We start from the raw sequence: 144179 nt of genomic DNA, 5'->3' as shown, positions 1-144179 counted from the left end.
TATGCTCTGTATTAATAGATAAGAGTTTGAGGACTTAAGCACAAGAAGAAACCAAATGTAAGATGGTCCCCTGAAATGTTTATAACAGCTAGCGTTTGGTGCACATACTGTAGTATAAACTAAGTTATATTTTGTGTAGCATATATGTACAGAAAAGGGCAATGTTATTATAAACAAACATTTAGAATGCCAAACCTTTGAATAGTGATTTAAACTCCAGTCTCTGTCTCAGATTTTAAGGCAAAACTATTTAAGATATTGTTTTGTTGATGAGAATAAAGTACAAAACCGTTGATGCTAATTCCCTGTTAGTGAAACCTTTGGTTTGCTTTCCTCCAAAATGTTGTCAGACATATTTAACTCTATGTTTGCTCCAAGCAATAAAAAAATATATAAATCTGAGCTTCTTTTGAAGTCACAAGAAACTTCCACTTTGCATGTTACTGGTAAAGCCTGGTACACACATAACGATTTTCTAATCTTGAGATTTATCGCTTTGTGACCTCACACGTGAAGATAATAAGATCAGGTATTTAACCGTTTTTATCATAATGTGTGTGGTGTGTGCCGATAATCTAATCACAGAACAACACAGACATCACTATTTCTGTTTGATCTTGTTCGGGACCTATGTGCTGATCTCATAAATCTCTCTTCTGCTGTTCTTTTCCATCAACACAGGGTGGTGACTATATCATTTAGACAAATAAAGTGACAGAATTTATTACATAATCTAAACATTTGGATAATTATTCCAACATGCAGTGTTTTGCTGCTCTCACTGATAGAGTTTAAAGGCAAAATAAAAAATAAGTAGCACTGACACCTAGTGTCCGATGAGGAAGCAGAGTCTTAAGGGTTCCTTAAGGCTCTGGATGCTGTAGGGCTGTCTTGGCTGACACACCTCTGCAGCATCGCGTGGACATCGGGGACAGTTCCCCTGGACGGGCAGACTAGGGTGGTGGTCCCCCTCTTCAAAAAGGGGGACCAGAGGGTGTGCTCCAACTATAGGGGGATCACACTCCTCAGCCTCCCCGGTAAGGTCTATTCAGGGGTGCTGGAGAGAAGGGTCCTTTGGATAGTTGAACCTCAGATCGAGGAGGAGCAGTGTGGTTTTTGTTCCGGTCGTGGAATAGTGGACCGGCTCTATACTCTCTTCAGGTTCTTGGGGCGGGCATGGGAGTTTGCTGAACCAGTCTACTTGTGCTTTGTGGACTTGGAGAAGGCGTTAAACCGTGTCCCCCCGGGGACTCCTGTGGGGGGTACTCCCGGAGTATGGAGTGCCAGACCCGCTTGTACGAGCTGTCCGGTCCCTGTATGACCGGTGTCAGAGCTTGGACCGCATCGCCGATAGTGGTCGTTTCCGGTGAGGGTTGGACTCCGCCAAGGCTGCCCTTTGTCACCGATTCTGTTCATAACTTTTATGGACAGAATTTCTAGGCGCAGCTGAGGTGTTGAGGGGATCCAGTTTGGTGGCCTCAGGATTGGGTCTCTGCTTTTTTCTCCGAATCCGAGACCATGGTCCTCAGCCGGAAAAGGATGGAGTGCCTTCTCCGGGTTGGCAATGAGGTGAGGGAAGGATGGAGCGGGAGATCGGTGTGGCATCTGCAGTGATGCAGACTCTGCATCGGGCTGTCGTGGTGTGGTTAGCTGTGGATAGTGACCGAAAGAATAAGATCGCAAATACAAGCGGCTGAAATAAGTTTTCCCTGCAGGGTGGCTGGGTTCTCCCTTAGAGATAGGGTGAGAAGCTTGGTGATCCGGGAGGGGCTCAGAGTAGAGTCGCTGCTCCTCCTCGAGAGGATCCATGTGAGGTGGCTCGGGCATGTGGTCAGGATGCCTCCTGGATGCCTCCCTGGTGAGGTGTTCCCACTGGAAAGAGGCCCTGGGGAAGACCCAGGACACACTGGATGGACTACATCTCGCAGCTGGCCTGGGAACGCCTTGGGATCCCCCCGGATGAGCTGGTGAATGTGGCCAGGGAGAGGGCAGTCAGGGTTTCCCTTCTTAGGTAGCTGCCCCTGCAACCTGACTCCAGATAAGCGGCAGAAGATGGATGGATGGACACCTAGTGTTTCAAATCAGAACTGCAGTCGAAAGAGAAAAACAGAGAACGTTCTCCCTCCCTCTCCCCCTCCCCCTCGGAGAGTTTCAAGCAGGTTGCCTGTTTGTGAGCAGACGGTTCTTTTATATATAGTCTATGGAGGACAGAGAACATAGCACCAGCAAACATCATGATGACGAGCGAAGATGATTCACACACAGTAAGTTGCTATGCTTTGCAATGCTAGCGCTAATTTCACGTGCTAATTTACGTTAGCATAAAATGTAAACAAAAGTTAGATTAATTAACAAATACCACACAGCGGCTGTTTTCCGTTAGTCTCACTTAATAAATTAATTTGATAGTAATTTCAAAAGGATAAACACAGTATTCACTTAGCCAGAACATCATTACATTTGTTGTTGTAAACTACAGGCCACCAATTTACTCCACTAATATGTCCATACAGTCACACAAATTAATTTAATGAGTGCTGAGAAATAAATTAGACTAAAATCATTGTAAATCAAGATAAACTTTTCGGTTAATTTAAGCAAGATTCTGGTACTTACTTGTTTAGGAGAGCCAGTTCTAAATAAGTCTTGAAATTAAATTGTCTCTCAGACTTCCCCACCTTTCAAAAGATTCTCCAATATTGATCCTTGTTTTATTTAGTTTTTGGTTGTTTGCTTTTTTTTAGCTGAATGCTGAGGCTTTTTATGAAACTATTTCTTTTCCGCTTCTTTTACTAGCTTCCATACCTGCAGGCTGCTGCTCTTTTGCCGAAATAAAATACCAAACGCTGGCTGTTGTTTGGCAACCGTGAGGAGTCGCATATGATTGGTTAAGGAACCAGGAAGTAGGAAAAAGTTACACGGTACACAAAGTTATTCCGTCACGTAACTCCTATTTTGAAAGGAGAAAAGCTTGACCAAACATTGTTGATGTAGAGAGACAGATAGTTTATAGGTAAGCTTCCTTTTATCCCTCGGAACAAATGAGAAAGTTTTAAAATATTTTTACAGAAAAAATCCTAATTATTCAGCCTTTAACCTCTAAAACAAACTCATAATTTTTAGGCATTTATTGTTGACTGTGGTCAGAAGTATGTTTTGGGCTCCTGAACAACAATCAAGAAAAATAAAAGGACTCCCTCAGCGTTTGCTGCAACAAATGAGAAACTAAACCAGTGAAGATCAGCAAATGCAAGGGTTTTCAGGGGCTGTTACGATGCTTTTCATATTGTCTACAACTTTATTGTAACTTTAAACTATTGTGGTAATTCATCATGCCATTCTATCATTTAATATAAGAGTAGCTGCATATTTTATAGAGCCTATAGGCCACTGTGGGTGTTGGGTGGGTCTGTTCTGTAGTCTATTATACAAGATCAATTGTTCATCCAATTTCACATTTTTTTAAAACTCTAATTAATGCCTGCTTCTGGATTAATGATTTTTGAAACAATGAGTCAGGTTTAGTCAAATGTGCTCAAATTTGTCTGCTGTCTATAAAGTGTGACTTTGGGTTTGTCCTGATTACTCCTTACTATAGTCTCAGAGGTCATTTGGCCAAAGAAAGAGATACTGTAGTAGAACTCCAGCTTCATGTCCACATCTGAGATGGTGTATTCAACTACAGTTTAACCACTTAGAGACTTTTCAGCTATCTTTACCATCAAACGTCACTATTTCCACACTTTGAATAGCAGACAGATCTAAGATGACTACCTATATTTTTCAAGAAGGTAAAATGAATTGGTGGCTAGTAAGAATACATGACTGAGCTCTCTACACAGTTCATGGCAGAGTCATAATAATGTTTAATTTTCTTTAGTGAGCCATTTCAGCTGAAGTAGTATTAGCAGGGTATTTCGTGCATGACTATTTTTTAATCACATTACTTTGCACTATGTGTTTTTCTGCAGACATAGGCAGGTATTAGGGATTATTTCTGTTTAGAAGTTAGTAATTTGTGACTTTGACCTAAATGTATTTCCCTAAGATTACTGCTACTTGAAATACTCTAAATCAGGGATTTCCAGTTCTGGTCCTGCAGGTTTTAGCACATAAGAACTGGAGTTGGAGATCACTGCTCTAAATGTTTTCAAATTGGTCATGCTATACCATCTATTGCAGGACTCCTTGTTCTTGTAGTTGAAGCTCAGTGTGACTGTGGGAGTTAATTAGAGGTCTGACTCCATGGTGACCAATCTGCAGGCTTTTCATGCTTTGCTTTGCATGCTTTGTATTGTATTGCATGTGTAATTGTCAATTTTCCACTTTAATTCACATAGTTCTACAAAATAACTTTTCTCAACATTATTTGCGATACCATAGCATAGCATAACATAGCTTGTTTTTAGTCTTCATAGGGCTCTGTTGAGCTGCACTTTGTCTCTATAATCAATTCCAGGATTTTACATCGTAAACATTCTTCGTGAACGATTACCGTACATGTGTAAAGTTTTTAGGTACCACACCAGAGGTCAAGCTACTATTAATAATGATGAGAATATAAGGTATCGGGAGACACAGTGGAACAGTGTCTCTCAATACACGAGTCATTGGAAGGTCCTGAAATTATCTAACAACTTTGTCCAAGACCAAGTGAAGAAGTTGATCACAGGTTTCACTAAAAGCTTCCAAAGGCACAGGTTAGAATCTCTCACTGTTCTCTGATAAGTTTTATCTGAGCATCTGAAGCAACACCTGCAACTTCTCATTTTTCTATCTCCATTCAGCTGTCCTATATTTTTGTCTAATAGTACAGATGTTATCATTTACCAAGGCTCTGATCTGAGCTTCGGTTTCCTGGTTTTTAATGGGGCCACAATATCCACAACAGGCTAGCCGAGGTTTCACGAAGGGTTAATTTCTCATTATTGAAGGACATCTGTGTTTGTAGTGACCCTTTAACATTAAAAACCATGTAGAGTTGAGCAGTGTACCTTGACCAGGGTTCAAGGTATGGCAACGCTGAGCAGATTTACAGGGTGGAATAAGACCAAATATCACAGGCATGATAAACCATATATGGTTTAATGGCATGACTTGGGAAAAGAAGAAGTTAATCTTACTTCATATTGGTCAGATATTTGTTGATTCTAATATGTGTGTCACATTTGGAAAGTTTAGTGTTTTTGCAGCAAATTTTCTAGCTAAAGCATTATCTGAGGTCATTGCTACAACTGCTCGATTCCAGTTAAATGGCAAGATAGAGCATGGATGGTAAACAAAAATGATTTGGTCAGCCCTTGTCTCAGCAAAAACATTTGCCCACATTGGCAATGCATTGTAAGTTCACAATTCATTAAAGATTGTATGATTACCACATTTTAGTAGATTGTTGATATTTGTTGGGAAAGATAGGAACTGTTACTGCTGAGCATTGAAATGTGAACTTTTAATCCTAACTATGCACATAAAATTCTGTGGGGCTAACATCACACCAACCATTTTTTCTTCCTTAACTTGATATCACGACAAATAGTTGCAACAAACATTCACAACACAACTGAAAACCGTTTTAGGAGGGACTGTATTGTAAAAGAGATTTGAAGAAGAAACATGTTACTGTTGTCGCATTTTTAGACAGTGTTGTGAACTTGCCTTGTATTTTTTGTAGACTAGTGCATGTATTTAAAAATCTATCATGAGGTTGCATTGGCCTGGAGGAGTTATACATCCAAAAGGTAAATGATGCAAATTGGAAGGTGACATTGGAAGGTGACATAAACGGTATAAAGATGCGTTTTTTTCCATCACTCCACTCTGTGCCACTAAATGAGCATTGCTCATGAAGAATCATAGTGCTAGCCCATGTGAAAAAACTTTAATGCACTCTCAATTTTGCAAAAGTCATTTTCCACTTCTGATGGACTACTGGATAGAGTTGGAGAGAGTAGTAAAGCTTTTCATGTCCATCATGTCTCTCAATTAACTTGTGGATAATAAGCAAAAAACCCATATGAATGTGGCTCTCAGCCTTTTCCCTCTCAGCAGTGATGCTGATAATTTCAGTTGATGGAAAAGGTATAGCTGGTTATCTGCCAGTGGTGCTTTTAATTAATATATCTCCCCCACACTGTAGCTCTCTCAAAACATGCTTGTGCCTTTTCTAAACCTGACATACATTTTCCTCTTCAGTTTTGTAGTGAGAGAAAAGGTAAAAACCCGAAAAACCGGACAGCTCCTGACATTCAACAGATTTTATAAGCTTGATAAGTAGATATTGTAATATTGTGATATCATGTGATCCTGTCCATTGACTTCATTTCACAGTGTAGCACAGTGGAGCTCAACTGAAACAAGTAAACGAGGAAACGTGGCAGAGCATAGCAGTACAAAATATAGAATGTTGATTTTAGCTTAAAAAAAAACACATGATTCACGTGTTCCTAAAGACAGCACACTTGTGCTGCTTCTGAAGGTCAATCGGGGAAAATACTAGAAATGCCCTTCTGGCTCAAGCTAACTTTAGCCAATCAGCATTTATCCAATACGTAACACAAGCTCGGAGGGCTATGAATTGTTAGGTTTTGTCCAACTGCATGATTCTCCATTATGGAACAGCAATACTGCCAAATTTTTTTCTGATATTTTCTTATGAGATTTTTATGTGACACCGTGCAAACAATGGCTACTTGAAATTGCAAAAAACAGTCAAACAATACATTAAGTCACACAGAAAAAAATCCAGCCAATTTAGCATTGTTGGTGTTTTATAGGCCATTTTTATTGAGAAAAAAACTGTCTGTGGGAACAGAGAACAAAACACAGGCTTTAGTGTATAAAACTATAGGAGCACTATATCAGTGAATCTTTTAATGCATGACAGATGAATAATAATAGGCCTATTTATAATGTTTTGGTGTTTGGGGAAAGATCACTTTTGCTTACTTTATATACTCAGCTTCCAATGACTTGTGATTTTAGACTTAACAGTCTAACTCCAAACTTTTGTAAAACACAGTTTTAGGCCTTCTTATGTGTGTTAGCTAGCTCTTACAACATGATTGCATTAAAAACTTAGATTTATCTCATTTGGACTGCAGGCATTTGGTTGTTATGGACTTCAATATATTTACTTAGGTAAAACATTTTCTTCCTGTATTTAGAGGCCGAGTCACTTGAAAATGTTGATAACCACTCTATAGCCTGCAGAGGCAGATGTTTTTGAGGCTCAGTGGATGAATGACTCTATTAGTATTGAATAGTTTTTAATGGGATGTTTTTTTACAGAAAGACATCTTCTGGGGCACACAGTGTGACCTTCATATCATGATAGCTGAAATTCTTGACTTTTAACCCCAAAAAAACAGAACAGTACCAGTCAAACGTTTGGACACCCTTTCACATTAAATTCAGTGGGAAAGGGTGCCCAAATGTTTAACTGGTACTGTCGATGTACAACTAATCTCACTTAAAACAATTAACATTTTTGTCTGCATTATGCTATGTTGTTGGCTTGGGGACTAAACAAGAAATCATGTGGTTAGTGATCCTTTGTGTTGATGCCCCTGGCCTTGTCATTGTGGTCTTTCAGAAAACGGTAATATAGTTGTAACAAAGTCTGCAGTTCAATATGCACTAGTTCTGCACATCTTATCACTAAGATATGTAAAGATGCAGATATAGATTTTTTTTTTTTGGTAAGGAGTTTTGCCAGGTAGGGAATGTGCTCTTGATGGAAGTGGTAATGCTATGCATAGTTGATTGCCCCTCTTTTACAAACATCTTCCATCTATATTGAACTTGAATGGAAAATAGTTTTGATCCTTTATAAGAACATTATTTTCAAAGAATAATTCTCTTATTTCTTTTCCTTTTAATTTATTATCTAAATATCCATCCTGTGTGTCATCATTTTGGCTAGATTCAATGAGGAACTGCTTTGTAGAACACAGCAGGTGGCTTCTTTTTCCACAGGAAAAGGAATGATTTCTAATTCCAAAAGAGCCTAAAAGCTGAGAAATTGCAGTTCCATCACACCTTCACACTTACAGGTGAATACTGACAAGCCCATACCTTACACTCAAAAGAACTGACATCACTGAAATGTGGTGAAGGAAGGATATAGAGAAATTTGTGATACCCCATTGTATCAAAGAAATGGGAAGACAGCACTTTATCCTTGCAGATCTACTAAGGACTGCATAACGGAAATTAGATGTCATTTCACCTTAATCACCCACTGCATCGTAGTAAAGGCTGTTTATGGGCTGTCACTTTCCATCCAGGGACAACGGACTGTGCAAAAGTCCTACTGTGCAACCATGCAGGCATATGATCTCAAAGAGTGAGATTTTAGATTGAGACATAGCTTCCCAATATACTATTTGAGGTAGGAATTGATTAAAGTGGGAACATGTCAAACATTTATGATCCCTAAAACTCTATATTTGTAATTAAACAAGGCATTGAATTTCATACTCAGAAACTCAGAACACAAAAGTATCCACTTAATTATGTAATATACAACCCAAATCCTTTTTAAGTAATACAAGGCATCTCATCAATCACACAACTGAAATAAACAGAGAACGGCTACAATATTGCACAAGAACAGAACGCAACCTGAGTGATAGCCGTTTTGAGTGCTGTACAATAAAGCTACAATTATCCTCCATGGGGCTGTGGATTGTTGACATTTTTCTCTTTTGTTTTCTAAACATATTACATCTGTTTTTATTCATTTTCTTTACTAGCAACGATATTTTTGGGCAACGCATTTGCATTTTCTTCATCTATCTCTGGCAGCAGAAATATTTCATGTATATTATCTTTTTATTGTGCACACATTGTAAATCCTTAAGCATATAAAAATGGAATAAAAAAAAACAAACAAAATAAAAACAGTTTATACAAGTTCCCTCTTTCTAAATATGTGGACTATTGTTGGATTTGCCATATGTGGAGCACTCTCATGGCACGTCTCTTTTATAGCAGTTACCATTTACACTGACTTATGTATGTTTGTATTTGTGTCAGACTAGTGTTCTTCTTTTGTTTTTTTATCAACTTGGTAATTTCAACATATAATGGACCATGTTATGAATTGCTGGAAGACATCTAATTCTGTTAATCAGACTAAAATGCATCATAATGATGTCAGTATTTTCCTGGAGGTTCTCAGATTCAGATAAATATTAATAATTTAGCATGAATCTCATTGTCTTTCCATAGTGATCAACCTTTGGTGGACTTGTGTATCCTTCTAAGACAGTTTTTATCACTCTGTGATCCTTCATAGGTTAGCTATTTCACAGAAGCAATGAACTAATGTGGAGATGTAATTTTAGATATTTTTACTCATTGATTAGTTTGCTGCTGATTTTTCTTGATGAAACGTGCCAGTCACAACTTTGTGGTGCTATCAACTAAAGGCCCATAACCTAAACACTTTGTATTTAAATTATAGTGCCAGACAGAAAAACAGCACAACTCATCTAAGAATGTGCATCAGAAAGTTTTTTACCCCCATTGTTCTTGATAAATTACTAAAATGTTTAATTGACTTTCAGAACAGTTGCCTGTAACATATACTAACAGCACTTGTATTCTCTTTATGTTCAACATTTTTTGGTCACTGTTAACATTATAGGGAAAATAAACTTTAAAATTACAGGGTGATGCAATTGTCCGGAATTTCTCCCTTTCATTGGAATTCTGCTGAGCTGGGCTGTCACCACTGAGTCCAAGTCAAGTTTCAAGTCTTATGGCTCAAGTTCAAGTCAAGTCAAAAGTCACTTTTAGTTGTAATGAGTGATGTGTGATCTGGTCTGCTTAGAAGACTGCATTATAAAATCCAAGGAATTTAAAACCTGTGCTCACCTTCATCTACCTGCATTTAGTAGCAGCACTGCTAGCTTAAACTGACAGATGCTCTGTCCCTCTCTGGACAATTTCTTTGCTTTCCCTGAATGTAGAAAACGTGCAGATGAACATGGAAATTATTTCAGATTAGTGAATGTCCTCTTAACATAACTTATCCAAGAGTTTTTAACGTGAAAAAGAATCCATCTGGACCCACAGAGAAATGTTCTGAACCAATACTGCAGCTAATAGCATTTTTTTTCCTGAATGTAGAGAGTAGGTTCAATATGTTACATTTAGTGCAGGATCACCAGCTGTCTTGCAGGTTTTAGACGTTTCCCTGCTGCAACACACCTGATGCAAAAGGCAGCTTGTTGCCAAGTTCTGCACAAGCCTCTATATGACCCATTAACAGTTTGACTTAAGTGGATTGCAGCCAGGGCCGGCTCTAGGTCTTTGGCATTTTTTAAAATTGACAATACTACTCTTAACATAGCTGAACACACATATTAACAGCTTTACTTTGCTTTACATTGTAGACAACATTGCAATGACTTCCAATTAATGAAAATGCAGAAAAGTGTCAGAACATTTTTTGTTTTATTTATTATAAAACATTTTAAAAGAAAGAAGGATTTTTTTCCAGTCATTCAGGCCGCTACTAATGAGGTAATTTGTGTGTGTGTGTCTGTGTGTGTGTGTGAGAGAGAAAACAGTTTGTAGCAGAAGCAGTACAGAGCATTTTGTTTGTTTTAAATATACCAGCCAGCTTCTCTTTATTCTCTCTCCATTGATTAATTTCTTGTAGAAGTGGTGGCAGCTTCTCTTATCACCTCTTTATGGATATGTAAAGTCTAGATTCCTCTGGTATGGTCCTCTACTAACTAACTTAGTCCTTATTTCATTACTGACTGGCCAGTTAACAGGATCTATGGGTGCTCCCTGCATACCAGAAATCGGTGAGGTTGAGGTGCTTGCAGGTGCAGAGTACTAGCAGAACATGATGTGATAGTTGCTCCTCCACCTGAACGCAAATACATACATGCAAAACTGATGTTAGCACACAAATCGTGCACTTATGCCCAAGTTGATATTGTTCAGTGAAATCGGGATCTTATATTTAAACAAAATGAATGAAAAAAAAAAAAAAAAAAAAAGATATGCCTCTAGCACTACATGACAGCACCTAGGTCCAACTGGACTCACAGCAATCTGACTACCACTTAATTATGACGTCTTATCTTGTTTGAATTCTTGTTTGTGTTGTTCTTACTTTCAAATGTAAGTCGCCTGGGATAAAAGCGTCTGTTAAATTACTGTAGAATAGAATAGAATTGAACAGAATAGAACAATGTCAAAGAAAGAAATGCAATAACAAATGTAAAAATGTGCAATTTGATTTGTATCCATGATATTCTCTTATTTGCTTGTATTTATTTCTAAGATTCATCAACATTAATAAATTACAACACACTGTAAATACTGCAAAAATGAACATTATAACTTCACTGTGCTTAAGCTATTTTAGACTGTGCTTACACTAAGTATTACTATACAACCTCCCCTAGGCCTAGGTCGCCTGTAGCAATTGCTAGCTCTGATGGCAGCATGGGGGAACAAGTAAAATCTGCAGGACAGTGGCTCCAAAGTTCCATAGTTGGTGATCCCTGTGCATCAGACAGACCTTATTTTTTAAAAGGGCTTAAAATAACTGTGTGAGATGAGTACAGTAAATATTAATTATAAACTTTTCAAAATTCCATAAGAACTTATATTTTAATTAATTTAGATCCAATACTTGCAGTTCCAATGAATATTCCACTTTCCTAAATCAACAACAGCTGTCCTTTTCTAAGAAACAGACCCAGTAAAACCATGTTGTTTACAGTGTGTCTGATTCCAGTTTGGTTATAGTTTGGTCACAATTTTACGTGAAAGTCAGCAGTTTGTGGAAATCGTTTATGAAAAATGTCTCATTTTTCTTCTCAACATATTCAGTGAAGGCAATCTGATGGCACAAAAGTAGGAACAGGCTAACGTTTACACCACTGTGGCTCTAAGCTAGATGCAAAATCTTACAGTGACTAACCTCTCCAGGTGTGTTTTAAGGTGGAAGGTGGATGTTGTGGATCCAGCCTCCTGGATTTTTATACTACAGACGTTGCAGTTTGCTGCTCTTATATTAGGCCCTTTTTATTATGTTTTTAATACTTAAAATTTACAGTGGCGCTTCAGCAACAGCTGCATTCAGCAGTGCTGTCAATGTTTTGATTGATTGTGCGTGCACTGTGGACCCGTCTGTGTTTATGTGACATCAGGTCAGTGTTCGGTCTGGGGAAATGACAGCCGACAACACAGACAGCAGACAGGAGATCAGACACAGAGAAGATCATGAAAGAAAAGATTGCTCATTAGTCTGACATCTCGAGTCAGAGTTGGGTCTAGATTAATTGGAAATACGACTTAAGTGCGACTCAACTCGAGTTCCCATTTCTGGTCATGTCTGACCCATTGCTTGGTCAGTACGGGACAGGTAAGATGCTGTTTTTGAGTTTTTCTAAGCACTACACTTGTAAATCTAATTTGATGTTTTATGACTAATTTTAGTTCAAATGAAATATGAAAACCTAAGTTCTTCTAAGATAATTTCTTTCTGTATTACTTTTTAAGTACAAAGTTTTATAGTACAATACTTGTGTTTTACTGGTTAAATGTTTCATGTGTAACAAAGTATTCTGTGCTTATGTCTTGTGCTGATTTTAATAAAAGAAGACCCAACTTTAGCACACCAGAGACAAGTAATAACTAAAAACATCCAAATTAAGCCATTTTTGTAAAGTAGACTTATGATCTTTTTTCAAATTCAAAGCAGAACTTGAAATATAAGAAACCTTAAAAAGCTTGTGATTTTTATTCTTAATGAAGTACACAGATGTTCAGTGAGATCATTCCCAGGCCTGAAAATGGTCTGGAGCACCAGAAGGCCAATATACTACAGTTCCCAACTTTGGTTTTTCAGTCCATTACGGCACCGTTTGCTTTACTTTATGGAACTACATTGCATACCAACAATTTGCTAACAATTTATTATAATAATTGAAGTTAATAGAAAGACACTTGCCATAGCAAAAGTAAAGAGGGGAAAAAACAGTGGTAGGGGCATAGCATGCACAAGCAATGACAGGACAAGCATAACCTTCAGCCTGCATTGCACTACTGGAGATATCAAAAGAAAAAAAAAAGCAAATGATAAATGGATGCAGACTTATTTTTGTTGTTTTTGTTGAGCTTCTTTCATTCTGGGTTATGTTGTTTGATTTGCTTTGCTCTGTAAAGTTGCTGATGTGGGCTTATAATCATGAAGAGAAGCAATGTATTCTCATTACCTATTCATATGAAATCCTAGAAGATGATAATTACTCTGCTCTGCATATGTTGTAAATCCGAGGGACTGAAACTGGTTCAATCGTAATAGTCTTTTAATAGCTCTATATCACAGAATATGTGGAATACACAACACTATGAGGACATGTTCATTCATCTTATATTAGTTTTCTAACATTGAAATACAAGAAATAACCTTATAATGAATATTGTTTCAGCCTCACAGGTGAAGTGTCAGAAACCTCCTCAGTCTTGTTTTAGATTCACTTGCAAATAAGTTCTCTCATTTTAAAATATTTGCTCAGTTCACACCAAAGTCTTGAAGCTTTTCAACTTTCAGATAGTTAGTGTAAATCTGCACTAAATGGCACTGTAATATGTGCAATGCAGTTTACTTTGCAAAATTCTTATGTCACATGTATTCTACACTCAAATGCTTAAAATATCTAATTCAGAATGATCAAGTGTGGTACTCATACACTGGAACATGTTATGTTTTTGTTTAAGTCTTTTTGAGACATTTATTAATCATATACATCATCTGTCCATTTTTCATTTATCGGTTGTGGTGCAGTTATTGGCCTCTTCAGCATGACAACAAATTCCCCTTTATGGTTGTGGATGTACATGACCGATGGACTGAATGGTATATTGGTTGTTTGCCCACTATTTATATTACAGGTAAAAAATAACCTCAAAAATCCTGGTGTGAATCAATTGTATTGGCATTTTGCAGTGCTAAATAGCTGACCTGTCTACACAGAGAGTGTATGCAGTTAGTAGTTGTAATAAAATGACTATCAGTTTATTTTATCATTGAGATGAAATTGGGGTGACATTTTTAACCAGCGAAGGACACATAACACAAAGAGTGAATACAGTACTCTTGCTGTGGAAATGTTATGCTAAATTTGTGTTGATAAAAACAATAAAGGAAAAACTCGTTGGTCAACTTGTTTGCAGGGTTTATGTAAACCAAACAAGTCATCACTTTCTGGTCTCTTCAGCTGCAGCCCTCCTGATGTTTGGATGAGGTTTTGCCAACTGCGAACCCTGCAGTTGCAGATCAGACTCACTACACTGGTAAAGCATGGAAAAAGAAAGTGTCGGAAAGCCGAGCGCAAATGGAGAAAAACAAATTTACAGGTTCATTATGAAATGTATAAAGAGAAACTTCACTCTTACAATTTACAACAAAGCAATGCAAGAAAGTTCTTTTTCTCTGACATTATCAAAAACTATCATAATGCTCAGGTCTTATTTGCTATTGTCGACGGTTAACAAACCCTCCTGTGTTAATAGCACCTGAACTTTATTTCACCAAGGCCTGCAATGAGTTTGCCAAGTTTTTCACAGAAAAAAATTCAAAATATCAGCCACATAGTTGGTTTATCAACAGCAGGTTCAACAGACATACTGTGTCCAGTTTAAGCAGCATAACACAGTTTAATCCCATTAACAGCAAAGATCTGGGCAACATCTTATGTCAGCTGAACTCCTCCTCTTGCTGCTTGGACATCCTGCCCATGGGTTTTTTCAAAAAGGTCTCAAAGACTCTAGAGTCAGATCTGTTCCAGATTGTGAACTTGTCTTTAATTTCGGGCGTCTTCCCAAAACTTCTAAAAACAGCTGTAATCAAACCTCTGCTAAAAAAGGACAACCTAGACAAGACACAAATGAGCAACTACAGGCTGATCTCAAATCTTTCTTTTCTAAGTAAGATAATCAAAAAAGCCATTTTTCATCAACTAAACACCTTTTTAACACAAAACAACTGCTATGATGTCTTCCAGTCAGGTTTTAGACAGCACCACAGCACTGAGACTGCTCTGACCAAAGTCATTAATGACATATGTTTGAATACAGACAGCTCTGAGGTCTTTACACTGGCTGCCGGTCCATCAGAGGATAGACTTTAAATTTCTGCTGCTGGTCTATAAAGCCCAGTATGAACCTACCAGAACCCTCAGGTCATCTGGTTCCATTTTCTTATCAGTTCCCAGAGTCAGGACCAGACATGGAGAAGCTGCATTCAGCTTCTATGCTCCACATGCCTGGAACAAACTCTCAGAAAGCCTCAGATCAGCTTAAACACATTCCTATTCTCTGCTGCATTTCAGTAGTTTTTATTGAGCAGTCAAAAAAATAAGCTGGAATCATGTTTTAATATAATCTTTCCCCACACTGGAACTTTATTTCTTGCATTTTATCTATTTTATTATAGCATCTTCTGTTTTTTTTCCATTACATATCAGTACTTATTTTTTTTATACATTAAAACAAAAGACTACATTACCAGCATCATTAATGTCATTTAGCAGATGCTCTTCTCCAAAACGATTTACTGTGGGCTGTAGCATCTTGTCTAAGGCCCCAAGTGGAAAGTTTGTTACTGTTCATTCCTGTGGGATTCGAACTTCAATCTCCTGCATGGCAGACGGATGCTCTACCATCACATACCTTGCTTTGCAATAAGCTCTAATGCATCATACCCATATTCCAGTCATCTGCTCCTCACAGTAAGTGAGCTGCACCAGCTGCTAAATATTGGTCAGAGGCAACCTGCCTTATTTGCAGAGGTTTTATTATAAGCAATTTGTTTTGGAACTTGGTCTTATATCTTGTCACCTCCTCTTAACCTCACCTGGAGGTTTTGCCAACTGCATTTACTGTTTAGCAAATAATCTCCCATATGGAAGTGATTCTGTTGATGTTTAGATATCTTTGCTGGAGCTCAGCAATATTTTTATTTGCCTCGTCCACTAATATCTCTATCGGTTTTAAATTTCCTTTTGCATTTGCGACCTTCCTGCTCTGCTTCTAAACTTTACCATGATGAAATCATAACGCAAGCTGAATCCTCTTTTGAATGCTGCTGTTTCCACCTGTTACCAACTGCACCAACCTTCTTAGTTGATCATCCACAAACACACAAAAACAGTGCAATCTATTTGCATGTGCTTGCAGTTTAGCGCTGTTTATCAGGGATCTTAATAAATCAAGGCATATGTTATTCAGTATGTTAAACAGTTCAAATGACTTTCTGTTATTTAAAAGTTTGACTTTTGTTATTTTGCCTGACATCACAATGTTTGATGCCAGCCCCCTTTTTTCCTCTAGGAAACACATACTGGTGTTGACATTTTGGCCAAGAATGCATTTCTTCAACTGATGCAGCCCCTCAGTTTATAAAAAAGTACTATAGAACTTTGGCAGATTATGTCAATGACGCATTCCTTAATTAAGTATGCATCTTGCATCCTACCTGTACTCTGAGCTGTCTCCAGCAAGCAAAAGTCAGTCCAATATTGAGTCTTCTATTATCTCTTGCGCTGTCCCTTTCTCACTTTCTCCTCTCTTACATAATATCTTCTTTGGGTTTCTTTGTTGAATCAACCATGGTGCATATTAAAACAGTCAGTGTGTTGATATTTAGTTGATGGAGTGTGACATGGTTTGCAAAGGGAAAATTAGCTGTAATGTGTTTTTTTCAGGCTATAACCTGCATTTCCAAAGTGTGGTTCCTCAGCCTCAGGATGCTGCAGGATAAAGACGGCTCCAGGAATGTCCATTAAAAAAATGTTACTGTACGAGTCAGGGACATATTTTAAAGATCAGAAAGTTACATAATGCTTCTGTAAAGGAATTTTTCTTTTTATATGGTAAAAAGAGAAAAAAAACAGTGACCGTGCACTGAAAAAGCAGGTCCAGAAAATAGCCAGATGGATTCTCTGAACTTTAGAATGTCTGTGTTGATACAACGTATAATACTCTCATTTTTAACAAAAAAAAAAAAAAAAGATCCATTATGTTAGATATTATTTTAATTTGTCTTTGAATGAATAACATGTATATGACATTAATCAAACATTTTATTGCATATTTGTTTTGGTCTACTTGTACAGTGCATCAAAAGGTCACAAGGACTGAATCATTGGAAAAAGAAGTGAAAGTGACACAAGGTTTGAGGGCTTGTGTCTGTACAAGAGATGATGTTGTATTTTTGTAACATGGGGAATTTCTAAGAAGTGAAAAAAGTTTAGGATGAAACAGAAAGTCTGCAATTTGCGTACTTTGATTTGCAGAAAAACAGGAAAACTGTGACAGACGGGGCAGACACAAGGATGGGACTTGCCAATCACAGCTGACTAAGTTAGAGATAGCGTCCAATCACTGTCTAGCTTAGGAGAGGCTAAAAACTGGGTCCAGGAGCTTAGCAGGAGTTCTGTCTGGGTTCCGAACAGTAGAACTCCTTTTTCTCTGTAACCAGCGAAAAGGAACACTTAGACGGAAGGATCCAGAGCTCTGTACTGCACATTTCTCATATCAATTGTAATTAATAAATTTTGTGATCTTGAGAGAAGTTTTCCTGTCATCTGTGATCCAGGTAAAAGAACATGTGTAGAAGAAAACCTCAGGTAAAAGTATATTGTGGGTAAATACCTGTTCTTCATTGCTTGTGCATTCTTAAGGTTTTTTCTAACAATTATTAACTTTGTTAAGTAAATTAATGTAAGGTCTTGTTGCATGCACATGAATGCAGATCAGAATAAGTGCATCTAAGAGTAAAATATCTTAAGAAAACAAATCTTCCCAGGTTGCAAAAAATGACCCAATAAGTTATTGTTATTGAAAAATATGCATTTTGGATAGGATTTAATTAGAACTGGCATTTTGTTTCCTTTTACTTACCAGATGTATTCTAATATTTCAAGCTGAAATGTTATGAATAAAGAGAATATCTATTTAAATGTATACTGAGAATGCTAACCATCAGTACATACAGTATCAGGTCTACTACAGCACATTTTGTTTTGTATTAATAAAATGTCTAAATATATGTTTTGGTCCAATTTTGTCCTTCACTGAATATCTTTCCTTGCATTTTGCAATTGGACTCCCCTCCAGAACAAAGAGGTTATTGATCTTCTACAGAGTCACTGTTCATTCCACATACTGAATTAAACAGAGAAAAAGTACATTAAAGAAGCCCTGCAATTTATCTCATTACCACCCATGTCAAGTGTGCTGCAAGTGCTAATTAAGGTGATCTGAAGGACACCATCTTACTGGGGTATGAAAGAAATTTGGCCATATTGGACTTCCTCTGTTATTTTTATTTTTTATTTTCTATTCTTCTACTTAGCATGATGCAGATGCCAATTATACATACAAAACAATGGTCAATAAACTGCCATGATACATTTTCCAATTTACTCATTGTTTTTTATCTTTCATCTTCTATTAAATTCTTCTTCATTTTAAGTAATTTTAGTCATATTATTTATAACCAACTTCACACTCGTCTTTTTGTTCTTGACCACCCTTTCATAAAGTCTTTTATGCAATGGAAGAGCACATTGTTCACACAGACTTAACAGTCATTTTGATACATTTTTTGCGTTTAAAATTAATCCTGTGATATGAAACATGTTTTACACAGTTTCTGATTCTTTTATCAAAACCTGTGTGGTGCATTCAGACCAGGATAGTCCAGTTTGATTAAATGGGGGATTCCAAAAGATTTTGCACCTTTGCTTGGTTTCATTTGTGTTTTCACACTGTACTTTACTCAAACTGTCTGGACAATGTCATATAGATACAACCATTGCTTACTAAGAGACGATATTTCCCGAAATGACAACTAACAAAGAAAAAAAGAAAGAAAGAAAAAAATCTGTTTATCTTGTTTGGCCAGGAAGGAATATGACTCGTTCACTGCAGTTCAACAGTGGAGCAACATTAAGTTTATGCTACAGTGTGTCAAATGCCACTCCCTTGTTGAAAATACATGTTTTAAATAAAACATTATTTAATCTAAATGACAATTATTCAGTTAGTATCTACATTTCTTGAAAGTACAAGAAAAGAACTATATCAGCTGACAAATACATACAATTTTATATTCATACAAAAAGTAACATTTAGTTTTGTCTTTTATGTAAAATTAAAAAGTGTAATAATTAAATCTGTGATGAATTTTCTCAAATAAGCTTTTACACTAAATTTTATGTTTAATAATTGGATTGGATTCCTTTTTTCTGTTGCATTTTTAATACATTTTCATGGTGTCTGTTTCCTTCCTATTTATTAACATGTAGTCACGAATCAGCAAAATGTACCCAGTACTTTGGTTGTGTCAGTGTGCATGTTTATCATCTCAGTCAGTGAGATGGTTGAGAGGACAGAATTCATATTGTGGAAATATTTGCATTGTTGGAATTTGTGTGTGTAAATTTTGGTGGGTGGGGCCTATGAGTAACCCTGGGTTCCTAATGTTAAGAGTGGTGACAAAGCCACCTTGGACTTGTTCCATCCAAAAATAACAGAATTAATTAAACATATACAAATAATCAATAAAACCAGATTAAGAGAAAAGCAACTGAGGCTTACTAGTGGATGGAGGGGGCAGGTCCACAGAGAAGGCTCCTTGGGTCACCCCAAACCACTCACTTCATATGCACACAGTGCCACCCAAACAAACAGTGCAGGGGTCTACAGCAAGCACACACAAAAGAAGGGAGGCACCACCACAAGATATCCACCATCACCACCACACAGTGTCCCCAGCTGCAGGAAAATATAAAGAACATCGTTAATAAAAAAAACACAATTAGCTGCTAAATACAAATTTTCTAAAACACTCACTGGAAGTTAGCTGCCATAATAAAATGCCTCCCACTGCTAAATGGTTAATTCACACACAGACTTGATAGGGGCAAGTTAAAAATATAAATAAAAGAATAAAAAAACACTCTGGGCCAAGTCGGGGCTTCGGACCAAGCAGGGGCTCCAGGTTCCTGGCTCAGAACAAAACAAAACAGGACTCAAGACCAAACAGGGGCTTTGGGCTCAGGACAAAACAGGACTCAAGACCATACAGGGGCTACAGGCTTAGGAATCAGAACAGAACAGCATCTTTCCTTTGGCCTACACCAGGGTAGGAGCGGCAGTGTGAACATCAGTCCAGACCTACAGCAGACAAGCACTCCTAAGGCCACTCAGGTGAAAGCTTAACACATTTCCAGTTGTGCCAGTGTGTGTTTGGAAGAGTTCATGGGTTGGAGTCACAATCACTGCCACCTATTCTATTCTATTCTATTCTATTCTATTCTATTCTACAGTCATTTAGCAGACACTTTTCTCCGAAGCAACTTAGATTTGAGAGTAAGAACAACACAAGCTAGAAATCAAACAGGATAGGACACCATAATTAAGTGGTAGTCAGACTGATGTGAGTCCAGTTAAACACAGGTGCTGTTGTGTAGTTCTAGAGGCAGTGCAGTGCACACACATTTCATCACACAATATAATTCTGGGCATAAGTGCATGCAGCTTATGCAGTGCTGAGTTGTGCCAAAGAGCTGGACAAAATCTTTCAATCTCATTCCGATGAGTAGAAGAGTTAAAATAAACAGAATAGAATAGAATAGAATAGAATCGGCCTTTACTGTCATTGTGCATTGTACAACGAAATTGAAAGTGCAAGCTTTTCCAGAGCTTAAAGAGAAATAAATTAGAAGAGTAGAAAAATAAAATTTAGAAGGGAAACATTTTAAAAAATACATAAAATCACACATACGGCAGTCCACATTCACAGTGTCATGGTCGTTATTACACTTTCTTTCTTTATATTCAGTAAGTCGATTGCTTTAGCAAAGAAGCTGATTTATAATCTGTTCGTTTTTGTTTTCATTGTCCTGTATTTTCTGCCCGAAGGCAGTAGTTCAAACAGATGATGTCCTGGAGACGTGTTGTCCTTAATTATATCTTGTGCTTTCTTGAGATACCGAGAGGTGTACAGTTCATCCAAGGAAGGGAAAGGGCAGCTAGTGACTTTTTGGGAGTGATGATGACCTTCTTGAGCAATTTTCTCTGTGCTACTAATGGCATACCATACACACAAACAGTATGTCAGCATAGACTACCACTGCTTGGAAATACTGGAGAATCTTTTGCAAGGTGGAAAAGTCTGAGCTGGCAAAGTTTCTCCTCGACAGGTAAGCACCTAACTATCTACAGGAGACAGCTGACCTCCCCTCCTCACACAAGAACAGCTAACAGCTAATCTTGCTGTCTTTGTCACTGGCTGTCCTAAACAACTGCCACACAGTGTTGACAAGAAGCTCACACACCGTGGCTGCTTCTCCTTACAGCTTTATCACCTCCTAATGATTTCCTTGATAATTGCACATACCTGTGCTCAGTTTCTGGATGTGTCTCAATCAGCACACTTCTATACTTCGAACACTGTGTTAAACTGCATAGTGCGCTGCCATTGAAATTTTAACCAAAACTCCGTGCACTGAAAGTACCCGGAAGCTGCCCTAGACTCGGCCAAAACGATGAACACTACACACACTAAACGGACATCAACTCAGCTGTACCAGCACAGGCAGAGGCTATTTTGTACAGATGTAAGTATGAAGTTATTCAGTTATAATTCCAATGTATACGGCAGCATGCTACCTATCTCTTCTATCCCTGATGATGGTTATGGATCTGATCATTTGTTGGAGGCGGTTATACCGACTCAGTAGAGTTAGCACATGTAAATGTTAGCTTTTTTTTTTTTCTTTCTCCAGTTTCACGGTTGTAGATAGGCTATAAGTGTTAGAAATGATTAATGCAATAGGTTCTGTATGTTTATTTCATTGTTGTTGAACTTCCAGATTAAGCATTGCAGTGTCTGTGGCATAAACAAAATGGCCATTGATCTGAAGACTGATTCAGAAACAACGCCAGTTGGAGAACTGGCCCGTTTTGATGGTAACGCTGAGTAAGCCATAGCTGCAGAGGTTTACAAGATTGTATATCACTTTAGATGAAAGATGGTTAATTCTTCTCACTTGCCAATTATGCAACATAATGCAACTTTAAATCCATTTAAAATACAAATTATTGTAACAAGTATTGTAACAAACTGCTTTTACAACTAAGAACATCAATCCACTCTGAGTCTGAAGTATCAGTTCAGTTAATAAATAAACAAATAAATAAATAAATAAGCAAAAAGCAGTTTACTTCAAGTGTTAGCCTTGTTTTCACTAACACTAGATGTGGAAAAATATTAAAACTCAGTTCAACTACATCATTTGGGCCAAAGACAGAAATGATGTCAAGTAAGATTTCTCCGTCTTGATGAATGTCTTTGTAATGCATTGTTTGAAACTCATTAATAATCTTAAAGGTCCCATATTATGCAAAATTCACTTTTTAATGGTTTTGGAACAGTCATACTGGTCCCCCCGCATGTGTAGGAGACCCGTAAGTGTGAAACTCTTTCAGGCGCTCTCTCTCCCCCCTGCTCCACCTCTAGGGAAGTAAGCGCTGAAATGAGCTTGTTTGAAAGCGTGTACGTTATGACGTCATAAGGGACAATAACCACTCCCCACAGAGCGATGGACCCGTCTACCGGCTCTCAAAGCCCGCCCTCTAAAAATCACCTAGCGCCCAGTGTTTTTCCCTCTTCGGCAACCCTCGTTAGCGGGCATGGCTAAGCGACAGAAGCACTGTTCTGTTTGTGGCTGCATAAATGAACACGAAAACGTTTTTTTACTTCCATCCACTGAACCCACGAGGACTGAGTGGATTAATTTTATTTTTGGAGGAAATGTACCCGGAAAACTTCCAAAGGTTTTGCATGTCTGTGGCCAGCATTTCAAAGAGGACTGTTTCCACAACATGGGGGCATGGAAAGCAGGCTTCGCCAACCGTTTGAAGCTGAAGCCAGGTTCAATACCAACTGTCCGTGACACAGCTGGAGAGGTAAGAGCTGGCAGTTATTTTATCGTTTCGGCCTTATTAGTCTGATAGCTTGAAAATATATTAACCTGTCAATCACCTCATGACGGGCGATGCGATGGGCGGAGCCAACAGCTGAGCTGCTCCACCAGGGTTCCGCCCACCATAAACGGCACATTTCTGAAGCTGCTAAAAAGAGGGAGGTGAAGAGAAGCCGCTGCACTCAAACTGAGGGTCGATTTGTCCATACCATGGCGGAAATATTTCATTTAGATATTAATGAATGGTCTCAGATTGGGAATAAAGTGTATAATATGGGACCTTTAAATAAGTTGGATGCTTCTAAATCTAATTGATGTAATTAGCGTCATCTTAAATTATTCACTAGAATCCTTTAGAACTGTGAAATTTAACCACTGTGGCTTTAACACGGACACTGTTTAATACTAGGTAGTTTATAAAGCAGAGTTTAAAACAATATTTACTATTGTTTGCCAACATTTGTCCAAGCTTGTGACACAATGTCTTGAGCTCACGTCCACTTCTTCTGCAATGTGATGTATAAAATGTCATGATAAATATTCTTTTATAAAACATCCATTTAGGTTTAAATTAAGAGATGTTTTAGTACATTGCCTAGTTTTGTTGTTTAGCAATATTACTCCATGTAAGGCAAGAGAAGTAATAGTAGATTAAAATAAAACTAAGCATTTTAAGCTATCTAAACAGATTTTGCATTGATTTTCAGCACAGATTTTGTGTTGAAAAATGATTTAAATTTAGTTGTACTAAAGAGTTTATTTGTCATCTCATAATGACGTAAATTGAAGGAAGAAAAAATGGCGTGGATAGTACTATTCAAGAACACAATAAAGAAAAGATCATCAAACTCCTGCAAGAAGGTGGAATGTCAGGAAACTTGTTTCCGTAACTGAAATAGTTTATATCAATAGTTGATTTATATTCAGAAATGTAAACATACTCCCTTTAACCTCCCCATTTTTGTGGTCTCTAAAATAAAGAATAAATCAAACCTTGAGAATCATGGGGTGTAACAATCGTTAAGAAATTCTTTCCTTAATTGAAATTCTGTAGTGCTGAATAACTGGCCTACACCACAGAGAGAACTATTTTAATGAAAATTTCTAGCTGAGTCTTGTCAAGGTCATTGCACACCCAAGTACCCATCCTGTTCTTTCAATACAACAAGACTTCATTATTAGCAGTGATTGTGTTATGTACATTATTCCTGATCCTCAGGTTTGCATAGGACAGCTGAGATGCTTCATTGCTTTCTCAGAAGTGTATTCGTAAATCTAATTTGAAATGTTAGATGTGAAGAGGAAGTTCTGGATCTGAGATGAAGATGCTTTTATGAGGTTTTATGTAAAGTGTTTTGTAGGACATCTGTATAAAGACTGAAGTTTTGTGATGGCTTCACACAACAATTTTTGGATCAAAACCATGTATTTGTTGTTTATGGATGTGCTATTCTACTTGTGTTGTTTGATGGATGGGAAGTGATTTAGTCAGTGCTGATGAGCTACTTTATTTATTTGAATTTACCTGAATGAATGTTATTTTATGTTGGAGAGAGTGATGTGGCCGATTGGTGTCATTAAAATCTCTTTTCCCTTGAGACTTCTGTCTGTGCCTCTTTGTGAATGCTTAATTTGGTCCACCACAATGATGACTCTTTTCTTCTTAATGCATAATTTAAATCTTGCAAAGTGTGCTTATAACTATGATCTCTGAGAGAGTTTTGGAGCCTCAAAGTAAAGCTTCTGTTTCCTCACTGGGTGGTCATATTGTGCTGATGAAGCTTGTTGCTGCTAGACAGAATTAGCTGCCTGAGTAGTATCAGCTGTCCAAGTTTCTCTTTCCTACAAAATGCTTGTTTGTATTTATTTGAATTGCTTATTATTTGGCTTTCTGTACTTTTGGTAAAATAATGATATGTTGTACAGTCAAATGTAATTGCTTTTGTATCTCTTTAAAGTTTTTGTAAATTTTATAATAATGTAACCCTGAATTATTGCTTGGAATTATCGTTTGATTATTGTTCAGAGAGAGAGCACGAGGCACTAAGTACCAATGCTGTCCTGCCGCTTTGGCCTACTAAAGATTCTTGAAAACCCCAACTGTAACCCACCCTAATCAACAGCCTAAAGAGACCAGAGTATGTGCTACTGAGAAGAAAATAATGGTTACAGTAATAATCTGGTCTGTATTTATACACACTGATGGCGGAAGATGCCATGCGAGGCGCTAACCACAACCCATCAGGAGCAATTTGGGGTTCAGCGTCTTGCTCAGGGACACCTCGCCATGAGCGCGATAGGCCAAGGATTGAACCGGCAACCCTCAGGCTACAAGATGACCACTCTACCCACTGAGCCATGCCTTATTCTAGAGAAAAGCATTTGCATAGAAACTACAAGAAGTTTTGATTATTTTAGCTTTTTTTTGGAAAAGCTCACATTGAACCAGCTATGCAGTGTAATGAACCCCGTAAAAGAACACCTTAGTAATGTTTTACAATCTGCAAGCTAAACCACAACACCATAAATCCATCTCACAGCTGACCAATAGAGTTTTAAGTGGAAGTTTAACATTCATTTTTATTTGCCATGAAATAAAGCCAGCTAGTTTGGATTTTCCAATATATATATATGTGTGTGTGTTATCATAATTTTTAGGACATTTGATATAGTAGTCACATTCATGTCGTGCAGTTGAATAGGCACAAAGCCAAATGTCAGGATTAAGATCACAGGCAAGTTGCACGTATATCTAAGTTCCACGTTGGAGCAAATACACTCATACATAACTGTTCATTTATTTAGGACTGTGCAAGACAACCATATATAATATAAAATGACCATTAAATAGCACTGTGGTTATTTAGAATAGGAAAACCATTTTTCTAAATATCTTTGAAATAACTACACTGCACCAACTCTCACAGGAATACTAAGGAAAAAAGTTTAGGTATGCACAGTTATTAGCATAAATTCAGTTTGGGAAGGGGATCTGGATGATTATTTTACCACCCACAGACTGAACTGGTTCTCCACAGTTAACCCCAATAAATCTTTGCAAAAATAATCCTATTTGCACAGCAAAAGATCACGTCTCAATGCCAAATGTATGTGCTCTTGGAGACAGTCATCAGTTGGACCAAATTCACTACTGGACCAAAATCAACAGATGTTCAAGCCAATGAAAACAAAAAGCTACTTCTGCTCTTACACTTTACTAGATGCTATTTTGACTGCATTTGTAAAGTCAGATCTTCAAGACAAGAAGAAGAAAAAAAAGAAAAAATATTTTGTGTGAAGAATTGAAACTCAAGTGAAGTCCTGTGACTGCTTGTGTGTAAAAAAAAAAAGTAGTGGTGGGACAAACCTTAGTAGAAGAAAAGTACAATTAGTAAACCTGTTGTAAAAAATAAGCATGAAACTAATTAAAAAATAATAGTTAATGCATTTCTTAAAAATTGTAGTCTGTGTATATTAAAATGGGAAAAGCACTTCTCTGGGGTTTTACAGAAAGTAAATGGACAAAAAGAAGAAAAAAAAAACCTAAAAGAATAAAAAATTTCCTCCTCTCTAATACTGAGCCAGTGTTTCATAGGTTTATTTAATTAATCTGACATTATTTGTTTACTCAACAACAAGAGTTGTGAAATTTTAATTAAAAATGGGGAACTCATTGTGAATGGCAAAATGTTTTATTTTATTTAAAATGTGATAAATGCTATCTTTACACAGTTATTTATTATTCATTAAGAAGAGTGAGAGCTTTGCAATAAAGTTTTTTCTCTGGTATTGTCTGCGACTAGTTTTAAAGGTTCATACTTGGTTTCTAGTCACAGGTGGTGGAATAATGAAAAAAATATCGAAGAAAAATGAGAATAAATGTTTCTAGTTTCATTATTTGTGTAAAAAAGTAAAAAAAAAAAACTTTTTATCCTTAAAATAATGTTAATCATGGGAAAAAACATATGTATCTTGATTTAAATCCATTATGACTTACCTTCTAAACTTAATGTAGCTTGTATATGTGTAACATATGTATATATATATTTTTTTAAATATTCATGTACATTTATTTATACACTGATAACAATGCAAAATCATTCATTTACATTATTAAAACAAAGTTAAACCCTTAAAATGGTTTCATGTCATTAGTGTCTTTTCAGAGGCTGAGAAACAAGTTTTACTAAACAGTTTAAAGATTTCCAGAACACCTCATGGTCTTCAGAGGATTTCTTTAAACAAAACTATAGGTTATAATGGTTTAAAGCTACAACAATGACATACATAATATCTCAGTAGGTCAAGAAAAATTATATTCTATTAACCACATAATGACAAGCTCTAAGCTGAAGAATTTGATGAATAAGGATCAGCTTAGATTTAATCTAAGTTTCAAATGTGCTTTTCTTCCTGTTTTCTTTTGTCTTTGGTTGGGTATATTTCTGACATGAAAACATCACCATTAGTTATTCTGCTAAAGGCACACATTTTATCTTTTGTTCAAGCTTGAAAGTACCAGCACTAATCTTTAATGGAGGTTTGATGTGGTCAATAAAATGCTGATTATAACTCTAGAGTGCAGTGAGAGTGGGAGTCTGTGTGGCCAACAACTGCAATCCACCTGAAAAGACCATGCACATTAAAAGAGATTCTGGTATGTTTCTAAGCAACACACAACTGTTCAAACAGACATAGATATAAGCAGGAGTGGGAGAATTATTTTTCTCATAGTGTACTTTAGCCCCCTCTGATCCCAGCTAGCCCTCCATTTTTCTGTTTCCAGTTACAAACTTTCTCTAATCTCCCACAGAGCCCTCCGCCTCCAGTCTCAAGGGGATCCAGAAGCCCTCCACACTTTCAGTTCTGAATCAAGCACTTCCAAACTGCCTTCTCTTATGCTCTTTTACAACAATTGTAATTTATTCTTTAATTGCAATTCAAAAGAAAACGTGGAGTTTAAGGACACTGAAGTGTACATTGAGATAATGACAATGAAAATTAACAAAGAAAGTTCTGAATGTCATCACAGATACAATAGTTTCAGGCTGTAACACGTGAGGTAACATCATTTGTTGACATTCTCCTCCAGCTCACCCTGCTGTTCACCATTTCTCTTGCTGATTGTTAACAGTACATTGTTAGAGAGCCATCTGCAAGTCTCTCTCAGACCAGCAGAGTGCTTGACATTGTCTCCTTCTTGCTGAAGTGAAAGTCAGGTTAAGATCACAAGCTCTTCATTAGTATTCAGGTGTGGGGAAGCACTCTGGAGCTGAGTGAGCCCCAACTTTGGCCAAAGCAAGACTAAAACAAAGAGCTATTGAGAACTGAGAAGCAACAAGCATCTCAATTCATCTTTCGCATTAGTGCCAGTCTGCAATATTTCAGAGTTCTTACACACCTTGAATAAAAGCACAATGTACAAACAAGAAGAATGGACTTTTTTGCTCTTAGTTATGATAGTTGTGTGAAATTAGTTTGATTACTTATATATCTTCTTTACCTATTTTATAGTGTCTAATCAATCACGTTATAAATAATATTTTGTCTCAACCCAAGTTATGTGCACAGTCTCAGTCTTTATGATAACTGTTTGTGATACTGCGTCATTTGTCATTAAGTAATTTCAAATAATGAGCAGCATAAATTACTGTAGATTTAGTTCACCAACCTCCCTATAGCCACACGGATATTTATTAATAATAATAAGCAAGAAATCCTGCACTGAATTAACACATCCTTACCGAAGTGACTACAACATCTGTTGCCCTTTCTAAAGCTTTATCACTCTTTAACACCCCCCCCCCCCCCCCCCCCCCCCCAAATCAGAAAAACATTTACACTACCATTCGGAAGATATTTATGTGCAGTCATTTATAATTAATGATCCACATGATATGATTTTTTTTTTCTCTGTCTATCTCATACTATGATATAAACTTCTTTAGCATTTAGAAAATAAAAAAAAATCTATTTCTCCTTATCCATACTTTCCAAAAGCAGCTAATTGCATTTTTGTGCTTTGACAAAATCGAGGCATTGAGGGCTGTTAATGTGATAGGACTTAAAACCTGTCTGCGTTTTATTGCCTCATAATTAGATGAATACGATACTGTCTTTCTCCTGGTGGTGATAAACTTAGCTATCACCATTTCCTTAAAATGCCATTTTGTGTGTATGTTCTCATTTTACATGTCATAGGGGAACTATTCTGATTTAAAATGATGAATATCTTAGTTTACGCTGTGCAATACATGCCTTGCTGTGCTTTATCATATTCCCTAATCTGGTTTATAACTGAACTGTCAGGATGATCATCAGTGTAAATGTGTTACTGAAGGAAAGCTTTGACGTATCTACGCTTCTCATAGTATATAGGCCTCACGCTCCTGCTGCAGAACAGTATTGGAGACACACAATCATGCTTCCTTCAGCCATAGTCTATTGAAACACACCGCCAACATGCCAGGCAGAAATGAGTAATGCCTCAAGGAAAGATTATATCAGGAAAGAGGGGATGGGAGAAATTGTTTCATGTTAAAGTATTTGGATTTGGGGGGAGTGGATGGCATGATAAAGAAACAGAGTGAGATAATGCCCCGGTGTTGTGATGATCTCTGAAACTAAGAACTATCCCCATGGATAATAGAAGTTACATGTTAGAGAGAAATACATCTGTTAGTTGCCTGGAGGTTGATGTGAAAGCCTGCATGCACCGGGGGTAGTGCTGGTTGATAGATGGATGTATGCTCTTAAAGCGGAAATCACTCTCAGCTCTGTAGCTCCCATTTTTGTGACAATTTATTTTAGAAATTGAAGAGTGTGGGTGAGAAAATGATATTTGATTGTGAAATAATGTTAACATCTACTATATGGAGATAGAATATGGAGTGGTGGGACACAGAGGCGAAAGGATTATAGTTCCATCTACAGTATAGTTTGGTTGAAAAGAATGAAAATAAAACATTAAGTAGACATATCTTATCTACCTATTCTACCCGTTCTTTAAAAGATACGCCTCCAGTCTATGTTTTAGTCTATTATCTACAAATTGATTGTGTGTTTACTGCTGGTGGTTTGAGGTTGTTTTAAAACACTAGTTTACAGAAATCACAATCCAGTTAAGGTATCATTTGTTGGCACGATCCACAAATTAACTGAAGGGGATAGAAAAGTGGTTTTATTTACAGGTAGCTATATAAAGTGAAATTGTTACTGGTGGAAAATATAGGGATGTAAATCTGTGTGTCTTTCTTGTAAGATGGTCAGAGTCTGAGAGAGAAAAGGGTTAGTTAATTGGTGCTTGAAGGGTTCCTGAGAGATTTGTTTTAAAATCTTCCCTACGGACTGGTAGTTATTGTTTGAAGCAGCTCTGGGCGTCATCCAGTGAAAATCCTGGCACTGTGAAGAAAGCCAGTGGCTGAAGCTGTGGCGGGGCAGAATGGCTTTTTCATTGAATCACAGGTTGATATAAAATGGGGATCCTGAAAGGAAAACAAAAGTGTCACATGACATGAAATGATGTTATGCTTGAGTCCATCTCCTCGACTCAGTATCACCCTTTTCAAGCATGTTATGAGCGCTGTTTCATTACGTTGTTTCAGCATGCGGAAAGTAACAATCATTATCCCAGCTGCATAAGCATCCCTTTTCTGTGGTTTTTCCCATTTAAAAACACTGATTTAACTGGAAAAGCTTATAGATCAGTTACTTTTGTTGTAAAGTTACACCATCATCTTATGGTGTTACCTAAATCAAAGTAACCTAAGGGCCCATTCATCATTCAGATTAGCAAAAAAAAACAGTAACACAGGGTTAAGAACATATCGTTTATTAAACACAGGGACAGGGAGACTCATGACAGCCTTGAAGTAATGAAGCCCTGTCAACTCCTCCCATTAAATGTATCGCACACACAACAGGCAGAGGTTGCTGTTTTGACTGTATTAAACTTGTCAAGGCAGTGAGTCAATTTCACAGTGAATCATTGCTTCCCAAAGCTTTGGTTTCAACATTTTTCGTGACGTGACATGATATGACAGTTTCCTTCGCCACAGTCACCAGTGACAGAGAACAACAATGAATCATTAAGAGTAGAAATGGGATTTATGGCTCTTTGAAAGGAGACGGATCTTGAGGAGGTGTTCCTTTCAAAGAGCCATTCAAAAGATTGCCTCATTCTTATTTTCTTTTATTTATTTCTTTTTTAGGATTTAATTGGTGTAACTCATTTTTACTAAAGGAAATAACCACTGCAACAATTAAAAGGTAAGATTTGGATCAGAATAATTCAAACTTACACACACCAAACATATGCAGTGTTGATGGGCTTTTTTTCTGAAATATTGGTTATAATTTCATTTGGCTTGTGTTGTCATTGTAATCATTCTGTAATCATTCCATGTCCCCATGTTTTAACAGTGAGATTACAAAAACTAAGCAATTGCCTTCCATGCAAAAGAACTTTTCCACACAAGAACATTTTAGTAAATCAAAATAAATAACACAATATATAAAAATAAAAGAAAATATGCACCTATATAAAATCTATTTTACAAGATTTTTTTAATCAGAAATATAGGAAAAATGTAAATCAACACAGAATAAATCCAAACAACATTAATGGAAGTTTTAGTAATTATTTTAGACTCACGGTATTTGTTTCCAAACAACACTTTCTGCCCATAGGCGCATTCACGCGAATGTGTGTTGGTAATCAAACTCCCAAGATGGCATTTATGTGTCACGTGACAGCAGCATGGAGAGCTGGTAGATAAAAAAAGGCTCACACACAAACGGCTCGCAACTTCCATTCAGTTCTCATCTTTCATTTAAAAGAGCCGTTCAAAAGAATCGATTTGTTTATGAATGTCATATCTCGAGTTGAGAGGTGGAAAGGCTGGAGTTTACCTCCAGCAGCCATGCCCGGACACAAACAGAAAGCATACAGGAGAAAAACATCAACTATACCCTGACAGTTACACAGTGTTAACTATAGACAAGTTTACAAATGAAAGCAATGAAAATAGAGTGTCAATCATATTCCTAAAAAGTGAAATTTCTGCCAACATGAAGCCTCAGTTTGGCTAATTTCATTATAAACCTCAGTGGATAAAATCTGGTTGTGTGGGTAAGGTTAGACATTGACGTCAGTATAATAAGAGGCATACAGAAGTGTGCTGGGGTAAAGTCAAGCATGCTGATTATGGCTTGTAAATAGGAGATTTAACAGTATTTCTAAAAGGTTTTTGGCAGGAGATTGTGTTAAGATTTTAAATATGAAGAAGCAAGAAAATACAAGAAAGGACAGAAGCAAAGTTGGGTGGTGTAGAAATGATTTAAAGGATAAACTTGTTCTGAGCTCCATTTTCAGCATCATTGTGTGATTACACTTTAAACTTTTGCAGAGTTGTCCTGTGGAAGAAAACACTGTCCAAAAGGACAGTCATATACAGAGACATGGTACAAATATTTGTTCACTTGCTCAGGCTGTTAAATGACAGGTTCTAAACTCTGTGGCTGACTAATGATATGGCTTGAATTTCAGTACTTTACTCAATTTAGATGTAATTAATGACAGATTTCCCTTATTTGATGTCTTTTAAATTATTCACTCTCAATAATTAGTTCTTACCTGCATTTGTTGATCATTCATCATCATCAAAGTTTTAGTGATACACACATTGTGTTGTGTGTGTCAACACAATGTCAAGACTGAACGACACCAGCACTGACCTTAGAGAAGCCACTGTTGCTCCCTATCAACATAGGGAGGGTTATAAGGTAATTTCCAAACATTTTGGACTCCATTATTCTACAGAGAAAATGATTACTAAGTGGAAAGCATTCAGGGCAGCAGCTAGGCTTCATCACCACAAGGTCAGACTGTGCACACAGCCTAAGGTGGGCACACACATAGGGATTTTCTAAATCTGAAGAGCTTTTTTATCTGTTAAAGACCCCACACATGAAGATAAAAAAGACATTTAACATTTTTGATCTAATTGTGTCATGTGCTCCGATAATCTCAGCACAGAACATGTAACGATTCTGTCCTGCAGCCGATCTACAACCTAGTCCTCCGAGCCAGAAATCTTGCGTGATCAAATGTGATCTGACAAAAACGAAGCAGAAGAAACATAGCAACAACCGGAAAACACAACATCCAGCATGGCAGAGGACATACATGAGGAAGTAATAATGGCGCTCTTGTGACTATTGTTGTTAAAAAAATCCAGCACTGAAAAAATAACAGTCTGAAGACAGCATGAACACAAACTTTTTCCTTCCTTGCTCCCCAGTCAGCTCGCTCTCTGATTGGCTAGATTCTGTTCAACGTCACAATCCACATAGTCACAACTCAGGAGTCGTCGGCTCTCCCCACAGTTGTGTTGTTTGCTACAACACAGGACAAGACACATTAAAAAAAAATAAAAAATCAAAGCCAAATGTATTATAATGAACACATTGACTTGCACTGATCACATTAACAGGATGTTTACTAGACATTCTACCAGTTACCCTTATACATGCTGACGGGTGGCCGTGGTTCAAATGAGGAAAATCTCAAAGAAATAGTGCAATGAGATGTAATTTGATAATAACTATTATTTAAATTACTGGAACGGTCACAAAAAATGAATAGAGCGCTATTACTGTAAGTATTGTGTTTTGTGTAATATAAGCTCATTCCATACGTCCCTTTTGTGACCTTTTTGATTATTTGATGCTATAAAATGTTTTTTTGGTGATAACAGGGGGGAGATACAAACCTGTAGTGCTTTAGGACATGACATTTGAGGAACGAGAACATGAGTGTCTTCAGCTATCGCTTGCAGTTTCCTGAACCAAAGGTCAACTCAAGTGGAAGGTTGGAGACTGAGAAAAGGTCATTGCCTCTTTGAAAATACTGGTACTACACATACTATCATACGCAAGCAGAATACATATAAGGTACCTCAGCTCAATATTCCACAAATAGTACACCACTATTATGACAAGTCATGATTCACAATTGTGAATTGAAATGCCCAAAGACAATTGCACAGTGGCAAAGAGATTTTGAAAGATGTGCTGATGAGAGCCTGTTGTTCAGAGCAGAATAAAAGAATGTCACAGCACTTATGGCTCAGTCAGCATAGATGTTAATGTGACATTTAAGCCAGACCACAAGGTTGGGTGTCTTTGCTTTCAACTTTATATGGACTCTGTGTCCTGCAGTGTTCTACAATATATACATTAATGTCGGCTGTTTAGTGTTAACTTACATTGACAGCTTTTGCATATCATCAAAGATTTTAATGAAGGTTAATACTTTGTATAATAAAAGTACATCCACTTACAGTTGTAAAGCTTTATATATAAGGGAATAATATTAAATAAATTAGTCTTTAATGTGTTAAAATGAGGTCCATAAGTCATCAGATGACAAAAAATTGACATATTATACTGTCATTTATTTAAAACAAATGATGAAATACAGAGACAGTTTTTGAATAACTACATACACTTTCTGATGTTCATTAACTTGTAGAACACCATTAAGAAGGAATATCTTTAAAAATGTTTTTATCTGGGATGTTATGAAGGAGTTTAGATTAATTCCTCTTTACATTGCATCAATTCACTGAATCTGATGTGTACTCATGTAGCTCTGATGAGGTCCTATCTCGAGTTACACTGTGTGCAGAATTATTAGGCAAATGAGCATTTTGATCACATCATCCTCGTTATGTATGTTGTTCTACTCCAACCGGTACAGGCTTGAAAGCCTACTACCAATTAAGCATATCAGGTGATGTGCATCTCTGTAATGAGAAGGGGTGTGGTCTAATGACATCAACACCCTATATCAGGTGTGCATAATTATTAGGCAACTTCCATTCCTTTGGCAAAATGGGTCAGAAGAGAGATTTGACAGACTCTGAAAAGTCAAAAATCGTGAGATGTCTTGCAGAGGGATGCAGCACTCTTAAAATTGCCAAGCTTTTGAGGCGTGATCATCGAACAATCAAGCGTTTCATTCAAAATAGTCAACAGGGTCGTAAGAAGCGTGTTTAAAAAACAAGGCGCAAAATAACTGCCCATGAACTGAGGAAAATCAAGCGTGAAGCTGCCAAGATGCCATTGGCCACCAGTTTTGCCATATTTCAGAGCTGCATCATCACTGGAGTGCCAAGAAGCACAAGGTGTGCAATACTCAGGGACATGGCCAAGATAAGGAAGACTGAAAAACGACCACCACTGAACAAGACACACAAGATAAAATGTCAAGACTGGGCCAAGAAATGTCATAAGACTGATTTTTCTAAGGTTTAATGGACTGATGAAATGAGAGTGAGTCTTGATGGGCCAGATGGATGGGCCCGTGACTGGATCAGTACAGGGCAGAGAGCTCCACTCCGATTCAGACGCCAGCAAGGTGGAGATACTGGTATGGGCTGGTATCATCAAAGATGAGCTTGTGGGACCTTTTCGGGTTGAGGATGGAGTCAAGCTCAACTCCCAGTCCTACTGCCAGTTTCTAGAAGACACCTTCTTCAAGCAGTGGTACAGGAAGAAGTCAGCGTCGTTCAAGAAAAACATGATTTTCATGCAGGACAATGCTCCATCATACGCATCCAAGTACTCCACTGCGTGGCTGGCCAGAGAAGGTCTAAAAGAAGAAAAAATAATGACATGGCCTCCATGTTCACCTGATCTTAGCCCCATAGAGAACCTGTGGTCCCTCATCAAAGGTGAGATCTACAGGGAGGGAAAACAGTACACCTCTCTGAACAGTGTCTGGGAGGCTGTGGTTGCTGCTGCACGCAATGTTGATTGTGAACAGATCAAGACACTGACAGAATCTATGGATGGCAGGCTTTTGAGTGTCCTTGCAAAGAAAGGTGGTTATATTGGTCACTGATTTGTTTTTGTTTTGTTTTTGAATGCCAGAAATGTATATTTGTAAATTTTGAGTTGTTATATTGGTTTCCCTGGTGAGAATAAATAAGTGAAATGGGTATATATTTGGTTTTTGTTAAGTTGCCTAATAATTATGCACAGTAATAGTCACCTGCACACACAGAAATATCCTCCTAAGATATTAAAACTAAAAAAGCCCCACTCCAACTTCCAAAGATATTCAGCTTTGATATTTATGAGTCTTTTGTGTTCATTGCGAACATAGTAGTTGTTCTATAATAAAATTAATCCTCAAAAATACAACTTGCCTAATAATTCTGCACATCCTGTATTGACAGACACCATAACAAATACTCAGGAGCAGCTCAGAAAGTTTAAAAAGAAGAAAAGAGGTTTCCAGTGTAAAGGTATGTGCTTTTATCTAACACTAAAATGCTTTCAATTTTAATCTGTAGCAGCTAGAGACTAATCTGCAATAAGATTTTGCACATAATGATGCTCTAGATCATGGGTTTTTAAACGGTAAAACAGTGCGTTCAAACTGTTCTGATGCACTTCTGCAAAGATCACCAAATGTTGACCTTTTGAGCCACCGTACTGCAAGTTTCTACTTGTGTACCTGCTGGAATACAGCTGCGTTAAATTATTAAAGGGTCATTAAGAGGCTTGTGCAGAGCTTGACAATGAGCTGTCATTTGCATCAGCTGTGTTGCAGCAGGGAAATGTCTAAAACCTGCAGGACAGTTACTGATCCTGCACTAAGGTGTAACACAGTGGCCCTCCTCTTTACATTCAGGAAAAAAAAAATGCTATGACCTGCAGTATTCATTTAGAAAATTTCTCAGTGGGTCCAGATTGATTTTGGTTCACATGTTAGTATGGATTTTAAATTCCTTGGATATTTTAATACAGCCATATAACAGATCAGACAACAAGCATTGTGTCATAACAACTAAAAGGGACTTGTGACTTGACTTGGACTTGCAAAATAGGACTAATCTGTGGCTAGCAGCATTAGGAGTGTTATAGGTTTTTCTGTGTCTATTTTCATGTCTTATTTAGAAATAAAGAGAAGCTTTGTCATTCTTTTTTTTTCCATCCAATGAAGCATTTCAATATTTTCGCCTGGTTTTGTCCTGGATAGGTGCCAATTGTGTGTGTGTGTGAGTTCAGATCAAATCTTGAACTATTAATAGAAAAACATGATCAACATGGGGGTTATACAGGTCTTTATAGATCACATCCCTCATTAAACCCTGTTTTGCTTTCATTTAATTAATGAAACTGGACTTTGTGCATTGTATTTAAAACCCAAGCAGTACATCGTTTGATTACTCAAGCACGATTCAATACTGAAAATGTTTTATGGCCAGTTTAAAAACTACTTGCTATTGCCTTCTATAAACAGTTTTTTTTTTCTTTTTTACAAAATGCTTATTTTTTATACTAGGTCTTGTAAGGGCTTTCTAAAAAATAAGGCTCTGAAGGTCTCATTATGTGTCAATGAAATGAGAAAAATAGAAACTTTGGCTTTCACTAACAAAATACGTAATTGGAAAGGTCTGTGTCAGTATGGATTCACTACATGACTCCTTTGAAAAACTGACCTTTGAACCTTGACCAAAACAACAAAACAGGCTGAAGACATGGGACCAATTATTATAGAGCTCTTCCCTTGAGCTGTCATGTAATAATTTGTGTGTTATACATACAACCTGGGGGCACTGTCAAATATAGTTTGTTTATATGAAACACATTAATCAACAATGCCATATAAACACCAAATTGCATACTTACACAAACAATGCACAATTTGTCATAAAGGGTCTTTATCCCCACTGCTTTCATCCATCCACACATGAAGAAGTTATAACTTCCAAGCTTTTCTATGCTTGCTGATACTTGGCTGTATAAAAGCTTGTCTGATTCACTGGATAGCTCAAGATATCAGGGAACTGAACTGAAGGGTGTCTAAATAATTCCTGGATAACTTGTAAGGATGCACCACAAACATAAACTTGTTAAAGGTCTCTAGTGTGTGATCTTATGTCTAACCTGGCATGTCTCTTGTCTTTCTTGTACAACAATTACCATTTTGGTTTGTTTGACCTCTATTTTGCTGAAAGTACACGAGCGTTAAAACGTCACATGATTGAATACAACCAGGTCTTTACTGCCTCTGAAAGGTCACTAGAAGTGCTAAAATTAAACAAATTATTGTGGCAAGACAAAAAACAAACAAACAAACAAATAAATAAATAAATAAATGGGGGGAACAAGCACCCTATGACACGTGCATAGTGGGTCGCCCAAGTACAGCATCTCCAGTACCTAAAGACACAAAAAGTGGCCTAACAAAAACCCCTCTAGCCCATACAGTGTCACACACATTGTTTGAGTTTCCAACTATCTTTCTGTGCTCAGGATTTCTCTTAATCACATCAAATATATGACCAATGACAAACAAAAACACACGGTTACGCCAAGAGCTTCCAAAAGCTATCACACACTGTGGTATTTGTTCATACCTCTGCCATGCTTGTACACTCAGATAGGTTTAGGCTGGTGGTGTAGCTACAAGACCTTGTGGAGCTGTAAACAAAAGTTTGACTTAACTATATTCACCAGCAGGAAAACGTGCAGATTTCTGCCTTTGTTCTGATTTATGGATGCCAGGGCTCAGTGGGGCCAGAACATCTGTTGCCTCTCTGTTCTTTTTTCCACTATTAATAGAAATAAAAATTAATCCAGCTAAAATCTACTACAAAATGAAAATCTCCATATAGCTGATGATCCAGGCAGATGATTGACAATTAATTGATTTGATGTTGTTGGTATTTACAAATTTTTTTTTTACAAAGCAAGATTTACTTTGCTTTTTTTGTGTTGCATTTAATTGCAAGTACAAAGCAAATAGAGCGTAGGAGCAGGAGGAATGAAGGGGTAGAAGGATCATTCAAATAAGAAATTGAAATTCAAGTTATGTTTTGATAGCTGTTATCCGCCCCTGCTTTAGTGTCTCCTTTAATTAATCCAATGATTGTCACTACTCTTCTCATAAGTGGTCTTGGCTGATCACATTATGGCACTTTGTGACATAACTTTCAAATATTTTATTTTTCTTTTCAGCTGATTAGCATGATTTTGCTGTTTTTTAAATACTATTAAAACAAAACAAAACAATATATCCATGATGTCTGCAGAGTAGTAATTTATTGACTCATTCAAAGGTACAGGTTTGGACATGGTCAGTCTGTGATAATTCATCATATTTGTGAGTCTCTTCAGGTACAATATTTTGGTTACTCCTTGCAGAAAAAAGAGTTTTCTTATTTCTGGAGACTGAGTCTGTCTAATGTTCTTTATTTTCTCAGTAAAATACAGGGAAACGGTTACTAATAACTGTTAGTGTATGGGTCCATGTCATGCTGCTCTATAAAATATACCTGTTGTGATAGAATAATTTCTGATTCTTGATTATAACAACACATTCCTGCAAAAGATTCACTGTCTCTTTATCCTCTCACCACTTTTATTTTGGCTCCTTTAAAAGCTGCAAACTTTGGCCAAGGTATTCTTGTTTCTGTGACAGAAACCTAATAGTTTTTGACAGGTTGTGTGATTTCCTCAAAGCCATTTAGATAGGGCCGGGGTCTCCTTACAGCTAAAGACAGGATTCAATAAGTAATGCCTCAGCAGACCCCAACACCTGGCAGTCCCCGTCACCCTCTGGCTGACTGTAATCATTTGTGAAAGCCCCTGTACGCTTTGTGGTCTCCCAACAGCACGCTACACTCAGGCTTTTAGACGGACATCAAAATGCATTACCTCCAAAACAGTAGATGGGGCGCTAAATGCATGAAGCCAGGATGAAAATAAAGATGTTAACTCTATCAGCAGACTGAGGTTATTGAACTGTGTTGCAGGACATTGCAGCCTGCAACACATAAGTATTAAAACAGTTAATGCCATTTATTGTTGTGAATTCATAAATCTGAAATCTCTGTGTTTGAAATAAATGTCAAATTTCTGCAGATAACCTTGAAGAATTGTAACTTTGTGATAGGAGTCAAATAAATTTCTCTCCTCCTCTGTCAATATCCTCCAGCTGCCTTTATTTCTCCTTCAAATTAAGTGGGCAATATATGGTAAATCTTCTTAGTTTTTTCTGCTTATAGTGCTATAGCATGGTAAATATGGCCTTAATGGATCAGCAGCAGGGGGCATGGCTGTTTAATGAGCAGCCTCTCCTGCTCCACTGCGATCAAATGAGAGCCTAATTTGATTTTCCCTCTTGACCTCTATTCCACTCTGAAAATAACAAAGCCCAGGGGATTTTTCAAAGCAATTGAGAATTTCAGATGTGTGTGAAGCAATAGAGGATAATGATGAGATTTAGCCCTTGATCGTAAAAGGTATATCATTCTTTTGCCAACACCTACATTCAGTATATATGATGACTACTGTATGCATTTATATATGTATAGAAAGTGGTTAAAACAATAAGAATATATATCAAATACTAGATTTTTTTTATTTACTTCTGTGGTAAATGAGATTTTTTTTTATACTTGAATGATATTTATAATTCCATGCTACAATCATAAATTCACCAGTGAAAAAGTAAATAGAATTTACTCTTTTGTACTTGTACTCCAGTAACAGATGAAACTGCAACAAAAATAGCCTTGTTACATCAGCAAGGGTCCAGTGAAAGTAGTCCAGTAAAATAGCTGATTCACAACAAGTCTTGTCCATAAAAAACCTATTTTTGGTGAGAAATTGCATAGTTTAATCAAATTTTACTCTTTATTGATTTAACTTATTTTGATCTATTCTGCAAAATATTTATGAAATAGTATATTAATTTCTATTATATTAATATTCTAGAATAATACAGCTGTATCATTTGCTTTTCCTGTTTATTACTGAGGCAAAAATAGTAATTGAAATGTACGCCAAGAACTTGTACAAATATAATATATTTATTTAATCTGCAGTGACTGGTGGTGTTTGGATGACACATTGATTTCCACTGAAGTGGTTACTTCACAAATATACCATCCACACTCATGCATATACTAAAAGACAGTCTTTAAATAGGTGTCCACTGTAGTGGACACTATGCATGAAAGGGTTAAATCAGCATCAGACCAGACTGTCTAAAACAGAAATAAATGCCGCCTGCTGACAGTAACACATCCACAAACATGGGCTCTGTCCATGACATGAATCCTTAACCAGGAATTGCCATGGTGACTTAGTTATCTAATGCTATGATTATTTTTACCTGCTATAATCTTCTTTCTGCTTTATTCTATCAATGAACAACTGAAAGAAAAGCTTGAACACTGAACACAAGTACTGTCATTTGTATATAAGCACAAACTAAACTGTATTTTACAACATCTGGTAAAGTAATGCTATTTTTTAATACGTTTATGTTTCAGTGATGTTACGTTTTTTCTAACCTGAACCTTTTTTTTTCTTTTTTTTAAATATTCTTTTGCCTGGAAAGAAAAGTAAAAACTTATGTTAGGTCCATATTACCTCACAAAACCCTAAATCTACTTCAAATACTTATTTTCCCTAAATGATAAATGTGGAAGTTGTGGTTCTTTCTTAGATACCTTTTAGGGAAAGTGTAACTATGCAATGTATATTAATGAAAAACTGGACATTACATTATTATTCTTGAGCAATTTTTAAAATTGGTTTAAAATTGTTATTTTACTTTCAGTGGTTACATTTTATTTTAGGCTTCTGTCTGTGACAAATCAACAAAACTTTATTTCTATGAAGAATAATGTAGTTGTTGCTAACGTTGTCAAATATGTGATGATACCACTTTAAAGTAGTTAAAATAGTCATAGTATATACAGTATACTGATGTTGCAATGTTCCTCATTAAATTCAAGGGTTTCTAATATTTTGGCCCCTCGTAAGTGGGAGGATGAGTTGAGTAAGCATTTTTGTGTTTTTGTTCAGTGTTAATTATTTCTGTACCATTCAGAATAACAGAAATCTATTTTCATCAAAGAAAAAAATGATGCAATTTGTTCATTCACAAACACTTAGCTGAAAGTGAAGTTTTTTTTCAACTTTTCCGTGTTCTCATGGCAGTGTGGTCGTTAGCACTGTCTTCTAACAGCAACAAAACAGTTCAAATCCTTTTTATGTGGAGTTTGCGTGCTCTCCATGCATGCATAGCTTCTCTGTAGGTATTCCAGGTCTTTCCAACAGCAAAAAGATGCATCTTAAGGTAACATGCTTGTGATTCTAAATGGACTGTACAGGTGAGTGTGAGCAAGCATGGGTGTTTGTTTTGTTTATCTCATGGCCCTGTGATGCCCAGTGACAGCTGGGATAGCTAATGGTCCCCCTCAACCCTGTATAGGATAAAACAAGTACTGAAACTGGATGGATGGGTGTACTTTATACCTCACGTCACACACAAGCTTAGCTGGGTGTATTGTAGTCCATTCATAGCCTCTGATTGTCAGCTTTGAGTTACACCTTCGGAGCTGATTAGGGGCCGAGTGCCCCTCTAAAGGCCACTTTAAGAATACTTATTGAGCAAAGCACAGTTTGTAATTCACTGCTCAGATTGCATTGACTGTTTTTGAATACACAGCAGAACTTGCTTTGTTAATGTCATCAAACAAAGAGGAATTATTATTTCTTCTGAAGATAAGAAACTTGGACTGTAATAAAAACGTAATGTAATGTAATTTATTTGTTTCTGTTGTAATATTCTTGTTTCCAGTGCAAAGATACAACACATATGAGCAAATCTGCAGACTGTGTTTTGACGCACATTTTCTTTTTCTTTCTTTTTTTTCGTATAAAGCCGGGAGTAACCCCTTAGCACTGTAGGTGGTGAAGAGATTCAGCACAGCAGGGCAGTGAGACAAAATGCTTTCATGACACCTGCTGGTGTAGTGTTCTGCCAGTTAGACTCTGTTCCTTTCCTCCCCCATCATCCATCTATCAACCCAGCGGTAGATGCACAAAGCATAGCCACTCTCCATTTGTCAGCGCCCATCAGAAGGTGTTGCATGCCCATTATATGCCTGCTGACCTCTCTGAGGACTAAAATAAACTCTGGGGTGTTGCAAGAAAATGTCAGAAAGGATAAAATATAGCCATACCTCCTGAGCATGATAGAGAAGCATAAAAACAGATTACATCAAATCTTAACAGTTTTTCACCCAGTGTTGTGTTGCTGTTGTTTAATGTGTTGTGTCTTCATAGTGAAGATCTCATGTTGAACAGACAACTGTCAATGCCGATAGGCTGTGAAAAGAAAAAGATCATGAGAGAGGAAAAGGCAGAAAAAAAGCAAGGAAGATAACAAGAGAGGGAGGCAGTAAGCGGCAATCAGGAACGAATATTTTATAAGTAAGTCTGTTAATGAGGCACAGAAGGTCAAAATAAAGCAAGCCACAGAATGCATTAAAAAGTCATTACTTTCCTGTAGGCTAGTTTTCTACCAGTTTGGTCCAAACAACTGCTACCTTTTCCAGATGGTTACTAATTCCACTGTTTGCAGTTTGGGCCATATGGCAGAGATTGATATCCACCTATTAAAACCATCCTAAAATTTCCATGTGTCTGTCACTCAGATTGATTTTGTAAGATTTAAGGAATTACATAAAAGTAAACAAAACATGCAAATGAAAATTTCAACTCAAACAAGCAAAAAAGCCTGGATAAAATTTAAAAAACACATATTTTCCATCACTCACATTGTTCCTGGACTCAGGATGTGCTTTCTGTGATGGAGAGCGCTTGATTTCAATCACAAGTACTGATTGAACTCTGTTGACATTTTTATCAGTAATTCTAATTGAAAAGTTGAGTGGTCAAGCATGTATGCACATGTTAATAAGACAAAGGGACAAAAACACGGAACTCCAACTAAAGAAAACTAAAGCAAACCATGTATTTTTGTTTTGTTCTGCATTAAAGGAAATCTTTCATAACTTTGCATTCAAATAGACAGCTGGTGATAACTGATATTCCACTATTCCTTAATTTGAATTCCTGTAAGCCTTCTTTGTAATTTTGTCTTAATAAAGCAGATTTTTGTGGCCTTACAATTTGGCAAATTCTGTATTACTGCCTTTCAACTAAGATTGCGAAAACAGTTGTTTCTCATTGACCTAACTATCCATACACTGACACGCATACACCCCAAAAGCAATAGGACTGATGTTCATGGCGCTCACCTGCATTGAAACCAAGTACAAGAATATTTCACAGAAGTGGAGCGTCCAACAATCAAACAACTTCTAAATTAGTGGACAAAAAGCACTAACAAGAGTACAGCCATATAAATAAGGATGTGTTTTTTGAAGGTGTCTTGAACTAAAGTCACAGTGACTATACTGCTATGCTTAAACATGTATGTTTAGCGTGTTTACCAGCTCAAATTGGTACATTAACATGTTAACACTGATTAACAGCCCATGCTTATTAAAATTATAAAATGTATTATTATTAAAACATATGGTCTCGTAAAGGTTATTACAGTTCATGAAGAAAGATATAAACGTGTGCATCAAATTTCTTGATAATCCACCCCACAGCGTTCACAAATTTCACCTCACTACACATTTCAGTTCGCACACATAAACATTATCAATATTACTAAAGATCTCAAAAGTCACTTTTCAGGGCACCGTGAGTGTTTATAGCAATTTTCATGGTAATGCATTCATTAATTATCAAGCATGTTCAGATGTAGAAAATGTAGAAATGTCAAGTTGCTGGTTGTACTGTAAAGGTCAGGGATCACAAAAGTCACTGGGCTTCCTCCTTGGAGGAACATGAGTGTTTTCTGTAAATGTCATGTAGTCCTGTCAAACAGTTGTTGATATTTTATTGGACTAAAGTGTTGGATGCTGCAATGTGCAGCTGTACTGTAATGAAATACAGACTAATCTAAAAAAAAAAAAAAAGTACAGTTACGCAAATTTTAATATTGTAATAGATACATTTGTAACTCAATGTCATCATTAATGTTGCAGTTTTTTTCTTACTAAATGATCTCTTTCTTGGTCTTTGGCTCGGAGCCAGTCTGTTAAAAGAGAAGTCTCTTAAGAATCGAGTTTGATCAACAGATTATTTCTGCTTTAAGTCCCACGCTTTCTCAGGAGCAAACTATTAATTTAAAAATACTAATCTGTGTAGCTAAACGGGTTCTGGAAAAATCCAGCAAAACCACTACAACCATAATGTCCATAAGTGAATGTGTAAAATGATATTTTATGTTAGTAAATTCAAATACTCTATTTGTTCCCTACCAGCATAAGATGTCAATTTACATACTATGATTATACATTTATAATAACTGACAGGGATGCACTAACTGTGAAATTATGTGCCAATAATGATGCCAGAGTCAAAGATAAGAGTTTGACTTAAAGTGATAGCTGACACTGGTTGTTTTTGTACTTTTATTTAATACCACAGAAACTATAAAATACTTATTTAAAAAACACCCGAACAATTTTAGAAGATTTTTCTTCTTTCTTTTGAAAGAACACAAATTCTGTTGCACATATAACCAGGAAACATCTTATAATCCTAATCCTATCCTATTCGCCAGTCATTAGGTTGATATATGTGTGCATCTTCTAACAGTTTTTATGAAAACTACCAAGATACTGTAAATAATTCTTCACACTGTAACAAATTAATATGTGAGGTTACTTTATTTCTAATGATATATTGTCTAAAATGTATTTAATGTGTAACTGGCTCCAACATAGCATGGTTTCTGGTTGGTGAATGTCTCTCAGTATAACTAAAATGGATTAACAGCTGAGAATTTATAGATGGCAATCCTTGCTGCAATGATTATTATGGCATTTTTAGCCCAAATAACCTGAAAACACGCAAAAATAGGCGACTGACATTTTATCAGTTATTTTACACCACAGGAATAGAGGACAAAGCAATCATACAAGACCGTAATAACTAAATGCTTGTTTATTGAATCACCTTGACAACCGTGCTGCATCCTTTACTTATTCTTTGTGTGTCAGTATGTGTCCATTCTTCTTTAGGGATTTGAGTGATGACACACATACCCACAGTCACACACAGTGACACGTCGCAACGAGAGTTCAGTCCAAGTAAAACGTGTTGCCTTGCTCGCGCACCCAGCGGTAGCAGTGTCTCTGTGTGTGTTCTGATAGTTAGTATTAATCACTTTGGCGGTTTGTAGCGGTGGCCCTGGAGACAGCCACGCAGCGTTCATTCCTCGTTTAGCCACTTCCCCGGACCCCATATCCTATTCAGCTGCCTGCAGAGTGCAGTTCTTGTAGAGCGAGCCCACAGCACATCCCAGCCAGTCATCTTCCTCCTCTTCCTTCCGCTCATTCACACCGGGATGGATCTGCCCTGATAGAAGCTCAGAAGTCTACTTCAGCAGCTGGCAAGTTGGAGTTTAATTTTGGAGTGAAACGGGGACTGTGACAAGCGTCTCGTTTCTCGTTGGCAATATTTCTTTCACTCTTTTTAACTTGGCATTCGGAAATCTCCAACATGACAGCACACAGACTACATCCACGAGTTGTTCTCCTGTTTTGCTTTATCTCCTCCGTGTCGTGCAATACGTTTGCGTTCACCGAGGAGCCCTCCGACAGAGTCGGGAAGGCGGACGGCTATTGCAGTCGTATATTACGGGCTCAGAGCAATCGGAAGGAGAGCAACAACGAGTTTCGCCTCCGCGTTGAGGGAGATCCCGACAGCTTTCAGCCAGGAAGCACATACAGAGGTTGGTGTTTGTCCTCCAGATACTACGATGGCTGGCACTTTATGCGCATTGCCATTAAACATTAAAATAACAGAAAACTTGAGACAAGTTCCTAGACAAACCTTTCTTATTAAATGACAAGATAATCTTTATTACGCAAAAACCGAGCAAACGTTCACATCATTTTTGGCTACTTTCATCCACATCTGAACAATCAGATGGAAGTAAAACCTTTAATAAAGTCTTTATAATTAAATAATAAACAGAGCTAAATCATTCTGTGAAGCCACGTGCTTACAACAATATCTTTGACAGTCAAAAACACACTTACATCCACTCCTAGATGTTCTTGTTTTTCTGTACAGTTATTAGGGCGCACTCACATGGACATGCGCCATCTGCTCGGTGACCCTAAAGGCCCATGCAGCTCTGATCCAGGCAACACATTGCAGGGATATCGTTCTTGACTGTTTTTGTTTAGTTTAATCCTATATTTTTACATGCAATCAAAAGAAAAAAAATAACTCTGAGTGAGGGAATTAAAATCACCATCTACATAGTAAATTACTGTCTAATTGAAGTAAAACAACAATAATAAAGTACAGCTAATTAAATCATATCTCAAAGTTGATAAATACTCCCTTATTTTCTGCCTCCTTGCAACCTGTACACAATTTATATCTTGAACTTTTTTCAGATATTTTCCCAGGCTAAATTTAACAGCCTGCAGACAACACATCTATACCTATTAAATCAATATATTCACATTATTTCAGAATGTCTAAATGCCCAGTTAATTTCTAAATGCCTGCATTAAACATTGTTAACAAACCCAACTGCTTTTGTCTCAAAATGAGGATTTTTTTTTTTTCCTCTCTCAGTGAATTGATGCTTGCTGTCACTCTTTGCTCCCATCTAGTGACTCTGACTGCATCTACTCCCTCCTACTTCAGAGGGTTCACCCTTATTGCCCTGAAGGAGGGTGCAGAGGGAGACAAAGATGAGGACTATGCTGGAAATTTCCAGGTAAGGTAGCAGCTTGTTAGTGTAGTCTGAGAAAAAAAATGCTACTTTACATGGCAAACTGTGATCTTCCTAACCCCTCCTCCTCTAAAAGGTTTAATATAGCGTACAAGAGGAATCAACCTTCATTTCCTCTTCATGTTTCCCTGGCTGTTGGCATACATGTATGTAAAGTTTAAAAACCAGTGTATTCACAAGCAGGCATGCAAGTAGTATGTCTGCAGCTGGAATAGTTTTGCAGCTATTTATAGTTTCATACAGCCTTGAAAAAACAATGAGATAAGGCAAGGAAACTGATGCTGCCACATTATGCTAATATGTGAGACTTTTGTAATTATAATGCAGTATGAGGTGTGGTGTGTCTTAGAAGAATGGTTGTGTATTGTAAAAAATTAAGGAACAAAGGATAATATTTATGTGAAAAATAGTAGATTAAATGTTTTTTTCTAGTTTATGTAGAGTAAACAATAATGGGGTACAAGTCAAGTGGATAACACTGACCGTTTTCTTACAGCAGTGCCTGTCAAGGGTCATAACATCTCGTTTTGTGTCTGTAGGTGTTGTTACTTTCTGTCAGTGAACATTTATTTCAGCCTTGCCCACATTTTTAAGAAATTTATAGCTGAGCCAGTTTTGCCAAAGTCGTGGCGGTGGTTTTAGTAGCTGATTGGTTGTTCAAATGTCCGTTGGGGGGTGGGGGGGGGGGGCGCTGGGCAGTCAGTTATTGATCATCATCTCCAGATTGGGCATATTTTCGAGAAGAAAGGCACACCTTCACTGCTCAGTGTAAGGCGGAAGACACTGTGGTGGATGCTGTAACGTTTCCAGTGTAAACATGTCACACAAGCAATACTTCTTCAGGTGTGGTGGAAAGCAACATTTATTCTAATTCCTGATGGAAACAATGGTTAGACAGCAAGGAAGGGAGTTTGTTTTTGGGAGCCAGCCACAGAGTTGCTTCACCGAAGACTGCTGGATGAATAAGGGCCAGTAGAGCGAGAGATTTACAATCAGGCTTTAGGTAAGATGAGGGTGTGTTCCTGTTTCTGATCCTGAGCTACAAGGTGTAAGTAAAACCGAATAAGCTGTCTGTTTTGTTTTGATAGTGTGTAAGGAAGGGTCAAACTAAAGAAAGGAACCCAGCTTACTTTACCTGATTGCTACCAGCGGGTAGGACAGCTCAAATAAGGCAAAAATGATAATCACGATTATTTTGATTATCTATCTATCTATGTACTGAAAACAGCACTATATATATATATATATATATATATATATATATATATATATATATATATATATATATATATGTATAAAGAGAGAGAGAGAAAGAGAGAGGCAGCCAGTGTGACATTTGAAGACTAGTTTCTTTTCACCCAGGTAGCTATTGTTTGTCTCAGGCCAGCAGCTATGTTCTGCCCAGTGTGATCTGGAAAAAATGAGTCTGGAGACATTACGTTTTCAAGTTGAAATCCGTGTCAATGAATTGTAGCGTGACATTTATATACGGCCATATATATGGTGCGGCTTGACCACTGGTCTGTCCAGTGGCAAAACATTGGACTGTAGCCACGTCCTTCACTACACTCTCTCGACACTCATCATACAGGACAGGGAGAGACACTCGACTAAAATGGTGACGAGATGGCAATGATACCAGTTGTCCAAAGTGTTGATGAGTTACAGAAATCCCGCGTTGTTCACTGTGTTAACTTGAGCACTGGTCTTTGGTGAGAAAAAAAATGTTACATTTGTTATGTCTTTGTGTCTCTGCTAGCTGGTGGATTATTTAGTCACGACATTTCAGTCTAACTTGAGAAGTGTTGGCAACTCGGGCTGAATAAAACCAAAGCGGTGGTGGCTGTGGGAGGAGTCTGCAGCAGAGCGCTGCAATGCCAGTGGCGCTCGATTTGCAACTGAAAACAGCACAAGAGTAAACTGCGAAAGAGCAAAAGATTGGATCACTTCATTTTTATGATCTCTAAAAACCCAGATTGTAATTGAGATTAAAATGTGATTAATCACCCAGACCTACCAGCAGGTAACACACATGTAATGATGAACAGAAAGTTAGTGATCAACAATGTTGATGGAAATGCTACAAACGTAACGACCAGGTTAAAAACACCCAGCTGTAAAGCCACGTGAAACAATAGAAGTACATGGAATGGCTAGAAATACAGCTAACTACAGTGTAACAATGCATGAAAGTGTTAGCAAATAGCATAGCTACCGTATCTATTTCTTGGCAGCAGACGATTCCCACCTCTGTTGGCATTGTGGTACATTTGCCACATGTACACCTATTAACAGGGGCGTGAACAATTATATTAGTCGAGTGAAGAACGGCAAACAACGTTCTATCGGACTGTAGCTGGTAAGCAGAGCATTTACCAAACAGATATGTCCTGCTGCATTCGCTGTAATTAAATATCAGTTGTTTTACTTATGTTATAAGTTGTTATATCTTAAGAAATGACTAACATTAACATAATGCAGATATATATATCGTGCAGCCATAATATTTACCACCATTTTCAAGTGTTTCAAAAGAACTGAGCAAATAGGGAATTGCTTTGAGATTCTTCAACATAGAAATGGGAGAAATACTGCTATATTGCATGTACTGTACCTCCAAAAAGTCCATATCTCTAATCTTGATCAGAATATAAAAAAAAAAACATAATGTAACCATTAAGCAGTGGTTACATGCATTTAGCAACATGAGTGGTGCTCCTGTTTTGAGTTTTGTAGATGCATCACTTGCTACCATTATAAAAAGGTCCTGTAGTACAATTCATGGGATGTTTGCACAACATTTGTCAGGCTGCTCTGATCACTGCCATGCTTTGACACACTGTCAACACATGAAGAAGAGGAGCATTTTATTTTTGTCTTTTGTACAACTCACATCTCATTTAACAAGGTGTTTTTCTGTATATTTGTTTTTGCGATTGATGCCATGCTGTTGTTACACATACCAGCCTCCAGTGTGCTTCTCAGTCATATGACAATGTGTGGTGTTAGACATCAGGAATATAGAAGGAAAAGACTTTGTAGTTAAAATCATATCACACCGCTCCACATGAGAATGGAGTGCTTAGAGAATAAGAGATGAAACAGACAGATGTGTGACCTTAGCCTTTTAGATGTCTGCATAAAAGAAAAATGCAAGGACTAGCCTTTGATTAGGATCCTGGCAGGCTTTAGAAGCTGAAGGCCTTTTTCAAAGCTGCAATGTTCATCCATCTCATTGCAGGCAATACAATATGTTACTATGGGTGTAATGGCACGCCAAAATCCAGGTTTGGTACGTACCTTGGTTTTAAGGTCATGGTTCAGTTCTTTTTCGGTACAGTAAGGAAACAAATGCAAAACATAAAACTGGTTAACTTTGTTGTAAACAGGAACATGTTTAATGACACTGGAAATTAAACTAAAAACAAAAAAGAAAACTGCTTGGTCTATTGCAACGTCCTCTACATTGGAATAAACCAGGCCTCTCCGCACCACCTACAGCTCGTGCAGAATGCAGCTTTTCATACATGATAGTGGTGTCACTTGAGAAACTTTTGAGATATTTATAATTTATGAGTGTAATATGTTTTTATTCTTGTTTTTATCTCTGTCCAGCACTTTGATCAACTAGAGTTGTAGTAAACTGCTTTATAAATAAAATCTGATTGATTGATTGATTGATTGATTGATCGATTGACTGACTGGAAAACGGAAAAAGATCTTCAAGCTCTGGTTTCATCTTAAAACTGTCGCTAGCCATAACGTCCACTAGCATAGTGCAAGGTAGTTACTCTGACATGCGGAAACTCGGCACGCCTCTTTTCTGATCTGAAAGTTCCGAACTAAAAAATCAGAATACAGATACATGTACCGTTATACCTCTATAGGTTACAGATCGGTATAAGTAATCTGCTGTCTGAAAACAATGTACTTCCATCCTCAACTTTTAAGTCAGTCTTTCATGCTCTATAGGTGTGTCCCAATTCAGGGTCGGATTTGTCGGCTACATACGTCATTGTGATGCGCCAAGCACTGTCTCAATTTGGAGAATTGGAAGGACCCTCCAAATCCACCTTTGAAATCCGCACTTCATTTTGCCTCAAACGAAGGCTGCTGGTGATGCATCCTTTCCGGCCTCTTTTCTCATTCATTGTGCACAAGACGGTGGCGAATGAGCAACTGAGCTCAGAAGAGTATGTTTTAGGTTTCAATAAAGTTTTGAAAAAGAAGTATATATTCTTTAAACTACACTTTAGTTGAAACATTACAATTCAAGTACATTAAAAACATTTGTTAATTTGTTAAATGGTGTTAAATAGTGATGTTCAAATTCTGTAATATTTGATATTCATGGATTTTTAAGGGGTTAATGAGGTGTGTACTGGCTGGAAAACAACAGAGCCTCAGACCGTGTTTTTTTCTTTTTTTTTTTTTTCTTACTGTCGGTGTTACTGGTCGGTGTTAACATTCACTGAAGTGTCCTATGACAAATTTCGGAGCTTTAAGTGATTCCATGTCCTATGTTGTTGCTATGGGAAATTCTTGTTAACTAGGTAGGCTGTCTGATTTCACGTATGTTAAGTGGACTTCAAAGTGTGTAGACTACGGAGGACACTCTGTAGTCTACGTAGTCTGAATACTTCGAAGTGTGCAGACCCTGAATTGGGACACACCCTGTGTCTCTAATGCCATAAAGTGCACAAATACATCTGCTGTCCTGAAAGAAGCATAGACTGTATATAAAAGCTGGACAGAGCCTCTGTGACGTCACCCGTAGGTTTCTGAAGAGCAAAAGTGAAGTTTGTTGGGCGTTCCCACCATCGCCTGGAAAATCCAAAAATGGGCAAAGAGGTCGAGCTGAGAGGGGGACTGTGAAGGTGGGGGTGGATGATCTCTGATCTACCTGTAGCTAAGAGCTAACCGAGCTAAAACCGAGCAGCAGTAGCTAACCAGCTAACGGAGGTAAGCAGGCTAATGCTAAGGCGCACTGTTAGCTAGCTAAAACCTGGATTTGTGCTACACTTTCCCTTCTTGCCGCGGATATTGGATACATGTCAATCAAAAGGACACGCCCCTAATTATGCAGAATTTCAAGATTAAATAACATCCAAATGGATGAGTTAGAAAAAATTCACCCCCTCACAGTTGTTATGAAGGTAAACTTGACCTATTAATCCTAAAAGGGATTTTTGTACCAGGCTTTAAACATGTTTATTTCTACTGTGAAGTTGGCCTTTTTAACATGGGAGTCTATGGGGATTTGCTCTGTTTCAGAGCCAGACCCTAGCGGATGAAGGGTGAACTGCATTTTTTTTTCACTTCCGCATAGGCTTCACATTTTACAGGCGGAGGTTGCTGCTTGGAAAGAACTCAGGGTGGCCTTCAGACATAGGAAGTAAAGAGGACAGAAGCCACAACAGAAGATGTCAGGGTTTAACTTACTACTCATTTGAAATCAGCTGGCGTGCCCCATCTCAGGACAGATCCCGACTTGATGAAAAGCACTTTTATTGAGCTCTCCTGGGAGGTCAGCTGCCACAATGTGTGTATGTGTGTTTTTTGGCAAGAGTGCAAACCAGCAGGGAATGATGGTGATGTCTGATGAGACATTACTTCTCAGCAGGGTGGGATAATAGGACAAGAGAAGGCAGCTTGTTATATGTCTATATAAAGGGTGAAATCATCAGAGTGATCTGGTTTTAACGCAACAAAGATGTTTTGACACTTCTGTAGAAATTGCGCCTCCTGCAATCACTGACATTGAGTGCTGTTGTCTGGATCTGACCAGCAGCTCATCCACAGCCCAACACTTTGGCATACACAAAATCTTGGTTTTCATCCAGTTATTCACTAATGTATCACTTTCTTTTTTTTCTGTTGTTGGTAGGGGTAGTAAGGGATGTGACAAGGTGAGATATGGAGAAAAAGGTCATGTGTCATTTTGCAACAAATTTGATGTTTCTTTTTGCAGATGGTGTTCAATGCATTCCCGTAAGACTTCACTGGTCTTAACACGTGTTGTAGCCCAGTCAGGCCAGCTCAGGATGCCTGTTAGAAACCATGGGAACATGGAGAGAAGTGGGGGTATAATAACAAGCTAGGCTGCATACACATAAATTGCATGCACACGCACACACAGCTCCAAGCCCCCCTTCTCACTCTGTCTTTGACTGACACTCACACACACAAACACAAAAATACTCACACAAATAAACACACACACATACATTCACAGACTTTCAAAGGAAACTCATTCATAACATGGCATGACAAAGGAAATTCTCTGTTGACAGCTTTATGGAGTGAGAAAGTTCCCCGATGTCACTGCCCTGATGTCACTTCCTATCAAACAGATCCTTGGTCTCTGGGCAGTGAATATTAGCTCACGGGCTGGACTCCCTCATGCAGCCAACTCAACTAATTTTTTTTCCAGTTAAAATCAATGAGATGTTTGGTATCTCAGGTGTGCAGCTGAGTACAGAGGGCATTTTAAATCCAGAATCCTCAGTCTGCAGACTTTTTGATGTTTTCACAAATGCAAAGTGTTTAATCCTTGACTTAAACTCCGCCCCCCCCAAAAGAAAAGAAAACAAAAAAATATTAATGTAATGTGATCGGTATATAAAATCTTCTGCATTGTTGCAATGACAGACCATAAGCTAGAGTTGGCAGCCTTAAGAAGTCTTGTTAGAAAAGTCTTAACGCATCAAACTAAAGTTGAAATGTGTTGCTAACATAATTTAGATGATAAACTATGTACAGCAAGTGATAGTGATAGTCTTTTGAAATTGGACATCTAGACACATTTCACATTTTACAAACTTACTGGAAAACATGAAATAGACTAGAAACAGGATCTGCAAAATCACATCAGTGAAATACTTTGGTAATATAACCCATTTAAGAAATGACAAGCTGACTTCATAGTGGCCTATCATCTGCAATTGCGAGGAGCACAATTAGGGCTATCTGGCAAGCATTGAGGAGGCACTGACAGTTTTCAGCTTTGCTCCCTTACTCTTAAACCATTTTACACTGTTAAAAAAAAACCATCTAACATCTTGCTTCTGAATGCAATGTGAAAATGTTCAGTTGCCACATCAAATTACTCTGCACTGGAAAGAGGTTTTAATTGACTCCAACTCAAATTGACATTAATAGGAACAAAATTCTTGGGCGTATACATTATTTTTCCACTTAGAGTGCTGAGGTTAGGGATTCATTAATGGGTAAAGCAAAAAACAAAAAAATTAATGGGTAAAGCATGTATTTTTTAACAGATATATCCACAAACAGCGATAACCCACAAACAGGCTCTGAAACTGACTGGAACAGCTCACATCTAAAAATGAGATGAGATTGATTTTTTGTTTGCATTTTTGCTGTGTGGGGCTAGCTTCTGTGGTCAAGTCAAAAGTATTAAGCTTGATTATTGTAGAAAGTTGTCAGAAACATATCTAGTATATTCATATTGTGTTGCCACTTTTGCGCTCTTTGAAGTAACAGTATACTTGACTGGTAGACTGTTGTCTTTTGAACACCTGCTGTTGTGAAAGACTTCTATAAGCTTTTAGCAGGTGTCTGTGCTTTTAAGAAGCACTTTTACATGCTCTGTTTTTGGTGAAATGTTAGCATTGTTTACCAGGTGGAGGGATGGGACCAGAAAGGATGAGAAGAACAGAATCAGTGATGCTTTGAACCAAGCTCAGCTGGAAAACCTTGGCTTATGCACTCACATGGAAGCTATTTTTAACTTAACTACATGCCTAAAAATGGTTGCAGGCCAGGTTATTCCTTCATGACAATGATATTCCCTGATAGTGGCAGCCTCTTTCAGCAGCATAGCCAGCAAGTCCTTCAACTGTGAACGGGGCCAGACGGGGACAAAAAGTCAGACAGGCCACCCCTACTCATATACTGCATATGCACACATATGCTCACACTTATGTGTGCACAACCACAAATCCATGCACCCACATATGGGTAAGTAATCGTCAAAAGCCCATTCTATTCTATTTCAAATTCAAATCAAATTTATATTAAACAGCCATGAACACAAAACTAAAAGCCACCAGTTCAGAGCTTTTCACTCCCTGACTCATCAAAAGGTTCAGTACAACAGTACAACAGGATTCCTGATAAGCTAAACAACATAATCCAACATTATCAAGGGTTCCCAAACTTTTTCAGCCCACCTGTAGAGCCATGTTTGCTTCAGCAGAACCCACCAAATATTTGTGCTTTGTTTATGTTTAACTGTTCAGGTTTAGGTTACAGTAAGTCTTACACATTCATTACTCATTCTTGTAACAATTACTGGTCCTGCTGTTGCTCTGTACCTGCTGCCAGTTCCTCTTTACTACTAGTGGAGTGTCCTTCTGAAGCACCTGCATTATATCCAGATTTGTAGCCGACACACACACACACACACACACACACACACACACACACACACACACACACACACACACACACACACACACACACACACACACACACACACACACACACACACACACACACACAAGCACATATTTCATATGGATTTATGAACATAAACCTCAGACATCAAACAGCAATGATAAATCATTTATAGTAAAACCAGATAAACACACTGATAAACTGATTAAATCAAAAGTTCCCTCATCAGTGTTTAACCTGGACTAATGAAACATTCTTTATTCTCACAGCTGTGCAGCTACTTGTGTGTTGGACAGAGACAGATGGGGACAGTATATGTGGACAGACTGTTACAGCCAGGCAGCCAAAGTATTAAAATATCCACCTGTCAGTTTATTACAACTAATTATTTTATTTTATCCAGGTTATACCAGGAAACCCCAAATATGAACTAGTGTATATAAACGGTTAGCATGTCCATTTGTAGTTCTGTGTTTGGGCTAATGTGTGGTTTAATAATAAAACAACAAACCAGTGCAACATTTCTAACAGAATGAAGTTTAGACAGGAGCTAGTAGCCTACCAGCTTATTATGACAGCTACATAAAAGGGCCCATGGAGAATCTCAACCAGTGATCATCATATTATCTTCAGATAAAAGTTTGCCCCAAAACAACACGAAGTCTTGTGGAATCCACACTTGACCATCCAGAGCTTTTTTGGCAGAATCAAGTAGATCTACATCATATCTGACAGATTTTTTATGTTGTAGCTGATTAATGTACATTTTAGGTGTAAGCAGTTCCATCCTCTGCACTTTAACAGATTTTTCTCCTACTCTGTCCCATTAATCATCCTGTGAACTGTCAAAATTACATTTTGACTAGTTTGCGGCATACTTATACTTTAAATCTCACAATTATGTCCCCTACTGATGTTTAAACCAATAAACATGGCAGTTCAGTTATTTGATCAATGCAACTATATAGTTCTTTTTGATGCAGTTGTTTCTTCAATTTGAAGTGTTGTTGGTTGGTTTGAGACTGACTGATAATTCAGTCCATTGATGTGTGTTGGAAATGTGTGATTAATCTCAGTTTCTGTTTATCATTATGTTTATAAGCTGACAGTGAGAGCGGAAATGAGTGTGACGTGATCCTACACCTAAAGTGCATGTGACTGTTGTTGAAGTCTTGTCCGAGGGAATTTATAGCATCACTAATCTCTCTGTGTGATTGTGTGTGCTTGGTTTGCAGATAATTGATGAGGAGGAAACACAGTTTATGACCAACTGTCCCACTGCAGTGACAGAGAGCACTCCTCGGAGGCGGACCAGTATCCAAGTGTTTTGGACTGCGCCCCCTAGTGGCTCTGGCTGTGTTTTTCTCAAGTATGTATACAGCAGCCGATTCTGATTAAACACTCACAGATCCAGTAGGTGAAATCCCACTGAGCGAGGCTGAACTCAGATGATAAGTATAATTGTTCATTAATGACTTCTTGTAGTTGGTGAGTACTCAGCTAGACATGTCCTCTCGTATCAGTCATTTAGTCACATTTTTTTGCCACTCAACTCTTCTAAATTTAAGATTCATCTACAAGTGTTTTTTTTTCTTTTTTAATCCAAAACTGGATAGATTTATTTGGAGATTGACCCATACTAACTAATTTGAAGAACAAAATGTCTACTTGTCATTCTGATGATGTGAAGCTACATTTGATAGCAGACAATGATTTGAGCTTGTCTGGCTGTGGTATGTATGTACTTATGGGATTAGAAAATCTCTTCTATTGATCTAAGCATTAGTATGGTGTAAAAATCCTCTCTGGCAGTATACTTCAGATGGATATGGTGATTGGAAATACAGATAGTTTTTGGGGGTTATGTAGCTTACTTCAGTATTTTAGTAGTACAGAAGAAACTGGCATTCAAATGATGGTGTGAGGCATTTGTAACACAGTTGGGCTATGCTATGTCATAGCATTGTAGTTGCACTGATATACTTGTCCTCATTAATGCTGTAATGGCTAGCTGATCATTTTTTTCTGTTCCAACTACTCAGTAGATTATCCTGTCAGAGGTTCAGGTCTGCATGGTATCGCCTCATTACTTCAATATGTATGTCATCACTTCAGTCAGCACTGTGTGCAGGAAGTTTAGTTGGTGAACATTATAAGAAACAGGGTGGTGAAATGAGTTAAAATCATTATTATAGATTATTGGTAATGATTTTGTAGTTAGAAGCTATTATCTGAGTTACTAAATATAATCATTTGCTAAAGGTTGCCCTGATTTCAGACGCTTTCTTCTCAGCTTTTAAACTAAATTATTTAAACAGTGTTTTTCAAATTTTCCTGATCCAGTTTTAATCCTATTTCTTTATCTCTGTGAGATTGTGAGGTATGCCACCAGCATATGTCAATTCTACATGAATGTTAAAACTACTTTTTTATGCAACCCCCCCCCCACACACACACACACACAAGCGAAGCACATTTAAATGCAGATGGTTTTATTGAATTTTCAATCTCAGTCTGCATCATAAACTATTTATTACCTATATCATTTATACAGCTGATCGACACCAGTCAGTTTAGCAGTTGTCAGTCTTCTGGGCCTTCTCGCATACAGAAGCTGAAGACAGATCATGACAGAAATCATGTAATTTATCTAGTTCATTCCTGAGGGGAAGTAATGAGAGTACATGAGGTGGAAAGACAGTGTAGGACTGGGACTCACAGAGGTTTCACATTAATGCATTATTTAACTGTTTATGCACTCTGTGTTTTTCTGGTGTGTGATCTGATTATACAAAGGGTTTGATAAAAAGGTTGCAATTTTAGTAATGCATGCCCTTATTTGAATTTTACAGTTTAATGGGTCTCTGTTCTTTCCATCTTTGTGGCTTCTGTTCTGTTGTATTATAACCTCTAAGCTCTTCTCTTCCCTCTTTGCCTGCTTTTTTCCTCTCACCTACCTGTTTTCCTATTATCCTTCTCCTTTTTGTTTTCATCTTCAATATACTGGATGGTGTTAACACTTTTTTCTCACAACAGGTCACAGTGTACAGTCCTTGTGTTCCCTCCACAGAGACCAGTGGTGTGATAGCATTGTATTCAGTAAAGTGCATGGATAGAGCAAAAAGTTGAGACTTGTGACAGACAGTGCAGTAAGCCTAGAAAGAGATGCAAGAAAGTGCAAAGATGTGTATGTTAAACCACAGCAAGCTTACATTGGATCAAGCTTATAGTTTAAAAGAGACGCCAGTAAAAACATGATTACAGGCTGGTGGTGGGTATTTGTGACTGCTCTTCATCCCCACTGCAAAGTAATTATGATGATGATGGATGTTTTTATCAGGAGTCCTTTCAAAGTCTTATGGATAAACTCCTGTAACGTTAAAATGCAAGTAGTTTTTTTCTACATTTTATTGGCTGTGTTATTAAATTGCTTTAGCTAGAATGAAACATACATATATATATATCTATATATATATATAGATATATATATACAGACATATACTGTACAGTCAACATATATGCTCAGCAAGAACAATTAAAAAGATGCTAAATGCTTGCTTAGAGATTAGCATAAAGCAGACAAATTCATTATCACCACAGGCAGGGTAAATGTTTGTTTTTAATTTCACTTCATATCCCAGACATGCTCTGTTACAGCTTTTCAGAATGCCTGCCTCTGAAATATTATGGTTATCAAAAAAGAAATATCTAGTCATGAACTTACTAGTGTTTGTGGTGTGTGTCTTTCTGAGAGCTCCTTTGAGTGACATGTTGTGCCCCGAATCTTGCGTGAGTGCATAGTGTTTTTGCAACAATATAATTGACAGCAGCAGCTGCCTTTTAGATGGAAAGGCTGAGCTTGGTGGTTTGGTTTTGTCAACAGTTCGTTCATGATGATAGGTTCAGGCAAGGATGCTCATTCAGGCAACTAAACTCAGACCACTGGCTTTGAAAGTCCGACAGTCTTTTTAAAGTTTTTATATATGATTCAGTCAAATTACACAAGGCTTTTTACACAATCTGTCAGTTGTTGGTAAAAATATTCCACTGCACTACCAAAATAATGTTTTTGCTGACTGTCTGTAGTTGAATTTCTCAACTTCCTGCAGTGATACGCGTATGTTCAAAGTGTGTACAGCATACTGTAACAATGTGTGGATGTACAACTTTCTTTGTCACAATATATTTGCATTACTATATGGAGTTATTAAGTTAATAAGCTTAATACAGCTTGTGGATATGCATGGAGATTTAAATGGATCTGATATTGATGCGTGGTATTTAGCTAGGTAATTCCTCTATTGATTAGTTGTCACTTTGCTGGTTTTATCAAAGTATATAAACACATACATTTGTATAGTGGATTTCACAGTTTGATGATGATTTATGTCCACAGAAAAGTACTTTTTATATTATAATGTGATAGTTTATTGTAAAAATGTAAAACTTATACGTTTTAGAACACCACATATAATGTATGAAGGGTCTGATGTTGCGACATGTTTATGAAGATGCGATAGATATTCTTGTCAAACAGAAACATTGAAACTCTTTTCATCAAGGATTAATTGTTCTACTTTGATTTATTGTTGTACACACAGTAGGAATGTGGCACAGTTATGAGCGACGTGGTACAGTTTTACTGCCCTTGTGCAGTAAGACAGTGCATGTATGTGTCTGTGTGTTGCTCTCGGTTAACATGTACCAGTGGGTACACAGTATGTCCTAGTTGCCTTTCAGATGACTAAAATAAAAATGACATGTATGTGCTGTGGGGAGAATAAAGTTGCCAAAACGCAGACGTAGTCCAGTCTGGTTTAAGGGTGAAACATCAGCATTATCACAATGTCATCCAGTGTGTACTGTAATAGCAGAACTTTGGCATGTCTCAGCCCAGCATGAAGTACAACTTAATCATAGTATCTTGTTATAATCTGCATTGTGCAGTTTTTTTCTTTTTCCTTGGGTGGCAGCTCTATGCTTCCATAAAAAACAAACTCAGTTACTTGGATGCAACCAGTTGCCCCCTTGGATTACACTGCAACCGTTACGCCTAACCAGCTGTCACCCATAGATCTGTTTTAAATATTGGAGAGTTTAAGACATTTCTGTCCGTATGCTTATTTATTTATTTATTTAACTCTCAAATAGATAGGAAAATAATGCATGGGTAAAAAGGATTAAATGTTTCTGTGGCATTTTATCTAATGCCCCATCATATTCCACAAAGTGAAAACTAGATATAAAAGGGCACTGACTGTCAGCATCCAACATAGACCTCAACAGATAAAAAAGAAATAAAGAAACAAAAAGAAAAAGTGTGGAAACCCAATAAAAGGTTAACTTTTGAACTGGTGCTCTAATTATCGATGACTGGGTGCTTGTTGAGAGGAATTTGTGCCATTCTTTTTACCTATTTTGTCTAAATGAGATGGGTGACTTTACATTGCTTATGTTTAGCTCCATTAACACTATGACAATATAATCTAAGATGTAATAGAGACGCCTTCAGAAATTAAATGGAAATTCATTTGCGTTTTTATTGTGAATTTATAATTTCTCTCTATTTTTTTCAGTTTAAGTTCTTTCTGCTTTGAGTAGATTAATGCATTTAGTTTTTGGTTGTAAAGGAAGCGGCAAGAAGAAAATGAAAACCACAATAACTTATGGTTGTAGCTGGAGCAGATACATGTTATAAAGAATTTCCTTTCTTTTACATGTGACTATAGAGACACAGTTTGCCTTGGTCATTTCACTTTTCTTTAACCGCACCGTTCTTCAACAGCATGCGCGCACACACCTTGAAATCAGTGCTTTTTTTGGGATGATTGGGATCTGCGGCGGTGTGGATCCAGCAAAGTGAGATAGAATTTAAATTGGATGTTAAATAAGCATTACTCTGCCTGATTGTCTGGCCAGCTCAGGAAAGTGGGCAAGCAGTGAGGCAAACTATGCTCCTCCCTGTCTGGGAGATTTGTGAAATTGGGGTGAGATTGAATTAAAGCGTGAACAATTAGAGAAATGCTGCTGGTGTCGCTGACATTGAATAATTTCATCCACACTATGACAGGCCGTCTTGGCCATACATCATAATCTTAAATACTCAGATATAATGCATTTATTAGTAAATGTGAAACATATACACATGAGAAACGTTTATGTGTAAGAACTAAATTTCTTGTAGGGAGCTGTAGGGAGATGTGCAATATAATATCCATAACTATGCATTTTGAGTGTAACTTTGCATGTAAGTTAGAATGTTTGTTTTCATTACCTCAAAATGAGCCATTTATGTCCAGAAAAACAACATAGCCTTTTCTTCTACCTGCCATTTTATTACAGCCCAGAAAGAACAAACCAAACCAAATGCTGGCCTTAGCATTAACATTAGTTTTTTACCCCAAAATGTTGGGGTAAGTGAGTGGTATTCAGTTGATTGCAGTTAGTAATTTGTCAGTCTTTGTAATCTACTTTTAAGATGAGACTCATATAAAGATTAATGCTTGCATGAGCGTAAGATAAAATGAGTACGAGTACTTTATTCAAAGGATTTAAAATGACATTTGTTGGGTATGACCTCCCATGTTTTGGAGAATATGATTAAACATTATATCTTTTTTTTTGTTTTTTTTTTTTAAGTGAGTGAAAAAAATCACAATTTTCTAGGTTATTCTCTTCATTTCTCCTTTCTATATAAAGGTTGGAAACCTGTATAAAAATGATTATTTTTTCCTAATTTAAACACTTAAAAGATCAGTCACATAACTTTTCATTCCCTCGTACAAATAAACATCAATGTTCAGGTTTTTCTGTCACTTACTGGTTACAGTTTGCTCGCTGTAGTTATTTACTTCTTTCACAACAGCTGTGTATGTTAAAGTAGCAGTGAACTAGAAGAGCATGGCAATTAAAAGTATAATGTATTGTTGCTCAGGCTTTTTCTCACCTTATTGTTTTTTTCCACATACTGTGCATGACACAACCTGCATAGAGATTATGTTTAAAATGGAAGTCTTCCCATCCATTCTGTGGATTAATGATCTTTTCCTCTCTGATTGTCAACTATCTTTCTTTTTGCCCTAAAACACCTAGTGTATTGTATTAACCAGCTTAATGAAGCCTACATAAGAGAACAGACATGGTTTGTCAGTAGGTTTATTCCACTGTTGTTCAGGTGAAGATAATGCGCCCTGTGGAGAAAATGACCAAATGTGTTGTTGTTTAGATTCCATGTCGTATTCTGGCTTGCTGTCTTTTGACTGCACAGACCCTCAATTCAAAATTCCGGACAGCGTTTCAGTGGGATTAAAATCTCAAGTCATACTGTATTTCAGTCTATTTATGTTTATGTTCCTTATAACTGAATTCTAATTATATCTGTCTATTGAGAGAAAAACAAGACAAACAGGGAGGCATGCTCACGCACACTCCTAGGATTAAATTAGAATAACCCGTTAATGTGACATGCATGTTTTTGCACTGTGGAAAGAAGCCAGAGTATTTAGAGAGAACCCATGCATGCACAGTGTTTGGTTTGTGATATTTCAAGTAAGAATCATGATTGAACAAATACCAAACAACCCAGTTATGCTGTTTTGAATCTGCCATTTATAATCTGTGTAATAGCGGCGTTTTTGCATTTGATGGAGAAACATGTGTAATAGCTCTCTTTTTTTGTCTGCTTTGTGGATGAGGGTCAAGCATCTGCCAGATAGAGTGCCATTAAGAGATTCTGTCTGAAAATGACATCCTGTTAGATGAAAATCCAGTAAACTGCCTTTATAATCCTGGTCCGTTCACATATCAGATTTTTTCACAGTGTTTTAAAACAAGAAGGTAAACAGGAAAAAGCTTGTTTAAGAGGATAAAGAGCTGAATATATATATATATATATATATATATATTTGCCTCCAAAACATTTTATTTTCATATATAATATGGGCTGCTTTGTGGATTCTAACTAATTTTTTCTATTTCACAGTTTGAATAAAATGGAAACTGTTAGTATAAACCTGTCCACATACAACCAGGATGTTGATTGGGAACTTTTTCTGCTTAGTATTACTGACAAATCCCACTGTGAAGTTCAACCAGACAGCCTGACTTGTTTTTTCCAGTATTTGCTTCATGACATTTCCTGGCGTACAAAGATGGGAATCCTGTTGATTTCAGTTCACATGGACCTCACTGTAAGCATTCTGTTGTCTGTTTCTTTCTATTTTAGCTTGTTCTGTTTCTGTTTAATTTCTTTGACTCTTGTAGTTAGTTTTAATTTTCCTGTACAATATTTCTTTTGCACCCTGCTGTACTGCTTTAAATGTCTTAGGTAAAGCCCTTTGAGTTTTTTTTTCTTTTACATTAAATATGAAATACAGATAAACCTGCCTTGCCTAAATACATATGTAAACTTGATTTTTGGTCAAATGTAGACGTCCACAAATTCTTTGGTAGATTGCACAGATCCCTGCCAAGACCTATAGCCTTTGATTTAAGATGATATTAACTTATTACACTCCTATTTCTGTCACGAGCAGCAGCAGCCATGTTGAATGTTTTTCCAGGTTTATCTGTTTTCCAGTTGGAACAGTCCACTGATAAGGACATCACATTGAATGATATAATCTTCATTTGTGGTAACTTTTAAAAGCCACTTTGGGGAGATGTGCTCCATTTACACAACTGATAAAGATCAGTATTTATATACGCATACAACTGGAAATCATGTTGATTCTAAAAAGAGTTGAACTCAGTATAGCAGATTGTAGTTTAATATGATATTTTTAGAATATGTAGTACACAATGGTCCAGCTGGACTGGGCCCACCTGGCTCCAGTGTTAACCCAGCATCTTCATCCAGCTCCGTATCATGGGATTTATCCCCATGGGAACTTTCTATAAGACTGGTATAAAAGGCTGTTGTTTGTGGGGAAGTTCAGTCCCTGGAGGCTTGTTTTTCTGTTGTTCTCCTCCCAGGTCTGCTGGCTTCTGTAAAGGTTTTTTTTTTTTTTTTTTTTTTAGTTGCTGATTTACATGTCAAGGGCCCTCTTAGATCCATGTTCCCCACCTCCAAGTTAAACAAGCCTCTGAGACAGCTCAATCTAGTGAAGCTCCCCTCTGCCAGGTCTCTCATTTGGGGAGCATTACTGTTGGCCTGTCAGTCAGTCCTTATCAACTCAGTTCACAGCCCACTAAACAGTACAATGTGCATTTTTGTGCATTGCCTTGGGGACTTTCTATGAAAAGAGTTGCTTTCTCTTTTGTAGTCATTGTCTGAGTGTGTGTGTGTGTTTTATTTTTAGTGTTTAGTTTAGTTTTTAGTTTTTTAAACCTAACATTTCTGTACACATGCATATCTAAACACTGATGCATGTTATTTTATACTTATAGTTTACTTATTTATTTTTTAAGGGTCTTCGTCTATGTCTTTGTGAAAGGCAGTCTGATTAAAATTTTCCTGGGGGTTTCTTTGCCTTCTTTTAAGAGAAAACTGAAATAACCAGAAGAAAATTACTTATTTATACAAATGCAAATTCTACTTTAATTCCTCAATGCTTTTCTTTTAAACTTTTTCAATAAGTTGTCAAAGTGTTTTTAGCAATTGGCATCGTTTCCTGTTGTGTCTTTTAATTTCAGTTTTTCCACTTATGCCTAAGTCTTAGCCTCCCCAACAAAGGTGTTCCTCACTGCCTCATTCTCCTTTTGTTTCTGTGCAGGGCTAGCATTGTGCAGAAGAGGATAATCTATTTCCAGGATGAAGGTGAACTGACCAAGCGAATGTGTGAAAAAGGTAGGCTGTGTTTATTGGAGTGGAAGAAATAATTTACCATAAATTTATGGTTATTTCGATCCTCCTGCTGGTACTCTGTTTAGCTCTTCTCTGATAGTCTCTTGCTTTACTCTGTTTCCCTTCATCCTTGAATTTGATGCAGGGATATTCCTCTTTGCTGCTATGCTCTGGCATGTAAGTGATTGTGAATCAGTGTGGCCCCCTGGCTCTGCGTGACATTGGATGCCACATACAACAACAGATCAAAAGAATTGTGCTGTACATCTTCTCTTTACTAATGCCCTTCCTCTCTTCCTTCTTTTGGCTTCCCATTTTCTTTACTCATCCCCCATATGATGGGCCTCTTTAAACTAATGATTAATTCTCTGTTTATATCTCATAGTTAATGTATCTCTCTGTCTGGCTCCTTTACTTATCTCCTCTTCTCTGCTCATGTCTGTACAGAATCCCTCCATGGAGATGCTACAGATAAACCTCTGCTTGACTGTTGTGCCTGTGGGACAGCAAAGTACAGGGTCACCTTCTATGGGAACTGGTCAGAGAAGATTCATCCAAAAGATTATCCCCGTAAGCAAAACTATTCTGTAACTCTGTTGTGTCATCTTAGCTATGCCATACAAATGTTTGTCTATACCAGCTTAATCCAGTGTGGGGTTGTATAGGGCTGGAGCCTATCCCAGCTGAGATGGATGTGGGGTACAGGTTGCCAGTTTTTCACAGGGCCACTTGTCAGCTTCCATTAAATCAATGGTAATATTCAAAGTTAACTGTGTTACTTTCTATAATGCTTTAAGAATTCACCCTCCTGGTAGTTCATGTTTCAACTGAAGCTTGGCATGTAGTGTAGGAACTAACTGGCCTTGGATCAACTGGAATGTGGAAGACTGAATGGGACTGAATGAAAACCACATTGCATTAAGTCCTTACTTCCACTTCAGAGACACTAAACACAAACAACAACAACACCAACAACAACAGAAAAAAACCCCAAAACAATTACATTACAGATAGTTTGAAATCTGGGCTGAGATTTTGAAATTAGAGACTTAATCCCTGATGCTCAGTAATCTGTGTGCTTGTACTTTTCAGCAACAGATCTGATCTGTTGTCTCACTTCCCAGTAAATGATGTCCTAACACTGTTACGCCTCATGTAACCTTCTTAAAGGCGTATGCTCAACAGTCATAGTACAGCTGTCTGAATAATATTTGCCTTTATTTAGTTAGTTTGTTTTTTTTATTTTGGTGAAACTTTAACTTTAAAGATTTAATTAAAACAAAATTATGTTTATTACTGATTGATTCTGATTAAAAATATTAATGAATACCCAGCACAAATTTGTATATAATTTGTGATGATATACTATCACATTAGTAGCCTTGTTTGGAGATCTTGATTGTTACCTTGTGTTCAGAAAAGCTATATAAAAAAAGAAAAAATAAAGGACAAAAAAAGACAAAAAGGATTTGATGCTAAACCCTGTGGCTTAGCCCTTGTACATTGCACTCAGTAGGAATGTGGGTGGTGAGGTATTGTACAATGGATGGGTGTGATGTGCATATAACCTTGAGCCACACTATCAGGATGTGAATAGACTTACGGATTACACTGCCTCTCTTGTCTAAATCAGCCTCTCGCCAGTCAGATCAATATACTGATTACAGCAGAATAAGATAAACCCTCAGATTGAAAGGAGCCCTAATTCACTCTTATAGAGGGAGTAGCTGTGACTCACACACATATAAGCAAATACACACAAGATAGTTCAACCTAAAAGAGGAGAGGGCAAGCTGTGTGGCTTCTGTTTCATCTTGACTCTTGTGGTGCTACAGATAGATTTATCCTTGCACAAAGTCATTTCCTAGATAACTAGTTGTTATATCACTGCACACATTGCACTGGACAGGGTTGTTCACTGACTACCAAATAAAGGACTCATGGTAGTTTTGTCTGTTTTTTTAGTTTAGTCTTTTCTTCATCTGAATTAGCATTTTTCTTTAAAGGGACATTGTGTAAAAATTACTACCATCTAACGTATGAATCCTGTATCACATGCTAACGTAGTGTTCTAGCATCTCACTTTCTCAAACACGTATTGCAACAACGGCAGCCACCAAATGTCAAAAAGCCTCGACAACACCAATGAAAGCATGTCATTCGATAGGTAATTGAGTGTTCACTCTTACACACAAAGAATTCACTTCTGAAGTTGAACGTTTACTTATTCACCGCCGCCATATTCACAACAACACAGTTCGCTACTTCCGTTTACTTCACAATACCAGTCACTGTGAACTGGCCTGTAGGAACAATGTTGGTGCTATTTGACCCTTCCCGGCAGCTGTAGTTTCAAGATGGTAGACCGTCATGGCGCTGCCCTACCGGCTTACCTGTCATATGTATGAACAAATCTAAAAGTCATTGGTGGAGGTCACCGCACCAATCATTACACATGGTGTATATACTTGTAGACATTGATTTTGGCCAGTAAACAACAGAAAATGTTACACAATGTCCCTTTAAAATGGTACCAAAACTTCGTTTTTCTTTGTTTTGTTCTGTAAGATCTGCATTTTGTATCACATTATTCATCTATTTTTAACACGTGTCCTTCAAAATGCAGAAGAACCGCTGTGGTGACACATATTCTGAAACCAAATTTCCCCATAAAACGGGCCAACAGGCCTTTTTTTTTTTTTTTTTACTGCTGACATGATAACCTTGACAGTTCTATTTTCTTTCTCCCCATTGTCCCATTTTAATTCATGCAACAGTGCGTGGCTATTCAGCCCAAGCATGGCAGCATGCCTGGACACAGGGACGATATGCAGACCGGGAACATTCTCTGTCAAATGATTTTTGATTAAGTCGCAAAAAAGGATCATGCTGAATTTTTTCCCTATGCAAGACAGACAATACACTAAAGTTAAAAATCAAGAGCTACATCTATAATGTATAGTTCTGTCAAAACAACAAATCTCATTTATTTATTTTTGTTAGTTAAGCCATCTTTACCTTTACTAAATATATTAATTATTTCATGTGACTGGGCATTTACTAGAACAAACATGTTTGCCATTGCTTTTGTTTAGATTTAGACACTTAGTAAAAGATTTGTATTGTTTTAGTGCAGCATGGTGAAACACTGTCATCTTGGTGTTGTTTTAAAGCAGAAAAATCTACATAAGCAGTTAACCATTTACTCATTCCTTAAAATGTTCACTGTCACCTATAAGGTACTGGGGAAATCTATTCACCACACAACTGTTTTCATTCTACAAACTTTTATTATTTATGGACAAGAGCGAAATTGTTTAAGGGAAATTCAGAGTAAAATCATCCCAAAGCGTGTTTACAGAAACAGTCCAATTCAGTCTAGTCCACTTATAATCCACTTTAAACAAATCCACATTAGTACAATTTATAACTGTGTTCATATAAACAAAGAACAAAACTCCCTTTTATTATGAAGGAAAACCTCCAGCAGAACCAGGCTCATGAAAGGCCGCCATCTGCCTTGACTGGTTAAAATGCTTCAATTTTAAGACCAAAATTTCTAGATTTAAACACACTTGTGCTTAATACAAGAACATTTGGCTGCAAGTGCAATAAGTGAATTTTATTTGCTAATGTCTGAAAATTCAACTGTCTTTATTGGACATTTATTTTTCATCTAGGTAAGACCTTTGGAACATCCCACATTAAAAAAGATAATCAGTATTAAGGAAGTCTTTAGTCAAATGATCTTGCTTAGATAGAATTATGTAATACAATTACACTAAAAGCTAGAGAAAATAGTTTTCTACCTAAATATCAGATTACTCCACTTGATCGAAAGTAGAGTTTTTGCAGTGAGATGGTGCTGAACAGTTTACCTCTGACTACATCAGCTTCACAACTTTCTTCTTGACCTTTTACTTAGATCTTCATCACTGTAGGCACAGGTCTAAGACATCTATTCCCAGTACAGTGAAAGTCAGACCCACATCCAAATACTAATAATAAACCTCCTACATTTTTGTCTCGTCACCTGTCATGATGGTTTCATCTTTGCAATTCTCAAACTTTTGTCTAAAAGGTCGACAGGTTTTTCAGATTTCACAATCTTGCTTTTGTCACAATCAGCCATTACGTATATGAAACAACTTCTTCTTGTTGTTTTCTGATGGTGGGCATGCAACGATTTGGTGCATTACCACCACTGGTAAGGAGTGTGGATCAATGACTAAGTGGTTAATTGCATAATATATCAGATGAGTCATCCTGCAGCCACCTTTTAAAAATGCAAGGCTAAAAACTATTTGAATCTACATAAGTAAGGAGGATAAATAGTTTTTTGGTGGATTTGGTTCTCCACTGTAACAAGCACCTACGTGCAAAAGAATAACTTTGTTTATGCATGAATGCATCTAAAAATTAACATGTTAATTCCACTAATTGTCTTTGCATTAACGCCTTAAATATGACAGCACTAATAAAAGCATCACATTTATTTCATACATTTATATTCATTCACAAAGATGTGGTGACCCCCTGAAATTATCTTGGGACCCCCAGTTTGAGAAAGGCTGCTTTAAGGAACTACTTATATTTTCACAATTTATGATTAGAGATTGTCAGAGAGTTTAATCTTTATTGATCTTTATTTAGACTCACACTGAGAACCAGTAGAAGCCAGAAATGATGACTCACAAAACTGCTGAGTATGCGATATATAGAGCTACCATAAATGAGTTACTCTTACCTGGATTTGAGGTGGTATTATGGTGTTAGGTCAAATGATAAAGCTCTTGGATTTTTTGTGTTCAAACTGGGGACCAGGATTCTGGTCTCAAACCTGTTGTACATTACATGTTGGTCAGGGCTGTAAAATCTACTTTATACTTTCAAGTTGATGTAACTAGACATCATTCCAGTTCTGGCACATAAAATCTTAGAATAATATAAGAGCAGAGAGCATGATAAAAGAATGTGAGACCACCAAGACTTGAAATTGAGGGTTTGGGGGCACCTCTTGCCCAATGTGAGACTGTGAGCAGACTGCAAAAATGACCTGTAAAGATATAAAGGGTGTCTATAAATCCTGTAGAAACAGCTGTACTCCATGCCCTATTAAGTCCCAGAGTAGAGGATGCTGCAGGGCTTCAGCTTCCACTGTTACCTCAGATGCTCGTTATAGATGCCATTACTGTTACATACAGTACTCTGTATGCTGCAGGTATAGGATACACACCCAAAAAAATCACCATTTAGCAATAAATATTTTGCCCAAGAAGAATTGTTTGTTCTTTCAATCAACAAACCATTGGACCATAATTTATATCTCCAGAGTGATTTCCCTCTTGAATGTCAAAAACGTGATCCGTAACAGATTGATGCCAAGATTGTGTAAGCAAAAATGTTGAAATGTCCAGCTAATGAGGTATTTTATTGTCTGGCTTCGCAGGTCGTGCCAATCACTGGTCAGCCATTATTGGTGCCTCCCACTCAAAGAATTATGTGCTGTGGGAATATGGTGGCTTTGCCAGTGAAGGTGTTAAACAGGTGGCTGAGCTGGGCTCCCCAGTCAAAATGGAAGAGGAGATCAGACAGAAGGTAATATTGCCATCGCCAGGAGATTACTGACATGTTATTTGTGTGTTCAAAAAACTGAAAATGGACAGATTTTTAGATGTTGCAAGTATTTCTTGAATTCTTGACTGAATTGGTACAAATAGTCACCTTTCTTTGAGGTATTGGTCTGCCTTCACAAAAAACTGTCAAAAGATGACTTTTATACCTCCATGAAGGCCTCAGGGGATGTTTCAGTGTCTGATGAATTGCTTTCACTCTCTCGTCTAAATATTTAAGTGCTTTGAACCACCAGTGTTATTATTGGCTTGCCTGTACATGTACTTAGACATATCCATAACAACCAATTTCCCAAAGGAAATTTTCTTATTTTTGCTTTTAACTGAAATATCTATTATAGCTTTCACTTTACTTATACATAAGTTAGATATATTTTTATTCAGTTTTAGCTCTCCACTTATCATGTTCTTCCTCCATCCTTGGCGTCTCTTCTTTTTATTATTTCCACAAATAGCATGGTATATCTTTCTTCCGTCCTTCTTCTCTGTGGCTGTCTCTCTCAGTCTTAAAATAACCCGTGCTGGCAGAGCAGATGGTCCTGCAGAGTGCTTTTTGTTGGCTAATATTGAAGACCTGGAGTCACAGCAGATAATGAGAGTGTAGCGTGAGCAATGGGGTCTCCATGTCATTGCTATCTTCCCACTGCTATTACACCACTCTCTCTTTTGGCTCTATTCTCACCTCTCAGCCTGGTTCATTAGACAAGTTACCTTAAAGCTTTGAGGTCAGGGGGGAATTGCATTCGATTTGATTGATCAGGGCAACAAAAACACTGAAAAGACATTTTATTGTCAGAAACTCCAAACTCCAGAAGTCTGTTTACTTACACATCAGATATGCCAGAAACATAAAACGTTCTTTTCTACAACTAAGTTGATAATTGTGCATGAAAAGAGATGTTTGAGTCTGCACTGCGTAGCCTCTTTCATATCAGCAAATACTTTTAACTGGAAAAATTAAGTATTTTTCCCAAATGACTGCAATTGCGTTATGACCAAATGTGCCTTGTCTCAAGCTGTGGTTGTCAACGATAATTGCTCCATAGTAAAGTGGAAATGGCTGATACATGAATACAAGGTGATGATTACACAGGCAATCAATATAAACCCCGGCTGGTTTGGTGCTGAGAAGCTGCATGCTGGTATTTACTGTCTGGAAAAACTGATGGATAATCAGCTTTCTCCGGTGCTACTCATGGCTAACATAATGACATTTCCTGTTCAGCACAACATTTTTAACACATATTACAATTTTTTAATTAATCAGGAAATTTATTTAATTAATATATTTATTTTGGCTGGAAATAACACAAGTGACAAATGATGTAAGGCATTAATGTAAGATGTAAAAACCAGCCTCCACTGGTATTTTGGACCACTTGTCTTTTTCATTTTCCCCATCACATTTATGAGGTTGAAAGTCCCCCTATAGACTGCAGTTGACTGCTTCCAACGTGTTGGTTTAAGACCTGTTATCCTCAAACTAACCATTTAAAAACATTTAACTTCTCAGTACCAGGATATATTTTTCATATGGCAAATAAAAGAATAACTAAAAATGAAGACCCCATCTTCACAATGTGAATGTACTATTTTATTTTATTTTATTTTATGCTTTTGTTTTTTCTTTCCAAACTAGTGGCCATGGCAACTTTGTCGAAGTGAAAAAACTAATAAATAATAAATAAATAAAAATAATAAATAAGTAAAGCTTGGCCTTGTGCACCAGTAAAACTTCCAACAATGTAAAGAGCTGAAGCATTCAGCCAATAAGTTTAAATATTAATAACAGAACACCGAGATCATTAACTAAATTAATGATTGTTAGATTATGGCAAAATATGAGTGGGTCCTTAACTCAAATTCCAGAGGCATGAAGGAAGTTTGTTGGGAATTTTTTGAGAACAGTTTGATTACTATGATCTGTCTGTAAAGCATATCTTATCATGTTTGCCTCTTATTTAATTATAAGTAATTTCCAATCGGATAACATTTACTAGCTGAAAAAGAAAAACAACAAACAAACAAACAAAAAAAAAACAGACTGTAATGTTTTTTACACTTAGGCTGAAAGATTTATCATCGGCATGACTGATTGGGGCTTTGCTACTGCTACAGTACATATCACAGTGTTTTTAGTGTGTAGTGGTGGACATTACTATACACTATTGTAGTACTGTACATATGTAATTTAGCTAAATAAAACAAATGGGTTCTCTTTTGTTTATATTCAGTTTGTCTTTGAAAACTGTAATGTGAAAAATGTTTTGTTTTCTTAAACAACTATCTCACATGATTATCCAATTTTCCACAACTCATAAAACACAGTCTATGTCCTTGAGGTAAGGAGGCTGGCTGAAGGAGTCTCCCTCCTTTGAGCCATGCAGCGCTACTTGGTAAACGCTGACACAAACAGAAAAGTGATTCGCTTTTGTGTCAGGTAAGGCGTCAGGGGGGAGCAGCCAGCGATAAATGCAAAATTGATATTCATAGCAGAACTTTACTCCAGCGGCAGGGTGCACTGATCAGAGTGTTCATACAAAGTTTCATTTGCAGAGCCAAGCGGGCGTGCAGACTGTGCAAACATGCACACACGCATAGACATGCATCCAGAGCCTTTTTATTCCTGCTTATGTCAATTCAGAGTGTGATGTCTTTATTTTGTATCTGAGTTTGTCACCCTTTCAGAGCTATGACCTGAGTGTGCTTTACAATCTCTCGCTGTGACTGTTCGTCAGATGTGAGGTGAGAAAAATTTACATGTGGTGTCCTCTTGGACTCTATACATTTTTAGATTTTTTTTTCCATTAAGATGCATAGCAGTTCTGAAAGTTATTTGTTTAGTATTGCAATTTTCTGAATAGAAAAAAACACTTTTAAGATTAAGAAGAAAAAAAGATATGTCATACAGGGCCGACTAAATTTAATGCCCATCCCATAGGAACTTGATGCTTGGCTTGCTCACTGTAGCTATTTCCATGTGATTGTCCAATAATAAAAATAATTTTGATGTCTTAGGTGTCTTTCAGGTTCATTTGTCAGCTTCACAAATTTTGTTTCTTTCACCTTATACAGGTCCCAATGGCACTACGCCACTCGTCATACTGAAACAGCCTGAATTTATAAGTGTGACTGTTTCTGCCTCAGAACACATGCCCTGGAGTTGAGTTGCAATAATTTATACAAAAAGATATATATATATATATATATATATATAGTTTGTCTACTGCAGGCGTGGTACTGAAAATGAAGGGAGACCCCACTTTTTTTTTCTTCACGGGCCACTTCCCATACTATAAACAGATATTGTTCCATTTGTCAATATAAATGCTCTTATCAGAGGGCTCGGCAGCCCCGGGATGCAGTCTGGGTTCATTGCTGTTATCCCTCCCTTCATGTTTGAGGTGATTTATATATGCATTCAGTCATTACAGAAGCTCAGTGTGTCACTAATGAGAAGTTTAATGAGACTCTCTCCGTGGACCAGCGACCAATGCCAAGGCCTCAGACAGAAACAGGAGATTATGAAATCTCCTATTTCCTCTAACAGCATGGGGTGTTTTTCATTACCGCATGGTGCAGATGCATACTCCTCTGTCATTGTGAGCTCCACAGCTGTGCCACAGAGAGGTGAAAACACCACTCAGGCTTGAGCTGGAGAGCGATGTTACAGATTAATGATATGATGTGTACCTCAACACAATTGTGATTCTATTTATATTTTCAAGATTTTTTATTTTTTTATTTTTTTTAAACCACTGCTTTATGGAAAATGTCTCCTGGGATACCCTTTGATTCTTATCTAAGTGTAAGATGTTGAATGCTGAATTTATCTCACTGTTACACCGGTTTGGACTTGAATTATATTACAGTCAAAACTAAAAATAGCACAGGAGCTAAGTAGCAGAACAACATGTATTATAAATACAGCAGTTACGTTTTTGTTTTTTTTTTCCTTCAACGTCCCTTTCAGTTCTGTTCAGTTTAACTGTTGTCAAAACAGACACAGTAATGTGCGTCATTTATAAGTGTGACACCTGCTGTTTGGAGCGTGGGAAGAATTTAATAGATATGATGGTTCATTTGGGTCCTTGACTCTGACTGAATGAGTATGTGGTTGTGTGTGTTTCAGCTTTCATACAAAGAATTGCACTGACACTTGTATTTGTCCTGTGTGTTCTCCTCTGTTTAATTAAAAAGTCTTATGTCATTTCTAGTTCCAGTCTGTCATCAAACAGTGGACATCAAAATGCTCCTCTTGATGTCATTCAGAACTGATGATTTAATCCCCCTTCATCATTCAGCCCCCTTCATTAATGCCTTGACCAACAAATTATTTTCCTTGACTGTTGGATTGAAGATGAGAGTATCTTCCAGTCCAAGCAGCAAGCAAACACATGTGAAACATCAATAGCATCCACCTCTTTTTATGTTGCATGGAATTAATATAAAAATGCTGCAGGTGAGAGCGAGTGTGCTACAGGATATTGGATGCAATATGATGCCAGCATGTGTGGCTCCCCGTCTGTGGCTTTTTTTTTTTTTTTTTTTTTTTTTTGCAGTTTTTTAGCTGGCGTGACGCGTCAGCTCTTTGGTTTATGATCGTCAATCCCCCTTACACATTGGACATTATCAGTAATCAGTTTTGAAATGGACTTCTAATGGCAGAGTCTCAAACTTACCACCGTTCTTCATCGACATTCCGGCTTACCTGCGATGCACACCCTTCGGATGTTCACGGAGTAAACGTTAATGGAGACGGGGAAAGAGAGGTGGTATTGGAGGTTGTCTAAAGTAAATCTTCAATCTACTTGCACTTGTTCCTGGAGCAGCAGTGGACCAGGCTCACCTGTTGATGGCAGCTCCTCCTTTCTCCCATACTAATAATGTCCAACATTTAGTGAGGTTTTAGTCGGTGTTCTTCACATGTTAATCATATTATGAGTATGAACCTATTCATGTACTATCCATATAAATCTGCTTGTTATCTAAACAACCTGTTAAACCTGTTTGTGAGCTTCTCCTTATCACAATGTCGCACGGTGTCTCCTACTCGTCTCCACGGAATTATCTCATCCAGTCTCTCCTCCGTTCTTTTCTGCTGATCTGCTCTCTTCGTCAAAGTCAGTTTGAATCTTCTCCTCTTCAGGTCTGGCGCCGCCTCATCCGCATTGTCGTAAATTTGTAGTCCAGAATACTTTCATTTTCATATATGGTGTCTGGAATTTAATGCCTTTTTCCTTCAGTATGGCTTTTATTGGGGCGTATGCCTTACGCTTTTCCATTATGTCCGATGCATAGTCATTATCAAAATACAAATGCTTAACATCGATCTCTATCTTCAATTGCCATAACTTTCTGAGCATCAGATCTTTGATTTGAAACTGCAAAAAGGTCACTATTATAGATCTTGGAGATGATGTCAACGCAGATTTAGGGTTTAGCGCTCTGTGTGCCCGCTGTCTTTGAAGTTGAAATCCGTCCTGTAACTTGATGTATGTTCCTAACAGCTCTGACACAAAATCGAGTACTGATTTACCTTCTTTCCTGTATAATCGTGTGTTGTTTCTCCGCCCATGGCTCTCTAAATCCACAATCTTGTCATACATTTCGTTGTTCCAATTTCATTAGGACTTTAATTTTGTGTGTTGGATATCTTAGATGCTCTTTCCCCTGCCAGGACTACATATTGTAAATCAGCTACAGAGCCGTGGTCAAACGAACACACTCATGTGATTAGATGCATTAGTCGGTGCGCCAAGAGAAAATGGAAGAAAGACAGGCTTCAAGTTTCTTTGGCAACGTTAAGAAATACTTGAATTGAATATCAGGCTGCTGTAAAAAATGCCAAGGCCCAGTTTATCTCTTTGTGTCTGAAAATATTAGCAAGCCTCAAATTCTTTGTAATTCTTTGAAACCCTGTGTCTTCTGTTGAACCATTTTGAACCTGTGATTAACTCAGATTTCTGAAATAGTTCAACATCTGAGGGGTTCATACTATCCAGGTGACACTATTCCTCCTAGACTCTTGAAGGAAGTATTTTGTCATGTAGGTCCCTAGATAGTTTTATTAATGCCTCTCTTCTCCTGTGTCGTGTTCCAGCAGACTTTAAACATGTTGTCTTCTTAAAAAGACTAACTTGTATCCTAATGTTCTCTCAATCTTTGGGCCAATTTTGAAGCTGCCTTTTCTTTCTAAGATTTTAGAGAAAGTGTTTTATGTTCAATTATAAGATCATCTGGTTTTAAGTCACAGCACTGAAATGGCCCTTGTCAGGGTTTGCAATCATTTGCTTTTAACTGTTGAGACTTTTGCTGTTATAATTCTTCTTGATCTTACTGCTGCTTTTGATATGGTGGATCATGATATTTTATTACTAAATTTGCAACAGTTTTTTGGTGTGAATGGCACAGTATTTAATGGTCCGAGTCCTATTTAAGAAATATGAGTTTTTCTGTACATCTTGAGCAGTCCCCTTGCTCAGAGGCCTCACTTAATTCTTGGGTACCTCAAGGTTCCATTTTAGGCCTCATTTTATTTACACCTTATTTATTTCCTCTGGGGTCCATTTTTAAAAAGAAACATAATGTGTCATTTCATTGTTATGCAGACGACATCCAGGTTTATTTGCCTTTAAAAAATGCTAAAGATCGACGCATAGAGAACCTTCAGAAATGCTTGTGAGACATTAAAACATGGATGGAGATGAATAAATGGAAATAAAACACAGGTCATTGTTGTTGGGAAAACTGACCTGCTGGCAAAATGCAACAGTGCTGTTGGCTCTCTGGACACATTTACCTTCCCGTTTATTAAAAGTCTTGGGGTTGTTTTTGATTTTAACCTCAAATTTGACAGGCATTTTTTTTTTTATCATTTGATGCTTATTGGTAAAGTCAAGCCTTATCTTCCATGTAATTCCCTAGAAAGAGTCATTCACGCTTTTATCTTCTCTAGACTGGACTACTGCAACTTCCTTTATTCTGGGAATGACCAGTGTCTCCTCTCTTTTAGAATTTCTTTTAAAACTTTACTTTTGACTTTTAAATGTTTAAATGGTCTGGCACCTCCCTATCTGTCTGAGCTTCTGCACTATCACTGAGCTCTGAGATCAGGAGAACAAATGCAGCCCCAAAACTTTGGTATGGTCTCCCTCTTTCTGTAAGGTCTGTCAGAATCTTGAATGAATTTAAATCTCTTTTAAAAACTCGTCTTTTTACATTGGCTTTTAACTCCAGAGAGCATGATCATTAGGACAGGCTTTACAATATCTTTTGTCTTTTATTGTTTATTTTATTGTTGTTTGATGTTTAATTTTGCATTAATATTTTATTTATGCAGCACTTTGGGTACCTCTTGGTATGTGAAAGTGGATGGGGTTTTAATTCAGCCCCGGAGCTTGGTTTGGAAAGGCATTTTATCTGATGGCACAAAGGATGCAAGTGGAACCATAATTTGACACAAATAATTGCATTGGTAGTATAAAATCATAACATATAACAGTAAAGCACAAGTATGTGTGGGCACATTTAATGATATGAGCAAGAAAATAAAATAAACCAAGCAGCTTAACTAAATTAAAGCAAATATTTACAAACAGATTTCAACTTCTACTGACTACTGACTTCGACTGAGTTGTACTGACTGTCCTGAGTCAGTAAACGTTTGAGCAGTATACTGGTCATCTAGCTTCATCTTCACCTGGCTCAGTTCTTCCTGTGCTGGACCTTGCCTTTTCCTGTGCATTCTGCACTGCTATATCTGCATGAACATAAATAATCACAAAGATGAGCAATAACTCATTGTCACTGGAAAGAAAACCAATGGACCTATCAAATTCAGAAACCCACTGACAGCAGAACTGCAGGAGTGGATAGTCTTTTTGTTTCTGAGTGGAGTTGGAGCAACAACACGTGACATCTTAATGTAATCCTATGTAGAAGCTTATTGCCAACCCAGTCCTGCACTGCACCTGTACCAGGCACTGTTTTTTTTTTTTTTTTTTTTTTTTGGTTCCTGTTCCACTTTCTTCCATATATTCTCCTCATCCTTTTACATCTCCTTCTCCTGTCCCTCCTCATCTTTCACGTCCTGCTGGTCGGCCTCAGCCGCTCTGCCACGGTGAAGGTCCATCAATTTGGCACTTTTTTTTTTTAGCCCTCAACTTTTTGATAATAATATTAATAATATTTAAAAAAAAATAGATTTTGTTAGTAAGTGCCTTTCAAAAGCCTCAAGAACACTTTACAACAACAACAATAAAGGGAAACATTAATAAATAGAATAAACATACAATAAAATAATGAACATTACTGTAATTCATTGTCAAGCTTAAACGGTGCGTTTTGAGTCTGGATTTGAATATCAGAGGAGTTTGACTGTTTTGGATGTCTGATGACAGAGAATTCCAAAGCTGTGAGTTAGATGGAGGATGAGGATCTGAGAGAGTAGGCTAAGATGGTGATATTTAATTTATTTTTAATTTATTCTACTTTATTAATCCCAGCTGGGAAATTCTTCTGCATTTAACCCATCCTAGTTGCTAGGAGCAGTGGGTTGCCAGGCGACATTCCAGCGCCCAGGGAGCAGTTGGGGGGTTCAGGGCCTAGCCCAGGGACCTGAACCCAGATTCTCCAGACAAAAGCCCACCTCTGTAACCACAAGGATATCAATGCCCCTCATATGAAGGAAGACAGATAAAGAAGGGTGAGGTTATGGATGGACAGATTAAATTTAACTTGTCATTGTATTTACTTTGTCTTTATGTACATTGATATTGCCTTTCATGTACAGATAAAATCCTCATACCAAGCCAGCTGTTTCTCAGTATACTAGTCTGTAACCATAAGTTGGTGCAACACACTCTGAAATCCTATGCTTGAATGTGGACACCACCTATAATGTTCTATGAGTCAACCCTCAACTACTCACAACTATTACCTTCCAAAGGTGTACTGTATAAGAAAAGCATAACAACAGAGCTCCTTACACAGTTAACAGTACATATACCACATTTCAACACAGTTTCACCATATTTAAAGAAGGGAATATGTGATTGTGTGTTTGTGTGTGTGTGTGTGTGTGTGTGTGTGTGTATGTGTGTGTGTGTGGGAGTGAGTGTGTTTTAGCACAGTATTTATTCTTCTCACTGAACTTCTGTTTAATGTTGAAATTAGTATATTAAAAAGCTTATTGTAATACAAAACAGCATACGACAAGAAAAAATTTATTTATTTTATAAGACAGTACAAGAAAATGTTTACTATAAAAAAAGCCATCATAACTACAGCTGTTGACCTGTTTTTTTTTGTTTGTTTTTGTTTTTTTTACTAACATAATATACTTATTTACTATACAGACTGAAGACCTGAAGATTGCATGCTACCTAATGTGTAAAAACAAAGAAAGTTCATTTTAAGTATTCCAATAGAGCATCTTTGTGATGTGGGGGAACAGGAGATTTGCATCATGGATGTGCAGCAAACAAATCTGCAGCAAGCATGTCATGCCATCATATCAATATGGCAAACAATCTCTGAGGAATATATCCAGCATCATGGTATTTCTATTTCTTTATTTTTTATTTTTTTACTTTTTGATGACAAACTGTAACTAAATAGTCCATGTGACAAGAGGAATTGCCATTAATCCAGGAACATACTACATTCATGGTGTCAGAGAGAGACACTGTATGACTTGAAAAACTATTTTTTTCTTATAAATTACAGTGATGTACTGTTGCTTTTTAACTGATTCCATTTACAGTTAACTTACATTGCAGTTTAACAGTAACTTAAAACTATTATGTGATGCAGTTCTTTGCAGTGCACTGGAGTCTCTATTGTAAGGGAAGTGGGTTGTTAAAAGGGGTCAAGTTTCATTTTGGCAGGGGGTTTAAATCCTGTTTGGATTCACAGTGGCACAGATTTTTACTCTTGTGCGCCTCTGAGCTTAATCCTTTTTCAGCCATGTTATACTATAATGAAGCACGGAGTGGGGAAAATCACCCATTAAACCCTCTTTAAGGAGGCCATGTACAAAATTTTGCCTGGGGAATTTTTCTCGATTTTAATGTGGATTTAGCAATTTAATACAGACCAAAATGGCAACATGGATTATCTTGAATAACCTCAAAATGTATTATTTTTATGTGCAAAACAGCACGTTAATGTGGTTTTACTTTTTGGGTATCCATATTTTAAAAAGATGATGTTTTGTTTGACTGAAGTGGTAAATGGTGCACCTCCGGGGTATCTAAAACTATGTCATAATAATAAATCCTCAAGGTAACTTTCTTTAAAATGCAGCCTCATGCGACCCTCTGGACATAACAGCTGGATACACATGATGTTAGCATGATATTTCCCATGTAAGCTGCAGGATGTTTTTTTTTTTTTTTTTTCTGTCACCGTTTCTGTTAATGTCCGTGATTTCATTTCTCAGAACACTATTAATTAGGTTTCTTTTTTCTGCACGCACACTGCTGCCCCAGGTCAGTTTTGCCACGATGGGACAGCAGTTTGCTAAAAAGGGGACTCCCAAGGGGTACAGTCTTGACCCCAGCTCTGTATTCAACCTTGCCAAGCCACGATGGACCATGCCAAACTGCAGTGGCTAAGAGAGCATGCAGGAATTCTTAACTCAACATCATATACCCTGTCGGCCACATCTTTCTTGCCACACTTCTCTTGTGTTTGCTGGTGGTTTTGTTGTTTGTCTTTTACTTGACTTTCTATGAAGAAAAACAAAAAATCAAGTTTAAGAAGGAATAATTCTTCAATTTCAGCTGGCAGTTTTTTCTTGGCCTGTCAAATCAGCTTTTTGAGCCCAGCAGAGATATTCCTGTTTGGGAAAACAAAGCTCTCAAAAGCCTTAATGCCTGTCTTGGCTCTTGCAACTGTTATTATGATTGCTTAAATCGAACAGAACAGCCAGAGGCAAGCACATTTTGAAAAGCAGTGGGGAAGGGTAAGCCTGTATGCAAGCTTTTTGTATAGTTGTATGTGCTTGTGAATATTCATATAGTTTTGTGAGCAGGTTCTGTATTTTCCTTTAGTTATTCACAATGCAATCAAACTGTTGACATGCAAATGAAAAGTTTTTAATGTTAATATGTATGACTTGGAGGCAAATAATGCAGATCTGTTTTATGTACCCCTCATTTGTGAAGTGTTCATTCTGAACGAGTTTTATTGTGTAGTGAGGGAATGCTTTATAATAATGTGGTGTCTCCTTGTTAAATGTATGTGTGCATGTGTATGTGTCTCAAATGTTGAGCAGTCCTTCGTACAGCTGGCAGGCTTAGATTTCAGGGCCACATACACAGCCGCAAGGATAAAATTCAGATTATTCTGGAATCTTAGACATCTTGGCCAGAGGCAGCTTTGATAAAGCCATCCCAATGTATACAGTTCTGAATGGAATAAGCGAGTGGAAGCATGCATTGGAAGAAAGACTGCACACTCTGCCAGTCCCTGGGGTTAGGACATCACAGCTACCAAAGATTTTGTTTATCTTACTTGGATGTTCCAGAACTTTTCACTGAGTATTTGCCAGGTCCTGTGAGTGTGAGATGACACAGCTGAAGGAAATTAGAATTAAAATTTATGCTAAACATTAGAATGTTTTAGCAATGCATATGTATTCTCCAGGGTAAATGTTTCCCCATCTTATTAGTTATTAATCAAGGCTATGTATCCTGCTCTGGTGGTGTTCCATGTTTATCTTTTAATATGCCTACATACTTTTGAGTTTGTTCATTTGTGCATGTCTCTTTAGAGTTCACATTTGATGCATCGCAGTCTGAATGTGTTGTTTGTGATTACTCTTACGCTCAGTGCCCACACTGCTGCAGCTGGTAGCTACAGAACAAAGCACACAAATATGTAGGGAACGGTTGGAAAACAGATTTAGGAAAAGTCTTTTTTTTCTGACCACGTAATAAGTAGTAGGGTGAACAAGGCCAAAGAAAAATATGTATGAAACCAAATGCTTTCCAAATGCTACTCACATATTTATTCAACCATAAATAGCTGTATTAATCGGTATGGAATCATTTAGCGATATAGTCTTAATTTGTTTTACATCAATACTGTTAAAACTTAGTTTAGCCAGTTGCAAATTAAATGAGAAAATGCTTGCCTTAAGTGTTTTTTTTACTGGTCAGTCAAACTGATATGTTGTGGGTCACAGTGGATCACAGCTTAGAAAGATATTTCACATCAAAAAAGGTTTATTGTCCTTAAACTCTGCACTGTGGAAATAAGGCATTTCTTACTTTTTTTCCTTATCTTCAGAAGATCATGGCCAACTAAATGCAAAAAGGCTTCATAATAAATCTGTAGGATCTTTTATTCATGAGGTAAACTCGATAGATCTGTTTTCACTAGTGGCAGGACCTGTTTTGTTGTCCGTATGTAAATGAAACCACAACTCTGAGGCCCCCTATTTACTGCAATCTCCATGTCATTTGGGAGATTTGGGAGCTAAAGTCTGTCTTTGCAGGTATGGGTCAACAGTTAAAGGAGAAAGACATTGATTGACAGCGAAGGAGACACATGACTCACACATGACCGCATATGTTGATAAATAAGTAGAAAACAGATCTACGTTCTCTCTCTCTCTTTCTCTCTCTACAAATCCACCAAGAAAAGCCTTCAGTGTTGGTCCTTCCTTTTTTTTTTTTAAGAAATTATCTCCAGCTCTGACAGTATTAGATACTATCAACATCAATGCTATCATCTGCTCTTGCATAACTACTTTAAAATCTGCCCAGCCAAAAACACAGGTTGGAATGTGGTGAAATTGACTCTCTCATGGTTGTGATCTCACAAATTCAGCTGCCTTGGAAGGCAATATGCCATTCTGGCACAACAAAGAAACTTGCAAACATAGACGTGGCTTTAAAGCAGTGAAAACAATGGAAATATGGAAATCCTTCTTGGCTTCAGTATCTCCCTGGGACTACGTTTAGTCCCTGTTTGCTGTGTTGTAAATACAGGGGAACATTTAATAGTACCCACTAGGGATCGATCAGTATGGATTTTTTTTAAAGCCACTAATAATTTTTGTTTTAGCCGATTTATTTAAATCGATATTTGGAGCCAATACCGCTTTTGCTTCCTCACTTTACATAAAAAATGACAACAAATTTGATGAATTTAATAATAATAATAATAACACAAAAAACTTTATTAAACTTAAAACAAAGTTTAACAAATAAAAAGAGGTAGAAAGGTTAGGTAGAACAAATAATGTTGCATACAGTAACATTAAACAGCTTAATCTTTGCATAATTTTATCAAACATACATTCAAATAATACCAAAACAAAAAAAAAGTTCAGTGATTTTGATTATTTAAGTAATTTCTTTAAAAAAAATTTAAGAAAAAATATAAATAAAAAATGACAGTATTGCACTTAATATTAAAGAGCAAGAAACATAATTTAGTGCACATATTTTCCACCTGGTCATTTAATGCTTAGGCCTAAATTTTAATGCATTTAACTTAGATAATCACTCTTAGTTCGAATGGCTTTTCTAAGATATGGAAAATTACAACAGCAATAAAAAACAAAAAACAACTTAAAAGGAATTGCACATAATATGCACCAGTACACACCCCTCACTGAAAGTTACTGATACTCCCAGTTTAGGAGCTCCAGGTTATAAAAGAGGAAACAGAGACGCTTCGTATTTTCTCCCATCAACCTATACCTGCTCCCATAGGAATGAACTCAGCTCCCCATCAGTCTCCTCAGAGGTTGACCCATGTTTCAAGGAATTCATTTTAAATAACATGAATAACAAGTATAAGGTGAAAAAAAATAGCTGCTACAGTCTGTATGCTTTAAGCACCACTGATGAGTGAACAGCTGCTGTTCTCTCATCACCACAGCAATGATGTTAAACAACGGTGACCAGAGAATGAACAGACACACAACACGTGTACAGACCTCAGTTATCCTGAATGAGACTCCCACAAACACCGCAGAAGTGAATTGACAAGGTTGGCATTCCTTTAATTCTGTGACCGATATTTGTAAGCTATGCACACTTCGTCTACAGCAACTTCCACAGCTGCAAGCAGATTTATAGACAAGGAATTCAGCGTTCCAGTTATACATTTTGGCCCACAAACTTTGTGTTCCCAATTTCAAAGTGTATGGCAATATTTCAGTTAAGTTAAACAGAAGATGCTTTGAAAGTTGCTGATACAGCAGACTTCCAAAGCAGGCTTGAAGCAATGCACAGTCTGCAAGTGGGCTACAGCGTGTCCAACAATACAGAGCTGACTGTGGACGCCTGTCTGTAAATCATGCCAGGAAAAACATATCAGTGATACCCGTGTTTTGGCTGATACCGATACAAAAAAAAAATGCAGATATTGGCCGGATATATTGGCTGGACGATGTACTCACACAAAAATTTGGTGTTTCTAATGTTTATGATAAGATATACTACAACTAATCAAGTTCAAAGTCACATTGTGGTGTATCATTAAAACTTTATGATATTGCTTTTGTGCTGTGGGGTATGTAGTACGATAAGTATTGAATTACACAGGAAGGAGATATTTGTACCTTTATTAGTTGTATTTACTATTACTAGATTACAACAGCTTTTTGCAAGAGTCAGGAAGACAGCAATGATTTATTATCCAAAAACAGTTTTTTGTACAACTGCAGCATTTGCTAATTCCATGTTACTGCTTATTGCATTACTTTTAGTGCAACATCATTCTTTTCTAATGCAATATTTTGTCACAGATGCATTACAAAGCTCATTACTCTGTGTATGTGTGTGCTCTGCAGAAAGTGGATGTGATTGTTCTCTCCTGATAGAAAAAAATAACAAATATGCAACATTTATGTTGGTCCAGCCTTTCATTAAGAAGCTAACTGTGTTTTTTCTCATCAGAAGTGGCACATCTTATTTCTCCTAAAGGATATGTGCTCACTTATGGTTAGTAAATTCCCTCTACTGATCCTTTTGCTTAAATATAAATATATATAATATAAATAATTTGCTCAAATATCTTTTTTTGATTATCTTTAATTCCTGACTAAAATTGGGATTGGTAAAAAAGTCAAGCCAAGTCAACTTTATTTAAAAGCATGTTGAAGAACAACATATGTTACAAACAGTTACATACAACTAAGTAATAAAAATAAGGAAATAAACATCAACATTATTATTTCCTCAAATTAGGTTTAAATGATATACTATGCATAGTTATATACTGTACTTTGACAGTTTCTGTTATTTCTGTGAATCTTTTACAACTCTGCTGAGTAATGTCTTGCCTTTGTCTTATTTGTTTGCATCGATTATATCTATTAGCCAGATGAGAAACGATGCTCTGTTGATATCTCTTGTGACTTTTACAATTGTTTGGTATTCTGGTCTAAAGATGTTTTCTTGCTCCAGTAAAGATATAAAAGTGCCTGATGTTGAATGTGTGGTGAGGAGATTGGTGCATAGCACTATGCCTCGTTTTAATTTGTGCTTTGTTCCCAGCAGTGGGCAGTTTCAGGTTATTACATATTCTGCAGTGCAGCACATCTGACCACAGTGGCCATTGACCTCCTTATGGTGAAAAAATGACAAAAGTAAGAATTAAAGTTAGCAAAACCGAAGAAAGCCTAGAGAGCAACAGACACCCTGAACTGGGTCATCAGCAGCAGTTACCTCAATTCATCTCTAATAATATCCCTGAGCCCTGGGCCTAGGTCTGCTGGAGTTGCCTGTATGATGGCTCAGGCTGCTTGATGAATGGGTATGCCAGGCAGAACTGTAGCCTTCCAGACTGCACGGCAAGGCTCAGAGATTGCCACTGAGGACAACCACAGTCAGCAAATCAATTCACAGCTCTCCAGAGAAGTAGTCAGTGCTTGCAAACTCATCTACCTTTAGCACAGCCGAATCTCTTGTCACTGCATTTTTTTCTCTTGCCCATGAGATGTTCTCCTGTCTTCTTTTGAGCAAGATTGGTGTGACTGAAGTGACTTCACCTACGCAATATCTGAACTGCAGCCTATTCTGCAGGGCAGGATATGGGAATGTCAGTGGGGATTTAATTAACACCTGAAGGCTGTGTAAGCCTTTCACGCTATGTGCTGATAACAGCCAGCTTGCATCCAATTGGAATTTCGAAGCAATTTTTTATGTCTATTAATAGTTTAGAGTACGTGCTGGAACAGACAGATCAGAGATTCCTGTGCAGAACTTTGATTACAACATCAGAGGAGCTGCTATCTCTCTCTGGGAAAAGGCTGCTGTAGACCAAGTGGAGCTTTGGCTCGCAGGCAGAAAACAACTCATAATTTCACATAATTGTGGTAAGCTAGGGAATACTTTGACCACTACTAGAACAGAATGAAATATTCGACAATCTTCGGCCCGCAGACACACAAATACATTGTTCTACAGTGATAGAATCAATAATGTTTCTTATTGTTACTATTAGAAATTAGTTCTGCATCTTACATGGCAAATTCCCAATAAGTTAGAGGAGGTAAAGCTGATTGTTGATGATTTCTAGTCATTGCTGAGGCCACACTGATTTGTTGCAATAGTTAAAAAAAAAACTAACAAAAAAAAACAACATATGAATTATTTGCATAATTCTGCACACAGAGGGAATAAGCTTTTTCCAATAATTCTAACAAGGGACACATGTCAGATGTATTTGTATGATAATTAGCACTAATGATCATTTTAGCATTATGATTACACAAGTTTGTGTTCTGACTGATATGCCAAAGGATCTTAAAAGAAGCTCCAGCTGCTGCTGTTTCATGGATGTCTTCCTTCTGTTGCAGTGAGAAAGGGGACATCACCTCCCACGTGTTAGCTTTGCTACCAGGAACTGGGAATAGCCATTAGTATAATTTTTCACAAAAACTGGGTGAGTAATATGGGCAATTTCCAGAGCGTCTCCTCTCTGCTGCTGCTCGAGTGACAGTCAGGCTTCACTGGCAAGAAAGATGCTAATACAGTTTTATATGCAATGGGAATCGGATCATGAGCCCTGCCTCATCAGTTTTCTGAAGCAATACTCTAGGAAATGTAAACTCTATTAAATTGGAACTCAACTCTAAAGAGTCTGTATTTAAAGTAAATATTTCATAAATAGCAGATACATAAGGGGGGATACTGATTAATTTAAAATGTGAGTTCAAAGATGTCCCAGCCACAGTTTCACGCACACACAAACACTCTCACACACTGAAACAATCAGAGTCGTTATGGTTCAATTTTTGCTATGTTGCTCAGCAAGTGGATAATTTCAACATGATAGTCTGCCACGTTTTCCTCAGTGTCAGTTTCCAATCAACTAAATGAATAAATATCTGCTTTTGGTGCTCAGAGATTTGGTTTTGACATAAGTCCTAAAATGGGTTTAAAGCAACAGCTTAAAGCACTTTAGCAATAAACATCGTATAAAATGCAGAAGTCAGAGCAATCTCTTTTGCTAATGGCGATTTGCTGTTTGGTAGATTGTAAAAATGTTGGACTTGGAAGCCGTTGGTGGCAACCTTGAGGGCGCTTTGACTTCAGAATGGGTTATTTAAATTTCCTTTCACTGGAAATCTGTTAGGTTCTGTTAGGTTGTGGGAATTGCCTCCCTGTTGGAGAGATGATGTGTGGATTGCAGCTCTACAGTCAGATTTTGTTTTTCATTTATATTATTGCATCCATGTGAGCCCACTGGAACAATGCTACAGCTTAAAGATAAACTGATTAATTGCACAGCTATGTGCTATTCTTAGATAATTAGCATCAGCAGATGATTTTTTTTGAGGACTGGAACACCAGAAATGGATGCAGGCACATTGTGAAGGCAACCTTTTAAGTTTGGCTTCAATTGTGAAACAATGTTTTACTTCCATTGTACAAAACCACAGACAGAATTATTAACAGAACCAGTTGAACAAATGCAGACACAGTAGTTATAGCTTAATCTAAGTTCAGCAGTCTTTCATTTCCTCTGATGTTTTCCATATCAAAGGTTATAACAACATCATGTTTGCATCATATACAGCCATTGGCCCCCTTTCATGCTATGTAATTGGCAACAGTCATTGAAAATCTTACCACTTGACCAGTGTCATAGCAGTGTCACTGCATGTTGGAGTAAAATGTGGCATCAGAAAAAAATATCAGAAATTAACTCAGAAATTTAAAATCTAAAGAACACAAAAGTTATTTTAAGTACAAACACATGCACCCATAACTTTAGCATTTTGTGCCAAAAGGTTTATGACACTTTTGCTTCCATTTGTGGATTTACAGCTGGAATTAATGTCGACATTATGACTGAATTGCTGCATTTTAGCTGCAGTGCAGTGCAGATTAATACTAGCAGGTTTTTGATGGTTTGTTCAACAGAAAGCACATAAACTACTGTGTGGCTGCCTTCTCGGGCATTTTTATATTAAACCATTACCAATGTCAGTGGAGCAAGTAGGGGATATTAAATTGTATTAACACTGCAACTCTGTTCCTAACCATTTCATATTTGCAATGATGCCAGTTTAAATGCACTCTCTTGCCTAACAGGGAATTACAAATGCTAAATCAAGCATCACAAATGAAGGTTCACTACGCTTGTCAGGACTAGAAGGAGATTATTCATGCAAAATGAATCCTTTCCCTCCAAGATGAGAGTGAGTGTCATCTGCACTGCATGATGTGTCTTCTCTAATGGATACAAGCAGTTCTCTGTTCTGGAAATGACTCCACTAAACTTGTACAATGCATATTTATTTATTTATTTTTTTATTGTGGAATCCATTTTATGATTATAAGTAAACATGTCAGCAGCTAAATGTTTCAGTGTGCATCTTTTTCCTTAATAGGTGTAATTAAAACAAACTTTTTTAATCTCCAAAGGGAAATTATAAAGTATTACACTGAAATATGATATTTAATAAATAACAGTTAATATCAGAGCAGAAACTTTGAGATTAGGTTCATTTATATTTATTTGTTTTTTGTAGTCTTCTGATCATTAGCTTTTGACTATCAATTTGACGTGTGCTTTGTCACAGCCAATAAGAAGCCAGTCGCACCAGAAACAGCAAAGAAGTAAAATTAAGTTAATAACACGTTTTCTTCAATAGAAGCAAAGTTATGACATCAGTAAACTAATCTCTGAGACTATTTTCATTCCCTCAGTCAGATAATTTTGGGCTGAACCATACCGACCTAACAATGTTTAAGCTGTTGGTCTTACTTTGAACTTTATTTGCTTTACTTTATGTCACACACCTGGATTTTAACTTTTATAATCCCCCTCTGTCATATTTTCTAATGTATTCTGTTTTTGAAACACTTTGTATTAGCCAGACTTCAAATGTAAATGGCTGCTTAGGGACTACTGTGTGATGCAACCTTTGGAGGCTAGGCAGGATAACAATTAGCGTGAGGACTTTCCAATGAGTCATATCTCTCCAAACAACAGCAAAGACTTCTGTATTTGTTTAGAGGAATTTGCCTCGTTGAGCATAATTTCTTTACACCTTTTCGTATTAAGGTTCTTCTCTACATTGGATATCGATTTGGGTCAATTCCTAACATTTTTCTCTTAGTTTATGTCTGCTAATGTCTTGAAAAATATGACTTTGGAATGTATCTGTTTATGCATAATTTTAATGATTATTTTGAATTTAAAGAATGTGTAAAATGTGGAAGACTTGGTCCATTTTTACACAGAAAAAGGTAATTGGAAATGTTCCCAAACTATTGTTTTACCTTTGATATTATGTTCTCTAAGAATATTCTCATAGATAATTATTCTCCTCTTAAAGAAGATAAGAAATATGGTAATTTTCAAAAGTATCTGGCTTCAGAACCACTTTTTAAATAGTGTTAACCTTGCTAAAATCTTAAAAATAAAACAAAAACATAGTGCAATTATTTCAAGATCATTTACGATATCAAATGGTGAAACTGAGATTGAGTATATCTCCATTTTAAAACACTCCTGGTATGTTTCAGGAGATCTGGTAACTGGCCAGTGATCAGATGAACATAGGATAGATGATAGACAGGAAGATGGGATATTGTTCATTCTTTTGTGAAAGACTGTGAGGCAAATAGTTAATTTTTAAGAATAATTGTCCAAAAATGTCATAATTTAGAGATATCACTAAATGAAAGATGGTGAGAGATGCTCAGGGCCTAGGGCGCCATAAACATTTAAACTTCATGCAGTGATTTGGTGGAGATCACTGGAAGGGCTCATAAACACAGAAAGTCATCATCAGTGAACACGGTATGTTGCTGCATCCATGCGTGTTGGTAAATTTATAAAGAAAACTCCATCTCTTAGGACCTGAACTAAATTGAAACTGTTCTGTGGCCTGACATGTTAACATTGCAATTCTTTCCAGAAATAATGGACACTGATTCATCTGGGACATAGAGGAGTGGGACCCTCCACCTTATTTCCTGTAATGGTACAGGGGCACAACACTGATGGTGAAAGCACCATTAATGTTGTATCAGCATATACTCCCTAACTTGTAAAAGTGTTGCTTATTTTAGTGAGACAAAACTAAACCTGAAGTATGTGGTTCCCAACATGATCTGAACTGATCTGCATTCAGACCTGCCATTTAACCACAACGTTGTTAGAATGCTATCAGCATTTCTTTTAAACTGCACACAGCTGCAGATTAAACAACATTTTCTGCAAGAATGTACTTTTCTGACATTCTGTCCATAAGCCGGACTGTGGGAAAACAGTAAATTTTTCAATAAATTTGATGTAGAGAGAATCGTATACAAGAGTTGCAAGCTTGCAGAAATAAGTCCTCTCAAATCTCTAACCATGATCTCACATATTTTAGTTTATGTCTTAAATAGTTCCCATGCTTAGGATTCTATACAGCTGTACACACACATACATGCATTCACATATAATTACAGCCATTAATTGTATGACCATATTGGCATTTTAATGCCAGTTGATGCATGAGCAAGCATGTAATCACACAAGCATGTCAATAAAAGACTCAGATGCACAAAAACACATGTCATAATGCATTTGTCAATACATCAGATGTTGTTTTTCATTCCAACAGACATGAATACATTCCTCATCTACACCAATCAGCTGCAGCACCAGGACCACTGACAAGCAGGCAACACTTGTGCATGGCAGTTGCCAAAACTGCAAACCCTTTGGATCCTGGTCTGATTGCACTGACATAAGTGGGATGTACTGGATCCAAAGAGGCCCTAATGTACAATTCACAAGATCTAAAGGGCCCAGTGTCAGACACCAGTGGAGATCCCCGGGTGGTTAGAGCTGTTTTGGCAGGATGAAAGAGACCTATGCAATATAGCTCAGGTAGTTTTAAAATTATGGCAAATAAGTGCATGTCAGAGTTTCCTCATTTGTTCAGGGCCTGTTGTCTGTAAATCATACCTTTTAATGAATGCTTCCTTAATATATGTCGGTTTCTCACCATGAATAAAGATACTCTATTTACCGAGAAGCAGAAGGATTTCCAATGGATCTGGAGTGTGCACAGTTGTCCTGGTAATTGAAGGGAAAGGGAAAGATGTGAGGGTTGCTAAGGTTTTCTGTGCCAGTGGGAGAACCATGCACTACTCGGCTATTACCTCGCTGAGGCAGTATTTAAAGACTTTACCCTCAGCTCGCTGTGAGCCAATTTCATGGCTGATATCCTCAGTGTGAGGGAGTACGACAGGTCAATTCGAACCCAGCAGGAACGACTTGGCCTTGTGGCTTCTGAGGACGTTGACAATGGGATCCAGTGCCAGCTCATGGTGATGGTATTTAATAGGGTCAAGATTAAATTCCCAAACAGTTTAAAGATTAGGTATGCATCAAGGGCCCAATGTAATTATCCCTCTAACATTGTGAGTTATTCACAATATTGAAAACTATTTGATTAAACTGAAACCCTCACAAATGAAATTATAATAAGATTGAAGAGGCATGCAGAAAAATAACAACAAAACATTTAATGGGAAGAAATCACAACGAACAATGCCATCATATCTGTATTTTTCTTAGATACTGCGAGACAGATGTGTTTTGATAGCAAAGTACGCTTAACAATTTTGGCAACATGGAATTATACAATTTCATGAGTATGGGTAGCTGCCATTATCCAGATATGTTTGTTTCCCTTGTATTTGAATTTTTTTTTTTTTTGTTTTCAAAAGATCAATGCTTGCTTTAAGATAGACCCTGACATAATGTCTGTTGCTTATCAGAGGCACCACTTCCGTAAAAGACTCAAAATTGGTGCATTCAGGAATGAAATCTGACAGAAACAGAATTTTCTGAAAGGAATATGGCATGTATGAAAATGTAACATGTATGATATTTATGTTGTTCCTTTAAGTTGATTAATTGTGATACCAAAGATGTGCCCATATGCAAAGAACTGGCTGTGATGTTGTGGATTTTGGGCTGTAATAGAATTAAACATATAATACCTATCATATACCGTTTCAGTCATGTTTTAAGTTTTGTGAAAGTGCTAACTTAGCAGGATTAATTTGTTTTATGAAATACTTCTACTACCCTTTTGTTTTTCCATGTAATAACAAAAGAGTTGTAATTCATAGTGACAAGGTTCTTATAAATGGGATGGAAATTTTGATTTGCAGCCATCAAAAAGAACAGTCTGTGTATTTCTTGCCACACTACAACCAGTTCCTAAGAAGGTTTTTTTTTAAATAATTAACAAAACCTGTAAAAGCAGGAAGCAAATCAAATCAGTCGCTTTCTGACATAGACAAATGGGCCGTTGATATTAAAATACTTAACATATAATATTTTAACAGGATACAGTTTGTACTGCGGTTCTACTTCCAACTGATGGTGATTAATGATGCAGGGTTTGTAATGTACAAGTTAAATCAATACAGAGCCACTGATTAAAGCAGATTGATATTCCACTAGGATATTTCTAGAAAAACTGTAGGTACAGTGGTGATTTTCAGTTGAATGATGCAAATAGTCAAATACCTGTAGATAAAATAAGCAATGCATAATTTTTAGCTCCACTTCAAAGTCAGTGTATTTAACTTCTGTGCTAAGAGAATAACATGGGAAAAGAGGGAGATCAGTAAGTTTTTCATGACAGCATAGATCATTTGAAACTTTGAAAATTATTTAAAATGAAGAACGAGTTAAATTTGAACCCTGAAAAGTGAATGCCACTGTACTTTGTTCATAACTAATGTCAAGTGCTATTGTAGATAAAATGAAAAGAAAAATCATGTGTTGAATTTGTCTAATGAGCTCCTTAGAGGCTGGCTCCTACCTGCCATCCTAAAGGATTCAAGAGAGTATCAGATTTTTTTTTTTTACATGGTATCAAATTAGCAGCAGTAAATTACAGGCTTGCGGGCTAACTAACTATTATAAGTGGCAGGAGAAGCAATAGGCAAGTCACATTACTAACTGGGATTAGCTACCCTGTCATTTGTGGAACAAACTTAATTTAAGCAGAGGAAGCATGGCATGTAAAAAGTGGAGGGGGAGGCGGGGGTGTTTAGGTCAGTGGGCAGACTTTAATTAGTTGTTTAAGTAGACCATGAACAGCTAATCTATTCTCAAAATAATATGGTAAAAAAAAGTATCACTGATAAATAATGTAGAAATACAATACCAAACCATCAATCCATTTCCCATACCTGCTTTATGTCATGAATGAGGCTGAGCAGTTCTCTTTATTTGTATAATTATGTTTTAGTGGCTAAGATACAAACTTGCTGCAAAATATGCAGGTTTGAAAAATTTAGAAACAACTCCTAATAAAAAGTTTTCTATGTCATTATCAGTTGCACAAAGTATATAGAGTGATAGCTTTTGTGTTTTTCTGTATGTTTGTTTGAATTTGGCATAAAAACATGTAATCATAGTATAATCATAGCTTCTTTTTTAAAAGCAGCACTGTGAATAATAACTGGACAATTCTTGCCAAAATAAATAAATAAAATAAAATTAAAGGGAAAAAGAAGTAATTGTAATTAAAAATACAAGCTTATTCAAAAGGAGCTATTTTCCTGTAATTATACCCTCCTTGTACATGTCCATTCTGGTGCTCTTTTACTCATTTTAATGACGCACTACAGAACTTTTGCAATTTTTTCAGTGATACGCCCCCTATTGACGGCTAATTCAGCATCCATCCTGCATCCTACCTGTACTGTGAGCTCTTTCCAGCCTGCAAAAGACAGTCTTATCTTATAAAAGACACTTGTCTAATTTCTTATTCTGTCTCCCTCTTTCTTTTCCTCTGATAATGTCTTCTTTGCTAAATTGGCCATGATGCATGTTCAAAATGGCCAGTGTTTTTATATCCACTTGCTAGCATGCTAACAAGTGGACATGAACACTTGTGTAAAGTAAAAGTTGGCTGTAATGTCATGTGACGTTCCAGCAGTTTCTCAGCCTTGGGAAGCTGCTGGGCAGCGACAGCTCTGCAAATGATAAATGCCACCAACCGAGTCTTGAATGCAGAATTTTAAGGTTGGGAAGTTATTTAATGGTTCTTTTTGATAAGAAATTAGAGGTGAAGAAATGAATAAATATTAAATTGTTTCTGAGGCCACAGGTTTCGAATATAAAATGTGTCCTTCTCATCAGTCTTATCTTGACAGTTCAATCTATCTGTGGTATTTGTCTCACTCAGTGGTGATCCTTGTGGCTGTCTTGTGCTTACACACTGCAGGTTTAGAGATACAGTGTGTGGTTCTCTAATGTTCTTACAGCATTATTTGGTAGTGCTAGTCTTCACACTTTTTTATTCCACCAAGGGAATTAGTTGGTCAAAACCAAGATACCATTTGAGATAGAGATGACTTGATTAAAAAAAAGTAATATGCAAAGTTAGAAGATTTCTCTTTCCTCCCCATATTTTTACTGTAGCAGTTTCAGAGACTGCATTATGGTCACAGTCGATGTTATGTACTGTGAAAATGGATAAACCTGTAATTCTTTTGTTGAGGGATGCGTGAATTTCGAGAACCTGTCGCTTCAAGTTTATGCTTGAATGTGCAAAGCTTCCTAACATTCTTGAATCTGAAATAGGATTAGCCTGTTATGTTAATTAACATGGCTATGGCCCTATGGTCCCTCCTGCAGGTGGGGCCATAGGGGTCATATTTCCATCAGAATCAAAGTGAGTGAAATGCATTCACCTTTTCATTTTATTTTCTTTAGTATTTTCATACATGAGGAGGCAGGCAACAGTGGAAGGGAAAAAAATTCTCTTTCACAGGGAATGAAAAACCTCTGGCAGAACCAAGCTCAGGAAGGGTGGCCGTCTGCATCAACCAGCTGGAGAGGAATCAACAAGCACCACAACTTTTAGCTTGGGAGATTTGCTTAGAAAGAGAAAAAAAATACAAGTGAATGATGCCAATATTGTTGTAAATTTATACATGGAAGATAAAAGGGATGATGATGCTCAGTGTATCAGGGGATGTTCCCCATAAATATAAACCTACAGCAGCTAAGGGTTGGCTAACCACCCCTTACTGAGATTGGAAAATAAGGAAAGTTTTAAGCCTTATCTTTTATGTCTGTACATTACATTTACCTCAATTTTAAGAGGATCGCCCACTGGTAAACTATATGTAATGAACTCATTTAGTATATCTTTCATGAATGTTTCCAAGTTTTATTCAGTGTTTTGTTTCTGCAATTAAGTTACTGTAAGAGAAGACCAAACATTCCACCAAATTGTATGAAATTATTTGTAGCTGTCAGTGAGTGTCAGAAGTTGTTAAGGGATGAAGCCAATTAATCACTTATGGCTGTCAACACCAATGGCAGAGTGTTAAAAAATGCTGAAAAGCTTTTTAACCCAGCCAAGGGTTCTGGTGTTATGTGAACCTAAATTAAGCAGGTAACTCAAAATAGAATCATATATCTAAGTGAGGATAATAATTCAGGTCTGTTCATGTCTTTGAGCTGAAAAACTGAAAAACCTACACTACCGTTCAAAAGTTTGGGGTCACTTTGCCATGGGATTCAATAGGGAAGTGACCCCAAACTTTTGAACGGTAGCGTATGTGTTAAGTTGAAAATATCTAGTGTCAATTAGTCCAACTTAATATTTCAATATTGATTTACACTCATACTTTAGGCTGACATAAAACAATTTTTGTTGAGTTTACACAAAAATGCTTGGCAGCTTATTGGCTTGTCTACTCATTCTTTAAGTTGGAAGTCAGTATTCCACCCATCTACTTTCTGTATCTGCTGATTCCAATACAGGGTCACAGGAGGCTGAAGCCTATTCTGGCAGCTACTAAGCAAAAGCCAGACTACACCCTGGACAGTTTGCCAGTCCATTGCAGGGCCAACACAGAGAGACAATCATTCATGCTCACACATGCATTTAAACTTTACAAAAAGACAGAAGGCAATGTTGAGGGAACCATGCTAATCATCAGGAAGTCTGTATTAATGAATTCAACTGCCTCTTAAAACTCATCTTATTTATTAAGAACAATCAAACAGTTATGTTTTTGTTACAACATCATTGCAGGCTATTTCAAAGCCACAATATATGAGTTAACAAACTGTTCTTTAGAGCTCTGACCCTGGCTAAGCAGCCTTACTTGGCTAACTTAAAATTGACAAATATGTTATGTAGAATTTGTTAGCATAAAGGTACATTTGTTGCAGACTGAACATGTTAATGTGCAGTGTTATTGCTCTGTCTGCCTAGAAGCATGTTGTACTATCTTTCCTATAATTAAGGTTATCAGTGACCACCCAGCTGCTGCAAAGCCAACATTGTTTGTACAATGAATATCTGTAACCCGTAACCTTTCCTTTCTTTGACATATAAACTGTCTTTCTTTTCCTTCATGAAATAATTCTGACATTGTTTTGTTCAAAGGTCTTCCTTCACCCGCTTACCCACCATTTTTGGATTTTTTTAAAACCTGTCTCTACCAAGTTTAGATTTAATTGGAAAAATGTTCTCTCACATCTCAATGCATTTTTTGTTCTGTATACTTTATTTATGTAATTAGATTTCTCTTTTTCCTATTTGTCTATGGAGTTGTTGTTTTGCAACATGAGCTGTATCATCTGTTATTAATTCTCCTGCTTGTTATAAATTGTAAAAGTGAAAAAAAAAATTGACCTTCTGACTCTTTTTAACACTCACTTTAGAAGTTTTAGTGTTCTTAAAAATTGTGTTTTTTATTGACCTTTTGCAGGGTGATGACGTCCTGACAGTCATCAAAATGAAAGCGCAATGGCCTGCCTGGCAGCCCCTTAATGTGTAAGTGAAATACATTAATGTCTGTCACACATCTTATACTGACTGAGTCGCTGCTATTGCAATTTTAATGAAGATTTATAAAACAAAGTGACTAAATGCAACATTTTTCTCTCGTGGACCAGTGGTCCTCTTTCTCCAAATATACTATACATGATAATGATAAATACCAATAAAATTTGTTATAATATATTTTGTGGAGAATAAAATGTTGATCATAATATCTGTAAAGCACAGACAAATGGGGCTCGCTTTTCTTTTAATGAGGTGTTTTCACAGTTGCTTTCACAATGTCCAAAACACACAAACACTAAAAGTCATTAATTTTTTACTTTGCTCCGAGAAGGGTGCAGTCAGCATTCATTACTGTGTCAAATGAGAAGAGAACACAATTTTTCTCCCCCTACCAGAACAATGAAATGAGTTACACTGAAAAAAAAAAAATCTTTTGTTCAGTGAGTTTACCAGAAAATTAACATATAACAGCAAAAATGGTAGCACTCCCTCATCAAGCCCCTACTGCATTGTAGATGAAAAGGGTAGAAGCAAAATTTGTGATGTAGTACCTCAAATTCATCTGGTAGTCAGTTTAAATAAAACAGTTGTTTGTGTATATTTGCACGGTGTTATATCACCTGCAATTTCTCATGGATACATAGAGGATTTGCATTATTTTTATTTGATAATTTTGTTGGGATTGATGGGCTCCGATTCACTCATTCACTTATACTAAAACTGATTAAATCAAAGGTCCGATCATATATCTGCTATGATGGATTATCTAAAGTGATTAGAAAGTCTGCATAGGTAAAAAAATAAATATGAAAGAAGCTGGAAGGCAGTAACTCATCCACACGGCATATAGCTTTCTATATTAAAACATCCATAATGTGAAGTGTTATCACTGAAGAAAGATCAGAGACTTAGTGAAGCCCTAAAACTGCCTGCTATACCAGCTTCCAGTGTGCATTCATTTATTCCCAAGTTCATCAGAACCATTTAATTTTTTATTCATGAGAAAAACAAGAACTTTTTTGACTCAGCTTGTATACAAAAACTTCAGTGGGTAAGGGCGAGCACAGTGTTTCTTCAACCGCAGGGGCTCTGTGAGGGCCATGAGATTAGTCTACGAAGCAAAGAAAACACTCAATAATAGTAACAATGATATCCACCAGACCTAATTAGGTTGTGGTGTATGCAAATAATGAATAAATGCAGATGGTGATTATAATACAGCACATGTGAGCATATGGGGTCAGTTATACTAATTCAGAGGGAAAAAAAAGGAGATGAACTGCATCAATAATTACATGGAAGAGTCTGTAAGTCGTTTGAAAAGAATGATAATGTTTTTGCAAATGGAAAATCAATTATGGTAAATGTTAGATGTCTCAGAGACAATGGGCCTCATTCACAAATATTTTCTAATGAATCCTCTAAAATTTGTTCTCAAGTTCTTAAGAAGTTTCTCAAGAAAACCCTCTGTCAGATACACAAACCTTTGAAATTGCTCATGTGTTTCCTCTTAGATTGATGAATCACAGTCTCTTCATAAGTTTAAAAGATGTGCCAGCTTCTCTTAATTTGCAGGTAAACCTCGAGAAAAGGCCCATCAAAGGACATGAGACTGAATTGTCCTGAGTTCTATGTGCCTGCCTGCCTGCATTTCCATGCCTGTGCAAGAAGACACAGCTTGCAAAAAACAAGCTTTCCCTTTTTTTTTTTAAATCTTTTTTGTACAAAACGGGAAACCGTGTTTGCTTTGCATTTGTCAGTAATTTTAACTAGACTCATCATTATTAGTTGGTCTTAATTTTTTATGTTAACATGGCCACATTATTCTGAAAGTGTTGTTTTGGAAAAGTGAAGGTAATAGAAGAGAATAGATTGGACATGACATATTCTATTAGCAGTTTTTCGTCTGCCGTCGCCTGTCTTTGTTCTTATTTATTACTGAACGGCCAATCAGATTCAGTTCTCTCAATGACAGATCTGACATCAGACCTGACTACAAGTTGAATCGACTGAAAAAATGGCTAGTGACAGATTCTAATATAGTGATGGGACATACAAACCAATAATACAAGAGAAACCAACCTTTACAGACACTTCAGACATGCCTGATGGCTGATTGTCAACTTGGTAACTAAAGAACTTAGTAGAGGGGGAACATGTAGAAAAGGGAGATAGAAAAGTGACCACTATTATTACACATATTACAACAGTAATTAATTGTCTTTAGCAGCAATTTCCCAGAAAATTACAAGTAAAATAAATCATACATTGTAAGTATGGTAAGAAAAAAGGTTCACGGATACATCCTGAAGGTCACTGGGATTTTGATAAACAGAACACAAAAGGACAAAAAAGCACAGTAAAATATATTTCTGCTTTTAAAGTTGAACCATAAAAAGGCAATAAAAATATATGTTGGAAATGTTGGGTTTTAAATGTACCAGTTTAAATGTCTAATTATTTGTCATAGCTTATTATGTGACTGACCAAACGATGGAAGTAGCCTATTAGCACTACTGTAATAGCACAGAGTACACTGATATCGAAATTTGTGTTGTTAAATAAGCATGCACAGCACTGCGAAAGGACCTTGGATGTTCATGACTTAGTAGCCCAATAACTGTCAGATTGGGGTGCAGATATTTTTATTAGGCACTTCAGATTTAAGAGCTGATATTTTCCATCCAATCTCTATGGGCACACAAAGGACTCAGTCCTTGCTATTGAAAGGAACTGATCCTGAAGTAATGTAGGAGAGGCAACCAGTAAATGTCAGGAACTATGAATTCTATTATAAACTAAGGAGGAAGTCATTGCCCCTGTCTATCAGGAAGTATTGGAAAAGTGGCTGTTGAGTACTCTGGAAAAAACAAAACAAACAAAAACAAAAAAAAAAAAACATAAAAAAAAAACAAAAAAACGGGGAATTATCTAGGATGCAAAATACATAAATTTAGTGTTATATTTGAGGTTATTGGTGCTAACTATATTTGTCTAAACCACTGTACAAGAAGTCCTCTCTTGGGCATACACAGGTTGGCAGGCAACAGTAGGGGAAGAGCATACATGAAAAAGAAGGAGACCTTCAACAGAGCCAGACTTGGGGAGAGCAGCAAAGAAGACTTCTTCATTTCTTTATTTGAGAAACTGAAGACGTGGAGCCACTGATAAAAATATATGATGGAGTTCCCCCTGCTAAAACTAGGGGAAATAATTAAACTTAGTTATGGCACTGACGTCCTTTACAGAAAAAACATTTACAGTAGGCAGGTATTGAAATAGCAGGTACATATTAATGCAGCTGCTGTGGCCACAAAATGCTATCTGAAATTTTTAAATTACAGATTAAAGTAAAAACAAATGCAACACTTGCAATTCTACAGTTGCAGCAGTATTTGAAGATTATCATTGGAAATAAAGCTATTACACTGGCATACTGGTGGTGAGGGTTTCCATACAGGCCCCTTCTGGCTATAAACCATATACACCCACATCCGTATGTATCAATGTCACATGTCCTTTCACAAAGTCAAAGTTTCTTTATCAAATTAAATGTCTTTCTAGTCAGGAGTACAAGCTGTAAAATGTATTCATATTATTTCAATATCAACTTCTCATAGTCATATGTATAAAAGAACAGAAAAAAAACAAAACACAATGTGACCAACAACATCTCAGTTGACATCATCTATCAATTCAAAAAGGAAGACTTTACCCCGGTTTTTGAAGTTAAAACCACTTCTGACTCTTTTTTTTGCACTTTATCCTCCCACTCATTAACACATCACATTTTGCACCTCAGTATTTTCCTCCTCCCTTAGTTTCATCACTAAACTTCTCTTCGTTAGTCCCCCCCTCTCTTCTTTTTTTCAGGATTAAAATACTTTCCTGACAGCTTCAGTGCCTCCATGACACTTGTGCTGTCTCCTTGTTCTCTCTTTTGTCAGGCATCTTCCTAATAACTGGAGGAGTACTTTGGTGCTCTGTGGGTTATATCTGATTAGCAGCTAAAAAGAAGGAAGCTTGTTGTCAACAGTGTGAAAGAAAAAGCTTTTGAAGAATAGAATGCAGCAGTTAATGAGCTGCGTTCAGCATTTTGGGGTTGATAGTAGTGGTTTTCTGTGTGTAGTGTGGTGTGGAAGTGTATCAAACATTCCCACACTAATGAGACAACCTTTTTCCCACAACCTAATGCAAGCACCTATATTTGCATACCTGGAATCACAACAAAAAGAGTTTGTGGCTAAAATAGTTTATTTAGCCAATTAAAATTGCTAGTGTTGGCACTAATCAGTGATGACACTACCACCACCACTACACCTACTACTGGTACTACTATTGCAGCAATCAGCACAGATCATTTTTGGAGCTAATAAATGTAAGAAAATTAAAAAGAATATTTGTGCCAAAAATAAATGTAGCAACATCACAACTCCTATCCTCCATATCAGCACTTTCACATGCTTCCAAACCAGAAAATATTTTGGAATTTATGGAGGCATTTCATGTGTGTTACCAATGCTGATTAATCCCTTTATTATTTGCGGGGTCTCTTCGGTCAATTATGTTTTACCTTTCTGTAGCAGCCAGGTGACTTTCTGAGATGAACTTTTAGCTGGTACAGAGCAGAGACCCTTTAGAGTTGAGTCAAGATGTGTGTTTTCAGGATATAAGGGCTATTTTACACCCTCCAAGGCCATCATTAGCAGAGTGCACAAGGGCATCACTGAGCTGGCTGAAGTCAAATGGGTTTATATGGACATGATGACAGTGAAGAGGAATCACTGACTAATTGTCTGTGTTACAACAAGAAGCTTTCCATTATAAATTAATCTGGTATTGGCTGGGAAATTCTTGTAATTAGTCTAGCTGTCAATCATTGGTCAAGACAGATGGTCTGTGTGAGTGTGTGTTAGGAGAGAACGAAAGAGAACAAGAGAGAGGGTGGGGTGGGTATACATATGGTCTGGCATTGTGAATATACATTGTGAATATACAATAAATGTTAGTGGTGCTAATGGTACTTTTCTTCTTCACTCTGCATATATCTTCACTAACTAAAGCCTGAAACTATTGGTCCCTTAATCACTGAAACAGGTGCAGGTTTATTTGTATGGCACATTTAATTTACAAGAAAACTCAAAGTTCTTAACATAAAACATTAAAAGCATTGCAATAAGGTGCAAAAAAAAAAAAAAAAAAAACTTTTAATAGGAGAATTCAAACAAACTGAAAAGAATAAAGCGGTAGAAAACAAATAAAAGATATTAAACGGAAACAGAACAAGCTGTAATAGAGAATAACAACAAACCTACATTGAGGTAAATATACAGATGTCAAAGGCAAATACATCATTATCGTCACTGTCACCATCACTGTAAATGTACATATGTGAGAAAATATGTTCAAAAAGGAAAAGAAAACTCTGTATCTCTCTATCCTAATTAAAAACAGTGGCAAAAGTTTTAATACCTGATTTAAAAGACCAAAGGTGTGGAGCAGACTTCATGTTTTCTGGTAGTTTTTTCAGATATTAGGAGCATGAAAACTAAACGCTGATTCTGCTTGTTCAGTTTTACCTCTCGGGATAGAAAGCAAACTTGATCCAGATGACCCTCTTGGTGTCTTGGTGGCTCCTACATAATCAGATCAGTTATATATTTTGGACCAGAATCATTTAGTGCCTTTTACACCAGCAGCAACATTTTGAAATCAATTCTTTGGTGCACAGGAAGCCAGTGTAGAGATCTGAGGAACAGTGATATGTTCCTTTTTTACTGTCTTGGTAAGCACACGAACGGCAAAATTCTGGATTAGTTGCAGTGGTCTTGGTGATTTTATTTTTTCATAGAGACCTGTAAACACTCCATTATAGTAGTCAAGCCTATTAAAAAAATATGGAAAAACAAGTTTTTTAAAATACTGTTGAGCCATCAGTCCTCTTCAAGTAGAAATACTTAACAGGTAGTTACAGGCTGATTTTGTTACTCCTTTAATATGGCTATTAAAATTTAACCCAGTCTAGAAATTATTTCTGGTTTGATCTGTTGAGTTCAACATTGCTAAGTGAGCAAATAGATGTTATGAAGTGACACAAAGTGGTCCCTGTCAAGTCAGATTCAACCCAATTCAGAATTGGACTGGAGATTCCCACCCAGCTTTCCAGTCGGTCTAATCAGATTTTATGGTCAACTCTGTCAAAAGCAGCAGCACTAAGATCGAACATAACAAAGACCAATGTTTTTATAGATTCAAGACTTTGACAGGGTAGTTTCAGTGCTTTGGTGTGGTCGAAATTCTGATTGACAGTCATCAAAACAGTTGTTAAATGCCAAGAACATGTAAAGCTTTTGATAAACATTTTTTCTAAGCTTGTGTTTCTTGCTATGTGATTGGCTGTCACTGCTGTCAATGAATGAATGAATGAATGAATGAATGAATGAATGAATGAATGAATGAATGAATATGAATGAATGAATGAATACTTTATTTATTTCGGTTTAAAAACAAAAAATAAGTATATAAAATTACATTTTCTCAGAAGAATTAATCAGACAGCAACCGAAAAAGGAATAGGCTGAAGCCCCAGGGCTTATTTTTGCCTATCCTGTACTATCATAGAAATAATTCACAATAAGACATCAAAAATAAAAAACAACAACAATCTAATTCAATCAATTTCATTGTAACCTTTGATAATTTTTGATTTTAAAGTCTTCTTGAAAACTAACATAGAGTTACACATCTTAATGTCATCGTTTAATCCATTCCATAATTTTACACCCAAAACTGACACACATCTGTACTTAAGATTAGTTCTAGCTTTATATGTTTCAAACATTAACAACCCCCTTAAGTTATAAATCCCCTGCCTTAGCTTAAACATTTTTTGAATACAGTCAGGAATTGTCTTTTTTACCACTCGAAACATTATTTCTAATGTTTTTAGATATACAATGTCCAAAAATTTTATTGTTTTTGATTTAATAAAAAGCTGATTTGTAGAATGATGGTATCCAACCTCATTTATTATCCTAATAGCCCTTTTCTGCAATTTAATTATTGGATCTAAGTTCGTTTTATATACATTTCCCCAAATTTCAGCACAATACGTCATATAAGGCATCACAAGTGTACAGTATAGCAAATGGAGGCAAGTTTTATTCAATAAATCTCTTGTTTTGTAAAGAATAGCAATAGACTTAGATAATTTCTGTTTTACATATTTTATGTGGGGCTTCCAACAAACTGTATCATCTATTATTATACCCAAAAACTTAGTTTCATATACTCTTTCAATTGCCACATTGTTTAAATTTAGTTTTATTTCAATATTAATCCTTTTACCACCAAACAACATAAATTTAGTTTTACTTTCATTTAATGATAGCTTATTTAAAGCAAACCAGTTATTTAACTTGGTCAATTCTATTTCTACAGTTTTCAACAACTCCTTAATGTTTCCTCCAGAACAAAACAAATTGGTATCATCAGCGAACATAACATATCTTAGTCTATCGCTTACTGTACAAATATCATTTACATAGAGTATAAATAATTTTGGTCCCAATACTGATCCTTGTGGTACTCCACAAATTACTTGTTTAAGATGAGATTTAATATCATTAATATTCACATACTGAAGCCTATTACTTAAGTAACTTCTTAACCAAAGTTGTGCTGTACCTCTTATACCACACCGTTCACATTCAATCACTCTGTTGAGTGCTGGTGCTAATGGTGGTTGCCTTCAGTCAGAACTTCAGGAGCGAAGAAAAGAAAGGGAGACACCAGGAGGTATTTTGGAGTGAGCCAGTGTTGAAGTTTAAGTTACAAATAAGTTATTTTCCAACTGCCATTGTGTCATGAATAATGGTCATAATAGCAACCACTAAGCCAAAACATGTGTTTCCTTTCCTTTTCATAAATTAATGCGTTATTTTGTCAGGTGACAGAATCAAAGCTTACAGATTTTTCTATTATTTTACTCAAAAATGGGAAGTTTGAGATGACAAAAGAGAGTTGTGGACTATTTGCAGAAGGTCAGATGACGTGCAGCTGAGAACACTTTTAAAGATGGTTGTAGAGAGAATGTCAAGAGAGCAGGATGACAGCTTTAACATGATTTTTATGGCAACTTTCTTGTTACAAGATAGGAAATTTGAGACTTAACAAGGACATTTAGAGCAAATAAATGCATCATTAGGTGTGGTTTTGTTTAGGCCACACATATCACCTTGATAGAAACAGGCACAGCACAGCATGGCCTCAGTTTGCAGCAATTGTATGGCACAGTCTTTGAAAATATTCTCATCTGGGATGCAGCTAACAGCTGCAGTTTTCTTCTTTATTAGTGCTTACAAACTGCCTTGTTTCACTTGGAAGTCAGGCTCATTCTCTTCCTCAGGCGCGCTGCTCCCTCAGCTGAGTTCTCCGTGGACCGGACTCGCCACATCATGTCCTTCCTGACTATGATGGGACCTAGTCCAGACTGGAATGTGGGTCTGTCTGCTGAGGACTTGTGTACCAAGGAGTGTGGCTGGGTCCAGAAGGTGGTTCAGGACTTGATCCCATGGGATGCTGGCACCGATAGTGGGGTGTCTTATGAGGTCAGTGTCAACATTCATATATTTTGATTTTACTTTAAAAATTTCTGCAGTAATTTAAAAGATTTAAACTGATATGAAAAATTATGTAAGAATTTTCTCATCGTCATCTTGTGCTATGCTCAATAACTTACCCATCTTTTCAAAACTGCTACAACTCTTGTATTTGGATATTCCTTTGTCCAGTTGGTGACCTGTTTTCAATTTCTCTTTTTTTTTTTAAAGTACAAGTATGTGGCTACTATTTCCACTTGCACAGCTAAAATGCTTTTTAATGTCAGACTTTAGTTCACCTCAACTAATGAGTATCCATGCGTGTAGAATTGGGTAGGAACAGTAGGGACATGTCACTACCAATATCAAGAACCTCCTGAGTTTAATTTTTTTTTTTTTTTTTTTTTTTTTTTATTTATTCAACAGGGACAGCACATATTAAGAAACAAAGATAAAAATCTATGTAAATATGCCAGGGTTAGCCAAAAGGTTAATTTTCACCCGTAGTCCCTGAATGCATGGAAACTTTAGCTGCCTCAGTAGACATACAATGTCTTACATATCTAAAATTGGCTAGGTTAATTCGCTTACAAACATTTTTTTCCTGAGCCCTAAAGTTAAGGTTGGAATCTATCACAATACCTAAATACTTAAATTCATTTACCACTTGTAACCTTTCTCCTATGACAAAAACATCTGGTTCTGAAATACTGTTTTTCTTGGTGAAGAACATTCCTACAGTCATGAGCACATTTAGTTGTAGTTATTGGAGTAAGTTGTCCCTATTGTTTTCTATAGCACAGAACATCTGAGAGATCCATGCTCAGTGGCAGAATCTTGCTATAAGTCCTGCCTTATAAAATATTTCACCATGTGTGATTGGCTCTGTTCTGTTTTTTCATGCCAGCATAATTGGTGTGTCTACTGCCATTTGCTTTGTTGAAAGACCTAGCTAGCTAGCTTCTGACTAGTGCTAGCTAGCTCCAGAGAGTGGTTCTAACGGTGGTTGTATCTTTGGTCAAAACAGAGCAAAGAAAAGAAAAGTAGACACCAGGACCTATTTTAGAGTGTGCTTAAGTACTAGTTTAAGTCATAAAGAAATTGTTTTCCAACTGCCTTTTAGTCAATAATAAAGGCAATAATAATAGTCACTAAGCCAAAAACTGGTTTCCTCTGTATGAATCAATGTATTTTGTCAGGTGGTAAAATCAAAGCTGCCAGGCAATTCAGTAAGAGGAGATGCAGAGGCAGGTGGAGAGGATGATGAGCTTCAAAATCAATGTGAAAATCAAACCTACACCCTTGGCTAATACTCAATGCTTCACTGATTTAATTGGTTAACTTTAGCCGAAGAAAACTCAGTTAAAGATGCCAACAGCTAAAGATGCAGATACAACTTTTGATGAAGACATCAAAAACTTTTTTTTTATTGCTAAACCTTGTAAATGCTGTTAAAACCATGTCAGGAGTCGGCAGATCCAAGAACACCTGGTTGGGCTCTAAAACAAAAATTTGGGTAAGTTTAGAGAAATTGCTAGTTGGGTGACTTCTGAAACAGTAGACACTGTTGTATGTTTGTGTGTGCGTGTCCATTTGGATGTTCTGGATGTCGGAGAAATGGACCATGCTCAAACTAATATTTAGGAACATAATCTGTTGTCACTAGAGACAGTTCTGAGAAAACAGACAGTTTTATTAAAGCTGTACTACTGAACTTTGGCAGATTTTCACTCATGGCGCCCCCTAATAAAAGCTAATTCAGCATCCGTTTTGCACCCTGTCTCTTCTCTGAACCCTCTTGAACCATTAAAAGCCAGTCTGATGTTAACTCTTGTCTTATTTCTTGCTCTGTCACTTTCTCTCCTTTTCTTTTCCTGTCTTTCTCTGATATGGCCAACTTGTGTTTCTTTGCTGAATCAGGCATGGCACATGTCCAAGGTGGTCAGTAAATTGATATTCAGTCACTGCTATGTGAGACATTTTGCCATAAACTAAAATGCAGCTGTTATGTGACACTGTCGAGTGGAGAAAAAAGTGTGGTTTCTCAGGATGCTGTAGGGCAACAAGGGCTCCAGGAATGTGCATAAAGAATGTCACCATTAAATGGGTCAGAAGTGCAGAGTTATAAAATCAGAGTTATGTAGTGTTGCTTTAAAGTAAAATTAGAATAATGATAGATGCAAAGTAATCTTAGTTTTTTTTTGTTCGTTTAAATACTTTATCTTAAATACCTCTTAATCATGTGCATTTAAATGCACATTTTACACATTACTTACTAGTTGATATTCAGTACTTTTCATGTTTTTTTTGTTTATTATATAACCATACCCCCATTCTAGCCACTCACCTCAGGTGTCAACCTCACAATTCCCACAGCCTTGTGCAAATTTTTCTTCTCTCTACCTTTTACCCCCCACACAAATTCCTTCCTGCTCTCATCACTGACAGAGACTGCCCTTCACACTCACATTATGACCTTGTCATTATACCAACCACTCACTTCTTCATCAGCCTGTCTGCCCAACAGTCACTTCAAACCTTTTTGCATATTTCCTGGCAGCTAAATTTCAAGTGTCATCAGACGCCCAGTCATTCAGTAACAGCTTTAAACAATGCTCCTCCCCAACAGTCCTTACTCTGAGGTACCGTCTGCTGTATAACCATCAGCACAGGGAGATGTGACCCTGATGTGATTTTGTTCGTAGTTTTGTATCTCTCATTTCTAGCACAGAGAGAGGTCATTCCACCGCTCATCCAGGAAACTCATGGAGGCATGGAGACATGGAATATGCAGCTAGCTAGCTAGCAAGCTATTTTTAAGAGATGGAAGCTAAATACGAGACAGTGATTTCGTGATCTCGCGGATTCTGCTAGGTGCACTGCACCCGCAGGTGCTCCACACCTGACATGTCTTGGTAAAAATTGCCGTGCCACAGAGGTCGGATAAAAACCGTGGTGCAACCGCAATGTGGTGCACACGCACCCTGTGTAAAGGAGGGGTTAGCCTTAGCTGCTAATGTGGGCAGTAATACGCTGCATAATAGTTTAATAGAGAATGTAATCCACGCTGGAAAACAAAAACATTAGAGTTTGACATTGTCTTCACAAGAGAAATTGAATTTGGACACAGGAAACTATATGCTAAGATCTTGACAAGTGTCAGTAAGTGACGTGAGAGTAGTGTCACATAACCAGAAAAGAGGATGTATAAAAAAAAAAACGATCTCTAAGTTTAATGAACCGATATTGGATTTATTAAATTTGAATTGATTTAAAAACATTTAACCCATTTTTTAAACCCAGCCCTAGTCATTAAATAAAAGCTGATCTTAAACCGGGCATTTTTGTCTGTTTTGCAGGTGGCCGATGTGACAATTTCTAACATGTGCTCTCTGCTCTCTGTCTTCATGCATGATAATGCTGAATTCAACATTTATACAGTGTTTTAGAGGGTATGTCAAAACGTGCAGATATATATATCGTGTATCAGAATACAGCCAAAAAATGTTATATATATGTATGATATCAGTTATAGGGATATTGCTTAGGACACATAAAGAGGGTATGCAGAGGATGATTGGGAAATATTCTGCAGAGGTTGAAAGTGCCAAATGCAACAAGCTAATGAATATTATAGACAGTTTGTTGTGGCCTGTTTGTCTAAATAGTCATAGTGTGCATAATGCTCAATGGAAACTCTATAACCCTTCAGTAGCCAAAAATATATGCATCTAATATTGTTTTCCCTCTTATTCTTAAGTCAGTCAAATCATAACACACTGTAATCTTTAGATTTTTAAAGTTCCTCTCCTAGCATTAAAAAAAAATTAAATCACCAGTAAGTTTAAGAGTAAAATAAAGTAATTATTTACTTGCTTTTACTACATTGAGAAATTGTACATAATGGATCAATGCCCATCCACAGGGGCGTAGCATGAAAGTCTGGGCACTATGTTCAAACCATCTTTGTGGGCACCTTTGTGGACTTGATTGATAGCTCGCACACACACTTTTCCCATTGTGTAAGACAAAGAGAATAAATACAATCTTAGTTTAACTTCAAACTGGCAAAACGGCTTCTCTGACCATATAGCCTGGTTAATCTGGCAGTCCATCTTCTGATTTACTCAGCCACTCACCATCTTCACGTTACTCTAATTTCCTCTCCTCAACCTCCTCACTACCTTCAGAGCAACCTTCACTTCCCATGTCCTCACTTGCATCTTCTCTCTCTCTTTCTCTCTCTCTGCTACAAGGAGGACCGACTCCATACAAGCTAAACAGATACAAGATTATCTGAACTTGCTAACTGTAGTTAGCCTCTGTTATGCGTGTTGTAATCTTGTCAGTCTGTACCTGACAGTGGCTGACATCTTCTAAATAGTTTGCTTTCAAGAATTTCACTGTGATTGTCTGTACTGACAAGTCTGCCTTAAGCAGGATGTTTCATGTGTCTTTCAAATTAGTGAAGTATCAATTGTGTGCTCAGAGTAAGATTTTATACCGAATTTAGGCATTTTTCACTTTTGTAGAGAAATTGTTACAAACTATACATAGCAAAATGTCAATAGGGTAAAGGTTTTATTAGATTTTTTTGAGTAGAGAAATCCTTAAGTTCCAATGTTACTGTAATAGGAATGTCAAATGTAGTCATGCTCCACAAAATGAAGAGATTGCCATGAGTTTTATTTTGCATAGCAAAGATGCTAAAGATGCATTTGACATGTGTCAAAATAAAATTCTGATATGTTCATCAATTTAAAACCTCCTAAATAATTTGTTTACTTTTTTTTGACAGATTAAACAAATACCTTAACATGTAAAATATATTAAAAATAAAAACAAAACAAAACAAACAAAAAAACCTTTTTTTATAGATGGATATTGAAGAAGAGGATGGAGAAACTATGTGGCTATTATGAACTGGGGAACTTTAGCTCTCTGGTACAAAGTCATTAAAATCACAGGCCTGTAACAGAGTAATGAGGTCTACCCTGTGTGCCATTACTTTAACTGTATCTTTTAATCAGTGGCCACTCGCTACCCTTGCCCCTATGCTCTCATCTCACACAGACACAAGAGTACTACTCTGTCTCTATTTTTTTCTGAGTGGTCTCAGTTGGGGGGTGAAGAATGGGCTAGTGGTCTGCCTCTAGACTGCCTCTGGCATTGCTTCTATCAACCTCATGCTGGCAGACCTTTGCTGTTGACTAATAAGAACATCTCCCCTATAAAACACACTGCTCCTCCACAGCTGACTCTGACTTTGAAACTTATACTTTGGGTGACTTTTGTTTTGTGTAACTTTGAATGTCTTTGTGCTCGTTACACTAAAAGTGTTCTTAAAAAAATTCCTCACACTAGGTTATTTTTGAACTCCCAAAATGCAATGTGGCCCATGTATATTTTTTCCTCTTTCTCTACCTGTTTGTCTTACTCTCTGTGTGTTTTTTTCAGTCTCCCAACAAGCCTAGTGCACCCCAGGAAAAGATCCGTCCATTGACCAGTCTGGATCATCCACAAAGTCCATTTTATGATCCAGAGGGAGGTGCTATTACTCCTGTGGCCAGAGTGGTGGTGGAACGAATTGCCAGAAAGGTCTGTTTGTCTTCCAGCCATTGTCTTCCTTAGTGCAAATTTAAATTATTTAACTTTTTCTACTCTAGAATGCACCATGAGGTGGCAGCAAACTGTAGTAGGTCCAACCTACTACACAGCTACTACTACTTCTACTTCTACTACTACTACTACTACTACTACTACAGAGCTGACTGTTGTGATTTTTAAAATGTAGCTGACTTTTTTTTAAAAGACAATTACCGTCAGTTTACTTTTTCAAGAAGATTTTTTCAGTTTGGTTCAAACGATATGCTGCTCAAATGACTTCTCTGTGTACTTTGGACTTTTTCAAGACTTGTTATGATAGGTTTCCATGGCAACAGAAAAGTTGTTTACCAGCAGTATCACCTGAGGAAGCACTGTCACCATTTTATTTTTCTGTCTATTATAGCTGTCTATTGAGACCTGTTCAAGTTACAGCTCTGTAATGAACACAGACTCAAAGGGCAGACTCTTTAATTCAATTCACATTTAGTTTAGAGGAAGCTTTAGGAAATGAAAGCTGCCTTTCTTAAGGGGCCAAATGTGGCAGCACAGTTGAAAACAGCTATTTCATGGACATGTTGGTTATTTTTTTTTAATTATTTGACTATTTAAACTAAATTATTTCAAAGAAGTTCCCAATGCAAGAAAAAGGGTTGATATTTATGTTTTACAGCAACTGTACAAGCAAGCAATAAGCCAAAATATAGTGCAAAGCAACCCAAATGTTTTTAAAGGTAAAGATGTAGAATTTCCTGCAGTAACAGAGGCAGTTACCTGATCACAACCTGACCAAACTGCACTTCATTTGCTGAAAACAAAATTAAAGGCTGTAACACCCACAAAACTGAAAAACTGCAGTAAATGCCTCACAAAGTATTAAATAGGAGGAAAGCCATCCATTTCTGATTTTTATGTATTCCAGACTTAGGGTTGTATAATAGGGCTCCATAGTATATTAAAATGAATATTTATTATGTTAAATAATCCAATTATATTTGACTCTGAAAAAGGGGCTCTGCATATTAAACAGATGTCATTCTAAAACACTTTTTACAGGTTGAATGTGAATACTTACTGAAAACTCATATTCATTATATAAATGGAGCTGGAATGTATTTTGGTAATGACAGAAAAAAAATAAAGTATCCAAATATTTCCACACCAAATGCCTGAATGCCTAAAGCAGCAATGAATATAGCTTCATTTTTCTCATATTACAGTTGAATACATGGAGGATACTGTACATTGAGCACAGTCACTTATGTAAGCAGCACCTCAAAGGATTAGGATGTAATTTCTGGAAAACCTCCAGAAGAAAAAAACATTTATGGCATCTACTTGATTACACTTTAATTTACATTTTTTTTAGTGTTGTGCACAGTGAGACATGTTGTGTTGGATTTCCAGATGCAGACTAGAAAAGGACAAAAGCTTAGTGGTCTTTCAGTGGCATCTAGAGGCAGCTGGAGGAACATGATTCTGATTTGGCTGATCAAAACACATGTACAAAATGTAGTATTATACTTTTCTTTATTTTTATGTGTTCTGCCTTGCAGAGTCGCTAACTGCACTTATGTCACTTTTTCATCCTCAGGGTGAACAGTGCAACATTGTGCCTGACAATGTGGATGACATTGTAGCTGATATTGCTCAGGAGGAGAAAGAGGAAGGTATGATTCTTCTTCTTCTTCTCTCTCTCTCTCTCTCTCTCTCTCTCTCTCTCTCTCTTTCACACACACACACACACACACACACACACACACACACACACACACACAGACACACACTCACGTGCTAACATACACACATACAGAAACAAACTAAACAAAAAAACAACAGCATTAAAAGTATAGAGTCTCTCACATTATGTCCATTCCCTTTCCATCCTGTAGATGATACTCCTGAAACATGCATCTACTCCAACTGGTCTCCGTGGTCTGCCTGCAGCTCGGCCACTTGTGATAAGGGCAAGCGGATGAGGCAAAGGATGCTGAAGGCTCAGCTGGACCTCAGTGTCCCCTGCCCACACACTCAAGATTTTGAACCATGTATGGGGCCTGGATGCAGTGATGAGGGTAGGTGTTGAGCTAAAGACCCAAAGCTGTTGTGTTGGCTAGAAAAATAGGAGTATGCCATGTAGATTAGAAAAATAAATAAACAGCTGTTTTAATTAAAGATGTTCAGAAATGTAGCCTTCAGTAAGCACCTTAAGAAGCAAAGTTTTTTTATATATGACAGGGCTTTGTATTTTATAGCAAGTCAAGTTAGCATTAAAAAGGAGAATAAAATATGTTTGATTTGTAAACAATAATTTGCTCAAAAGTGTTTGTCTGCTAGTTATTTAAATTGTGTTTTACTTGTTCCATCTTATATTTTTGCAATTTTTGACTGTAGCTCTAGAATCAGTTTTACTAACAAGCAGCAGTGTGATTGTCCAAGTAGATGAGTCAGTACTTGTGTTCAACATTTTTGCCTAATTTAATAAAAAAAAAAAAAAAAACCTAATCAAAACAACCACCAAACCATAAACTTGGCTTATTTAATTTGACTTATTCGTGTAACAAAGATGGTCTGGCTAGGGTGTTCCCTGCCTCTCGCCCAGTATAAGCCTGGAATAAGCACGGGTTTAACGTCAGGTCTGTAATCGTAACTATAAACGTGTGGTATCCTCAGAAAGTCCAGAACCTCAGCTAACAGCCCAGTAAAACCATTTCTATGACCACCGATCAGAGTTAAGACAACAAACAATTAAAAAACCAGGTACACAAGGTCAGAAAAAATATGTAAACACAAATTATGACTCCCCGTGTCCACCCGATGGCATGAACATGGACAAACAACTCCTCTACTTAAAGCTCACATCTAACAGATTCCAAAAATGTAAGTTTCATCTAACTATGACCAAGATTTACCAAACCAGAAGCAAAAGAAGTCCCAGTTTATGCTTTATGATTGAAAAACAGTTATAAAATTTCTCACCTTTGTTCTTTTGCCTCAAAACTTATATCCACCAGGATAAAACTGCATTTAGTTCAAGAAAAATCATAATAATAATAACAATATGTTCCTCATTGCCTTTTAGGAGCAGTTTCCCATCCAAAAATCACAATTTTCTGCCTATTTGCATGGGTTTTGACCATAGACTATATAAAAGATGGACAGAGCCTCTGTGATGTCAGCCATAGCTCTCTGAAGAGCAAAAGTAAAGCTTGTTGGGTGTTCCTACCGTCACCATCTTGGTAGCGTAACGCGTGTCGTTAGTGCTGGAAAATCCAAACATGGGCAAAGAGCTGGAGCTGAGAGGGGGACTGTTAAGGTGGGGGTGGATGATTGACAACCATCAAACTCCGAGCTGCCTGTAGCTAAGATCTAACTGAGCTAACCTCGAGCAACGGTAGCTAACCAGCTAACGGAGGTAGGCAGGCTAAAGCTAAGGCACACTGTTAGCCAGCTAAAAACCGCGTTTGTGCTGCACTCTCCCTTCCTTCTGTGAATATTGGATATCTGTCAGTCAAAAGGACACGCCCCTAATTATGCTGAATTTCAAGATTAAATAACATCCAAACGGATGAGTTAGAAAAAAATTCACCCGCCTCACAGTTGTCATGAAGGTAAACTTGACCTATTAATCCTAAAATGGGTTTTTGTACCAGACTTTAAACATGTTTATTTCTGCTGTGAAGTTGGCCTTTTTAACATGGGAGTCTATGGGGATTTGCTCTGTTTTGGAGCCAGCCCCTAGCGGATGATGGGTGAACTGCAATTTTTTTGCACTTCCGCTTCGGCTTCACATTTTGCAGGCGGAGGTTGCCGCCTGGTTTTGATGGACAAAGAGAAACTTTGGTTCTTTTTCTTCTTTCTTAAGTGCCAGACAGAAAACTTTGCTTCGTTGTAATAAACCCACTCAAATGCACCGCTCCTCTGGAGGAGGGCAAGACACGTAGGAAGAAGCATTGGACTGCAAGCCTCTGTATGTGGTTTCCCTGTGTTCAGAGCAAGTGAGCAAGAGCTTTTGGAAAAAACAAAAACTGGATTAACGCACAATAAAGAAATTAATGTTAATAATGAATGCGTTAACAAGTTAACACGATAACGCGTTAACGTCCTTAGCCCTAATATATACATATATATATATATATATATATATATATATATATATGTATATGTATATATATACATATGTGTGTGTGTGTGTATTTATACCATGGTCTGGGTGAATACTCAATTTTGATTGGCTGGAGGGTGTCCATTAAACAGTGATAATGGACACCTATAAAAGAAGTTCCAGCCAAATAGCCTTATTGCTGTAAATGATTGCGCTGACTAAACAGAAGTTGGTAACTGTGACAACATAAACTCAGACGCCAGGCTGCAGATGCACCAGATCAGAGCAGCCTGCAGGCTTATTGAACACGTAGGAAACTATCTGTGGACTTCTATGTTGCATCATCCTCTGAATACACACAAGCTATAAGAGCTGCACCCGCCCTCTGAAATGTTTGTGTCACGTAACATAACTGTAGCCGACTGAGCTGCAGGTTCTGTGTCAGAGCCAGTTACCTTGGCAACGCGTCACAATGAAATAGTCCACTCAGCCGCTTCTTGTGAAAAACTTTCGATTCACTGATAAAAAACAACATTAACTCATTAATAATTTATTTAATTTTTTTTTTTTTCAATGGACCATGGTATAAGCGGGATAATGTCTGACGAGAAATTAATGGACGACGCGGAGGCGTGAACCAACGGTTGCCTCCGCGTCTTCCATTAATTTATGATAATGGCCACCTCGTTGAGCATTATCCCTTATACATATATATATACATATATATATATATATATATATATATATATTAGTGCTGGGCAACTATTAAAATTTTTAATCGCGATTAATCACAGCATGTCATGCGTTACGCGCAAAATGTCTCTTTCCTTTGAAAAAGGCCTATAGCTATAAAAAGAAAATGCAGTAAGTTTTGGTTTACAAACACAACATCAGGGGTCTCCAACCTGCAACTCTGGAGCTGCAAGTGTCTCTCTGAACCTTCCATAATGCCTCTAAATACGTGGCTAAAATATTTTTTTAAATCTATCTTTCTTGTCATTAGGGTCGAAACCATGGACTTTTTTTCCTTTCTTTTACATCATTTTCCACAAATATCTACATTCCTTTAGCAGAAAGTCTGTCTATCCTCTTTTTTTTATAAAGGTTTTATGTTTTTCTTTATTTTAAAACTTTAAAAATGGAAATAAAAATGTGGTTCTTCAAAAATAACAAACATCCTATGGTGGCTCTTCATTAAAAATATATATTAACTTGCCTTTTTGAAAAGTCTCGTAACATTGCGTCTCTAAAGTAGTTTTATTTAGCTGGCTGAGGGAAAAATGGCTCTTTGGATTGGAAAGGTTGCAGACCCCTGCACTAAACACATAAACAGGTTTAGCAGCAATTTTCAGATAAAATATTTCTTCATATATATTTAAAAAAATCAAATATTTATGACAAAGAAGGATGAAATGTTCAGGATTTACTAAAATCCTAACTAACTGAAAGGTAGAAAGTCAGCAGGATGAATTTAAAGCTGTGAACCTGCTTCCTTCTAAACACAGAAGTAACAATATGAATAGAATAGAATAGAATAGAATAGAATAGAAATACTTTATTAATCCCTTTGGAGAGTCCTCAGGGAAATTTGGGTATGTTATATGTGATGAATATCAGCATCAGGTGAACAGACAGAAAGCAGGATGAGAATCTCACAGCTTCTAGATGGTGAGGAGAGAGAAATATTCACAATTCACAATATGCACAATAACTTCCATCCATGCACCTTCAGTGTTTCATTATTCAGGTTTCTGGCCTATAATTTCTCTAAACTTTAATTTTCAGCCTCCGCTACCGGGAGTTAAGGGGTTAACATCTCGTTCCGGATGTAGCGTCAGGTCTGTAGATGTAACTATAAACATGTGTGGTATCCACAGAAAGTCCAGAAGTCTCAGCTACCAGCTCAGTAAAACCATTTCTATCATCAACAAACACAGTTAAGACAACAAATTTTTTAAAGAGCAGCTACACAAAGTCCGAAAAATATGTAAACACAAATTATGTCTCCCCGTGTCCACCCCAAGGCATGAACATGAACAAACGACTCCTCTACTGAAAGCTCACATCTCACAGATTCTACAGCTGGAAATTTCATCTCGCTATGACCAAGATTCACCGAACCAGAGGCAGAAGAAGACCCGATTTATGCTTCACGTTTGTAAAAGTCAGAAAGCATGTCTTACCTTTGCTGTCTTGCATAAATTAAAACCGCATTTATTAAAAATAATAATAATAAAAAAGTTTCCCGTCCAAAAATTACAATGTTCTGTCCATCTGCATGTATTTTGACAAAGAGAAACGTCGGTTCTTTTTTTCTTCTCCCTGTTCCAGACAGAAAACATCTCTTTTTTTTAATAAACCTGCTCTCTCTTCCAATCACGTCAGACACACCGCTGCAGCAGGGAAGGGAGACATGGACGCCATGTTTCTGTCACCAAAGCCAGCGGCCAGCAAAAATAAATAAATAAATTAACGTGCGATTAAAAAAATTAACGGCGTTAATTAAGCATTGCGTTAACGCGCGATTAACTCGTTAACGTGCCCAGCACTAATATATATATATATGTGTATATATATATATACACACACATGTTAAAACTGTGGCATCTAAAGGGTTAACTGTTCTACCTTTTGCTTAATGCATGCATCTGTCATGGTGCTTTTTTTCAAAGTCTTTTACATTGTAGTCTTTCATTGCAGCCACACTGACTCCACACAGAAGACACACAGCTTTGCACTTTACATCCACAAACATATGCTCTATTTTCAAAGTCCACTTTTCATTTAGCCATTTCTTGGGGCGAGTGGTCATTGAAAGTTGACACAGGTGAGTGGCTCCATTAGGCTGCCAGAGAATGAGTGAGGCACGCACTTGTCGGTCCGTGACTGATGTGCCAACGTGTTGGCAGTGCATTGTGGGACTTGATCAGATCAGTTGTTCCCTAGAAAACATTTTGCACCTTGCTGCTAGCTGTTGAATAAAGGTTTAAAGACTAAGAATTTTTAATTGCTTTAAAACTAGAAGCATCTCGCCTGTCTCACTGAGTCTGTCCCACAGTGTAAACCTATTAACAAAGAGATGGACCAGGGCAGGGGTGCCCAGCTCCGGTCCTCAAGGGCCACAATCCTGCAAGTTTTTGATGTGTCCCTGCTTCAAAACCACCTGACTCAATCTGATTAGTCGTTGTGCAAAACTTAATAGGCTGTTGGAGCTATTTCATTCGAAATTGAGTCGGCCCTCGAGGACTGACTTTCGGTGCCCCTGGGGTAGGGTGTAGAAGGAGGTAGGAGCCAACCGATATTTGATATACAAAACTGAGTCTCTCACACCAGCAGAGGTATCTAGAGCAATGCATTTTTTACCTCCACATCCATGTCCTTTCATCTCTGTTCTGTCCATGTGTGGTGACATGTTTCATTCTGCAGAGACAGATAGCTGGTGGGTGCAGTGTGCACAACATAATCTGGATTACTGTGAAAAAAATATGTTTGAGTGAACCTGTCTAGTAGAAGTAAATTACTGGTGGCTGTTGCTGTTGAATGCAAGTGTTAGTTTTAACAGATTTAGATTACATTAGCCATCTGTTACAGTCTAACTCTGCAACACCAGAGCATGGTTTACCTCAGTAGACTACTTTCAGATATGCACTTTCAGATAAAATGTTGGATATAAAGAATGCATTCTCTAGAGATGAATTCATACCAGCACAGCTCATTGCATAATCATGTAATTTTCTATATTTATTTATGAATGTGTCATCTCTTTGTCAATCATGTAATTAATAGATCTAAGAAAAATTAATTGTGTATCTGATATTAAGGTTTTTAGCCACTCCTCATTTCATTATATTTTGCCAGGAAAATAGGAAATAGGTGTAGCCAGTTATTAAAAGAAGCAAAAGTAAATCGAAGAACGAGTATATTAGGTATACCCACGACAATAAAGCCTTAACCCTTTTATACAAACGTTCTTGTAGTGCTTCTTGTAGTGCCCTTCAGAAATTGGGGTCAGGTGGGCAGTGAATAGTCTGTTGAACTTGCAGTGCTTTTTTCTCATGTTTGGCTTCAGTGTCAACACTGAAGTTCACAATTATCAGGGCTGCTGCTAGCCGTTTGGGTGCCCTAAACACAACTGCCAACAAAATAGCCAAAATAATGGCCGGATTCAGAGGAAAACTTTGCCTAAATAGACAAAAATATCCACAATGATGCATAGTTTAATGGTCTGCTAGTGCTCTAAAGTGTAAAGCATCAGTATCAAATATTAGACCATAAAACTGTAGGATGAGAAGACAAAATAATAAATGTACAAATTTTCACCAAATATTAAACTGTTAAACAGAAAATTGCTACACCCAAAAATATAAAAAGGGATCAAAAGATAAAGATAAAAAGATCTTGTCTGAACACTTTTGAATGTGAAATATTTAGCCATTTATACACTTTATGTACTGTATTCAATTCGTTTGAGCTGTTTCTTTCCTGCTTAAACTCTATACGGAGGCCTCATTTCATATCTAGTTTGATGTTGTAACTGAGATTCACAGAAGCTGTTATACATTATGATTAGTTTTAATTACTTCCTTCAACATTCAGTTAAACACAAATAAAAGTTTTGGTTGTTCCGTTTGTTTGTTTATTTATTTATTTGTAGACCTAAATTTATTATTGCATTTTTTTATTATTATTATTATCTACCATAATGACTGGTTTCTCCCACGACTTGCTAACAATTTTTTTTTTTTGTCCTTTGCCTCTTCAGATGCCTCCACCTGTATGATGTCAGAGTGGATCACCTGGTCTCCATGCAGTGTGTCCTGTGGGACAGGCACACGTTCCCGGGAGCGTTATGTAAAACAGTTCCCAGATGATGGCTCAGTTTGTACTCTGCCCACAGAGGAGACTGAGAACTGTGTGGTAAATGAGGAATGCTGTGAGTTTTCACATATCTGGTCCATTTAAAAAACTTGGAACACATGATTCAAGATTGGTTTAATACAAAAAGATTGGTGCTCATAAAATGGATATATAATATGCTTACTCTAGTTTGTCTTTCCATCTTGACCTTAGCTCCCAGTAGTTGCCTGGTTACAGAGTGGGGTGAATGGGATGTCTGCAGTGCAACATGTGGTCTTGGCATGAAGAGGAGAGAGCGCATGGTGAAGATGCCTCCTGCAGATGGTTCCATTTGTGGGGCAGAGGTTCTAGAGGTGGAGAAGTGTATGATGCCAGAATGCCGTGAGTAGCAATGTGTTAGAACTATGCCAATACAACACTACAAATCTAAGTAACTACTAGCTCAGCAGTAGCCTAGCTAGTAACTGATGTATGGTCCAATTTAGCTTTTTTCATGTATTTCTGCTAGTAGCAATTCTTAACAAATGATGCATGTGTCACTGAGTGATTTTTGTTATGAACAGATACAATCCCCTGCATGCTTACTCCCTGGTCTGAATGGAGCGACTGCAGTGTAACATGCGGAAAGGGTTTGAGAACACGACAGCGCATGCTCAAATCGCCTGTGGAACTGGGAGACTGTACGGAGGAGTTAGAACAGGTGGAGAAGTGTATGCTACCAGAATGCCGTAAGTAATAAAGATTGTAATGTACACACCCACACACTGAACATGTGCATGTATAATTTATTGTAATTTATGCTAATATATTCATTTTAATGAAACCTTATGCAGACAGCACACTAATGATAATGAAGTTGGTTCATAGAGCCTCTCTCCCATTTATCTAGCACACCATATGTATCCATGTAATTTGGTATGTGTGTTGGTGAATGTACATGCATCTCAAGGGTATGAGTTTAAATCTAATTGAAACTCCTGGAAGAACTTTAACTTAGTTATTCTTAGTCTTGGGGAACCCTAGGTGGGTCTTGAGATAATATCTGAGGTTTACTAGCTGGTTGTGGATAAAGGAAAGCAACTCTTAAACATAACAGAAGTTGCCTAAAACTGGTGTGTTCCAGTTGTCTCCGGAACCGGAACTCGTAATTTCGAGGAATTTTTGCCGGAAATGACTAAGTGATCTTGTTTTTCTGAACCTCAAACTTGTACATTTCAGAGGACCCCAAAATTCAAGATTTAAAGATGGCTGCGCCCAGTACCACTTGTAGTCCACTGACTTCTTTACAATATATTTTGTGTCTGTGTAGTTTCTGTTGTGAACAGCAGTAAGTTGTTGTGATCCATGTTGCGGCAGGTTTGTTCGTGAAAAGTAATTTTCACCAAAATTGGCTGCTGTGTTCCCATTTTTACAGTTTTTTAATTTTCTAGTTTTTATACAGCATTTATAGATGCTCACAAATTGGCTGTTGTGGAGGTGTCAATTTTTTTCTACGAGTTGGTGCAGCTGCAACACAAACTACCTGACAATGACGTCACCAGCTCTCGACTGCTCAGAATTCAGAGAACACTGGAACACACCATACCTTGATCTTCTAGGATCAAAGTTGAGAGAGGTGTAATTCCATTGAAAATCTGGCCGGAAGAGGGACAGAAATGAGGGGAGTCCTGGGGCTCATCCTGAAGTTGGAGAAAAGTGATGGGAGTGGCAACCTGAAAAGGAAGTTTAGGATAAAATCTGTTATGATCCAGATTAAATACAATGGTTGAAAAACTACTTTTAAAACACTTAAAGTTTCAAAAAGTGGTGTGTTGCTTCATGTGTTAAATAAAAACCAATCGTAGTTCTACTTCAATTCTCCTGGGTGGATGAGCAACTTTTCCCTCAGTTAAATTAGATAGACTTTTTTCTGTAAAGCTTACATGACCAGACCCAAACCAGCCTTGGTCATCTTGGTCAACCTCGACCGAGAGGGTTTGAGATGTCTATTTTACTCAATGACAATAATAGAATGGGGCATTTCTGGTAGATCAGTGATATCATTAATCTCCCTCCATTAACTTTTTCCACTATTTTGAAAAAAAAATTATCAACTAAAACTGTTTTTTTGCAATCTCTATCAGTCTCCTCATGTACTTTTTGTAGACACAACTCAGTAATTGTATACCCTTTGATTCTGTAGTTTAGAAAAAACTTCATGAATCTGTCTTACACTTATCTTAGAACCATTGCCAATAACAGATTAAATAGAAAAACTAAATCCTTGCTGTGTGAAATTGAAACTTCACAGCAAACTGACTTTGCTGCAAGACAAGGATCCCCATCTGTCAAACAGAGCTTGTTTGAGGAATCTCCTTAAGAGATTTATCTTCTGTATGGTTATATGCACTGTATCTAATATTGCTTTAGCTCTTTTATCAGTGGCTTCATAGTGCGTCATCTTTTTCACAATTTCCTTTAAGCCTATTTCCCTTTGCCTTTCTCCTCAGCCATAGACTGTACCATGTCAGAATGGACAGAGTGGTCAGAATGTAATAAGTCCTGTGGGAAAGGTCACACAATCCGCACTCGCATTGTAGTGCTGGAGCCTCAGTTTGGTGGCGACCCCTGTTCGGAAACCATCCAGAGGAAGAAGTGTAAGATTAGGAAGTGCAACAGAGGGCAAAGCAACAGCGATGAGAAGAGACGACGCAAGGAGCAGCGTGAAAAACGGAGGAGTAAGCAAGACAAAGCTGAAGGCACCTCCGAGCACCCAGGTTGGTGTCTGTCCTGCTCTTGTACAACATAATACAGATTTAAGGAAAAAGAACATGCATATACTGTTCTGACCACCTTTCTTCTTCATGACTTCTACATCTAGGGTGTAGAATGAGACCGTGGTCAAGCTGGACAGAATGCACCAAGCTATGTGGTGGAGGGATTCAAGAACGGCTCATGACAGTGAAGCAGAAGTTTAAGACTGCACAGTTGTCCAGCTGCAAGGACAGGAAGGAGATCAGGGCGTGTAATGTGCACCCCTGTTAGGATGGAGTGAGGGAATGGGGAGGTTCGAACAGGACTAGGGCTGGAGCGGGAGGATGGTTGGGCTGAGGAGAGGACAGAGCACACTGTCGCACAATGATCCAATGCACTCTGTTTAGGGCTGATACGACACATTTTTGAATCTGTATTGGTTAAATCCAGAGCATGGGCCAGTAAGATTAACTTTATAGTCTCTCTGAGAAACTCTGGTTTTATACTTTGCTGATTCTGCTGTGCTTTCAAACTAGCTCTAATAGAGAATGCGCACCAACGTCATCAATGCACAGAATTGAAATCGCCATTTTGGGTGTACCCGCCGTCTATTTCCATCTGTTCAGCAGTGGCTCTCATCTTTTTAATCTCTGTCTTATTCTGAATTTTTGATGAGTATTTCATTCTGTAAATTCCTTCTCGATTTGCTTCCTCGGCAGCAGCAGCAGCTTCGTGATCAATGCGCTAAAAGGAAATTAACCAACAGATTTTCATCCTCTATTTCCATCTTGGTGCCGTGCAGTAAATACATTGGATAAAAACATCTAAGAAAACAGTGGACTTCTGCAGAAACTTTTCCAGGTGATGTGGTTTTGGCTGACTATGGGTTAAGATATAAATATTATTAATCAGAAATGAATCCACACAGATGAACAGATAATGTATTTGATTTCAAATCAAAATATCAGAACAATAAATGTGTAATTAAAATTAATGATCAGTATGATGGTGTAGTTGCAGCTGACAGTTTGTAGACTCGCAGGTTTTCATCCAACTGTTTGTTAATGGCTGCATGAACATTTAAAGATCAGTAGTTTTTAAATTAATGGTGGCTGTAGAAATAAACACCCAACGCAAGGTAAACACCAGCTTCTGACACTGAAAGTGGCAATACATCTAAACCTGAACTTCATTCATTTTTCAGCAGATTGTAACAGTCTAAGATATTAATAATTACTATTACTGTATCGTAATGACTCTTCACCTCTCTTTAAAGCTTATTGCGGTTAGGTCGGTTCTTTTCTCAGTGTGTTTTAATTGCGTTTTCAACACAGTTTACAAGTGAGAAACCTGCAAGTTTCAATGGAAACAGTAGCTGGGTTCCCCCAAAACGTCGGACAAAGCCGTGGTGACGTCATGTGTGCATTCTCTATACACATATGACCCTTTTGCAACATTACTGTAATCTTGTTGTGGTATATCTTGAGAAATATAATTATAAAGTATAAACTGATTTAATGATAAGATAAAGAAGTGTTATTTCTTGTGGTATCCTTAAGTAGTACAATATATTCCAGACTCTAAAGCACAGATGCCCGGCCATGCCAGTGTTTTTTAAGCATTTAAGTATTTAGTTGTTTCTAGGTAACAGAATGCCCTGATTTCTCCCTTTTTTTTAACTCAGCTATATTGATATACATGTAGATGCATAATTATTGACATCTATATGATTTGGAACATTCTTAAAAAAGTGTGTTATTTTTTGCAGTGTCATTTTTTTGATAAGAATATGTCCCAAGATTCTTACCAAAGTCTTGTGTAGATGTTTTTTAGATGTATTTCCTTCTTTTTCCTTTTTCTCTGTTTCCCTAACATATTAATATTTTCAAATAATAACACCTTTACAATAAAAATAAACGTGACAACTTGTCACATGGATCTGTCTTTTTATTTATGGGATTACTGTGTGATGTGAATTAATGGGTTTTAAGCTTATGAAGCCACTAGGTGGTGACAACAAACTTAAAACCTCACTCTTTCCTAAAGAAATGGGTCATTTCTAAGACTGCATCAGTAAATCCCTACTCTGCCCAGACCCCACATTTTTGTGTAGAAATATCTATTTGCTGCAATAAGCTGTGTGATGAGTGGGTGATAAATCCATAACAATAGATGGATATTTTATTCAGTTTTGTGTGATTTATTTGCAAATTACATGCAAAAAATAACATCTGAAATTGATTATTTGCAGCTCATTATCACAACTACATATACAGTTGGATATGAAATTTTACAGTACTGTCCCACTAGACATAAAATGAGGAGCCTGAGGATGAGATCCTTGTTAATCACATGAAGGGTCTGATTTCACTGTACAGAATCAGTGACGTTGGAGAGTTTTTAGGTACATGTGCTGGATGAGATCTTGAAAGATTTTGCCCCCTCCTCCTTTGTGTAGTAGGCGGTGAGAGAGGGTGGTGTCAGGCTTTCCTTAGTATGTGGAACTCGGGGGACAGGGGTGAAAAATTCAATACACACATCACAATGCCATTCCTGTTTCCATGCCAACACAACCACACATGGGGAAAGCCTACACACTTCACAGGCAATGGAAACATGGAGTGGGAACTATTACAGGCATGACTGAGATGTTAATACAAAATTTGCCTTGGAGACTACAGTACGAGGAGAGGTTTATGAATTTTAAAACAAAAAATGGACAGAGGATGCTGTTTTTCTGTACAAATTGAATGGAAACTCATCTAGTACTTAGCCAGTTGTACAGTAGTAGCTGGTGGTATGAGAGCTGACTCCAACTCAAAGATGCAGTTAGTGGCTATTCTATGTCTTTGCGATATTATAATGGGTTTTGTCTGTCAACATTCATGACTTTTTATACTCACACTGCCAACATTAATACAGATCATCTTTCTTGTTTAACCTGTTTCTTACAAAGTTATAGGTACCATGAAATATGACCAGCCCTATGATATAGGAACATGTGGGTTAATTGCATTTTTTTAAGCATCACTTTGAAGCATCACTGCATATATGAATGACCCATATAGTAAACTGCTACTGTTCTTATTTTAAAGACCCTCAGACACAATAGTAGTACAAGCAATGTTTACTGTGGTTGTGTCCCAATTCTGGGTCTACGCACTTCAAAGTGCAGGTTCATTGGTTACAAACGTCACAGTGGCGCGGCAAGAACTGTCCCATTTAGAAGGCTTCTCCGAATCCACCCTACAAACCCATACTTGGTTTGGCCTGTAGCAAAGGCTACCGGTGATGCATCCTTCGCGGCCTCTTTTCTCCCAGAATTCATTGAGCACAAGATGATGGCAAATGAGCAACAAACCTTGTTTTTCGTTTTCTTCACTTTAGTTGAAATGTGACAAAGCCAAATACATTAAAACATGTTAAACAGTGGCATTAACATTCTGTAATATTTTATATTCGTGGATTTTTGAGTGGTTAATAAAGAGTGTACCAACTGGAAAACAACAGAGCCTGAGATTTTTAAAAAATTTTTTTAACATTATTACTCGGTAGGTGTAAATGTTCACTAAAGTGGTCTATGATATCCAACTTAGTAATTTTAGATGTTTAAGAGATTCAATGGCTTATATTACTGCAATGAGAAATTCTCGTCAGCTAAGTAGACTGTCCCATTTCATAAACAGTAAGCAGTTTTATCGTGCACGGACTATGTAGGACACTACATAGCCTATAGTCTGTGCAAATTGAAGCGTGTAGACCCTGAATTGGGACACAGCTTGTATCTGTGCAAGCAGCTCAGAAAAGCTGTAGTCAAGAGATGCTAAATGCTAACTTTAGTACGCAGACATGCTCACAGGCTTTTATATGCAAGCAGCAATGTGAAGTGGTAATTAAGCAGCCTACAGAGGTGATAATTGCTAACTTTAATATGCTAACATGCTTAGAACTCATTGTAAGATGCTATATAGCAGAAATGTTTAGCTCGCTTGCTAAGTGTTCAGTTTACTTGACTTAGTTTAGTAGTTTTAATACTCTTTTTATAGATTAATGCTGACTTGCAGCTAATGGGAATGCCACAAACATTTTCTCATACTGGAGTATTTGCAATGGTGGGGACTCACTGACACGCCTATCAGGTGGTTTATTTAAGTTCAATGATATGTTGGTCACAAGATTCAAGATGTGAATAGTTTCGAAGCCAACTGAGGATGAGAGTTAAGTCTTCACTTTGAATGTTGGGTAGTTGATACCTGATATTATGTGCTGTGCCATGTGCTTATAAAGTGGAAGTTTTGTTCTCCAATATAACGTTGGTCCATTCTGTCTGCATTGGACTGCACATGCTAGCAGCTCCTGTTAGGGTGTTTTATCTTACCAGGTGAACCAGTTTCTTTCTATTGCTGCTCAGTATGAAGTGCACCATGATGTTGTGTTTGGTGAAAATTCCTATGAGTGTTTCAGATGCTATTACTACTTATGAGCTTTACATATGCCTTGTCTTTGTTGTTTTTCCTCTCTCCTGGATGCTGTGTTGTTCTTACCAGATTTGTTGACTAACTTGAAAAATAACCAGATTGGGTATATCCACAAGTTATAAGTGCTTTGTTGATGTTTCTGCTTAATCATAATGGGGTTTTTCTCCCCACATCTTTCCCCAGCTAGAGTGAGTATTGGTCTGTATGCATACAACACAGGCCAATTAAAGGCACCTTGTTATCTTCTTCCTAGATCCTCACTTGTTAACTTTACATCCATCCTATGTGTTCAGTGAAGGCCTCTTCATGAGTTTGGAGTATGACATTGGTCACAGTGGGCTCAGGCAAAATATAAATGGGTTAGCAAAGAAAAACATATTATATTCACTACTGAATTTGTTATCTGGTGTCTTGTGGTTACTCTTGTGGTGCCACTAATTTGCTTCATGTTTTCAGGGAGATTTATTTAACACTGATCGTTTTATACCCAGAACTTAATACTTATATGACAGCTGAATGTTTGCCATATAAGCTTTCCTTCTTAATGCTCTACTAAACTCACTCACTGATTTCATCTGTTGTTTTACTATTACCACATATCTCACCCTGGTGTCTGGAGTTGTCTCTCTTGAGGTTTCAACAGTTTTCCTTCATATCCTAAGAGAGTTTTGTGGAAAATGTCTTGTGCATGATCACTTAAACATTCTGTACTTTTTATTTTCATTTCTAACATTCCGCAAAGCTTTTATGGTTTTAATTGAAGTGGGTATTGGTACAATGTCACAGCGATACAGCAGTCATATGATATGATCAAAGCTGAGATAGTGTTTCCTGAGTTTGACTGACAGTTTAAGGAAAGTAGGTGAAACATCTGATGGAAGTAAATCTCTGTGAACAATAAGTAAAAACTGAAGTTACACACACTATTGTGACACGGTGCTCTGATGTCTAAACTGAAATGAAAAAACTGTCAGATGTGATATATTTCCTAGATTGTGACAATAGATCTCTGACTTGTAACAGTAAAGAAAGACTCATGGTTTTTGTAATTGTCATGTCATATGACAAAGTCTAAAACCTATCTTACTGGGTGAAAATAATCCATATCCATATGAAAATATGTATTTTAATGGGGAGTAATCTATTGTGCTTATCGTTTAATTCTTTTAGGTTAAATTCAACAAATAATAAAACCTCAAACCTCACAGATTTCCATGTTTCGTACTCCTGCCCTCCTAAATATGGCACCTTATTCATAATGTCTTCAACACTGGATTGAGGTACAGTTAAAAAAAAAAAAAAAAAAAAAAACGTCTAAGCTATGTTTATTTATGTTAAACAATACAATTATGTTGGCAAATTTAGCTTGCTTTTACTTAATTTACCTCTGAGCACCTTTTGATTAGATCTTGTTTATTTTTATTCTTTCACAAAGAAAATGGGTGGTAAACTAGAAACGATAACAGCCTTGAAGTTTTTTTTTTTAGTGAAAAGGGGAACACGGGTACTGCATAACTTCCTGTTTTATTGGCCTTGCAGGCAGACAGAAGAAATATAGAATTTCATAAACTAATAAACCTGAGAAGGAAAATCAATAAGGTGACGAGACCTGCAAAGGCTCTTTTCTACATATTTATGGACCACTGCAGCAATCAACATCCTTTGAGTTTATGACCCTCTAAGACTTAGAACATATTCAAAATATTTATTTTAATAAACAATTATAGTCAGTGAGGCAGAGTTGCTGTGTGAGGGTTGCAACCACAGGCTGCAGATAATCTCCCTAAGGGTATGGCTCATTATTTGCCTCCAATGTTATACATGTTTAATTTCAAAACGGAAATGGCTCTTCTGCTTATTGTCCTGCTCCTTATTCTTTTGCTTTCAGTGCTGTCACCCTTTTGTAATGCCAGCAAAGGCTAGAGAAACCCATCAACAGTGATAGCACAAAATGATTTCACTGTCATGTTATCTTCCTGTTGCTGGGGAAACACACTTTGCAGGGATTCACAAAGCAGCAGTCTGAAATTGGCCAGCATTCCACAGCATGGCTGTAGGGACTCACTGTGAGGCTTCTCTAGTGTCTGACTGTCACTGGAATTTAATCTTGGGTGGGTGACAACCCAGACGCAAACCATATGGTCATTGTTACATTATTATTTTCCATCATGCTAAATAGTATTATGTTCCCCAAATTCCTTACACTATCATAGTTTTTATCACTTTCCTGACATTGTTTTACTTGGAAAATATTATGAATCAATGTTTTTTTTAGCAAATGGTTGAGATAACAGTTAATTTTCTAAATATGAAGCAGTAATTGGATAACACACTCTCACTCTGGGCATTACAAAACCAGGTGGTAGAGATGACTCAGCAGGTTTATTTCCACTATTTTAAAATTATATTCGTTATAGTCACTGAGAAATTTGCTTTACTAAAATAGGAAGGCAGCCAGTTAAAGGGTTAAAGATATTTCATACTTCAAACTCAAATGAGCTTGTGGGATGCTGAACTTAGTGACATTTCCTCATATACATTATTGTGTTACACCATTAATTAAGTTTTTCATTTCTTAACTCTTCAATTCACAGCAATGTCTAGTTAAGCAGACCTCATTTATTTTGATTTTGTCCTGACACCCAAATCTTCAGCATATCACAGTTGCTACTGTTTTCAAAGTATTTGTGTGTGTTCCTGCAGCTCCACCCTGAGAGCTTCAACCTTCTTATCTCAGCAGAGTTGTTGATTTCTCCCGTCCATCCAGATTGCTCTGGGTCACAATGAATCAGAGAGCGACAGTGAGAAAATCAGCGTCAGACACCCATCTGTTCTCATCTTTTTCTCATTGTTGTCAGCCACGAAATTTGAACATGAAGTCAGGTAAGTAGGAAAAACCATGAGAGTAAAAAAGTGCCATTGTGTCAAGAAATTTCTCTAACTTAAGGCTTTACTAAATATAGCGTTCCTATTTTTTTTAAATATGGGGGTTAAATAATTTCCTCATCCAAGAAAAAAACCCAAAGGAATTGGATTCATGTCACTGTCTCTGCAAGGTTTGTAACAACAATTGTGATAGTAATTTCTAAGTAGGGTAATTGTTTTATGATAGAAAATCCCAAATCCAGATCACAACCAGGACGGAGTTTTTCTATTATTCCACTGCCTGAGGACTGTCTCTCTGATTAATTTCATGGAGGTCTGTACACAAATTTTTGAGGTGACGTACAACATAACCTCCTCTGCAAAGTTAGTTAATTTTTTACTCTTCATTGAAATAAAAAAAATGTATTGCTCTGACCTTAAACTTCTGTCAGTTGTAAGTTCATTTAATGTCTCCAAAAAGTCAGCCTAAAGCATTTGAGGCATTAAGGTTGTGACAAAGCTTTGTTACTTCTCTTAAAATTGCTTAAAGGTCACTTCATATCTATGCTTTTGCAAGCTGAACAAATGGTTCAGCAAGGTAAGAGCAAGATAACTGCCACCTCTTTAAACCACTGTAACTTTCATTTTCATTCAGATAAATTTTATTAAGATTAAGAAGATATTTTCTAATATTTCAACAATAAAAATAAAACAATTTTATATTTTTGCCTTTGTTTTACTGTATTTTTGAAAATGAGTTATTATTCTATTTCCTTCTTTCTCTTTTTCGATAGTGCATTTTACTCCCTGTTAAATCCTACATGCTATGATTCTACTGTTGGTATTATTTAATTGTAAATTACAGTCAAACATCCTCCTGGACTGTTGATGACGATCTCCTTTTCTTCAGTTGGAAATGAAAAGCTGTGCTCAGCTTCCAAGAAGAAGAAAATTTCATTATGAACACATTTGATTTAGACTTGATTCGTCTCCTGCAACACTTGGCCGAAACAATGAAAAAGGAAAGAAAATCAAATGTAGTATTTATTTACTTATTTTCAACAGATCATAAACCATGTGTGAATAAGGGGTTGTGTGTCTGAGTGGGCAACACACTTCTGCACTTCATCAAGCCATCATGCACTACAGCACAGGAGCACTACTGTGAACTACACTGTCTGAGAGAGAAAAAGTTGCCACCAAAAAGAAGGGTCAAACGCTAAAATTTCATTGGACCATCTTTAGCTTTGTTTACAGCACACATTTGATGTGGCATTGTTTTAATAAGCTTCTGCATTGTTTTCCATCTATTATTTTTTCACTATAATCTTGTATTGATGATGGGATGATGAGTCTGACCACTGTGCAAAGCCTTCTACAGCACATCATAAAGATTTTCAATAAGGTTCAGGTTCTGGACTCTGCCGTGGCCAATCCATGTCTGAAAAGGGCGTCTCACGCTTCCTAAACCACACTTTTACAATTTCAGCCTGATAAATCCTGGCATCGTCATCTTTGAAAATGCCCGTGCCATCAGGGGAGAAGAAAAAAAAAAACCCATTGATGGAATAACCTGGTCGTTCAGTATATTCAGGTAGTCAGCTGACCTCATTCTTTGGGTATATAATGTTGCTGAACATGGACCTGACCAGTTGCAGCAACCTCAGATCATAGTACTGCCCCCAAAGGCTTGTACAGGAGGCACTACACATGATGGGATGATGATCACTTCATTTGATTCTTACCCTGATGCTCCCATTACTCTGGAACAGGGTAAATCTGGACTCATTAGACCACATGAACTTATTCTATTGCTCCAGAGTCTAATCTTTATGCTCCCCACCACACTAAAGACTTTGAGAGCCAAAAAAAAAAAAAAAAAAAAAAAAGGGGGGGTGCTCTTGGTAAACTGGTGCTGTAGCTGAAAAAGCATGCAGGCTGGGTTTAACTAGTTACAACATATAAAAAGGGAAAACATTAAGCTAAACAGAGTTTAAATAGTTACAAAAGAAAAAGAAAATTACAAAAACTGATTAGTGTTTTTTTTATGACTCAGTTCACTTTGCTTTGTATGTGTAGAAATGCTCTTACTTTCACTGATTAACGTAGCCCTGAGTTCTGTTTTTCAAGTTAATTTCACCAAAGATAAAATTCATCACCAATCAACACCATTCAGGATTTTTTTCTGACCACATTTCTTCCTCAAACACAATGATTCCCCACTATCCTTCCAATTTATAATAATACGGAGGAAAGTTCATAACCTAATTTTAGTAGTTTCTGTTATCTCCTTAGATGTTTTGCCAGTGATTTCACTCTTTTAAACCGATTTTTCCACAACCACGTGATGTCTTTCCACATGGTTATTTAAGATATGAGAAGATACTCCTTGCATTAGTTGGGGTTAACCTGTTGCCAGCTGAAAGATAATCACCCAGTTATTGAATAGCAGGCTTGTACGTATTTGCTTAGTTAAATTCAGGTGTCGACTTTTTTTTTTTTCTTTTTTTTGCCAGACAGTGTGTACTCATCGTTTCTCATCACTGTACAACTCAGATTTCTGGTCTGTTACAGCCCGGATCAATGACTGCAACAAAAAGGAAGGCAAGCACAAAGTGGCTCTTAACCAAAACACGATTTCTTAAGGAGAAACCCAGTAAAACTTGTGAAGGTCTATATTAGTGATGCAAGCAGTGCATGGATGTATGGAAATGCATGTGAAAACTGAACCAAGACAAATCAAACCAAAAGAACGAAACAAAACGTGCCATGCTGGCACATAGCTTGGGTAATCTCCCAGCTCAAGCCTGGGAGACACAGAGTTTTAGGCTGGTGAAGCTCTTAAAGAGGAGGCAGAGCACACTGGCCCCATGTGTGGCTTGTGCCAATAATCACCAGAAGGCATCTGCAACACAAACTCAACAAGTGGTGGTGGGGCCATCACAGGTCAAACTTTTCATAAGTACTTTAATCCCATATTTTCCAGTTAACAATGTGTAAGTTATATATTGTAAAAGGTTTTCTATCTTTTTTAAATTTTTAATGGATATTTGTTTATTGTATATAGTATTTTTTGCTTGGATAATGTTCTAGGCTTGTTTTCTATTTGTATTGGTTATTGCATCTTATTCTTACTTTCTTTTTCATGCTTATGCTGTAACACAGTAATTTACAGGTCTGGGGTAATGATTTTATTTCTGATTTTGATTCCTCTTTGCAGAAATACTTAGATGACTGCACATGTGGGATGTTAAACATGGGGAGCTGATGGACCACTTTGTCATCAAAGGAACCAGATAGCCTCTAAGAAAATCATGCACTGGAAAGCCATAAACCAATAACTGCCCCCTATTGATATTGAACAGATAAAAGGAATAACTTCTCCAGGGGAGGAAAAGACACTTTGGCTTCACCCAAATCAATGATATGGAGTTTGACTTGACCACAAATCTTTCATTGTAGCTAAAGTAGAGTGTCTGTGTCAATCGGTAAGAGTTCACCATTTGCTCTTTGATATCCTTGGAGTAACCGTCAGTATTAAAGAAGCTGAAGGGCTGCCTGCTGTCAGACCTGGACAGCTGACGGGGATTAAAATCCATTAAAACGTAACCAAGCAAAACAGCAGAGTGCCTGTCAATGCTGGAGCAGTCCGCAGTCAATTCATGTGCCTACAAGAAAAAAGGTACACAAAAAAATCCATTTTAATACCAGTTAGTTGGTTTTGCCTTGTAGTGTATTCTGTCACTTAAAAAGGAATTGATGGGATACATCCAAAACTTTGCTTTTAATGTTTATATTAACTTACATCTCAGATGGATTTTCTTACAGACAAGAGAAACTTCTCACCAAGGTGGGGGAGAGTCTGGCGTTTGAGACCCACTCAGGAATTTTCTACGTGATTAGATGTCCAACAGAGCAAACAGGTCAACTCTTCTCAGAAAGGCGTGAAAGTTGGACCTTGCTTAAACTATGATTTGGTATTTGGGGAGTTCTGAACAAACCTCCTGCAAACCCACAAATCTGTCACTGTGATGATAAACTATCATACGAACCACACTAATATTTATCTGTTACACATGTGTGTTCGAAAGTTAAGGCTGGACTCCCGCTGCTTTCACTCTTTTTGAGTTCCTCAAACTGATAAGCTGACATTCCCCACAGGTTTATCTCCCTGCAGATCTTACAACAACGATTTTAACTAACATCCCAGATGGGTGCTAAAGAAGGTTTTCTACACTTTATCAGTGCCCTGATGAGACTAGGAAAAGACTTATATATAAAATATTTTATATCTAAAATATAAGAAAGGACAAAGGTCCTATTTTGCCATTAAATAATGTCCACATATATGCTGTTAATGGTCTTGAATTTTGTTGAGAAGCAGACCATTCAAGTCATCAGGATTGGTATGTTTAAACAACAGGAGTTGATCCATTTATGATCTGAGCCTTACCATTCTTCCTTGTTATTTAATATTTTATAACATTGTTAATATAATCACTTATTGTGTTTTACTTTATTGTGTTTTGAATGGTAGATCAATGCGCCATTAAATTATGCATCAATTTAACATTTTAACAATGACATCACCTAAGACTTACTAATGTACAGATGGATTCACAAATGTTTATCTGATACTTTTAAACAAAAGAAATCAGAAAGGTTTAACACTAAAACAAGCCTTCATAGGTTATCTGACCTCCAACTAAGCTGCATAGAGCCTTCTGCTCAATGGCTGGAGAAAGTAAGCCACACTTCCTTGTGGGAGTGGACAGCCTCCAAACTTAGAACAAACCCGGGGTGTAGAATCCATCTCTCCACATGCTTAATCTCAGTTTTTCTAATGTTTTTTTTTCTTTTGTAACTAGTTTAACTCTGTTTAGTTTCATATTTTCCGCAGAATATAACTTTTACTATATACCATCTGCTACATCTACTAACCTCCCCTCTACTTTACTGCTAAGAAGTATGATGGGTTTTCTTACAGAATCAGGGATAGTGAACTAATTTGCCCTTTTCCAGGAGCTGATTTAAGCTTCAGATGTTCAGAAATCCTCTCAACATTAATTTCTCCTTCTTCTTACATTAATTAAATAGCATCACAACTTAATTAATTTATTCTGTTTTCATTTTGCTCCACATTTTACATTGTCTTACTATAAGATTCTGGTTTGAACATCACACATATTTCCTGCCATGTATACTTGATTTGGTTCCCATTTACCTCTTCTAAGTTTTCCTTTGATATTATGCAGTTGTAGCCTAGTTGTTAAATATTAACATTTATTTAACTAGTCGTGTGTGATTTGTTCCTCTGAATCATGTCTTGGTCACTTTGAATGAAAACTTACATAATTTGCATCTTGAGACGGATTTGATTAAGTTGAATGAATTAATTTAATTAAGTAATCTAGAACTTTAATGGTTTTCCATGCTTCCATTAAGAGAAAAGGCTTGGTGGTGTTCAGAGGTTTTCAGATATTAATAGTAATAATAAATATTTTATATTGATTATTAAAATTAATATTTAAAGAAACATTAATGTTTAATGACGCTAGATAACTACAGCTTTTACAACAGAACGATAGTCTTACTACATGCGGTCCCTACATGAGAGACAGCGCAGCAGAAATGCTGCAGAAGTGTTGATGAGCGACATGGCTCAGACAGCCCCACCTGCAAAAGGTGAAGCTGCTTGTCGCAGGCAATTCCACATGGCTGTGGCGGTCAGCAGACCACCACGCAATAAAGCAGGTGTAAGCACTCAAAACAATGCAAAAGCTCCAGCAGGGAAGGAAGAGATGGTTGCACTAATAGTTACAGATCAGCTGGGTTGTCAGACTTTACCAGCCACACCAACTGCCGGCATGCAGCAAATCCATCAAAAACACATTAAAACCAAGGACACATGCTGAGGAACAAACACCTGCCCAGCTATAAAGGCATTCTGCCCCAGCTAAAAATTAATGCCACATTAGCCACACGTGGGGGATGCAAAGTGGAATGGGGGAAATCCTATTCCACCACAAGTCCCAACTATTTGATTTGGGGTATGGTAAGAATGTGTATGTTTATTTATTTCTTTTTGCTTTGTTTTTGTTTATTTAAGTTTTCATGCCATACTATATTGATGTGAACAAAAGAATGTCCTCCAAGGTCCATGAACCTATGGTTAAATTATGGTTAAATTGCACATCTAAATGCCATAAGATGCACCATTTCTTGCCCCTTTTTATAATTGTTGGTTTTATACTGGAGTTTCTCAGGTTCACAGGTCCTTCCGGTGTACTTTAGGTATGAGTCACAGCAGAGGAGGTGTAACAGCCTGCACATCTGATCCTCATCACCTTGATCCCATAAGGATGGAGCTTCCTCCTGCATCAGATTGTTGTGTAGCCAAATGTCGTAACGCACCAGTTTTGTTTATTCTCTTGTCTGTTTGACCAAACTTTGTTATCAGTGGGTTAGCACCATTTATCACCGGGGTACGTGGAGTTTCCACTCTATTTAATCTGGAAACTTTTCTTTGCAGCTGGGCTCTACTTTCTGGCAGATAGAGAGGACCTTGGCACAAAATGTTTTCTCCCTCTTCTTCAGCTAAGCATAACAGATGCAGACCCCATCTTCCTTTATAGCGAGATGGTTTAAAAGTTTGCTTTCCATCTCTTGTAGTTTTTCCTCTGTCTTGTTCACTCTGCCAATAGTTTCCATAATTATCCTTTCAAATCTTTTAGCATGGAATGGCCAATCAGTCCATCAGGTCCTTTTGTAAATGCCACAGTTATTGATGAAATTATATTTTCTGCAAAGTCGTCATCATCCAGTATTTGTCACCTGTTACATTAGATTTGTATTTATTTGCCACCATTTGTTGTGTACTGTACACCTTTTTTTTTTTTTTTTTTTTTTTTTACCATTGAAAATCGAGAAAGGATATTGTTAAAGAATTGTCTGTTTTTTTTGGTTTAATGTTTACTTAATCAGCTCTTCTTCTGACATTGGTTGTGGCCTCACAGTAGCCTGGCTACGTTCCTAAATAAATTTTTAAGAACGCAGATTGTGCTTTGCAATATAATACAATATTAATCAACCCCAATTCTCATTTTTACAGTGCATGTTCGCCATGGCAACAGGCTGGAGTGGAAATGCTTCAGTGAAGCTGTCAACATGAAGGGACAGAGTAGACTCTATCTCTTGAGGAAGCTTGGGTCCTTCAGGCAGTGCACGGAGATATTGCATATTTTCTGTAAATCTGTTGTGGAAGGTGTAATTTGCTTTGCAGCCATCTGTTGAGGCAGCAGCATCAGAGCCAAAGAGAACTGCTCCAAGGCCTAACTGTACAAATAATAATGTTGCACTAGCTGCTAAATATAAATGACAAAAACTTCACCTATACTTAAAAGAAGGTAATGATCAAACACTACAGTTCCAAAGTCAGTCTTTCTCAGTGCCTCTGCAATATGAACTAGTAAAGAAGGTCATTTCTGCACAAAGTACAGTGACTCTTAAAGACCCGCTCCGGTGAAAATCATGTTTTTCATGTTGTTCACATGTCCATGTGGCATTTATCTGATGTTTGAGGACAAATCTTGTGAAAAATCTGATCAAAATGGCTTTTATGAGTATGTGTGCATTTAAATCATTGTGAACCAATGGCGGACAGGAAAAGGTGAGCTCAGACAGATCCTTGTTTACACGTCATAACCCCACAGGACGAGGCCACAAGCTCCTGCCCCGCTCTCTCCACCCATTCTGAGCAGCGCCAACTCCGCCCACAACTCATAGGCGAATTGCCAATAAGCTCCTAGAAAAGGGCACAGGTTTTGGGATTTTTGCCACAAACTTCATCACAATTTAAAGACCACTGAGAACATTTTAAATAGTTCCAAATAAGCATTGGAGTGGGTCTTTAAGTTAATGCTTAAATTAATGGAAGTTTGATCAAATCACCCCAGTCCTTCACTCCCTCAAAGGGCTTCCTGTGGATATGAGGATTGAATATAAAATCTTTTTCTTACTTTCAAATTGGTGCATGGTAGTGCACCTGAAAATTTGAAAGAACTCATCTAGCCACCAAAAAAAAACAAAAAAAACAACTAGAAACCACTGCTCCACAGACACTCATCATCTCATCGCCCCCAAAACAAGGCTGAAGAAAATGGGAGACAGAGGCGTTCAGGCAGCAGCTCCATGGCTGTGGAAAGCTCTCCCTGACTACTTGAGAGCTTCACAGACCGTAGAGTCTTTTAAGAAACTTTTAAAAACTTTTTACTTTCAAAAACATATAAGTAGTATCAGTAGCAGTATATACAATGTTTTACATATTTACAATATTTTAATGTTTATTTTATTTTTTCATTAGTAGTTTGACAGTAAATGTTCTTATTATTCATACTTCTTATTTAGCATTTTGAGATCTGTTTTGCAAATGTAAAGTTCTTTATAAATAAAATACATTATTATTATAATTATTATTATTATGTTGGTTTATATTGACTTGGACAGATGGATGAAAGAATGACTTTAGACACATTACAATATATCACAATCACTAACGTGACAAGTTTCACAAACTTACCTAATTGTTTTGACATTTATGAGTTGTGCTGGTGGAATGGGAGGGAAGCTCATTTTATAACTACATCAAAGATAGACTAGATGCATCCTTTTAAACACCAATGCAGCTAATACAGATTTTCTACAGTAGATACAACATGCATAAATTCAAATCTACTACTGTTAAATATTTCTTCCATATATATTTAACATGTGATGCACCTTACAGATCTTACACAACATATTTGACAGCACTAATGTTAACTGCAGAGAAAACAGGATGCTCCTAGCTGGTGAAAGTAGGAGGAGCAAAGACGGATTCTCTGCAAATCAATGAGGAGAGCTCTGTGGAGAAATGACCTGTTTACACAAGCTAATGGCTCCCAGAGCAGTGCCAAAACATGGTTCCTACTAATGTTTGCTCATATCATTTAAGCCCTCTCACTATCTCTTCCTCACTCTGTGATTCCTCTCAACTACCCTCTTTCTCCTAAAGGAATTCTTTATCACAGGCAATATAACTCTTGCTTCTTCAAATCCTGTTTATTTCTCCTGCAGCCGCTTTAGTGTTATTTCCTTTGACCAAAAGCTTTAGAGCTCCTTTCGCTCTATAGCTTGCTTATCTTTTGACAATGTAGCCCCATATAGCATGTGGGAAGTGTATAGCTTACTGTATGTGTGTAGGCAGAGGCAAAATGCAAAAATCTAGGTTCTGTATGGAAGCAAACTCAATTGCCCTCTGTAACATTCACAACATGTAAATTCTTGCATGGTTATTGAAAGAGAATTGTGTTTTTATTACAAATGTTAAATAAACCAATGGAGATGTAACCAACTGAAAATTTTCTGTGGGAAAAAGCTTAAAATGATCTTAGAAAATGTTATTGAAATAGAGATGGCAATTTCAATTTAGGCTGTACCACTGGATAACCTCTTTATGTCCCTTTTAAATGATGCCACATTGTAAAGAGATATAGATTTGTATGATTGGATGCATTTATTTGATTGGATGTTTGAAGTTTGAAGAACATGACCTACTGGTCGTTGAACAATTTATTCATTCAACAAACAGACACACACACATACAGACGTGGACAAAAGTGTTCGTACCCTTTGGTTAATGAAAGAAAAACTCACAATAGTCACAGAAATAATTGAATCGGACAAAAGTAATAATAAATAAAATTCTATGAAATTTAATCAATGAAAGTCAGACATTGCTATTCAACCATGCTTCAACAGAATTATCTAAAAAAAAAATAAACTCATGAAACAGGCCTGGACATAAATTATGGTACCCTTAACTTAATAAGTTTTAGAGGCAATATATATATATATATATAAATGTATTTATGCCATGTTCAGGGTGAATACTTGATTCTGATTGGCTGGAAGGTGTCTATTAAGAAGTGATAATGGATGCCTATGAAAGAAGTTCTGGTCAAATAGACTTATTGTTGTAAATTATTGCGCTGACTAAATGGTAGTGGTAACCGTGGCAACAGAAACTCAGATGCCGGGCTGCAGACACGCCAGATCATGTCTGTGACACGCATTGCTGTGAAAGCAGGTGCAGGCTTACTGGGCTCCGTCAGTCCAGGAGAGATGAGAATGGAGAAACATTTTGTCGTCCCGTAATGTCCCAACCAGCAGTGGTCCACAAACGTTAAATCTCCGTACTTCAAACGCTACTATGGACATGCCAGTATCTTTATGAAATGTCACGATCCACGGCAATGTTGCATTTAATTTTAAATAAGTCGTCGCCTGTCTTTCTGTCTTGATTACCTTACTCACATACTTGATACAGAGTGAATGGTGGATAACATTATAAAAATGATTTAGGATAGACTTACTTGCTTGATACACATTTAATGATCAGAGTGAATGGTGGAAAATATTTCTTGCAATTAAAACGATGTAGGAATCTATCTGTTGACTTTGATTGTTTGAAACAAAATGTTGCATCATCCTCTGGACACACACAAGCTGTAAGAGCTGCACCCGCCCTCTGAAATGTTTGTATCATGTAACATAACTGCGGTCAACCGAGCTGCAGGTTCTGTGTCAGCTTGGCAACGCGTCACAATGAAACAGTCCACTCAGACGCCTCTTGTGAAAAACTTCCAATTTTAACGGTAAAAAAACAACATTAATGCATTAATAATTTATTTAATATTTTTTTCTTTTGTGTGACCATGGTATAAGCGGGACAATGCCCTTCAAGGTGTCCATTATCATAAATTAATGGATGACGCGGAGGCGTGAACCGTCCGACGCAACGGGCATTATCCCTTACATTTCCTTATATATATATATATATATATATATATATATACACACATACACCTGATATATACCATAGAATAAATAAGGTATTTTTACTATATTAAAGTTAAAGTTTTGTTACATGGGCTCCATCAGATGACCCTGATTCAGAATACGTGGTATAAAAAATGAATGGATGGTGTTGTGACATCAACTGGGAAGGGATCTGAATATGTTTTCAACCACAGCATTTTTGTGGCCATCATTTTCCATACAGGAAAAGCATTAGGGGAATACAAACTCATTAGCAAACAAGCCTCTATAAATTTTGGTCCATCCACCTCTAATGTCCAATAAAAAGGAACAATACATCAAATGTCAGTAAAGGCAAATTGATTTTTTTCCTCTTATAGTTACACCAATTAGAGCTTATCAAATTATACAGGGATATACACATACATTTTTGGATAATATTTTTACTGGAAAATAAAAAGCAATATTATTTAGCCATTTTTATAGTTATTTTATCCTACCATTTTTCTGATATTTCAGTGTTCTGAATTAATTTCTCTATGCTGATGAGAGTGTACAGTTGTAAATGAAGCATGAGGAGAACTTAATGGAGCTGCATACCAGGGTGTCAGATCAGGGAGGTTTCAGTAGACTTGGTGGAATGAATTATTCAAATCAACAGCATCTTCTGAGTATGTTTTAAGCACAAGTTTCAGCTCAAACATCATATATCTCTGTCTTACAAAAACTCTCTTGGTGTTGTTGAAAAGACATTTTTTTAAATGTAAAGACTATCAGCAGCATGTGGTCTCTGAGAATCTTAAAAACAGAAATGATCCCATGAAAAGAACAACAGAATATTTCTATTTTTGTCTACAGCCATGGAAGGAGGACTAAGTGAAACAATACAGTAATGAACTAATACATTTTTATAACATTATGTTATTCATACAGCTCAGTGATGCAGACATAATGCCACATGTCAAAATGATAAATTGTGGCAGCTTTTCTTTAGCTGTTAAGGGATGCAGTTGTGTTGATTGCCATGGTCATTTGCATCTTAGCTTGTTCTGCCGCTCTTGTAACTAACACTGTTATCACATGATAACATTGTGCTTCACCGATGTAGCCCAAATGCACTATTTCTTAATTAACTTACTTCAGTGTTACTAAGCAATTTCGACTGTAGAAGCACGAAAAGAGCTAAG

The 144179-nt window shown here is 37.1% G+C and overlaps 1 protein-coding gene across 1 annotated transcript; it reads left to right on the top strand.

Moving 5' to 3' along the window:
- The first annotated feature begins 46020 nt into the window (after positions 1-46020).
- On the top strand, positions 46021-125647 carry spon1a (spondin 1a). The gene is made up of 16 exons (XM_041993206.1): positions 46021-46722; positions 47621-47727; positions 57399-57532; positions 65877-65950; positions 66395-66517; positions 71397-71545; positions 98817-98881; positions 107301-107502; positions 112951-113091; positions 114692-114767; positions 114990-115172; positions 121965-122135; positions 122273-122440; positions 122623-122787; positions 124549-124815; positions 124920-125647. Exons 1-16 carry the CDS (start codon positions 46491-46493, stop codon positions 125081-125083), a joined length of 2421 nt encoding a protein of 806 aa, XP_041849140.1. The 5' UTR covers positions 46021-46490; the 3' UTR covers positions 125084-125647.
- Positions 125648-144179: the final 18532 nt, after the last annotated feature.

Source organism: Melanotaenia boesemani, chromosome 1, assembly GCF_017639745.1.
Source record: "Melanotaenia boesemani isolate fMelBoe1 chromosome 1, fMelBoe1.pri, whole genome shotgun sequence".
NCBI lineage: Eukaryota > Metazoa > Chordata > Actinopteri > Atheriniformes > Melanotaeniidae > Melanotaenia > Melanotaenia boesemani.
The sequence above is the reverse complement of the archived record's forward strand: the minus strand, read 5'-3'. Positions and strand labels throughout refer to the sequence as shown.

What these genes read in the sequence shown, in the direction of transcription:
- spon1a (XM_041993206.1), top strand. Translation starts at nt 46,491, where the DNA reads ATGACAGCACACAGACTACATCCACGAGTTGTTCTCCTGTTTTGCTTT. An exon ending in AAGAGGAGATCAGACAGAAG is followed by an intron (nt 71,546 to 98,816) that starts GTAATATTGCCA and finishes GACCTTTTGCAG; the next exon opens with GGTGATGACGTCCTGACAGT. An exon ending in TCAGGAGGAGAAAGAGGAAG is followed by an intron (nt 114,768 to 114,989) that starts GTATGATTCTTC and finishes TCCATCCTGTAG; the next exon opens with ATGATACTCCTGAAACATGC.